General features: G+C 47.9%; 1 protein-coding gene and 2 pseudogenes across 2 annotated transcripts; 2 read left to right on the forward strand and 1 right to left on the reverse strand.

Moving 5' to 3' along the window:
* LOC118667890 overlaps positions 1 to 1,127 on the forward strand; it is a 6,549-nt pseudogene extending 5,422 nt beyond the window's left edge.
* A 7,407-nt stretch (positions 1,128 to 8,534) lies between these two features.
* On the forward strand, positions 8,535 to 106,352 carry LOC118667889 (RING1 and YY1 binding protein). Of its 2 annotated transcripts, XM_036331553.1 has the most exons (5): positions 8,560 to 8,723; positions 9,370 to 9,495; positions 105,024 to 105,200; positions 105,291 to 105,389; positions 105,784 to 106,352. In XM_036331553.1, exons 1-5 carry the CDS (start codon positions 8,692 to 8,694, stop codon positions 106,034 to 106,036), a joined length of 687 nt encoding a protein of 228 aa, XP_036187446.1. In that variant the 5' UTR covers positions 8,560 to 8,691; the 3' UTR covers positions 106,037 to 106,352. The 2 variants fall into 2 exon arrangements, with proteins under 2 accessions (XP_036187447.1, XP_036187446.1); XM_036331554.1 differs by lacking the exon at positions 105,291 to 105,389 and having other exon boundaries at positions 8,535 to 8,723.
* Positions 32,275 to 32,569, reverse strand: LOC118668078 (annotated as a pseudogene).
* Positions 106,353 to 142,791: the final 36,439 nt, after the last annotated feature.

Here is a 142,791-nt window from a genome sequence, read left to right on the forward strand (position 1 = left end):
GTGAACACTCTACAGAAGATGACTATGAAAAGCTGTGACTTCGCAGCCTGGAGCTCACAGGGAACGTGCACACCCTGAGCTGCACGCAGCTCTTTAGCCAACCAGGCAGCGCAGCATGGCCGGGCACTGCTCCCATGATGTGACTCTGCCAGAAAGCGAAAGCCCTGCCGCCTCAACGCAGCAGTAAGGGGTGCCTTATGCCATCTGGAACGGAAAAGCTGCTGAGGCTGTGAACGGTGTGAGGAGGGGCTGCAGATAGATGCCAGAGAAGCTTCTGGAAATGAGAACCAAAGCAGATAAACGAAAGCAAACTGAGCCGAGGGATATAAGAAAAGCAAAGTTGAAAGAGAAGAAGGAGCAGAACCAGACTGAGGCTCCCCCCCACCTCCCCGCCTTCCAAGGCTGGGAGCATCGGCCAGCCCAGCCGCTGAAGCTGCCAGTGATGATGAAGACGCTGCCTCGGGAGGGCTGGTGCACTCCCGGGCTCAGCTGGACAGCCCCTGCGCCAGGCTGCACGCCGGTGACCCAGGCAGACTGAGCTGGCCTGTGCTCTTGCCGGACCCAGTGTGCCCAGTCAACTCCTCTCTGCTTTTCGTGAGGACTCCCGGCTATTGATCATCTAATGGTGATGTTTGGTGAAACACCCTCTTGGGACTTAGAGCAAAAACACTGCCCTGCTGCCTGGCCAGCGTGGCTCAGTGGTTGAGCATTGACCTATGAACCAGGGGTCACGGTTCGATTCCTAGTCAGGGCACATGCCCAGATTGGGGGCTCGATCCCCAGTGTGGGGCATGCAGGAGGCAGCCAATCAGAGATTCTCTCTCATCATTGATGTTTCTATCTCTCTCTCCCTCTCCTTTCCTCTCTGAAATAAAAAAAAAAAAAATACTGCCCTGATAATTTAGAGGTCTACTTTGAGGATGAGGACAGGGCAGAACTGTACCAGGTGCCTCCTCAGAGGACCCAGCTGTAGCACCCCAGGTCCCTTGTAAAAACCCGGACACCAGCATTTTTGGTCTGTGTGGGATCCTCTGCTTTTTGTAGAAATCTCCGGGGGAGAAAGGTGTACCAGGTAAAGTGACTGAGCCAGGCTGATGAGCCAGGCCTGACCTGTATCTCCTCCCAGATCCGCCTCTGCCTGGAATACCGCATACGGGAATCAGCTGGACATACTCCTAGACTCCAACACTTTCTTTCTCTCACCCTGGACACAGTCCCTCCTCACACTGGGGGGGGGGGGGGGGGGGGGGGGGGCGGTGGCGGGGAGAGAAGAGCTGCTGACTTCCCGGAGCTGCAGCCTCTGGTCAAAGTGCCGAGCCTCAGTGAGTCTTCACTCTCTTCTGTTGATGCAGAACTCTGCACCTTGATCATGACATCCTTGGACTCTGAGCTGTGCTAATGACCAGCCTCCCTCTCTGAAGGGACCATCTGTTGCAGTTACCACAGCAACTGACCCAAAGAACTCCTGACTCAGGATCCAGTGACCCAGCTCTGAACCTTTGTGGAGTTAGAGGCTTTGGAGAAGCTACCCCTCAAACTGCACATACCACGCATGCAATTTTAAGGCACTAAAGCTGAGACAGGCCTCCAGTTACTCCACGAGCAAGGAGGTGCTGTGTGTGGATGCTGAAGATGCCTCGGGGGAGGATGGGGCCAGGAAAGCTGGGTCCTGCTGCTGCATCTGTAAACACCTACAATCTGGGACTCTCCAGAGCCCCTGGAAGCTTTGCCAGTTTTCCTGATCTTTGCCACATGAGGACTATGATACACTTGGACAGTGGACTCTGCATTCTCCCCCAGTTTCCACATTTTAGAATGTTGTGCCTTTTAAACTGGAAAACCCTTTGGCACATTGAGTCATTGTGATAAGTTGTACCTAGAGGGTTTCCTATGTCCTTACCTGTAGCCAGGTGACTTCTTGCGGTGTCCACCCCCTCCCCGGGGGAGGAGTGTACTTCCCTGAAGAGCCATGGTGTGGAACATTCTGTTCTTTTCCCTTTGCCATGAGAACATATTTTCCAATTTGAAGCTGTTCCTTCAACCTGGGTACCAGAATGGTGCGGCGGGGGCAGAGCCGCAGCAGCCACCTGCATTCCCCGACTGGAACACGAATGAGGAATAAAGGCTTGTTGTGGTAATGGCCAACAAAGGAGTCGGATTCAGGGTCTATATTGAAGGTCAAGCCCAGAGGGTTTGCCGATGGGCTGATGTAGGGGGTAGGGAAAGAGAGGAGTCAGGAATGACTCCAAGACTTATGGCCTGAGAACACTCAGAAAAGCACAGGCTTACCCACAGGGGCAGGTACACAGCTAAACTACAGCACGCTAGCTCTGTGGTTATTACTTGAAGGGAGCAGGCAATATGGAATGCAGAGGCTTGGAGAACCCTCCATTCTGAATGATCAGAAGCCAGACTTATTAAAGTGTAATTTGTATATGGTAAAATTTATTCTTCTTGGCATATAGGTCCAAGCTTTGACAAATGCATTTTTGTCTTGTAACCACCTCCACAATCAAGATATAAGTTACGTCCATCACCTCTCCAAATTCCCTTTGCTGCTCTTCCTTTATATTCCAACCCTCATTCCACTTCTCACCCCGGCAACCACTGATCTGTTCTCCATTCCTGTAGTTTTGCCTTTTCCAGAACGTCCCATAACTAGGATAACAAAGTATGTGACCTCAGAGACTGGCTTCTTTCACTTAGGATATGAAGTCGAGGTTCCTCTGTGCTGCACGTGTAAACAGTGTCTTCCTTTTCTCTCATGGCGTGGATGGACGCACAGCCTCGCTGAAGGGCCTTCGGACTGCTGCCAGCTTGTGGTGATTGTAAATAAAACTATAAATATCTGAGTCCAGATTTTCCTGTGAACACAGGTCTTTATTTCTCTTGGTAAATCTCCAGAAGTGGGATTTCTGGCTCATGCTATAAGTGTATGTTCAACTTTATAAGAAATTGCCAAACCATTTCCCAGAGGAACTGTACCATATTGCACTCCCGCCAGCACTGTGGGAGGGTTGCTCCACCTCCTCCCAGCACTTGGGATTGTCAGGGTTGTTTGACTGAAGCCGTTTCAAAGTGTAGTGGTATCTCCGTGTGGTCTTCATCTGCATTTCCGCAGTGAATAATGATGTTGGGGATCTTTCAGGTGTTCATGAACTATTCCTACATCTTTTTTGGTGAAATGTTCATTTAAATCTTTTGGTCATGTTTTCATTAAGTTGCTTGTCTTCTTATATTCTAGATTCCTTGATCAAATACGTGCTTTGCAAGTATTTTTTTCTAGTCTTTAAATTAATTGTTGTAAATGGCGTAAGGTATAACCCAGGACAGTTTTGTCTGGTGGTACTTCCCACAGTGTAAGAAGCAGACCAACCTCTCTGATCAGCACACACAGTGGCTTTGAAGCCGATTGCAAAATCCGGCTAAGGTTCAAACACAGATGGTCAGGGACGCTCCACCTCTCTGGCTCCAAGCTGCTTCTTTAGACGTTAATCCGCCCTGAGCATCTCCGCACGGCAGACCCCAGCGAGGTGCACAAGCCTGAGTCTTCAAGTGGAATGAGCTGGGTGCTCCCAGTTCCCGAGGCCCTCCAGGCACTTAGTTGCTTCAGGAACAATGTTCTCTCTTAAATCACTGAAGGAATATCCAGGGCAAAGTAGGACACTAAATCTTAGCAATTAGAATCAACATCTTAGACCTTCCTAGTTCCTGTCTCTCTTGGGTGGCTTTTTCAGCCACCAAACGATACTGTTTTCACCTTCCTTTTCCCTCAACACTAGCTCTGCATGTTTCATTAAAACCATTTAGATCTTGGTTACTTAAAATTTCAAGAATAAAATTGGTGACAAGAGAGGAGGTTAGGAAGCCAACACAGAATCATCAACTTGTGATGTGACCAACTGAGGACATCTGAAGAAAGGCCACTGCCATCTGCTATTGCCATCCCTCCTCTAAACCGGGCGCCCAGTGACCCGGCCTCGAGGGCTCTCTGGAGCATGCGCATCTTTCCCTCCTTCCTCCAGGCGCTTTCTTTTCCTCTTTCTCCTTGGCTCCAAGGGCCCTTCCTTGGCCTCTGTAACTTGTTTCGTGAGTCCATGCAGCCCAGCTGGCTCCCTTCTTCTACGGCTCACTTCTACCTCTGTGACTTTCTAAATAAACTTTCACTTGTATTTGAAAAAAATGAAAAACATTTACCCTACCCTCCAAGAAACTATTTAGAAAGACATAATCTCCAAATAAAAAGTCTCCCCCCCACCCCCCCCCGCCATCCCCCCGAGAGTCAACTGTTGGTAATTTACTTGGGTGTAGACAAGTATTTATACATTTACCCCTTAGTTTTCTCATTTCACTGCAGATTGGTGAAAACTCCGCCCCAAACCACAATTTGGAACTCAGACCATAAGAAGGTGTAACAGGGTGGGGTGGTGTCAGCCCTGAGCTATTTGGAGAAAGGCCTTTTGCTTTCACTTGTTTATGATAACTTTATTGGGTGTTCCTTGTTCCTAAGGTTCAAAGTCCAGGTCTTACTATTTACATTTTCTGCCTGGGAGTAATGTTTGCAAATAAAGACAGGAGGATGCTGCGCTGATAATAATCCAGACCCTGACTTTGCAGGCACCAGCAGTTTTTGCTTCTTTCTTGAATAAAAGAAAGGAAGGAGGCCCAGGCAAGCTGCCCTTCCTGGTCCATTTCTCTGGCCAATCTAAAGTTTCCCTCACTATCTCCTCCCCTAGGGCTCTGCATTCTCCCAGCGGCTCAATCATTAAGGTAGACTGCAGACAGTCCCAGGTAGACAAATATTCTTGGCAAACTTCCCAATGCTGTGGATAAAAAGGGGGTGCTGTACAGAACCACAGATTCCTGACTGGGCAGGCCATGGTGGGTAGCACCCTCAGGCCTGTAACTTCTTCAGTGAAAGGTTTTTAAGCCAGCCCTGCCAGTTGTTCTTGAGCATCGAGATTACTGCACCTTTAAAATGCCGGGTTAACATCCCTTGAGAGAGCACCTAATGTTAACTAGCCTGGAATCTAATCCCCACCTTGCTTTCTTTCACCTCCACGTAATATTCCCATGTTCCTACCTTATTTCCAAATGCACAAAAGAAAATGCAAATTGTTATTCTCCAAAACATTTGAGATCCTGCTTCAGCAATTGTTGTCACTTTTGGCACAAATATACTCATAAAAGTTTTCTACAGGATGTTCCTTACTTAGACAATGGCTTCCATGTACTCAGGATGAAGACCCCATTCCCAGCTAAGCCTGCCCTCCCTGCAGGACCCAGCCAGAGCCTGTCTCTTCAGCTTATCTCTCCTCTCCCTTGGGGACGCTGGGCTCCAGCCCAGAGGCTGGCCTTCAGCTCCTCCAAAGCGCTCTGGCCCTCGGGAACCTCCTCCCCGCCTCCCCTAGGCAACAGAACTTCTTCAGGGCCTTCCTCTCTCCCTCCCTGCCCTCTGGCCTCGCATCTTGTACCTGGCCTTTGCAGCAGCTGTCACAATCATAATTAATTAATTGTAAAAAGTTTGGCTTCTCAACTAGAATGTGAACTCCAAAAGTTAGGAATCAAGTCTATTTTGTTTATCTGATCTTCTGTCCCTGGAATAAGGCATGGCTCAAGATTTTTAGACTGTGTGACCGGGTCCCTTGCTGGGAATCCGACTTTTGGACAAAGACCTGAAGGAAGGGAGGCGGGGAAATGTGGTTATCTGGGCAAAGACATTTCCCGCAGACAGAGCAGCAAGTGCGGAGGCCCTGAGGTGGAGGCTGCCAGTTCAGGCGGCAAAGAAGCTGCAGGACTGCACTGGAGGGCCCGGGAGGCAGAATGTGGTCTTTTACGCTGGGCTATGATCGGTGGAATCCTTTACAGGAGACGCTTCTAACCAGCATCTATTCCAAAACCATGGGCTTCAAATAATTTTTAAAGCAGTAGAACCCTTTCTTTAAGTGAAACATGAAATGGAAGTTCCAGATAGGAAGCAGGGGAGGGGCTCGCTCCTCACCACTTTCACACCACACTGCTTCCAAGCAGCGCTGTAGAGGGAGGTCTGCCCCCACGGCCAGGCTTCCCTGCTCAGAGTCTGCTGTCCCACAGCGCCTGCCTCAGAGGCCGTCTGCCCGGCTCCTGTCACTACAAGGAGACTTTCAGTGGGTGCGAATGAAGCTAGAGCCTCTACAGTTACAACCACATGGCGATGTGTGGGTCTGATATGTTCCTAGAAATTAGTTCTCTGTACTGGAACTTCTCTTTTTCCCCTTAAAGCAGCGGTTCTCAACCTGTGGGTCTCGACCCCTTTGGCGGTCGAATGACCCTTTCACAGGGGTCGCCTAAGACCATCCTGCATATCAGACATTTACATGACGATTCATAACAGTAGCAACATTACAGTTATGAAGTAGCAACGAAAATAATTTTATGGTTGGGTCACAACATGAGGAACTGTATTTAAAGGGCCAGAAGGTTGAGGACCACTGCCTTAAAGCATGTTTAAAACTATGTATTTTTTTAAAAAAGGTAAAACAGCTTAAGATACACACACACAAAACAAAAAACAACAATACTAAAAAAGTCAGTCTCCTATGGGTGACAACTAAATTATGTTGTATTTGTAGTGGAATTCTACACACTTAAGCAAGTAAACAAAAATGAACTACTGATATAGGGAACAATATGGATAAATGTCACAATTATTATGTTGAGAAAAAGGTGCCAGACAAACAAATGAGTACCCACCATAAACCCAGGTATATGACAATCACAAACAGGCAGAGCTAGTCTTTGGTAACAGAAGTTGAAATAGTGGTTACCTGCAGCGAAGGGATGAAAGGATGACAATATTCTATATCTTGATCTGGATGGTGGATACAAAGGTTTAGTATCTATCTATCTATCATCTATCTATCTATCTTTCTATCTATTCATTCACAGGGCTGCAAAATGATTTGTGCATTTTTCTCTACACTAATAATAATGATAGTAACAGTGATAAGGTAAGTCTCCTTCCCACCACCTGTGCTCCCAGCTGCACAGTTCTCCTCCCCAGAGGCCACTTCTGCAGCTGGGACTGTTTTTACCACCCGCTTTCTCTCAGCACCTTCACACCAGGGTTGGAGTCCTGGAAGCATGCCAGGCTGACACCAGAGGTCAAGGCTGTGGGCACAGGGCCATGGCTTGTGTGCATGCCCTCGTGGCTTTCTCTGTCCCCTTGGGCCCTCTGCCCCATGCCTCCCTCCCCCCCGCGGACTCTGAGAGAGTGCCTGGGGGCGCTGACCCTTGTGCACCGTGCTGCCCCTCCTGGGTGTGCCTCGTAGAAAGGACCGCATGTGCTGATCAAGCTTCGAGCTGACACATTCCTTCCCTCTTTCGTTCTCGGGTTTCTGATCCCTGGACTAACCTAGGACTTCCTGCTCCCTGGCCACTCAGCCTCAGTGTGTCCCTCCACACTCTTCTCCCCACCTCCAGCCTCTCTAGCAGCATTCTTTGACTCCGTCCTTCCCTCACCAGACTTCAGCCCAGCCACGCCTTTATCTTATCACCTGGGATCCTTGCCTCCCAGGACTACCTAGTGCCTGAGGGCAGAGGGGCCCGAGTCAGTTCGAGTCAATTTGGCAGAAAGCCTTAGCGCGGGTAGAAAGCGGTGGGTGCCGCACGTCCACGGTGGGGGGTGGTGCACACCCAGACCAGCTAGGATAGCTCTCACCCAGTGTTTTGTACGGTCCTTCCCACGTGTCAGGCACTGACCTGCGTGCTTATGGTGCACAGGTCTCTGAATTTCCCAGACAATCCTAGGAGGAGGGTGACGAGCCTCATGCTGGAGATGAAGCGCTGAGGCCGCAGGTTTGACTGCTGGCACGTGGCTGCCAGGATTCCAGCAGCTGCTTCCCGAGGGAAACGCCCTATTGAGGTCTGGGCGGCTGCAGGGGGAGTCGGTGCGCAGCGGCGCGCCCAGCCCGGGGAGCGGTCCTCGTGCCACACCCTTTCTGCAGTTCCCCCGGCGCCAGCGGCCGGCGGGGCTGAGGGCTGGCGGTGGGCTGGGAGCAGACACAAAGCTCTGCGTGCCGAGGCGCCCGAGGGCGCGGGCGAACCCAGGCAGAGGCCCGTCGGCTCCGGGCTCTGCCAGCCTCCAGGCGTGGCTAGCGGCGCGGCTGCTGCCAGCCTCAGCGCGGAGCTACTTCCCCAAGCCGCGGTCGGGCTGCGGGCCCGAGGACTCGGCGGTCGCGCGGGGGTCCTAGCCCGCCGCGGGCTCCCGGCGCGGCCACAGGCGCCCCGCGGGGCACGCCCGCTCCGCCGCGGGGCCGCGGGGCCGCGGAGCCGCCAGCAGGCACGCGCGCCACCAGCGCGCACGGCAGCGCACGCACCCCGCCGGCCGGCCCACATCCGCCCGCCCCGCGCCCCGCCCCGCGGCGCAGGCCGTGGCCTCCCATTGGCTGCACGAGGCGTGACGCGCGGCGCCCGGCCCCGCCCCTCGTCAGTCACTCGGCGGAGGCGGCGCTGGCGGGGACTAGTCTCGGCCGGAGACTGGCGGCGGCGGCGGCGGCGGCGGCGGCAGCGGCTGGAGCTCGAGCCGCGGCGGCTGAGGGCGGGTGCGCGCGGGGGAGGGAGGGGGGTCGGTCCGCGACGACTCCCCGGACGGCGTTTCTCCTCCGAGGCGCGCCGGTTTCGGCTTTGGGGGGACGGCGGTCCAGCCCATCCATGACCATGGGCGACAAGAAGAGCCCGACCAGGTACCTGCTCGGAGCCGGGGCGGAAGGGGAGGGAGGACGGGGCGGGCGGGGGCCGGCGGCTAGGCCCGGAGCCCCCGGGCGGGGGAGGCGCCGCTAAGATGGAGATCGGGGGCGGGGGCGGCGTCGCTGCGCTCGGGCCGGCGGCCGTGCGCGCCGCAGCCATGGCGGCTCCTCCCGGGCCTCCGCCGCCGCTCCGCCCAGACAAAGGGAGATTTAACCAGGTGGGCGGGAGGCGGCGGGCCGGCGGGAGGGGAGGGGAGGGGGCGGCCCGGCCCCGCCGCCGTCGCGGGCGGCTCTGCACGCCCCGGGTCCGGCCGCCGCTTCTCCCGGCCTCCCGCCTCCGGCCCCGCGCTCGGGTCGCCGAGTCCGCCCGCTTCCTGCGCGGCCCAGCTCCGGAGCCGCCCGCCGTGGGAGGCCACGCGGCCCGGAGGTGGCAGGGCGCTGGTGGGGGCCGGGTCCCTCTTCTGGTTCCGGAAAAGGATGGGTGGGTGGTCGCCAGAGCGAAGTTTCCAGCCCAGGATTCCTGCTAAATTACCACGGCTCACCAGCGCCTGTGATGTGCTGTCTCCCCTTCCTGCCCCGTCCCTTCCCTCCCCTCCTCGCCCCTCTCCCCGCTCCCCTCGCCCCGCTCCCCGCTCCTCTGCAGGCCGAAGAGACAAGCGAAACCTGCCGCAGACGAAGGCTTTTGGGATTGTAGCGTCTGCACCTTCAGAAACAGCGCGGAAGCCTTTAAATGCAGCATCTGTGATGTGAGGAAAGGCACCTCCACCAGGTACTTGAACTGTTACCTTTTGTGAAAGGACTTTTTTGTTTTTAATGTGGAGGAGAGGGCAGTGAGCTGTTCGTTTTGCTCTCTTTCCAACTTGTTGATTACGGCTTCTACCATTGGTGGTGGGTGATGCGTGGTTTTGGTTGTATTTCGTTTTGGCTGCAAAGCCTCATGTTGAATAAATGATCTCTGGTTTTTGTCTTATTTCAAACAGACACTGAATTTACTTTATCCTTGTATCCATTGGCTCATTGGTATTGGCGCCCTAAAGAGAGGAAGCAATACTTTGCTGTGGATTGATTGTAGGGCAGAAGAGCTTTTATTTTTGGCTTGCGGAGAATGTTTTTAATTGGCCGGTCTTGAACTATTTTTCCCTTTGAGACATTTAGTGGTGGTTATACAGTAACGCTGGTTGTGCTTTTCCTGTCTTGAGCAGCAAATGTTTGTTGTTTTCTTGCACTTGAAAATAAAGATTGAGCTTTGATAAAGAAAGTGCATTTTTTGGAAAGCCTAGCTGTCCGTTTGGTGTGTTTTTGCCTGATCTTGGCGCAGAGCGCTGATGGAAGACGATTTTGCAAAATGGTGAAATGAATTGTGTGACTATATTGAAGTTTGCGTTTAAAACTTGATGATAACGGAAAGTGCTGAAAAGATTTCTTTTTATTTTGGTGAAGGTAGTAAACTGCATCTGGTGTCACGTGTAGAGGCACTGGAGTGAGAGGCCAGCGCTGATGTTCGAGTCTTCCAGACTTCTGACTTCCATCTTGAGTTTCTTTCACTGATGGTATAGTTTGAGGTTAAACTATTCTTGATGTCATAGAATGTGCAGACATTGGAATATGTGTGTGAAAGCGAGACAGAATGCGTGCGTTTTGGTAAGTCCTTGAAGGCTTAGCTTGGATTGCCAGAAGCCTCGTTTCATCAGGTACTTGTTTTGAGTTGGTGGTATTCCAGTGTGACTGTAGTAGTACTCCATAGTTTTAACTGGATGTTTTTCTTTCACTAACTCAGTGTGTCTATTAGGATATCATTGCTTTATTTATATGTGGAATTAAATAGGATATTGGGCAGGCTAAAGAATATAACAGATTGCCCTAGCTGGCTTGGCTCAGTGGATAGAGCATCAGCCTGCGGACTGAAGGGTCCCAGGTTCGATTCCGGCCAAGGGCACATGCCTGGGTTGCGGCTCGTTCCCCAGTAGGGGGTGTGCAGGAGGCAGCCAATCAATGATTCTCTCATTGATGTTTCTATCTCTCCTTCTCCCTTCCTCTCTGAAATCAATAAAGAAATATATATATATATATATATATATATATATATATATAAAAGAATATAACAAATGAATTGGTCCTATTACTGATGGAACAGTTCTGTGAATTCCACTATCTCTTTTAGAAATGAGACCTTTGAATAAAAATACTCAAGTGAAGATATTTCATCATAAGTAGTTTTTAAAGTAAATTCATGTCAATTTTTTTGTATTATAGAATAGATTAATTTAAAGTAAAAACACTCATTGTGAGTTTAATAGGTTTTTCTCTTTTTTGCTGTTGTTGTTAATCCTCACCAAGGATACTTTTCCATTGATTTTTAAAGAGAGTGGAAGGGAGGGGGAGAGACAGAAATATTGATGTGAGAAAGACACATTGGTTGTCTTCAGCACGCGCGCACCCACCCAGAATCGAACCTGCCCTTGACAGATCTGAACCCAGAACCCTTCAGTCCATTCTGAGGGCCAATGCTCTATTCACTAAGCCGGACCAGGGAGGGCTAGATTTTGTTTTGCTATCCAAAACAGGGAATTTGATCAAGTGGCGTGGAAGTTTAGAAATGTATGTGCTATTTAAAGCAATTGTGATGGTATTTATGAGTACTCTTTTTTACACGTAGATTCCCTCAGAGGCCAGACCTCTTTATTGTGGTTTTGTTTTGATTTACCGTAGGTGATGTTCAAGTAAGTGACTAGGAAACTCATAAGAACTTGAGAACTTTACTGGTGAAAAGAAACTTATTACCAGATTCAAAAGTTTGCATATGATATATTGCTGGGAACACTTACCTCAATAATGAAAAGCATTTCAGTTTCTATATGTATTAAAAATCTGACTCAACAACTTTTTGGAAGCACATGGAAGATTTTGATTTTAAAAACAATATGGAAAAAAATATGGATGTTTAAAGTTTTTTTCAGAGTCACAGATGACAGTGAAATTCAGTTTTTAAGTAAACATTAATTATTAATTAAAATATTTTAGGGTCTATTTAGGAATAGGATACTCACCTAGTATCTTTAAGGATCTTTGTATAATTTTTTTATTGAGTAGGCTTTGAACAGAGCCTTCAGAGATCTGAGGACTTAATGTCTTATCAGCTCATGATAGATATTCTTACATACCCTAAATTTGATTCATTTTGGTTATTTGCCAGTATTTTGGTGTTTTAGAGCTAGTCTAGAAGTCATCACTAATGGAAGGCAAATAATATTTGTACTTCAAGTGGAAAGGTAAATTTCACAGGTTTTGATCTTATCCTATGTAGCATATTGATTAATTTTTCTGATCCTAGATCAGTGATGGCGAACCCTTTGAGCTCAGCGTGTCAGCATTTTGAAAAACCCTAAAACTCTGGTGCCGTGTCACATATAGAAATTTTTTGATATTTGCAACCATAGTAAAACAAAGACTTATTTTTTTGATATTTATTTTATATATTTAAATGCCATTTAACAAAGAAAAATCAACCAAAAAAATGAGTTTGCGTGTCACCTCTGACACACGTGTCATGGTTCGCCATCACTGTCCTAGATACTTCATGTTTTTTTTCCTGGGACTTTTCCTTGTAATTTTCTCTGTACTTCAAAGGTTTGACATTTTCTGCCTTGCATAATGTTTTAGTCAGACTTGGTAGTGATGGTAGTAGAAAACCTGTTGCTCGGTTTTTGGATGCTGGGTAATATGCAAAAATTTGTAACTTTTAAATAATGTTTCTAACCTGTTAGTTTTTCTAACCTGTTGACTGGCATAGAAATTGGGTTTTGTGTTCTGAGCTAGTGTTTGGTTTCAGAACAGCAGCTGGTTGGCTAGCCCAAGGTGATTTTTGAGCTAGTTCATCCTCCTTGTCATTGTTGCCATCATTTACCAGTCAACCAAGAAGTTAGCTTTGAATTAGTGGTAGTCCAGTAGGACTCAGAACTGTATTTATCCTCTGAGAATAGAATTGATATTCCTCAATTTGGTTAGGAAAATATTGCCCCTTATCTAGAGAACATTTTATATTCTCAGGATGTGAAAGATACTGCTCAAGACATTGGGGAGAGGGGGAGGGCATTAAAAGTTGGTAAGATGGGTACCAGAATGACCACACTCCAAGGTCTGAAGGCTCTAAGAGAGGTATAAAAAGCGATGGGAGGTTGGAGCAGTCTGGCTTGGGAATCAGTTAGGAGGAGTCCCCCTCCCTTTACTTCTTCAGAACAGGAGAATTGATTTCTACAAAATTACCTGCCTACTCTTCACTGTTACTGCCATATATACCAAATATGTTTAATTCTGCAGGTGGAGTCATGAAAGTGATTCAGAAGGTATTTTATTCTTCCTTTTTGGAGCAGCATAGAGCAGAATGAAAGGAAGGTTAGAAACTCCTAAGGAATATGTTAAGGGGAGAAGGAGGGAATATACTTAGATTACTTGGAGGTTCAGGGAGGAGTAGAGATCTTACATTTTTGGATGTATTGTGTGAAGCTTTGCTGACGTTATGTGTTGGGTCTCTAACTCTTGCTGGTTATTTTTTTATCGCTTTATTGGGGTATAATATACATACCATAAAATTCACCAACTGTAATGATTTTTAGTAATTTTGAGGAGTGTGGGACCCTCCCTGCAAACCAGGTTAGAACATCTCCATCCTGTGGTCTCCCCGCCTGTTGTGTGACTCACTTTTAAGTCTTGACCCTGGCACTGAGGAGCTACCTGCAGTGGGGAAGGCGGCCTCTCCACCCGCCCTGCTGACACTCTCAGCCTTTCCAGCTGAAGATGTGTATGTAAGGCGATGGTGGGTGGGGAAGAAACACTTCCTTCCTGGGTAATAGCTAGTATTTCCTAGCCCACTTGGCCAGTTTCATGAAAAGAGAGGATACCAGCTTTGAAAAGGAAAAACAAAAACAAAAACCCACAAATTCGCACATTTATCTAATCATTAAATTGAAGTTCTTGAGTGTTGGGCAGAGTAAGTATATTTTACTTTTAGTCTTGTTGTTTTTGTGAATGCAGTGATGTCTTTATTGTAAAGTAAAAATTACCAAGACGGGTTGTAAGTCTTGCTGATGAATGGTTCTTTACTTGCAGCTACTGCTTAAATCACACTCACTTGAAAAATTGGAAATTTTTTGCATTGCATAATTACCAGAGATTTAGAACTTTATTGGTCTTCAACTCCAGATTTTATCACCATGTTGAGTTAAAAATCATGTTTTATTTAATCTGTGTTTATTTTAATGCTACCCCTCTGAAAATGGTAGTTTCTAGAGATTTTCAGACAAGCAAATGTGAGGAATTGACTTCAGATGTGTGATACGATTGTGGAGCTTAATAAAAAGCTGATAGGGTATTGAATTGGAAGTTGGTATTCAGTTGTTTTGTGAGTAAAATGTTTCCCTTGTTCCCTGATTCTTTGCAGTTGTAACTGGACTTATTCTCCCATTAAACTCCGACACACTGACAACTCAAAATCTCTTCAGTAGTCATGAAGGACTTTAGAAGGTATAGGGGGTCACATACATAATTAGTGATAATGTCAACATTTTCATCTTTGTTGAAGCCTCAAAAGTGCATCATCCTGTAATACTTTTCACAGAGGAGAACGCCAAGAAAGCAGGAGTGGGTGCTTAATCTGGAGCAGGGGCAAGCCTCTTTTCCAGGGGGCTCAGTCGCCCACCACTGGGCTTTTGTTCTTTAGGTCACATTGATTTTATTATAGTGTTTGTCTTTCATAAAATTTCTCCAAAAAATACATAGAAAATTACCCGTCTTCCAAATTTTCAAACCTTGTCTAACCTCTCAGCCGCAGAACTGATACAAAAGCTGGGTCAATTACTCTAACCCAGAAACAGGTGACCTTGAACCTACCGATTTCTTGGTACTGACATGATCTTATATATGTACAGTATTCTACTTGGGGACCTTAAAGTAAACTATCTGGATAGTTGTGGTTATTTAACAAGTTTTTGTTGAGCACACAGCCATCTGGGCTCTGGCTACGGTGGTCTAAAGACAGATAAGGTCCTTGTTCTCACGGAGCTTAAAATGCTATGGAAAGAAAATAAACAAGTAAACAGGATAATTTCAGCGAGTGGCAAGTGCTACAAAGAATTTAGAGGAGGATTGGGAACTTTATAATCAGGAATTTACTACAGTGGGGCCTTGACTTACGAGTTTAATTCTTTCCGTGATGGAGCTCGTAACTCAAATTACTCTTTGTCAAATCAAAAAGTGAGCGAGTGAGACACGTGATGCTGGGCTGATGTTGTGGCTTTCACTGTGATGTTCGCTGCGCCAGCTAGCGGTAGGGTGTCTGAAGCTGGCTCATAACCCGAATTTTAGCTCGCAACTCAAAGCAAAAAATCGGCCAAGAGACGGCTTGTATCTCGAAAAACTCGTTAGTCGGGACACTTGTAAGTCAAGGCCCCGCTGTATTTTAATCAATTTTCAGGCCGCAAAGGAGGGCAGAAATACCTTACTTTACAAAGCCTTTGCTTAACAAGAGTGCTTTTCTCTTTTTTAAAATATGTTTAGAGAGGAAGGGAGAGGGATAGAGAGGTAGGAACATCGCCGAGAGAGAAACATCACTGATAGGCTGCCTCCTGCACCCCCCTTCTGAAACCCGGGCATGTGCCTCGAGGATCGTGAACTTCAGAGTGATGAGACTGGGTGAAGTGGCTGCTTTATAGATTGTGGAGACGCACATTTGCCTTCCTAAGAAACAGTGCTGCTTTCTTTTGGAAAAGGAGACAGTTATTTCTGTAGGTTGCCCAGTGCCATTTAGTTAATTTGTATGGAACAGTAGAGTTGGAGCCTTTGTGTACAACGTTTCTTAGTTGCCTGTTGCAGACTAAACCTAGGCCAGCTAACTTGCCAGTATATCTTTTTCTTTAAACTTTTTTTTAAAAAATTAAATCTTTATTCAGATTATTACATTTGTTCCCCTTTTTCCCCCCCATAACTCCCCTCCACCCGGTTCCCATCCCACCCTCCGCCCTCACTCCCCAACCACTGTCCTCATCCATAGGTGCACGATTTTTGTCCAGTCTCTTTCCTCATCCCCCCACACTTTTCCCCCACCAAGAATAGTCAGTCCACTCCCTTTCTATTCCCCTGATTCTATTATAATCACCAGTTTATTCTGTTCATCAGATTATTTAGTCACTTGATTTTTAGATTCACTTGTTGATAGATGTTTATTTGTTGTTCATAATTTGTATCTTTACCTTTTTCTTCTTCCTCTTCTTAAAGGATACCTTTCAGCATTTCATATAATACTGGTTTGGTGGTGATGAACTCCTTTAGCTTTTCCTTATCTGTGAAGCTCTTTATCTGACCTTCAATTCTGAATGATAGTTTTGCTGGGTAGAGTAATCTTGGTTGTAGGTTCTTGGTATTCATCACTTTGAACATTTCTTGCCACTTCCTTCTGGCCTGCAAAGTTTCTGTTGAGAAGTCAGCTGACAGTTGTATGGGTACTCCCTTGTAGGTAACTGACTGTTTTTCTCTTGCTGCTTTTAAGATTCTCTCTTTGTCTTTTGCTCTTGGCATTTTAATTATGATGTGTCTCGGTGTGGTCCTCTTTGGATTCCTTTTGTTTGGGGTTCTCTGTGCTTCCTGGACTTGTAAGTCTATTTCTTTCACCAGGTAGGGGAAGTTTTCTGTCATTATTTCTTCAAAGAGGTTTTCAATATCTTGCTCTCTCTCTTCTTCTGGCACCCCTATAATTCGGATGTTGGTACGCTTGAAGTTGTCCCAGAGGCTCCTTACACTATTTTCATATTTTTGGATTCTTTTTTCATTTTGCTTTTCTGGTTGGGTGTTTTTTGCTTCTTTGTATTTCAAATCTTTGACTTGATTCTTGCGCTCCTCTAGTCTGCTGTTGGGAGTCTGTATAATACTCTTTATTTCAGTCAGTGTATGCTTAATTTCTAGTTGGTCCTTTATCACAACCTCGAGGGTCTCATTAGATTTCTTGCGGGTCTCATTAAGTTTATCGGCGGTTTCTAAAAAATTCTTGAAAAACCTTAAAAGTGTGGTTTTCAACTCTATATCCAGTAGTTTGCTTTCCTCCATTTCTGTCATTTGTGTCCTGTTTCTTTGTCTCCAAATTTTTTTATGCTTCCCTGTGTTGATAGAGTGGCTTTGTGTGCTAGGTGTCCTATAGGGCCCAGTGGCTCAGCCTCCCCAATTACCTGAGGTAGACACTCTTGGTGCACCCCCTTGTGGGCTTTGTGCATAGTCTTGTTGTAGTTATGCCTTGATTGTTGTAGGTATCACTGGGAGGAATTGACCTCCAGGCCAATTGGCAGTGAGAATCAGCTGTGTCTACAGTGGGAAAACTTCTGTGCTGGAGACACCCTTCTGGGGCAAGACTTGCTTCAGTGGGGCTTTGGTGCTCACTGAATCTGTCCCCTGAGTGTGTCCCTTATGGATGTGAGGAGTTGTATTCTGGATGGTCCCACTCTGACCACTGGGTACACTGGCTCTTGGATCTAAGGAGGTGCTAATTTAGCCTCTGCCTGAAGCTACCCAGCAGGAGCAATGAAGAGATCTGCAGATTCCCCTTCCTTTTTTGGAGTTTGGAGGTGCCCAGATGAGGCCCAGCTGTGAAGCAATGCAAGCTGCTGTGGGGCCTTGGGCCTTCTCTTGGAAGTTCTGGTTCGGTCTGGCCCAGCTGCAATTTGTTAGGTAATTTTCAGATTGCAAAGGGCCAGGGCATTCATATGCAAAAGCCTCTGCCCCAGCCTGGGTGGGGCGGCGTCTCAGGGAATCAACAAGGCGGAGCAAGCAGCTATGGCCGATCCTCAGCCCTGCCCTAAGGAGCCCCGTGTCTCAGCGTCCCGGTAATTGCTGCAAGCACCTCTGAGAGAAAGCCGCCCTCAAGTTCCGAGTTCTGCCTGCTGCTAGACAGTCCAGTTTCTCCCCATATGAGTCCTGGGTCCCCAGAGACTTCCTGGAACTGGAGTTCAGAGCAGTCGGGGGCTTGAGACTCCCTCCCGATTCAAAAAGACAGCCGTGTCCTCAGGTGCCAGCCCCTTTCTGTGCACTTGAGCCTCTGTACCTCTGCACTCTACTTCCGCATCTCCTCTGAGTCTCAGTGTGCTTTTCTCTTTCCTTCTAGTTGTAGAATTTCCACTCTGCCAGCCTTCCTGTGGTTCTGGATGATGTCTGTTTTGTCTTTTCGTTGTATTTTTGAAGTTGTGGGAAGCAGCAATTTCCAGTGTTTACCTATGCTGCCATCTTGGTTTCTCTCTCTTTTTTTTTTTTTTTTTTTAAAGAGAGGAAGGGAGATGGCTAGAGAGATAGAAACATCGATGAGAGAGAAACATCATCCATTGGCTGCCTTCTGCATGCCCCCTTCTGGGGATCAAGTCCACAAACCTGGGCATGTGCCCCGACCAGGAATTGAACCAGCGACCTCTTGGTGGGAGGTTCAGAATGGATTTAGTTGTGTATTTGTTAATGTGGCATACATTTACAGTGTGCTTCCATAGATGTTGAAGGAATTTTAGAATTAATAAAAAGTTCCTTAAGTGGCTATAATTTACTGAAATAGTTACCAGCACTAATTCATTGATTAGTACTTTAGGTGACAGTAGGTCTCTAAACGTCTGCTTTCCCACTTGAACTAAAACATTCTACAGTCTTTTTGGCTCTTTTCTCTTTTGCCCCATCACCAGGGCCTTTTCTGTGTGGCATCTTCCTTCATACTCCTCATCACTGGTGCTTCCTCTTGTTTTTTTGCCTTTTGATTTCAGTAAATGTTTTGCACTGCAGCACACATACAAAGAAGTGTGCAGTCAATAAGACTTGATGAACTTTCACTAAGTGAGCACACCTGTCTAACCAGCACCCAGGTTAAGAAGCAGAACAGTATGAGAACGCCAGAAGCCCCTGGTACGCTGTTGTCACCCCCGCTCCCCCTCCCCTCCCACCGCTCTTCTAACACCCGAGATGAGTTCTGCTTATTTTTGAAGGTTATGTAAGTGGATCGCATGGTGTGTACACATCTGGGTTGTGAGACCCATCCCAGTTGTGTGTGGTTTGCTTATTTTACCAGTGTTGTTTAATCCTAAGAATATCTGAGAGCTCAACTGTGCATGCAGACCTTATGCATTCTAGAGATAGGATCTTTCTCCTAGAGTCTCCTCCCAACAGTAGCATAACTCCCCACATCATTAGGTGAAAGGGACAAAACCTGGTGTGTGGCACTTTCTAGAGTACATAAGTGGAAGTACACTTTGTCTCTCATCGGTAGTATTGTTCATCAGTCATTTATATTTCAAGATATTGGTTAAATAGACAGAAAATTTCGGCTTTCAGGGAACCTAACAAACTTTTTGAAAAGGTACAACCCTGGAAAGATAACCCGTGGTGTGAAGCCGTGAGTGAGTGAACGTCACAGTAGGCATGGCGTGGATGGTACCTGGTAGAGAACACAAGTGCTTTTGGAGGAGGTAGAGGCCCTCAGTCTAGGGCATTGATGGTGAACCTATGACACGCGTGTCAGAGGTGACACGCGAACTCATTTTTTTGGTTGATTTTTCTTTGTTAAATGGCATTTAAATATATAAAATAAATATCAAAAATATAAGTCTTTGTTTTACTATGGTTGCAAATATCAAAAAATTTCTATATGTGACACGGCACCAGAGTTAAGTTAGGATTTTTCAAAATGCTGACACGCCGAGCTCAAAAGGTTCGCCATCACTGGTCTAGGGGGTGTATTGAGGGACGCCTCACTTAGTCTGGGCTTTAAGCTAGGCCTTTATGATTCGTGGATGTAGGATTTGCTCTGTAGACTGATTTATGCAAGTTAATTAGTTCTTTGTTTCCTCCTACCTCCTTATTAACTGTACTTACTGTCTTCAGATGGCATCCACACCTTTCCACTGCTCCCACAGGCTGGAATCCCCAAATACTATTGATGAAACACCTGGCACCACCCCATGCACACATGCACGCGACACAAAAATCCAGCTGGTCTTGGGCCTCTCCTCTTGGACAACTTAAATTATCTCCTGGTTCCCACTGCCACCAGGATACAGTCCAAATCCTAAAGCAGCATCACAAGGGACTTCTTGGTTCTTTGCTGTTTTTTCTTTCTTTCTTTTTGTTTTTGTGATGTGTCTTTTTGTTTGTTTTCATGGCTGTGGTGTATTACAGTAAAAACTAAAAGGAAAGGGAAAGGTGCACGGGACAGAGCCTGGCTGTCCCTTTCTGTAGACTGTCTGGAAGCAGCCTGCCATCACGCCATCTGCCACCATAACAGTTTGTGCGTTTCCTACCACATCGCTTGGTGTTTTCCAAGCAAGGACCATGCTGTCTTGTTTCCATACCTTTACACAGTCTGCTCCTCTGGATTGTCTTCTCACGTGCTTTTTCTTTCCTGTTGTGCCCTGGCTGACTCCTGTCTGTCCTTCTGGATGTCTGGCCATCGCCCTCCATTGGGATAGACCTCATTACAGTTGAACTGTATTGTCATTGATCACTTTTGCTGTTTTCATCTTTGTTTAGGACAGGACCTTTCTTTTCATAGCTTTATTTTCCTATGTCTGTCACAGTGCCTGGCACTTGGCAGGGGTTCAGTAAATATGTATAATAACAAAAGAGTAATATGCTAATTAGACTGGATGTCATTCTGGACGAAGCCGGGGCTAAGGGAAGCAGCCTGGGTCCTGGGCGCTGGAGGCCAGCTGGGGGAAGGAAGGCCTACTCTTGCACAAATTTTCTTGCATCCGGCCTCTAGTGTATAGAATAAATGAAGACCTGGGGTTTCAATTGGAGTCCCTTGTAAAATTGTTCTAGTTAAAGAGTCCCAATAAATATTCTTTCATATTAGGGCATCTGTGTTGTGTATATAAATGTCACTAGATTAGGGGAAAGTTGTCTTTAGAAGTATGTCTGTAAAAGTAATATGCCTGCTTTTCTGGCTTTGTTTTCTAAATGTGTACTAGAAATTAAACAGAATTAGAGCTTCAGAGACCGTAGCCAATGCACTTGCAGTCCTTCCAGGAGTGGCTTCAGTTTTAGAGCTTTATTTTAGCGCACTGGCCTACGTTACAGTACCTGGGATGCTTCTTTATCATTTCTGGCTGCTCATTTAAGCAACCAAAAGTCATATGGAAAAGCCTGGTAATAAAGCAGAGGCCCATTTTGTTGTGCAAAACCACTTTTGAGATCTGGTAAGGAACTGGATGGATGTGCTGGTAAGCTGGCACCTAAAGATAGTTTTAAAATGGCTACTGAACATTTGGGTTATAGAAATGTTATGCTGTCCACTTACTCATAACTTGGTCATTGTACCATGTACACGGTGTACATTACTAATCTGTTTAATAATTTGCATAAATTCTGTTAGGTTGAAACCTTGACTCATTCTCTTTATTTAGTTATAATTTCACTTCCATGTATGTAGGTTATGAGTTTATGCACTGTTCTCTTCATTCTTTTACAAAATTAAAAGTTGTTTAATTTCTTAAGTGCTGCAAGGATATTCAGGGTTGTAAGAAATGGCATTTAACTTAAACTACATTATTTTGGGGGAAAAAATGAATTTATTGGCCCAGATAACACAACAAAGACAAGGATACCATTTGAACTCAGAATTAAAGGAATAACTGCAGGAATCCGGACCCCTGTCACTTGCCCAATTCCTGGACCATTTTTAGTTGTCTGGAGGGTGGGATACTGTGATTGGCCAACCCTAACACATCTGCAGGAGCTGTTACTTGAAGGGAGAATGGACACTTAACCAGGTGGACAGGAAATAGCTGCCATAGTTTAGTACTCCATTTCAGTTTGTTACTGGGTTAATACTCATGACAGGCTCAGTTCTAAATACGAACTATAATTTCTTACGCCAGCACCTTAATTTTTATCACATAGTTAGAATAAAAATGGTCAGTGATGTTCTGTAGGTTAATTTCCTTTATCATTATATGCTAGAGGCCCAGTGCACAAAATTCGTGCCCGGGGAAAGGGGGGTATCCCTCAGCCTGGCCGGCAACCTCTCCAATCTGGGACATTCCTCTTGCAATCTGGAACCACTGGCTCCTAACAACTCACCTGTCTGCCTGCCTGATCACCCCTAACCATTCTGCCTCTCTGCCTGATGCCCCTAACTGCTCCCCTGCCTGCCTGACAGCCCCTAACCACCTCTGTCTGCCGGCCTGATCGCCCTAACTGCTCTCCCCTGCCGGCCTGATCACCCTAACTGCTCTCGCCTGCCAGCCTGTTCTCCCCTAACTGCCTCTGCCTTGGCCCCACCACCGTGGCTTTGTCTGGAAGGACATCCGGAAGGTTGCCCAGAAGATGTCCGGTCTGATTATCATATCACCCTTTTATTAGTATAAGTGGTCACTGGTTCTTTGTCCTTTAATTTAGTTAATGAAGGTAATACTTTCTCATTACAGAAAATTTGGGGGAAAACAACTAAAAACATAAACAAAGGTCACTTATAATTCTGTTATCCAGAATTATTTTTATTTATTGAGCAATTTATTCACAAAAGCACAAATATTTAAGAAACTATAGTTTTTCACATGCTGTGTTTTAATATGCTAGTTTATCGAATTTTCAAAATGATGTAGATGATAGTTCCATGTGGGAGTTGGGAAGTCAGGCAGTATGTGATAAGAAGCAAATCAAGTCTCTTGATTTAAAAATATGTAGTAAATTCATTTTTAATTTTTTTTTTTGAAAATAGTTTGGCAGCTTCTTAGAAAACTAAACATCTACTTATCATATGATTTAGCATTTGCACTCATGGTATTTATCCCAGAGAAGTAAAAACTTATATTCACATAAAACCTGTATGTGGCATCTTTGTGTATAATAGCTGGTTAGTTTATATGTTCATTTTTTGGATTCTTCTAGGGGAAATTTTTGTGAACACTTAATGGTTTTAGGATTCCTACTTGTAGAAAATAAGGCGAAAATGTCATTGAATTAGTATCTGTAGCATAATTTACTTCTCCCAAATCCTTTATCAGAGAACAATTATGTACATAAGACAACCTTGATTTAATGTTTTTATGTTAGTTTTGTGTAGATTGGCAGTTCTCGGACTGTAGTATGCATCCGAATCACCTGGAAGGCTGTGGAACCATATTGCTGGGTCCCACCCCCATAATGTTTGATTAAGTAGGTCTGGGGTGCCTGAGAATTTGCATTTTTTAAAAATCTTTATTGTTCAGATTATTACAGTTGTTCCCCTTTTTTCCCCCTCATAGCTCCCCTCCACCCAGTTCCCACCCCACCCTCTGCCCCTACCCCCCACTGTCCTCATCCATAGGTATACGCTTTTTGTTGCTGGGTCAAAGGTCATACACATGGAAAATGTAGCTATTTCCATCTGTGACGTCTCCCTGTGCTCGGAAAGGTCTCTCACGACTTGTTCACGCTCTACTCAGAAAGGGTACAGAGACACGTAACGGCTTTTTAAAATACTGTGTTCTCTTATGTTTAAAATAAGGATTTCGCTGTCAAAAGTGAGGAGAAAGCAACACTACAGCTGCTCTCGCCCCTCTCGCCCTTTGGGTGATAGTTGTGCATGGGGCTGCATGCTGGTTCATGGGCCATACAACGAAGCCGTCGGGGCGACTCGCGCGGGTCCACCGGCTTCCCAGGGGCCATCGGAGCCTCACAGGGGCCGTCGCAGCCTCGCAGGGGCCGTCTCAGCCTTGCAGGGGCGCCACATCCCACGTTGGGGGTAAAGGTGCAAGACAGAAGCTCCTCTCGCTGTCTCTCCTGCTGCTCCCTTGCGTATCGACGATGCTGTAAGTTTCTGAGAGCAGTGTGCAGGTGCTGGACATCATACTTTAACTGGTCAACACGAAGTTTGGCATTCTGTCTTTTGTTGGGCAGCTCCTTGCTGGACAAAATCTCCAGGTGTTCTTGCTGGCTGAATATCTGGTATGCTTGCTTGGATTTTGTTTTCTACTAAGTGCACAGACTGCTTGTCTGCCCTCTCCCGGCTTCCCATGTGAGACTGGATCTGGTGGACCTGCTTGTGCGTATGCTGGTACAGCGGTTCCATGTCGCTGGCCCAGCCGGGTCCAGCTCCGGCTTCCTCCGAACCTGATTCTGCTTCTTGAGTGTGTCCCTTATGGATGCGAGAAGTTGAAATCTGCAGTTTGTTGGGTTAAGCTGCAAAAGCGCAGGTGGTTCCTTCTGTGCCACTGGCACAGCTTGGGTGGGGATATAAATTGAGTAGGGTGGGGTCTCAGGGAATCACCAAGGTGGAGCAAAGGGCAATGGTGTCTCCGAGACTCCTCGCCTCTCCGCGACTCCGCGTCTCTGCATGCCGGCGAGCAGCTCCGTGAGAAAGCCACCCTCGCTTTCTGACCCGCTGCAAGGCCGTCCCACCTCTCCCTGTAGGGGTCTGGGACCTCAGAATCCTGCCCCAAACAAGGTCAGTGGATTCGAGAGTCTGTAACCCCTTCTGATTGAAGAAAACCGCGCATGCAGTTGCAGCCCGCCTGGTGTGCGACTCCGTACCTCTGTTCTTGGCGCCTCTGCATATCCTACTCAGTCTCAGTGCGCTTTTTTCTTTCCTTCCAGTTGTAGAACTTCCACTGGGCCAGCTTTCCCATGGCTCTGAATGATACCTGTTTTGTCTTATGGTTGGTAGTTTCAGTGTTGTTGTGGGAGGCAGCACACACAGGTCTATACCTTAAGCCTCCATCTTGGTTCTTGAGAATTTGCATTTTTATACGTTCCTGGGTGATGGTGATGCTGCTTTTGTGGGGAGCACACTTTGAGAACTGCTGGTTTCAATGGCCAGCCAGGCTTCCTACTGAAGCTGGTTGATAGTATTTGGTGTTTGTTATGGCAAATGGTGCCTAGACATTCAGAGTGAACTTAGAGAAATAAGGGATCAGCGTTCTAGGAACCATCCTGGAGCTGGCACCAGAGGAGATGCCTTAATTATCAATACCTCATGTGAAGTGTGGGGATGCTTATAAATAGTGAGACTCAGTTAACCTGGTATCTTATTTACATTCTAAAATCAGCTATTGTCTCCCATTACTAGCACTTGCATTGGATTTCAGGTATATGTATTTTAAAAACCTATATTTTTGTAAAATATGCTAGAGAAACAGAACTAGGTCTTTATAATCAGTAAATCCACATTCCAATAAAATGTTGGCAATGAACAGAAACAGGTAATTCATAAGAGACTGACAAATTGTTAGAAAAGATGAGAAATGTGTAATCTTACCATTTCTCGAATACAAAAAAAGTTAACAGTTTTTAGCAAGTCAAGTATTAAATATTAAAAAAAATTTGGTGAAGTTGGAAAATGGACAGTCTCTCACAGACCTTTGGCAGGTGGGTAAGTTGATGTATGTTTTCTGAAGGCTATTATGTATGGTGGTTGGTATCAAATTTCTTTAAAATATTTGTACCTGTGACCCAATTCTAGGAATTTGTGTGATCTACATGTAAACATTTTTGTGTACATACAGGTATATTAATTGTGGTCTTATTATAACAAAATGAAAATCACCAGTATAGGAATCAGCAGGGAGTTGTTTAAACAGTATGGAATAGCCATGAATATTTTGCATCTCTAGAAAATGTTTTTAGATCTTGCCTACATTGGGAACGGGATGTAAAATAGTACAACTACTCTGGAAAACAGTTCTGCAGCTTCTTACAAAACTAAACATACACCTATCATCTGACCTAGCATTTGCACTCGTGGTATTTATCCCAGAGAAGTAAAAACTTACATTCACATAAAACCTGTTTGTGGCATCTTTGTGTATAGTAGTCGAAAACTGGAAACAACCTAACTGTCCTTCAGTAGATGAATGGTACATTCATACTATGGAGTACTACTCAGTGATTAAAAAGGAGAAAACTATTGACACATAAAACTGTCATGGGACTCAGGGGTATTATTCTGAGTGAAAAAAGCCAATCTCTAAAGGGCACATATGAGAGGGTCCATTAACATTCTTGAAATGACAAAGCCCCAAAGAGAACTGGTTGGTGGTTACCAGGGTTTAGGCTTGTGGGGAGCAGGGAGACAAGTGTGACTATCAGGGGTAACAAGAGAGATCTTTGTGGTTGTGAATAGATCTGTATCTTAATTGTGGTCATGGTTACGTGAATCTATGTGTGTGATAAGATGGCAAAGACCTGTGTACACTCACAGAGTACCAATGTCAGCTATCTGGTTGTTTTTTAAAAAAATATTTTTAATTGATTTTTTTAACAGGAAGGGAGAGGGATAGAGAGTTAGAAACATCGATGAGAGAGAAACATTAATCAGCTGCCTCCTGAACACCCCCTACTGGAGATGTGCCTGCAACCAAGGTACATGCCCTTGACCGGAATCCAACCTGGGACCCTTCAGTCCACAGGCCGACGCTCTATCCACTGAGCTAAACCGGCTAGGGCCAGCTACCTGGTTTTGATATCCTATCTAATAAAAGAGAAACATGGTAATTGGCGTAGGACCGCTACCCTTCCCATTGGCTAATCAGCGAGATATGTAAATTAACTGCCAGCCAAGATGGCGGCCGGCAGCCAGGCAGCTTGAAACTAACATGAGGCTTGCTTGCTTGCTTCAGTGACGGAGGAAACCAACGTTCCCCGCCTGCCTTGCCGGCCTCTGAGCCTCCAGTTTAAGAAACATTGTAACAAATATAGAAGCTAAACAAAACTCCAGAAACCTGCTTTCAGTGAGCTGGGACCTCAGAGCTGGAGTTACACATTCTTTTGATTATAGAACCTAAACAAACCAGATACCTTTTTTCAGCAGCAGAGGCCTCAGAGCTGGAGCCAGAGCTAAAGCTGGCCCAGAATAAAAAAAACAAAAGGAAAAAAGGAGCAGTTGGGAGCTTCTGTCCCAGCCTGAAAACAGCCCTCAGCCCCTCACCCAGACTGGCCAGGCACCCCAGTGGGGACCCCCACCCTGAAGGGTGTGTGACCAGCTGCAAACAGCCATCATCCCCTCACCCAGGCTGGCCAGGCACCCCAGTGGGGACCGCCACCCTGATCCAGGACACCCTTCAGGGCAAACCAGCCAGCCCCACCCATGCACCAGGTCTCTATCCTATATAGTAAAAGGGTAATATGCCTCCCAGCACCGGGATCAGCGGAGCTGCGAGGCCTCCCGGCACCAGAATCAGCATGACAGGGGGCAGCGCCCAAACCCCCTGATCGCTCTGCGGCTCTGTGTGTGACAGGGTGTGGTGCCCCAACCCCCCCTCCCATGGGCCCTGCTCTGTGTGTGACAGGGTAGGGCCATAACCTCCCCATTGGCCCTGCCCTGAGTGTGAGAGTGGTGGCGCCCCAAGCCCCTGATCGGCCCTGCTCTGTGGGTGATAGAGGGCGGCGCCCCAACCCCCTGATCCGCCCTGCTCTGTGTGTGACAGGCGGCGGTGCCCCAACTCCCCTATTGGCCCTACTCTGTGAGTGACGGGGGGAGCTCCTCAACCCCCTGATGGGCCCTGCTCTGTGCGTGACAGGGGGGAGCTCTCCAACCCCACCTGATGGGCCCTGCTCTGTGCGTTACAGGGGGCAGAGCCCCAACCCCCTGATTGGCCCTGCTCTGTGCATGACAGGGGGTGGCACTGCAACCTCCCCATCGACCCTGCCTTGAGTGTGACAGGGGGTGGAGCCCCAACCCCCCAATCAGCCCTACCCTGAGTGTGACTGAGGGTGGCATCGCAACCTCCCAATCCGCCCTGCTCTGTGCATGACAGGGGGTGGCGCCCCAACTCCCCAATCGGCCCTGCTTTGAGCCCGACCAGGGGCTGCACCTAAGGATTGGGCCTGCCCTCTGCCACCCGGGAGCAGGCCTAAGCCAGCAGGTCATTATCTCCCGAGGGGTCCCAGACTGCAAGAGGGCACAGGCCAGGCTGAGGGACCCCCCGTTCCCCCCCACCCGTTCCCCCCGAGTGCACAAATTTTTGTGCACCGGGCCTCTAGTTCTATAATCAAGAAGATGAAATCATTTCCAGGAAACTCGATGATGAATATATGGGACCTCGTACTATTTTTGCAACTTCCTATGAATCTATAATTATTTCAAAAAAAAAAAAATTCAGGAAGACTATGTAATAAAAGCTAACGTCATAATAGAAAGAAGCAAGTTACAAAATAAGCAGTGTGATTCCGCTTCAAGTAGTATTCATGCTATTTAATATACTAGTACACACTGAGAAGCAATGACTCACTAGAATATTCTGATTGGTAGCATGATGTATTTGTGTGTGTAATTTCTATAGTGTGGATGACTTGGTATCACTTTTGTAGTTGGAAAGACCAATTTTCATAATAGGACATTTAAAAAAATTCTGAAATATTGAAATTTAAATAAGTGGAACTATATTTTTACACTAAGGGATTTTGAAGTTTTGTTTATATTGGTTACATTAACTTGATATTAGAACAGCTATTGTGATTGGAAAGTATCTGTACTCTAAACATGTTGTTTGTAAATTTAAAATTGTTTTGTGCTCTTTGTATTTGTAAAATATCCTGTATGATATTCTAAATCAGTGCTGTCCAGAATAAGTAAATGCATTGCAAGGCCACATGTAAATTTAAACTTTCTAGTAGCCACAGTAAGAATATAAAAAGAAACAGGTAAAATAACTTTAAGAATACATTTTATAAAAAATATTTCAACATGTAATCATTAAAACTTGCAGTGAGATATCTCACATTCTTTTTTTCATAAGTCTTCAAAATTTGGTGTGCATTTTACAATTATGGCCATATTGGAGAGTAGTTGAGAGCCAGGACTTTGGGTCACATCAGCCCTCTCTGTCACTCACTAACCTTGTGACCTTGGGCTTGCTACTTGAGCTTGTGCTTTCATGTTTCATGTATGGATAACTTCTCCACGGGAGGTGGGCACTGTAAGGATAAAATGAGTGTAGCATACTAGGCATAGGACCTGGCACAGAATACATAGTATAAGCGGTATTCATTCACCTGTTGGTAATGTTATTGTTTTTGCAATAGAGTGTGTATTAGATTGAATGACTAATCATTCTAAAGACATGACTGATTTCTTTTACTATTACTAAACATACTTAGTACATGAGGTAATCTTTATATTATGACTGGTGAATGGACAAATACTTGGGCACCAGCCATTTGAATACTTAGATTTAAATTTTAAGATGATATCCTCCAATACCATATATTTGCACAGTACTTTACATTTTGCATGCCCATTTTATATGCACTTTCCCACTGACACTCAATCCTGAGAGAGACTCGTTATTCATCTCACAGATGAAAAATGCCCAGGCTCAGACAAGCCTAGTGACTTAGTTGATTCCACACTCAGTGGAAGAGAAGAAATAGAAAGGTGGCTTAATCGAACGGACACTGCATTCTTGTGATTCTTTCCCTTGCACCTTGGCTGTTTTGGAGAGAGCGCCTCCTCCTCCAGGGCCATTTGAATGAGAAGAGGGGATGCAATTACCCCAGATTATTGGCCTAATCAGATCAGCTATGGTGTGAAAAGTTGACATATGCCCGTATAGATTAGTTGGTTTATTATGCTTCTGATGTTTCTCTTTCATTCTGTCTCTTGGTTAAATATATCCATAAAAATAGGCTGAGAATATGTAGTGTATGCTGACTGCCTTAAAATCAGATTCTTGAAGTGTTGCTCATTGCTTGACTTATTCAGAAAATTACACAGTTCTTCTTTTTTTGTTTTATCCTCACTAGAGGATATGCCTTTTTATTGAGTCTAGAAGGAAAGGAAGGGAGAGGGAGATAGAAACATTGATTGGTTGCTTCACGCACGCCTCCTGACCTGGGATGGAACCAGCAACCTTTTGGTGCACGGGATGGCACTCTAACCGTGGAGCCACACTGGCCAGGGCTACACAGTTCTTCGAAAGAACATTGCGTGCCACTTTTAATCAGTGGTGGGAAGCAGTGAGTTGGTGAATAATTGACTCTCCCAAGGCAGGAGTACAGTGGAAGGACTTGTCCCCTGGGTAGAGTCAGTATAAGATATGTCATTAGATGTTCAGTGTTCATTTTCTAATATATAGATTCTGATTTCGTTTATTTCACATTTCTTCTCCAATTAGGAAAATTATGGAAGTCACATGACGTCCATTTGTTGTTGGGTACTCTGGGATAAAATGTATGATAGTAATCTATCAGCTCATTTCGACAAGTCCTTTTGGTATGCATCAATGATATGTATTTATAATGGGTAATTTTATATTGGTGCTCAGAATTGGAGTGATGATAAGGGGAAGTAGGTGGTGTGTTCTTTGCCCCTTGGTTTTCTACCTTTTCAGATTTTTTTTCCCTTTGGCTTCACATTATTTGCCTGATAATGCAATGTCTCTCTTCTTGTCTACCTAACCTTTCCTATAGATTTAAGACTATAAATCTTACACAAAAACCCATCAGAATCCTATACTAAGAACTGATCACTCCTGATCTTGGTGAATCTTAGCAACATAAAATTCTTCAATGGTGTTTTCTGTATCGAAGGATTGTTGTAAGGTTTGTGGAATGTAGCTATCCCAATTGAATTTTGGGATGAAATTTTGTGTAATGCAATCATGTTTCAAATATTTCTGTTTTGGCAGGGGGAATCTCAGTGCCTAGGATTTCTGAAAAGTCTAATTGTACACAGTCTCTGCTACTGCAGTTATATTGTGAATAAAAACTTTAAAAATAACCACATTGCAAGACACTATATATGTGCAGATAGATATCTATGCTGAGTTTGGATTTTAAAATGTGCGTTGCAATTAATATTTTAAGTTTTGTGAAATTTCCAGAACTAGATGATTTCTGTTTCCTCTGGTTCTAAAATACTGTGATTTGTGTAGCTTTGGCAATTTATAATAAATAATAAAATGACCCTTAGCTATCACAGTGCCAAATTGTCTAAAAATACATAGAAAATAATTTATTTGTAATGTCTCACCTCCCAAGATATATTCGGAGATATTTATACATTTCAGAGTATCTGAATAGGAAAGCTTTATCTTTTTTTTTTTTTTAAATATATTTTATTGATTTTCCACAGAGAAGAAGGGAGAGGAATAGAGAGTTAGAAACATCGATGAGAGAGAAACACCACTCAGCTGCCTCCAGCAAACCCCTTCCTGGGGAAGTGCCTGCAAACAAGGTACATGCCCTTGACTGGAATCGAACCTGGGACCCTTCAGTCCACAGGCCGACGCTCTGTCCACTGAGCCAAACCAGTTAGGGCGGAAAGCTTTATCTTTTAACATGTTTTGGCATTGTAGAGTTTATGTGTAGCTAGACAGTTTCCTTATTGAAGGTATAGTTAATGTTTTTATTTCGTGGTCCTTCAGGTGTGGGTAACAAATCCTTGTTCCTGATATCCCAGTCTAAGAAATTCATTGCAGACTGACCAAAATACTAGATTCAGTTCATCTCCTGTTGAGGATGTTTCAGATAAGGGCTTTCTCTTAGAACACCTAGTATGGAAGAGGAGGGTCCTTCTTTGTTAGTGTGTGTGTTTTTCCAAACTGTATCCAGCTTTATTAAAGACACTTTTCTTAAACAATCATGGTATTTCAGGCAGGACCAGGGCAGCCAATCGTTAACAGTATACAACAATTTTCAAACTCCCTTCTTCAATGAACTACCAAAATCAGAAAGCCACTATAAAACCCAATGAAGTCTTCCTCTGATGCTCAGAACAGGGAGAGTTTAGAGTGAGGGTTGACATTTCACATTGAGCATGTTGTTTAACACCTTTTCACAAGCCAAACCCCGACTTTCAGGAAATGAAATGAATGGCAGAGCACATCAATCTGTAGATCCACAACCTTAAAAGGAACTGCTGCTCTTCTTTTTTTTTAATTAATATATTTTATTGATTTTTTTTACAGAGAGGAAGGGAGAGGGATAGAGAGTTAGAAACATCAGTGAGAGAGAAACATCCATCGATCAGCTGCCTCCTGCACACCCCCCTACTAGGGATGTGCCCACAACCAAGGTACATGCCCTTGACCAGAATCGAACCTGGGACCCTTCAGTCCGCAGGCCGTTGCTCTATCCACTGACCCAAACTGGTTAGGGCTGCTGCTCTTCTGAGGGAGGCCATCTCAGTGGTGACATTGGAAAGTCCAGGTTGCCCAACATACTGGAAACCAATTTTTTGGGGGGTCAGGTCCCAATTGGTCTCTGGGCTTAAGAGAGCCAAAGTCTATACTTAAAGTGGAGAGGGAGGAAAGGACTTAAAAACGAATTTTAGTTTTCCTACACAACAAGGTGTTTGTGCCACGATGGCTATTGTGTGTCAACATCAAGAAATCCCCCCTCCTAGGAACCAAGAGGAAGTTTCTCAAAACTAAAAGGGAGAGGTGTTTGTGCCCCCATGCCAGTCCAGCTTTGGAGACATTCTATTAGTATTATATGTCCTTCCCCCCCAAAAATAAGAATGAAGTGTTCTGTGTGCTAACAACATAGCTTTAAAAAAAAGTAAAACAAAATTCTGCATTTTTATAAAACTTGATAAAAAATAGTATTTCGGACTATGCAGTCACCAGAACGGCACAGCTATCCAAAATGCACACACTTCACTGGCATCTCCTGCACCTGCAGCTTTCTGTGCCTGTTTGTTTGGCATCTCCATTTCTGCAGGGTCATTCCCATCCTTTCCAGCATCCTTCCCCTTTTGGTACCTTCTCTCCCTTCTTTGCAGGGGCCTTTTTAGGCTTGGGCTCTGGCTCTGGAGGAGCAGGTTGAGCTGATAACCTGGTGGGTCTTCTCTGTGGTTCCTCCTTCACTTTGGCTTTAACTCATTTAGCATCCCCTTCAGCCTTTCTCTTGGGCATGATGGCGATGGTGGCGGGCGGGACGCGGGATTTGCTACAGGTGTACTACAGCCCTCAGGATCTTCCTGCCTAGTCCTTGTTATGTCACTTAAAAGAATTACTTTGGCCCGAGCCTGTTAGGTTCAGCGGATAGAGCACTGGCCTGCAGGCTGAAGGGTCCCAGGTTCGATTCTGGTTAAGGGCACAGACCTTGGTTGCAGGCTCCCAGCCATGGTTGGGGCATGTGGGAGGGAACCAATCAATGTGTCTCTCTCAAATTGTTTCTCTGTCTTTCCCTCTCCCTTCCACTCTCTCTCAAAACCAATGGAAAAAATATCCTCCGGTGAGGACTAAAAAAAAAAAAATGACTTTGGTCCATCTTTTTTTTTTTGGAAACATTTATATTACTGAAATAGTTAGTACTTGGGTCATGCCCCAAGGCAATGCTTAGTTCTAATAGAACAGCTGTACCTTGGACATTTTTCATGCTTAGCATTTTTTAACAACTTTCCTGAGTTAGCTAGGTGCTGTCAGTGTAACACAGGCCCAGAGGAACTTCATTAGACAACACGAATGCCAGTGGGACATGGCTCATCAAAGGCTTTATTGGTGATCTTCATCCAATCCAATGGGAATGCTTGTAAGGGCCAACATTTAATAGGTGTGATCATAGTGCAGTTACTATGTTAAATCCATTTCATGCATGGTCTCTTAACCTTAAGAGTCTATGATGTATACATAGATATATTCCCATTTACAGGTAACAAACAGGCTTAAAGCTATATTCCTAACCCAAGTTTATAGAGCAGAGTTGCCGTAGACTCTGATCTTTTCCAGTGTCACAGTATTGTCTTGTTTCTCTTTAGTTTTTTCTCCAGTAATGGCACTATCATCTGTAAAGCCACCCAATCTATAGACTCAACCTAGACATCCATCCATAGCAATCAGACAAAAAAGGGGACCCTTGCATATTCATATGTTGCCAAGAAATCTTAAGTATTCTCATCACAAGAAAAAAATTGATACCTTTGTATGATGACAGTTGCTAACTACATACAGTATAGTGATGATCATTTCACAATACTGTATATATGAATAGTGAATTGTTATGCTGTACACCTGAAACTAATAATGGTAATAATATAATGTATGTCAGTGATACTGTAATATAAAATGCCTGGCCGATGAATCAGGAGGTCACATGCCCGAGTTGCTGGCTGGATCCCAGGGTGATGCATGTGGGAGGTGGCCAATCAATGATTCTCTCTCATCATTGATGTTTCTCTCTCTCCCTCTCACTTCCTCTCTGAAATCAATTAAAAAAATATCCTGAAGCACCGTTTGTTTTAAAAAGGTGACCTTTCAGGAGAACTAAAGAATGCCTCCCTCTGGAATTCCATTCTGTTCTGTGCGGCTGGCTTAAGGTTTTGGAAACAGGTATCTCAAAAGGTTTGTAAAGCAGTGACTATAGAGAAGCGGTCACCAACCGGTGGTCTGCGGACCACTGGTGGTCTGTGAGGTCTGAAAGGTTGGTGACCGCTGCTATAGAGGACCTTTCAAGACAAAGACTATGGCTTAAGGAGGTAAAGGTGGGTTAAAATTGGCAAGATCACGAAGTCTATATTTTTCTTAGAAATTTTGTAGCTGAATTAGGACTCATAATGGTTGTTAATTCTCTTAGGAGAGGATTTTCAAGAGGTAGGCTACAGACTTTTTTGAACTGATGAATAATTTAGATACTAGAATTTTATCTGATAGAGCAGCCTGGTGCACAACATTTGTGCACTGGGGGGGTGGGGGTCGGGGAGGTCCCTCAGCCCAGCCTGCGCTCACCAGCCAGGAGCCAGGCTCAGGGCTTCTGGCTGAGCAGCACTCCCCCTGCGGGAGTGCATTGACCACAAGGGGCCAGCTCCTGCGTTGAGCATCTGCTCCCTGGTGGTCAGTGCACATCATAGTGACCCATCGTTCCGCTGTTTGGTTGATTTGCATATTAGCCTTTTATTATATAGGATTCTTCAGGAGTGAAGTTCCGGATGGTCTTTCCCTCTTAGCTCATTCCATTTTATAAAGTTTTAGGAAGACTTAGGATTGGAAGTCTTAGGATTGCATGTTAGCATTTTCAGAATTCTGGCCTAATAATGAATTTTATGAGAGAAGATGTTTTTCAGGATGAATTGGGATGTTTTGTTAAAAAGAGGATTTGTTACATTAATCACTTACTGGAACACGAACTTTGACAATAGATAAGTTCTCAATGAAAATAGAGATTAATAGTGAACCTCAGAGTTGGTTTCTAAATAGATGTTATATGAAAACTTTTGTGAAGTCAAGACCTAGTTTTAAAAAATAGCTACAAAAAAAAAAAATAGCTACAACCGAAAATGTCCTATACAAATATAAATACATTTAGTACATAGTAACCAGGTTCCCTAGATGGGGGAACTTTCACAAAATTTACTTAATCCCAATAGTTAAACTAAGTAATGGTAACTTGAGTCATTTTGAAAGGTGTACAGTATTTTCAGAATTACTTTTATTGATAACATGATCACGGAAAATTAGCATAAGGACATTATTTTGTCTCAGTGACAGTATCATCTTTAAAACGCGCTTTTTAGCTTTGCTTTGCTTTGCTTTCACCGGCAGTTTGTTTTGCTTCCGGTTGTGATTTTGTCAGGTATATATGTCCTGATTATCTCTTCCTAATTCCCTCTCCTTTATCCAGGCTCTATAGTTTTATATGAAATATTGCTTTAGAAATTAGACTTTTTATTACTGATGGATTGTGTGTGTGTGTTTTAATCTTTATTGTTCAGATTATTACAGATGTTCTCTCCCCCCCCCCCCCCCCCCATAGCTCCCCTCCACCCAGTTCCCACTCCAGGCCTCCACCCGCCCCACTGACCTTGTCCATAGGTGTAAGCTCTTTGTCCAATCTCTTCCCACACCCTCCACAACCCCTTCACTCCGAGAATTGTCAGTCTGATCCCTTTCCTTGCCCCTGATTCTATTACATTCACCAGTTAGTTCTGCTCATCAGGTTTTTTATTCATTTGATTTTTAGGTTCACTTGTTGATAGATATGTCTTTGTTGTTCATAATTCTTTATCTTTACCTTTTTCTTCTTCTTCCTCATCTTAAAGAATACCCTTCAGCATTTCATATAATACTGGTTTGGTGGTGATGAACTCCTTTAGCTTTTCCTTATCTGTGAAGCTCTTTGTCTGACCTTCAATTCTGAATGATAGCTTTGCTGGATAAAGTAATCTTGGTTGTAGGTTCTTGCTATTCATCCCTTTGCCTATTTCTTGCCACTCCCTTCTGGCCTGCATAGTTTCTGTTGAGAAATCAGCTGACAGTCCTATGGGCATTCCCTTGTAGGTTACTAACTGTTTTTCTCTTGCTGCTTTTTAGATTCTCTCTTTGTCTTTTGCCCTTGGCATTTTAATTATGATGTGGTGTGGTGTGGTCCTCTTCGGATTCCTCTTGTTTGGGACTCTCTGCATTTCCTGGACTGGTAAGTCTATTTCTTTCACCAGGTAGGGGAAGTTTTCTGTCATTATTTCTTCAAATAGGTTTTCAATATCTTGCTTGCTCTCTCTTCTTCTGGCCCCCCCATAATTTGGGTGTTGGTATACTTGAAGTTGTCCCAGAGGCTCCTTACACTATCTTCATATTTTTGGATTCTTTTTTCCTTTTGCTTTTCCAGTTGGGTGTTTTTTGCTTCTTCATATTTCAAATCCCTGCCTTGATTCTTGTGATCCTCTCGTCTGCTGTTGGATCTCTGTATATTATTCTTTATTTCGGTCAGTGTATACTTAATTTCTGATTGGTCCTTTTTCATATCCTTGATGGTCTCACTAAATTTCTTGGAGGTTTCTAGAACATTCTTGAGTAACCTTATAGCCATGGTTTCTAACTCTATATCCAGTATTTTGCTTTCATCCATTTCTTTCATTTGTGACTTGTTTCTTTATCTCTGCATTTTGGCTGCTTCCCTGTGTTTGTTTCTATGTACTGGGTAGCTGCTAAGTCTCCTTGTGTTGATAGAGTGGCCTTGTGTCATAGGTGTCCTATAGGGCCCAGTGGCTCAGCCTCCCCAGTCACCTGAGGTGGACACTCTAGGTGCACCCCTTTGTGGGCTGTGTGCACAGTCTTGTAGTTAAGCCTTGATTGCTGTTGGTATCACTGGGAGGAATTGACCTCCAGGCCAATTGGCTGTGATGACCAGCTTTGTCTACACTAGAAGATCTGTTGTGCAGGAGACACCCTTATGGGGCAGGACTTGCTTCAGTGGGGCTTTGGTGCTGACTGAGTCTTCCCCTTGAGTGTGTCTCTTATGGATGTGAAGAGTTGTCATCCGGTATGGTCTCACTCTGATCAATGGGTACACTGACTCTTGGATCAATAAGGAGGTGCAAGGTCAGCCACTGTCTGGGGCCACCCAGCAGGAGCTACAGAAACATTTGTCGATTCCTCCTCTTCCAAACCCAGACAAGACCCAACTGTGAAGCAAGGCAGGCTGCTGCTGCCGGCCTTGGGCCTCCTTTTGGAAGCTCTGGGGCTCTCTGACCCAGTGGCAGTTTGACAGGTTTTAGGTAGAGAAAGGACAGGCCATTCATATGCAAAAGCCGATGCACACAGCTTGGGTGGGGTTGTAAATTGGGTGGGACAGGATCTCTGGGAATCACCAGGGTGGAGTAAACAGCAGTGGCTGCCAGTCAGCCCTGCAATGGAGGAGTCCCCGGGTCTCTGCGTCCTGCGCACACGCGCAGGAACAGTGATCGCTGCGAGCACCTCTGAGAGAAAGCTGCCTTCGCGTTCCTGTCCCGATGCCAGACAGTCCAGTTTCTCCCCATATGTGTCTGGGTCCCCCAGAGTCTCGCCCGGAACTGGAGTTTAGAGCAAGCGGAGCTTCTGTCTCCCTCCCAATGAAAAGAGCAGCACATCCAGGTGCCAGCACTTTCTGCGCCTCCACACCTCTTACCAGTCGCAATGCACTTTCTTCACCTCTGGTTGTGGAACTTCCACTCAGCCAGCCTTCCCGCGGTTCTGGGTGGTCGTTCTGCCTTTTAGCTGTTATTTTGATGTGGTTGGGAGAGGCAGCAAGTATAGGTGTTTACCTGTGCCGCCATCTTGGTTCTTCCTGTGTGTTTTTTAAAAAAAATCTTCATTGTTGAAAGTATTACATGGATCCATTTTTCCTCCCCATTGATCCCTTCTAGTTCACCCCTGCCCCAGGCCTTCTCCACCCTATTGTCTGTGTCCATGGTTTATGCATGTCTATAGTACAAGTTCTTTGGTTGATCTCTTCCCACCGACCCACTTCTATCTTCTCTGGGATTCCAGTCTGCTCCATGCTTCTATGTCTCTGCGTCTATTTTCTTCTACAGTTTATTTTGTTAGTTAGATTCCACATATGTGCGACCTTGTGATACTTGTCTTTCTCTGGCTGGCTTCTTTCGCTTAGCATAATACTCTCTAGGTCCTTCCATGCTGTACCAAAGGGTAAGAGTTCTTTCTTTTTTACAGCTGCATAGTATTCCATGGTGTAGATGTACCACATATATTTTTTAAAAATATATTTTATTGATTTTTTACAGAGAGGAAGGGAGATGGATAGAGAGTTAGAAACATCGATGAGCGAGAAACATCGATCAGCTGCCTCCTGCACGCCCCCTGGGGATGTGCCCACAGCCAAGGTACATGCCCTTGACCGGAATCGAACCTGGGACCCCTGAGTCCGCAGGCTGACGCTCTATCCGCTGAGCCAAACCGGTTAGGGCTACCACAGCTTTTTTAGCCACTCATCTGCTGATGGGCTGGCTATTGGGCTGTTTCCAAATCAGCTATTGTAAATTGTGCTGCTGTGAACATAGGGGTGCATACATTCTTTCTGATTGGTACTTCAGGTTTCTTAGGTTATATTCCTATAAGTGGGATCACTGGGTCAAATGGGAGTTTCATTTTTAAGTTTTTGAGGAAACTCCATAATGTATATTGTTCTTTAATAAGAATCAGGATATATGTAGCATGCAGATAAATCAAACTTTTTAAAGTTCTGTACTTGAGTATATAATTTGACCTTTAGTTTAGCAAGTATTTGCATTAAGTTGTGTTGTACTTTTTATTGTATATGAATGAACACATTTTAAATTCTTGCTATGGGCTATTTAGAATCAGAAACAACAATCTTGCTGGCCTCTCCTGCTTTACAGCAGAAAGCAACATAAGAATGATGAATGCAGAGCAATTAGTCCAATTGTTTCCAGTTCTTTTATGATTTAGAATTTTCTCATCTAACCCTAAAATTTATTTAATCATTACCTTTGACCTTTTCATCACCACCACTACCTCCCAAAAAACCCAAATCCTAGATTAAAGAAAAGAAGGCTTCCGGCAAATGAAAATTGATTTGCTGTTGTCTTTTTATCTTTACCTTTTGCTTTTTAAGGTTTAGGGATTCAAAAGTAGTGAAAGAAGTCCCACCTCTCCCATTGTCCAGCTGCAGGAAAACTTTTATTTTTTTTTGTTAATCGTCACCCGAGGATATTTTTCCAGTGATTTTTAGAGAGAGTAGAAGTGAGGAGGAGAGACAGAGTGAAACATCGATATAAGAGAGACACATTGATTGGTTGCCTCCTGCATGTGCGCTGACAGTGCCGGGATCTAGCCTGCAGCCGAGGTACATGCCCTTGACTGACATCTTCAGTCCACGGGCCTATACTCTAGCCACTGAGCCAAACCGTCTAGAGCAGGGGTGGGCAACCTTTTTGTGAGTGCATGCCAAAACCAGCAAAATCTCTGACTCAAAATTTGTCTGCGTGCCAACCCTAATTTTTTGAGAACATGTTACGCCTACTTGATACCTCTTAAGGTGTACGTATGTGAAGAACCTTGAAGAAATAAAATTAATTCGAGCGACAAAAACTCAGTATATGATGATGAAAAACACATTTATTTTTTAATGTATACATGTACACTGACAGTCCGACAGAAAACTTTATGACTCCGTTTGATATTATCAGTGGGACTTTTGTTGCTGCATCACCGATGACAGAGATTTTACATCATGTTTATACCGTGACCTTCAGAGATATGCACGAGCTACTACTTTCATCCGTCAGGCTACTCCTATTAGGAGACTTAACAAAATTCACCACTGAGAACAAAGATTCACAAGTGTCTGTGGATGAAACCAAAACACTGGTCGGATCTAGGATGGCAGGGAGAGTTAAGGCCGAGGCATAGAAATTGCTCTTCCCCTCTCTCGTCAATCCATGTCTATGGTCTTTAGGATAACTTGTTATGTAAAATTATTTATTTATATAAGATGCACCTACACTGAATTTATCTGAAAAATAAAAAAGTCGATATTAAGAACAAAATTGTAAATGGAAGATTATAAGAGAGGGTTTCGAGTGCCAGCAGAAGTTACTGGCGTGCCATGTTTGGCACTCGTGCCAGGGGTTGCCCACCCCTGGTCTAGAGCTTGCGACAGCAGAAAGCAGGAAAGAGCTAACTAGGTAATTGACTTTTGAGTAAACTCAGCCTGGTTGTGTTTCTTTTCTTTCACATCTCTTCTTGTGCTGTACATAAAAATGTTTGGACCAGATACTGGTGTGGAGATAAGGAAAAGAGTCGGATTACTCCGCCATAGGGACTATGAGAAATAGCATAGTGACCTCAATTAGGTGAAGTTGTAAACAGGCTAGATTTATGATCTCTTCCGTCATCAGGAAAGCCGTTTATGCCTTGGTGCAACCCTGGCTGAACAGATTGTTTCTGAAGAGATACATGTTATAATTTGTAGGGTGTGTGTGTGATGGTATTAACGGTATTGATAATAAATTTACAGCTAAAATGTTAGGCTCTATGCTAATAACTAGGAATGAAGATAGAACTTTTTGAAAATACTTAAAGGTAGTGAGAAAATACATTTCTCTATAAAAAATGTTCTATTTTGTAGCATTTCTAGAGTACATCCTCAAATAATTATAAACAAGTAGATTTTATCTCGATTTTAAAAGATGATAAACAGGAACCCTTATAAAATACATTTTGTGCATTAGTGTATAATTTCTGTATTTCTGTAGTGATCACATCTTTCACCTCTAAAAATGTTCTCTTTTAGTAATTCCTTCTTTTATGTCCTTAGGCAACACTAACCTGCTTTCTGTCAGTATAGGTTAGTTTGCATTTTAATTTTCTATAAATGTAATCGTGTATATACTCTTCTCGGGGGCGGGTCTATTGTCTTGCAGTCAGCTTGCTTATGAGATGCATCCATGTACATCCCTTTTCATTGCTGAGTAATATTTCATTGTGTTCATATTCTATTAGTTCACCTTTGGCAGACATGTGAGGTTCCATGTTCTGTCTGTTGTAAAGCTGCTTTGTCCATTCCTGAACACCTCTCTGTGGACATAAGCTCTCACTTCTCATGCATGCTTAAGGTCTAGGAGGGAATCAGTGGGTAAGTTTAACTTAACACCAAACTGTTTTAAACTGATTGTATCTTTACTAAGAGTTCTGATGGCTCCACATCCCAGCTAGCCTCGACGTGGTTAGTTATTGGAAGGGGGTTCTCTCTTCCTGCAACCGCGCAGAGAGAGAGAACTCGGGGGTTGATGAAATCTTGATTAGAACGCGACGAGGTTTAAGGAAAAATGAAAAAACACAAGACTCAGACAGAAATAGAGTGAAAGCTGGGCCTGGGTGTGGCGTCTGCCCTCTGATGGAGGGACAGACGCAGAGAGAGAGCCCCAGCACCGCACCGGAAGGAGTTTATTAAATACTCGAATAACAAGAAGTTACATCACATCTTGGTGGGCCTTGAGTTCTTGGCGACATCATGAGATTCACCCCCTTAACACTGGGCCGGAAGGTCAAACTGAGTGGCGTCCCAATCTCTTGATTAGGTCCGCCCTGGGCGTGGCTCTGAGTTTCAGCCACATATTTAAAGATGCCCAGTGTTTCCTAGCGGCCCTCAACAGTTAGTCTTTTTCATTTAGACTATAGCAGGTATCTCATGGTGGCCCTTTATGGTTTTAATTTGTGTTTCCTAATAACTAATTATGTTGACATGTTTTCATGTGCTTATTTACCATCTGATCTTTTTTTTTTTTTTACTTATTCCCTTCACCATTTTTATATTTTCCTTTTAAGTTATTTTCGTTTCATAGCTTTTACAAACCATTTTTAAATTTCGTTGTTTGATTTATTGAATTGTGAGGGCTCATTATTCTAGATTCAGATATATGTTTTCAAAGTCATTTGAATAGCAGACTTGCTAATTTTGATGAAACCCAATTATTTTTTTAAATAAGTTTCACTTTTTGTGTCATATATAAGAAATCTTTGCCAAATCCAGCATTGCTAAGGTTTTCTCAGACCTTTACTTCCAGTTTTATAGTTTTACTTCCTATAGTTCTTTAGTCTATTTTGAGTTAATACCTGTATACCAATTTGTAAGGGTGAGGCAATTTTTTATTACTTACTGCTATTTAATTTTTCCAGCACCATTTATTGAAGAGATGATTCTCCCCTCACTGAGTTGCCTTGACATTTCTGTTGAAAATCGATGAACTGTATGTATGTCACTCTGTCTGTAGACTTGTTTTGTTCTGTTGACCTATTTGTCTTTTTTCACATGGGTACTACTGTCTTAATGCAGCTTTAGAATGTCTTGAAATCAGAGTATAACACTTCTAACTTTGTTCATTCTCAAAGTTATTTTGGCAATTCTAGGTCCTTTGTGTTTCTATATAAATTTCAGAATCATCTTGTCAATTTCTACAGAAAAGCCTGCTGGAATTTTTATTGGGATGTATTGAATCTATAGATAAACTTGGGGTAAACTGATGTTTTAACAATATTGAATTAAGTATTCTAATCCTTGAACATGGTATAGCTCTCCGTTTATGTAAGTCTTCTCTCAGCATTGTTTTGTGGTTTTCAAGCCTTTGCATATCTTGTAAAATTTATCTGAAAGTGCTTAACAATTTTTATGCTAAGTAAATGTTACTGCTTTAAGTTTCACAATTTCTGGTTGTAGCTGATGTATAGAAATAGTTATTTTTGTATATTTTGTATACTGCAACTTTGCTAAACTTAGCTATACTAGTAGCTGTTTTTTTCTTTGTTGTTTTTCTAGATTTTTTGTCATAGATGATCTTGTATGTGAATGAAGGTAGTTTTACCTTTCTAATTTGGACGCTTTTTTTTTTTTTTTTTTTTACTTGCCTATTGCACTGGCTAACCCTTTCATCACAGTGTTGAATGGAAGCTGTAAGAGTGAACATCTTTATGTTGTTTCTGATTTTTAAGGGAGGCTTTTACTATTAAGTTTGGTATAAGCTGTAGGTTTGGTTTTTTTTGGGGGGTGGGGTAGATCGAGGAAGTTCCTTTTATCCTGGTTTGCTGAGACTTTTTATTAAGGAATAGATGTTGGACTTTGTCAAACACATTTTTCCTCCTACATTAAGATACTTTTATGGTTTTTCATATTAAATGCTGAATTACATTGGTTGATTTGTAGAATTATAAACCAACCTGGCATTCCTGGGGTAAATCTCACTTTGTCATGATGTATTCTCATAGCAGTAATCCATGTTGGATATGTTTGGTGGAATTCACCAATGGGGCCATCTGGGCCTAGATAGATTTTAACTATAAATTAAATTTCTTTAAAGTGTATAGGAATACTCAAATTACTCATTTCTTTTTGAGTGAACTTTGGCAGTTTGTGCCTCTCAAGGAATGTAGGACTTTGGCCATTCATTGAAATAAAGTTGTTCATAATATGCTCATACCATCCTTTTTAGTATCTGTAGAAATGTCATCTCTTTTATTCTTCAGTGGTAATGCATTTCTTCTCTTTTTCCTGATGAGTTTGGCTTACCAGGATTTTATTCATCTCAACAAGCTTTTGATTTCACTGAGTTTTCTTCGTTTCACCTTTGTATTGATTTCTTGTCTGATCTTTACTATTTACTTTTTTTGTTTAAATGTTATTTGTTCTTCTCTCCATAGTTACTTAAGATATAAATTGAGATCACGGATTTGAGAACTTTGTTTTTCAGGTTATATATTTGGTAATTTCCCTCTCAAGTACTACTTTTGTTACAACCCATAAAGTTAGGTAATTTTGTGTTTTCATTTTCATTCAATTCAAAATACTTCCTAATTTTCCCTTTAATTTATTTTGACTCATACATTATAGTCACGTGCTGCCTAAGGACCAAGATACAGTCTGAGAAATGTGTCTTTAGTGATTTCTTCGTTATGCAAACATCATAGAGTGCACTTACCCAAACCTAAGTGGTGTAGCTACTACTGTAATTGTATACACTGTTCCACAACTGGCAGTGGAGTAGGTGTGTTTATACCAGCATCACCAAAAAACACGTGAGTAAATGTGTTGTGCTGCACCATTAAGACTTCTGTGACATCACTAGGCTATAGGAATTTTCAGCTCTATTACAGTCTTATGGGGTCACCATCATATATGTGGCCTGACTTTGACCAAGTTGTCATTATGTGGTGCATAACTGTATTTAGAATTACGTTATTTAGTTTGAGAGTATGTGTGGGTTTTCCAGATGACTTTCTGATTTAACATCTAATTTAATTATGCCAGTTTTGTTATTAGGTGCATAAACATTTAGAATTCCTCAGTGGAGTCTTTCCTCATTATGAAATGTCCCTGGTAATTTTATTGCTCTGATATCTACTTTGTCATAAAATAATGTAGCTGCTCCTGCTTTTTTTGCTTGTTTGACTTGGGTTAGCATGGCTTATCTTTTCCCATTTTTTGTGTCTGTGTTTGAAATGGGTTTCTAATATATAGTTTACATAGACTACATATAAGTTGCATTTTGTTTTTCTAATCACATAATCTTTGCATTTAAATTGTGGTAGAAGTATTTACATTTAATGTGATTACTGATATGATTGGTTTTAAATCTACTCTTTTGCTATTTTTTATTTTTCCTACCCATTCTTTGTTCCCTCTTTTCTGCTTTCGTTTGGATTGAGTATTTTTTTTAATCCCATATATGTTTTTTCTTAACTTCTTAGCTATAACTCTTGGTTGTTATATAGTTGTTGCTTTTGTATACATCTTTAACTTATCACAGTTTTCCTTCAAGTGATATTCTACTTCTTTACATATAGCATAAGAGCCTGAAAGTAGTATGCTGCACCTTTCCTACACCAAGCCTTCACAAAATTTTAAAAATATTTTTACTGATTTTTAGAGAGGAAGGGAGAGATAGAGACATCACTGACTGGCTGCCTCCTGCGTGCTCCTACTGGGGATCAAGTCCGCAACCAGAGCGTGTGCCCTGATCGGGAGTCTTGGTTCCTGGGTGGATGCTCAGCCTCTGAGCCACCCCGGCTGGGCTACACCAGGCTTTTGTGGTGTTACTGGCATGTATTTACTCACACGCATGTTGTAGTCCCCTGCAAATTAACTTTTGCTTTGAGTAGTCAGTTATCCTTTAAAGGGATTTCAAAACATAATGAGAGAAGTCTTCTATATTTTCCCACATATTTACTTGCCATTTTTGGTGTTCTTCATTCCTTTGTTGTGGATCCAGATTTCCTTGTGGTAGGTGATTGGTTATTTTGTGTCTGTGTTTTATGTCTAACAAGTTTTTACTTTGCCCTTCAGTTAACAGCTTTATTAAAACACAATTCACATATTATTTAGTTCATCCATTTAGAGCATGTAATTCACTAGTGTTTCGTTATTCAGAGTTGTGACATTGTCGCATTCCATCAACCCTAAAGAAACCCCATACTTTTTAGCTGTTACCCTCCAGGTACCCCAACTCCTTCCCCACACACCATCCCCAGTCCTAAGAAACCACTAATATACTTTTTGTCTCTAAAGATCTGCCTATTCTGGATATTCCATAGAAATGGAATCATGTCATATGTAGTCTTTTGTGATTGGCTTCTTTCACTAGTATAATGTTTCTAAGTCTGATTTGGTTTGCTTGATAAGTAAACTCTCATTTGCTACAAGGGGCCTTGGGGTGAACTTGCTCTCTTGATATATTTATGTTTTTCTTCCCACCTGATTCTCTCAGTGGGAAGTATGTGTGTGGGTGCTTTGGCGGAAGTGGATGCTTCATTTGTTTTTATCCTTTGTGAAGCTTATCTGATTGATTGTACATTTCTATGCATTTGAAACGTTATCTCCTAATGTGGGACATCAAGTGACTTTATGTTGCAGTGTGGAGGTTTGATGAAGCTGGTCATATGAGGTTCTCAGAAGTGCTTGATGAAACGGGAGCTTTTGAATGGAAAATTAAAATGTTAAAATATTTTAGAGAAAACACTTAATTTTTGAGAATTTTAAAAAAATCTGATTTATTGAGGTATTTAAATAGAGTAAAATTAACCCTTTTCGGTATGCTGGTCTGTGAATTTTGGTGAACTTTTGTAATGAAAATCAAAAAGAATATTTTTATTTTCTTAAAAAGTGCCATTTTGCTTTCTCAATAGCAGTGTAGGAATTCCAATTTCTGTGCAATCTCTTCAGTATTTGGTATTGCCAGTTTTGCCTTTAGTAGCCAGTCTAGTAGATGGTATCCCATTGTAATTTTAATTGGCATTTCCCTAGTGAGTAATAATAACCCTCTTTATGTGCTTATATAAGTCTTCCATATATCTTTTGTTGAAGTGACTTCAAATTGGCCCATTTTAAAATTGTGTTGTTTATGTTCTGGATAACAGTTCTTTATCAGATGTATTTTGTAAATGTTTTCTTCGGTGTGTTTCAGGGATGGGAGGAATTGGAGGAAGGTGGTCAAAAGGTATAACCTTTCAGTTATAAAAGAAATAAGTATTAAGGATGTAATGTACAACATGATGATTATAGTTAACCCTGCTGTATGGCGTATAGGAAAGTTATGAAAGTAGATCCAGATGATTTTTTTGTAGCTATATGGGAAGATAGATGTTAACTATTGTCACTTTACAAACTCACTGTCATGCTGTGCGTTTGAGGTTTTATAATTAAATGTATGGTCTGTTTTGAATTATTCTTTATGGAGATAGGTATGGATTGGGGTTTTTTTTTGGATTATGGGTCTTAATTTTTATATGGATATCCCAGTTTATTGTTTGTTTGTTGTTTTTTTGTACCATTTGTTGAAAAAGTCTTTTCTCTATTGAACTGCATTGGAGTCTTCGTTGAAAATCAGTGCCCATATATGTGTGGATATGTTTCTGGACTGTGTCAGTGTAAGAAACATTCAAACCTGTAAAGAATTGTTGTGAGTTTATTTGAGTTTAACTGTTGACAATTGCTTGCTGGGATTGAGATAATGCTCCCGAGAAAGGTAGTTTTGCACCTTATTTTATACATTAGAATAAAAAGAGGAGATGTAACTGGGTTACAGTAAATCCATTGGTGATGGATTAGGGAGGCAGGAGAAAGCAAAGGGGGACAGCACCTTCCTCTCTGGGATTAGATAAAAAGTAAAATGATAGACACATACTTTAAAAAAAAATGTTTTCATTGATTTCAGAGAGAAAGGGAGAGGCAGAGATGGAAACAACAATGATGAGAGAGAATCATCAATAGACTGCCTCCTACATGGCCCCTGGTGGGGATGGAGCCCTGACTGGAATTGAACCTTAACCTCCTGGTTCATAGGGTGGTGCTCAATCACTGAGCCACACAGGCCAGGCTAGACACATACTTCTTTTACACAGGTGGTTTTAGGATAGTTAACAGTCAATTCATTCAATGACAATGAGGGGATTTGTGGTCTCTGCAGGGGAGCCTGTGCTGTGAGGGTCGGGAAAGGGGAAATGACTCTAACCTTCCAAGGAGATGTGATTGTAGATGCAAAAAGACAGCAGACAGGCTCAGCTATGGCAGACTGACCTTTGTCAGGGAAGATGCCTGCCTAGGACATGACGACCCACCATGAACTGCTTTTAGTTGAAAAGTTTTCATTTCAGACATCCTTCGTGGTGACTGTAGGTCTGAGTTTACAAGACACCACGCAGGCCTCCCCTGAGCCTGTCAGGTGAGCCTGTGGCCCCTTTTGGTCCACAGCTGTATTGTCCCATTGAGTCTAGGTGTCTGCCAGTGCACACAGTCTTTGAATACTGTAAGCAGGCAACATAAATCATGAATTCAGGTAGTGCCAGTCCTTCAACTTGGTATTTCTTTTTCAAAATTGTTTTCACTATACTAGGTCCTCTGTTTTTTTTTTCTAGTAAGTTTTAGAATTAGCTTGTCAACTTCTATGAAACTTGCTGGGTTTTTGATGGGATTGCATTTAATCTATAGATCAGAACTGTTCAGTAGCAATATAACTTTCTGTAATGGTGCTTATGTTTTGTATTTATACTGTCCAATATATGGTAGTTATTAACAACATGTGTCTGTTGACTACTTAAAATGTGGATAGTGAGACTGAGGAAGTTAACTTTAAATTTTATTTGATTTTAATTAATTTAAATTCAGATATATCAATTTTGGGAATTGATTTCTTAACAATTTTGAGTCTTCCAATTCTCAAACATAGTACGTCTTTTCATATGCTAATTTAAATCCTTCTGTATTAACTGTGTTTTCAGATTGTTGAAAGGGTTTAATCTTCTGGGCATGCTTCCCTGAGTTATAATTTGAACTTTATCCTTTCTTTTGATTGTTTTATAGTCTCATCTCATGTTTTCTATCTTTTGTCTTTAGTTGTCTGTTTAGTTCAGGGTGCAAAAGGACTATATAGTAGGTGCCCATCTTAATTTTCTTTGTATAATTATAACCATCAGACAGTGTTATGAGTCCTTTAGAGCTGATTCTTTTTCTTTGAAATGGAGACCCCCCCCCCCCCCCCCATTTACCTTGACTCCCAGCCCTCCTCCTCCTGGGGTTCACTCCATTGAAGTCTTGCTGGGTGCCATCAGTCAGTCACCATATTCAAGGGATTGAACTTTGCAGGATTTAAGTGGGGACAGTAGATGAAGATGAACTCTGGCTCCTAAAAGACTGAGTATAAGGAGAATGACAGTTTCTCGTGGTAGTTCTTTCCACTAACCAGATGCTCAGGTATCCTGTTAAATGTACTTTTGTGTGTCAGAGTACTAAGAACTCAGGTTAGTGACTAGGGAGCTAAGAACCCAGGTTAGTATTAGGGTGTGAAGAGCCCAGGTTAATGACTTGCTTGGTAAACCTGGAATTCATGATGAAAAGTGTGCTGATTGTGTGTCTTAGAGGCTTGAAGGTTCTATACCGCACTGGAGAAAACACTTTTCTGATTGATGAGATTTGTATTGTGTTGTGTGAAAGTTTTTAATCTACCTCCAGAGATTGTTTTTATGGCTTGGTATACAAGTCATAAGTGTTGAATATCTTTACTACTTTTTTCCTGTGGTGTTTAGGGAACAATAGTTAATGATTGATTTTGATCACAAATTTTGTTAGGTCTGCTTTACAGGAAAAGATTTATGACCCATAAAAAGAATAATATATTGCAAGACAAATATAATTTAGCCTCAGAATGTTGATATTCCATAGAAGTAGTAGTGCATATATAGTATTTTTTTTTAACTCTTTAAAGAACTTTATCTTTTTAAAAAAATATATTTTTATTGATTTCAGAGAGGAAGGGAGAGGGAGAGATAGAAACATCAATGATGAGAATCATTGATTGGTTGCCTCCTGCACACCCCCGCTGGGGATGGAGCCCGCAACCCAGGCATGTGCCCTTGACCGGAATTGAACTTTATCTTGAAACAGTTGTAGATTCGTATGTAAGAAATACTACAAGAAAATCTCATATATCATAAACCCTTTATCCTGTTTTTCCTAATGGTAGCATCTTACATGATCATAGTGCAGTGTCACATCCAGGGCACTGACAATGATACAATCTGCAAACTTTATCCTGATTCCTCTAGTTTTACTTGGACCTGTGTGTGGAGTTGTGAGGTTGGGAAGTGGAGAATACGAGAATGCATAGCTAGTTTTATGTGATGTTATCGTATGTGTGGTTTGTATAATTCCATGTAGCCAAGATACAGAAGGGTCCCATCACAAAAATCCATTTTGCTACTCTTTTATAGCCACAGTCACCTTCCCCTCACCTCCCCCTCCACTAGCCTCTCTGGCAGTTGCTAATTTTTCTTCAAGGATGTCATGTAAATGGAATCATACATACAACTTTTGGTATTTTTTTTACTTCATAAATCCATTCAAGTTGTGTCTATCAATAGTTCACTCATTTTTATATTACTTTTTTGGTTTGTTTGTTAATCCTCACCTGAGGATACTGTTCCATTGATTTTTTTTTTTTTTTTTTTTTTTTTAGGGCGAGTGGAAGAAAGAGGGAAAGACAGAGAGAAACATTGATGTGAAAGAAACACATTGATTGGTTGCCTCCTGCATGAGCCCCGACCAGGGCCCGGGCCAGGGAGGAGCCTGCAACTGAGGAATGTGCCCTTGGCCAGAATTGAACCCAGGACCCTTTGGTCCGCAGGTCAACACTCTATCCACTGAGCCACACCGGCCAGGCTTTGTTATTACTTAGTGGTTGGTATACCATGGAATGGATGTCACACAGTTTCAACATTCACCCACAGAAAGACATTTAGGTTTTTTCCAGGTTTTGGCTCTGAACAAATGAAGCTGCTGTAAACACTTGTGTACAGGCTTTTGTGTGAAAACAGGGTGGGGCAAAAGTAAGTTTACAGTTGTTCATATGGAAAATAATACAAATAATAAATAATATAAGAATAAACCATGTCTCATGTACTCGCCACTGTAAACCTACTTTTGCCCCGCCCTATGTAAGTTTTGTTTCTCTAGAAGAAATGCCAAATGAACAGTTATTGGACAGCACATTGGTTTTTTTGATCCTGCAGATGAGACTGGAATATGTGTGCTGTGTTGGACATTTCTAAGCAGCAGGCCTTAACATGGGAGCTGCTACCATCTTTAGTTTCCTTTAATCCTAACAGTTTCTGTTTGAAAACATACTCTATTGTCTATTGGTAAATAAAGAATAAGATAATAATATTTTGAAAACTAAATTAGCTCATTATTAACACTTCTAGAGAATTGGGGTTTTTAAGTTTTGGCTTTGCTTGGCTGACGGTGCTCAGTGGTTTGAGTGTCGACCTATGAACCAGGAAGTCACGGTTCGATTCCCAGTCAGGACACATACCCGGTTGCAGGCTCGGTTGTAGGAGATAGCCGATCAATGATTCTCTCTCACCATTGATGTTTCTATTTCTCTCTCCCTCTCCCTTCCTCTCTGAAATCAATTTTTAAAAAGTTTTCACTTTTAACAGCGAATTAAATAATTTATTATACAATTCTCCTGTTAGATAATTCAGTGAGTTTCAGTGAATTTACACAGTTACACAGTCATCACCATAGCCCAGTTGTAGAACCCAACACTTCAAAAAATTCCTTTGTGCCTGTTTGCAGTCAGTCCTCACTCTTCAGGCAGCCAACCATTGATCTCCTGTAGTCTCTAGAAATTGCATGTCAGTGGGATCATTTGGTGGATAGTCTTTTGTGTCTGGCTTCTCTCAGTTAACACAACTGTTTTTGAGTCTGTCCATCTTCTTACATTATTTCTGTGTAGTGTTTCTTTGCATGGGTAAACCACATTTTCTGTATTTACCTGTTAGGGGTTAGGATTGTTTTTGATTTGTGGATGTTATGAATAATGCTGCTGTAAACATTTGTGTGGACATGTGTTTTTAGGTAGATAACCTAGGCGCGGATTGCTGATTTATATGGTTAACCCTTTAGAAAACGTCAAACTGTTTCCAAAGTGGTTTTATTTTTTATATTAAACACCAGCAATATATGAGGGTTCCAGTTTCTTCCGTTCCTCACCAACACCTGGTATTGTCTTCTTGATACAGCCCTATTAGTGGGTGTATTGTGGAGCTTCTTTGTGGTTGTAATTTGCATTTCTCAAGTGGCTAATGATGTCAAGCATCTCTTGTGCTTATTAGCCATCTGTATATCTTCTTTCGTCAATTGTTCATTATTTTGTCCATTTTTAAAATTGGGTTGTTTGCCTTTTAAGAGTTGCAAGAGTTCCTTCTATATTCTGGCTATATGCCCTTTATCAATATACTGAGTGGCCAGATTATGACCACCCATCAGTACTTTGTTGGGCCACCTTTTGCTTTCAATACTGCGGCGATTCTTCTTGGCGTTGACTCCACGAGATGTTGAAAGGTGATGCGAGGAATCTGACACCATGCCTGAGGAATAGCACTGTCCAGTTCTGTGAGATTGGATGGTTGTGGAACCAGCTGCCTGATGGCTCTTTTAACTTCGTCCCACAAATGCTCAATTGGATTGCGATCTGGTGATTGTGGGGGCCACCTAAGCAAGGTAAAGCCTCCCTCATGCTCTTGAAACCACTCCTGCACAATACGAGCACCGTGGCATGGCGCATTGTCTTGTTGGAAGAAGCCATCTCCATTGGGATACGCCATCAGCATGATAGGATGAACTTGATCAGCAATGATACTTAGGTATGTTGTGCTATTCAGACGTTGTTCCACACGAATTAAAGGACCCAAATCATGCCAGGAAAACATGCCCCAAACCATAACACTGCCCCCACCAGCTTGAAGGGTGGTGCTCATGCTTTCATGCTGTTCCCTCCAAATTCTCACTCTGCCATCTGCATGATGCAACTGGAAACGTGATTCATCGGACCACGTGACTTTTTTCCAATGCTCTACTGTCCAATCCTTGTGTTCCTGTGCAAATTGGAGATGTTTTATCTTGGTAACTGCAGACAGCAAAGGTGTTCGAACAGGCCTTCGGCTTCCATATCCCATACGATGCAGTGTACGGCTAATGTGCCTACAAACGTCAGGTGGTCATAATAATCTGGCCACTCAGTGTATATGTGTCTTTTAATTTTCTTATTGATGTTTTTTGAAGACCAAAAGTTTTAAATTTTGATAAACTTCAATTTATCCTTTTGTTCTTCTTACCGAAGACTTTCTTTTTTTAAGAAGGCTGCTGTACCAGTGAGAGAATGATGTATATGTCTTATGAGGTGAGCCTTTATTAGTCTGTTTCTAAAGTGTTATTGGGTTGCTGCCTTAATTCTTGTTTTTTAGTGTTCTTACCTCCAAAATGAAAAAAAACAGGTAATATTATCTATTTTTTTTGTCCCCAAACTTCTGAATGTATTATAAATCTTGTGTGAAATGTTTTGGTTTTCATCATACTACTTTATGTTGAAAAAGCAAGAAATACTTTCATCCCAGACCTGTTCAGGACATTTTCTTGAAGGGCAAGTAATAAAGCTTGATTGAGATGCAGTATGTTTTTTGTGTGTGAGAAAGCTAGCACGGAGTGCCGTCAGGTCATCATGAGAAATGCAGGCTAGTGGGGAACAAATGCAGGCTAGTGTCTTTATTGGAGCTCTGTTGTCATTCAGTTTAGAACTCAGAGCAGAAGAATAAAAAGACTAATTTTTCCTTTCATAACTTTTTAATGTAGACTTGATTGTTGTAGCAAACTCTTTAAAAATTGCCACTTAGAGGTCAATTACAGCACTAATTCTGGCTTGAGAGATGTCAAAAATATTTTTAATATATTTTATATTGATTTCAGAGAGGAAGGGAGAGGGAGAAATAGAAACATTAATGATGAGAGAGAATCATTAGTTGGCTGCCTCCTGCACGCCCCCTACTGGGGATCCAGCCCGCAACCTAGGCATGTGCCCTGACTGGGAATTGAACCATAACCTCCCGGTCCATATGTTGATGTTAACCATGGAGCCACACTGGCTGGGTAAGAGATGTCAAAGTTTTGTGATAATTTTTCCTCCCTTCATATCTGTATATCTCAATTCTGTCTTTATTTGTCATTGGCTCACTATTACTAGATTATCAAAGTACAAGCTAGATCTTGAGTAAAACTTTTTAAAAAATGGGGAAACTCTGATACAGGAAGAAATGGTAACTGGACACTTAATTATGGCATCAGGGTTAGATTTCTTGTCCAGTTGTCTTTGTATGCAAAAGGCAGCACAGTGACAACAGGTAATTGAGAGTGAGCACCTAAGGTGGGTACAAATTACATGATGGAGCACTTTCCCCCCATCAGCTTAGCCCCGCTCTGTAGCCGTCTTTTATGAGCCTCCCCTGCGCAGTCCAGCCCTGGCTCTGTGGCAGTGTGAGCCATATATAGACTGCAGGCCAATCAGTGACTGATGAGGAGGGTCAGAAAGTAGAGCGGCCTGAGGTCAGTTCTCAGGTAAGGCGCAATGGCGTGAACTAAGTAGTGTAAACTTCCTAATTCATGTGCATGGTGTGTCCTGTGGAAGCTACAACTGTTTCTTACTAAGAAGTCAAAGGACAGCTAAATTTGGTGACAAGATTGGGGATGCGGGGGGCTGGTAAGAGGAATTGTGTTGCTTCACTGAAAAGCTTCTTACGTGAGAGGATTCTGTGAGGGAGACAGTGTGTGTGGCATGGGGCATTCCCATCAGAGAATAGCTGTGCCTGTTTGCAAGGCGTCTCCTTGGTTCTTCATCGAACACAATCATGTGGAGGCTTCTAGCGTGGGAACGCCTGCTTGTGCAGACATTTAACTTCGCACAGTTTGTTTGTTTTTACATCATAGCTGGTGCCTGGAAATGAAAATATGGGAAACTGTTGTAATATGCATGCTATAATCTTTTAAACACTACTCTCGGAGTTTTGTCAGAACCGGATTTCAATAAGGGCTTTCAGGCCTTCTCTGGTGGGGTCCTGCGGAGTTAACCATGAGCTTCTGCTGCGCTGCAGGTGCAGGCAGTCTGGTCCTGTCCTCCTCCCAACCGCACTAGGCAGCGGAGTGGCTAGCCCTTGAGCTGACTTGAATGCTCTCCCTCATCACACACCAGAAAGCATGCTTTGCAGACGATTGAAGAAATGGGGCATTCAACCAGCAGGTGACTGGATGGAACTGATGATTTTGGTCTCGCTGGCTACGTTTTTACTGTCTGATTGAATTAGGTCCCTATCTTTGGGACCTAATTGAGGCTGTTTGGGGAAGGACTTTTTATTTTATTTTTTAAAATTAAATCTTTATTGTTCAGATTATTACATTTGTTCCCCTTTTCCCCCCCATAACTCCCCTCCACCCTCCACCTCACTCCCCACCCACTGTCCTCATCCTTTGGTGCACGATTTTGGTCCAGTCTCTTCCTGCATCCCCCTCACCCCTTTCCCCCCCCAAGAATAGTCAGTCCATTCCCTTTTTATGTCCCTGATTCTATTATAATCACCAGTTCATTCTGTTCATCAGATTATTTATTCACTCCATTTTTAGATTCACTTGTTGATAGATATTTATTTGTTGTTCATAATTTGTATCTTTACCTTTTTCTTTTTCTTCCTCTTCTTAAAGGGTACCTTTCAGCATGTCATATAATACTGGTTTGGTGGTGATGAACTCCTTTAGCTTTTCCTTATCTGTGAAGCTCTTTTTCTGTCCTTCAATTCTGAATGATAGTTTTGCTGGATAAAGTAATCTTGGTTGTAGGTTCTTGGTATTCATCACTTTGAATATTTCTTGCCACTCCCTTCTGGCCTGCAAAGTTTCTGTTGAGAAGTCAGCTGACAGTTGTATGGGTATTCCCTTGTAGGTAACTGAGTTTCTTTCTCTTGCTGCTTTTAAGATTCTCTCTTTGTCTTTTGCTCTTGGCATTTTAATGATGATGTGTCTTGGTGTGGTGCTCTTTGGATTCCTTTTGTTTGGGGTTCTCTGTGCTTCCTGGACTTGTAAGTCTATTTCTTTCACCAGGTAGGGGAAGTTTTCTGTCATTAGTTCTTCAAATAGGTTTTCAGTATCTTCTCTCTCTTCTGGCACCCCTATAATTCGGATGTTGGTACGCTTGAAGTTGTCCCAGAGGCTCCTTACACTATCTTCATATTTTTGGATTCTTTTTTCATTTTGCTTTTCTGGTTGGGTGTTTTTTGCTTCTTCGCATTTCAAATCTTTGACTTGATTCTTGCGCTCCTCTAGTCTGCTGTTGGGAGTCTGTATAATATTCTTTATTTCAGTCAGTGTATGCTTAATTTCTAGTTGGTCCTTTATCACAACATTGAGGGTCTCACTAGATTTCTTGAGGATCTCACTACATTTATCGGCGGTTTCTAGAAAGTTCTTGAAAAACCTTAAAAGTGTAGTTTTGAACTCTATATCCAATAGTTTGCTCTCTTCCATTTCTGTCATTGTGTCCTGTTTCTTTGTCTCGGCATTTTTTATGCTTCGCTGTGTCGATAGAGTGGCTTTCTGTGCTAAGTGTCCTATAGGGCTCAGTGGCTCAGCCTCCCCAATTACCTGAGGTAGACACTCTTGGTGCACCCCCTTGTGGGCTTTGTGCCCAGTCTTGTTGTAGTTAAGCCTTGATTGTTGTAGGTAACACTGGGAGGATTGGCTGTGAGAATCAGCTGTGTCTACAGTGGGAGAACCTCTGTGCTGAAGACACCCTTATGGGGCAAGACTTGCTTCAGTGGGGCTTTGGTGCTCACTGAGTCTGCCCCCTGAGTATGTCCCTTATGGATCTGCTGAGTTATAATTGGATGGTCCCACTCTGACCACTGGGTACACTGGCTCTTGGTTCTAAGGAGGTGCTAATCTAGCCTCTGCCTGAGGCTACCCTGCAGAAGCCAGCTGTAAAGCAATGCAAGTTGCCCTGGGGCCTTGGGCAGCTGCAGTTTGTTAAGTAATTTTCAGATTACAAAGGGCTGGGCCTTTCATATGCAAAAGCCTCCGTGCACAGCTTGGGCGGGGCGGAGCCCCAGGGGGTCAACTGGGGCGGAGTGAGCAGTATGGCTGCTCTCTGTACTGTCCTCAGAGGCCCCTGTAATTGCTGGGTGTGCCTCCGAGAGAAAGCTGCCCTCGAGTTCCGACCGATGCCAGACAGTCCTGTTTCTCCTGTATGAGTCTGGGTCCCCAGAGACTCGCCTGGAACTGGAGCTCAGAGCCTGAGACTCCCTTCCGATTGAAAAAGACAATCGTGATCTCAGTCACCAGCCCTCTCCGCATGCACCTCCCCACCTTTGTATTTACTTCCGCACCGCACCTCCTCTGAGTCTCGGTATGCTTTTCTCTTTCCTTCTAGTTGTAGAATTTCCTCTCAGCTAGCCTTCCTGTGGTTCTGGATGATGTCTGTTCCGTCTTTTAGTTGTATTTTTTTTAAAATATATTTTATTGATTTTTTACAGAGAAGAAGGGAGAGTGATAGAGAACTTAGAAACATCGATGAGAGAGAAACATCGACCAGCTGCCTCCTGCACACCCCCCACTGGGGATGTGCCTGCAACCAAGGTATATGCCCTTGACCAGAATTGAACCTGGGTCCCTTGAGTCCGCAGGCCAACGCGCTACCCACTGAGCAAAACCGGTTAGGGCTTAGTTGTATTTTTAAAGTGGTTGTGCGAGGCAGCAATCTCCAGTGTTTACCTGTGCCGCCATCTTGGTTTCTCCAAAGACTTTTTAATTTACCAGGAAACTTGACCAGATCTCTAGGCTGCCCTACTCCATTTAAGCATAAATATGTATACAAAGGTAAATGTGCCAACAAGTAACCTCATTTGGTGCAATATATGAAAATGTGTTAGATTATGTCATCTCTTATTCACATTAGCAGCCTCAACCTCCCCCCAACTCCCGCAGATTTTGGCCTTTAAAGCACAAAACAAAACAAAACAAAACAAAAAACATTTATAGTCCTGGTCACCTAAGAAATGGTTCCATGAGACATGGGAGATCATCTTTTTACATTAGCTTCACTAGTTTACTAGAGACAAATATGGAGATGGCTTCTCATCACAGGCCTACAAATTGGCTGCACCATCCTTAATTTTTGTCTTTGTTGGTCTAGAATTTGTCATCTGGACTAAATGATTTCTCATTTTCCTTAAATACAGAATGTACTTGGTTTATATATTCTGAGGTGTCTATATATTTTGAAGTTTTAGAATTGGTCAGAGCAATAACCACTGCTACAACCTGCAGCCCAGTGAAAGTAAGTCACTTTGGCTTGAGCCACGTCAATTCAAACTTCATTTATTCCTTCTGGTGAAGCAAAGGTGCTATTAAGGTTGAATTTGTAAAATATCTTGTTACAGAAACCTCAAAGATGGAATTTGTATTTTAAGCTTTAATTTAAAAAATACTACTATAAAATTGCCTATATGTAAGTTAATGTTCTTAGCACATTAGATGACATTTCTCCTGACTAGTAATCAGTTTCTCACTGCCTAGGACATCCACATCAATAACAGAGTAAGCAAATTTAAAGGTATTTCAGACCTTAAAAAGTCAACATGGAAACACAACCAGATAAGCCTAGTTATTACAGTGCATGGTCACATGAGTATAAATGCGCAGTCTGTGAAGCATACAATGTAGAGCTCCCCGCCCCGTCTTTGCTATTGCTGTTGATTACTCCAGCATAAAGTCCTTTTGTTTTGAAGTGAGCTATGTCATTGAAAAGAGGACAAGCAGGGGACCGCAGTGGAGAGTCAGGAGCCTCTTGAGCTCGGTGCTGCCTGTGCCTGAGCACCACCTGTGACAAGGCTCGCCACCTAACCCTCCCCTGGCTTCTGCTTTCTAATCAATACAATGAAAGGCTCATCCTTACCAGACCTCAGCAGTGCCTCCCAGCTTAAATCCTCTGATTTGTGGGCTGTACTTTTTTTTTTTAATAAAGTTTTGTTTTAAATAAATACACCATCTGAGATAATTAGCGCATATCTCACTGCCTTTTCTCCTTCCACCTCTTCGAGAAAAATATAACAGCCATGGAAATTCCTTATTTACTAGCTGTCATACAAGGGCACAGAGCTCACATTGAGTTCCATATATTGTCAACAGATGGTCATTAGGGCCAATTCAGTGCCAATAGGAATTCCTAATTTGGGGTGTGTAAAGGAGGGAACTTTATGCAGTACAAACAGCTCAATTAATAAGACTGCAGGACTAGGGAACAGCATGGCTCTGAGGCGGCCCTGGGGCTAGATAGCTCTGCTTCCTTCCTTTCTGCTCTGTTGCCAGAGAAATGCAGGCCTCAGTCTTATGTGGAAAGGGAAAGTGTCCTCCCCAGGCTAGAGGGGAGCTGACTTATATAAAGAGAAGTCCCTGCCCCTGGTTCCTGATTGGTCCAAATCTTCATAGTTTGTTTTGATCCAAAAATCACTGTCCTGACTGGTTAATGAATGAGTTAATTCGGAGGGGGGTGGCGGGTAATAGTTGCAAATCGCCTAGTACAAGGAAAGTCTATAGCCTATTGGTTGAAATAGGATTCCAGGAACTCTTACAGGTTGGCTCAGATGGCGAGAACACAGTGCAGGAGGCTTCTCCTGCAGTGCAGTTGGTGCGAGAGGACTCTGTTTAGCATTGGCTGCTGGGCTGTTTATATGTTTGAGCCCAGTTAGCCAGCAGGAGCCCTTCTCAAGAGTGCATTTATTCTTGGGATCAATAATATGTTTTGTGTTCAGTACTAAGATAACGGCAAAGACAGTGTTCTTCAACCCAAAATCCTTTCTTAACCGGTTTTGAGAGAATTAAGCTCTATTGCTCTAAGGTTTCCAACGGAGATAGTGAATTACATTCCCCTCTGTGGACCTAGAAGAGCACAGTGATACAGTCCATTCTCTTGTGAATTTAGAAATGCAAAACAAACTGGTAACATAGATGTTCTTTGTACTTGACACCCCCCCCCCCACACACACACACAATCCAATATGATGCCCCCCCCCCCCAAAAAAAAAATACTTAGTGAACACCTACAGTCCTTTCTGTCACTAGTGATACTGTGCCTTACAGGTATTTTTCCCTCTAGGGATGTTCCCTTTGTTCACCTGATTGATTGATTGATTGACGACTCCCTCAGTCCTTTTGTTTACTCATCTCTCAGGGCAGAGTTGGTATTCACTCTTTTGTGCCACAACACCTGGCCTCATAGCCATCATCTTCCACATTAAAATTGTCTCCCGCTCCTGATCTTACTTGTCCTCAGAGGACAGGGACTATTGGGCTTGTCACTGTCGACTGTGTATTGGTTGAATATTGAATGATTCATTTATACCCTCTTGCTGTGTAATGGTAGACACTTATAGTAAGGGTTTCTATAGTAACAGCAGCAGTGTATCTGGGCACCAAACAGCAGCACACCTTGGTCTCATGGAGATAGAAATACAGTCTTGGCTTCATTAACAGAACACTCAAATGAGTTGAACCCATAACTACTACTACTGGGATAAAGACATTTAAACATGTCCTGAGTGCATACATTCTTTCTGATTGGTGTTTCAGGATTCTTAGGATATAGTCCCAGAAATGGGATTGCTGGTCCAATGGGAGTTCCATTTTTAATTTTTTGAGGAACCTCCATACTGTTTTCCATAATGGCTGCTCCCATCTGCATTTCCACCAGCAGTGTACTAGGGCCCCTTTTCTCCACCTCCTTGCCAAAATTGTCATTTGTTGATGGTAGCCATTCTGACAGTGTGAGATGATATATCATTGTAGTTTTAATTTACATCTCTGATGATCAGTGACGTTAAGCATTTTTTCATAAGCCTGTTGGCCTTCTATATGTCCACTTTAGAGAATTGTCTATTCAGGTCCTTTGCCCATTTATTGATTGGATTGTTTGTCTTCCTTTTGTTGAATTTAATGAGTTCTTTATATACTTTGGGAATTAATCCCTTATCAAATGTATCATTGTTGAATCTGTTCTCCCATACAGTGGATTCGCTTTTCATTTTGTTGATGGTTTCTTTTGCTGTGTAAAAGGTTTTTTAGATTTATGCACCCGTGTGTTCATAGCAGCATTATTTACAATAGCCAAGATCTGGAAACGGCCCAAGTGCCCATCAGTAGTAGATGAGTGAATTAAAACAATGATACACAGTGGAATACTATGCAGTTGTAAAAAGGAACTCTTACATTTTGCAACAGCATGGATGTACCTGGAGCTTATTATGCTAAGTCAGGGGTCCTCAAACTTTTTAAACAGGGGGCCAATTCACTGTCCCTCAGACTGTTGGAGGGCCGGACTATAGTTTAAAAAAAAAAAAAACTATGAACAAATTCCTATGCACACTGCACATATCTTATTTTGAAGTAAACAAACAAAACGGGAACAAATACAATATTTGTATTTGCATGTGGCCCGTGGACTGTAGTTTGAGGACTCCTGTGCTAAGTCAGTCAGAGAAAGACAAATACCATATGATCTCACTTATAGGTGGAATCTAAATGAACAACCTAAACTGATGGACAAAATAGGACCAGAGGTATGGATACATGGAACCGACAGATTTCAGAGGGGAAGAAGGGAGGTGACAGGAAGAGATTAGCTAAAGAACATATATGCGTGTATGCCTAGCCCGTGGACACAGACAGTAGTGTGGTGAAGGCCTGGTAGGGGGTGGAGGTGGGCAAAAGGAGGGGAAATGGGAGACATCTGTAATGGTGTCAACAATAATTAAATAAGTAAGTAAATAAGTAAATGAAATAAGACATGTCCTGAGTGATGTAAGGCAATAACCAAATACTGACATGTATTTAGTGGCAGAGAACAGGTCAGTGGAGTCTTTTAACAAATGGATGGAAGGATTGATTGACTTAGATTAGATTAGATGGATAGATAGGGCTTCAAAGGAAGTATGTACCCAGAAGACTAAAATGAGATTGCCTTCATTGTCAGTAGTTAAAAGGTTTTAAAAGGTCAATACCATCTCTGGGCCTCTCATAGTTTTCTTATTTGGGAAATCGTTGTTTTTGAGAGAATTGATTGAGCGTGTATGAGCAACTGTGTTGAAAGGAGAAAGCAACAAAATAGAACTTTGAAGTGTAGGGAAACCAAACAAATTCTAGGTTTCTAGCTATCTCTCTTCTGATTCAGTCAGGTTAATAAATATGGTGGAAGTTTACGATGTTTACGAAAGATTTCTTTTTTTTTAATCTTTATTGTTCAGATTATTACAGTCCCTTTTGTCCCCCCACAGCTCCACTCCACCAGGTCCACACCCCACCCTCTGCCCCCCCCCCACTGTCCTCATACATAGGTGTATGATTTTTGTTCAGTCTCTTCCCACACCCCCACACCCCTTTCCCCCTGAGAATTGTCAGTCCACTCCCTTTCTATGCCCCTGATTCTATTATATTCACCAGTTTATTCTGTTCATCAGATTATTTAGTCACTTGATTTTTAGGTTCACTTGTTGATAGATATGTCTTTGTTGTTCATAATTCTTTATCTTTACCTTTTTCTTCTTCCTCTTCTTAAAGAATATCTTTCAGCATTTCATATAATACTGGTTTGGTGGTGATGAACTCCTTTAGCTTTTCCTTATCTGTGAAGCTCTTTTTCTGACCTTCAATTCTGAATGATAGCTTTGCTGGATAAAGTAATCTTGGTTGTAGGTTCTTGGTATTCATCACTTTGAATATTTCTTGCCACTCCCTTCTGGCCTGCAAAGTTTCTGTTGAGAAGTCAGCTGACAGTTGTATGGGTATTCCCTTGTAGGTAACTGACTTTTTTTCTCTTGCTGCTTTTAAGATTCTCTCTTTGTCTTTTGCTCTTGGCATTTTAATTATGATGTGTCTCGGTGTGGTGCTCTTTGGATTCCTTTTGTTTGGGGTTCTCTGTGCTTCCTGGACTTGTAAGTCTATTTCTTTCACCAGGTAGGGGAAGTTTTCTGTCATTAGTTCTTCAAATAGGTTTTCAGTATCTTCTCTCTCTTCTGGCACCCCTATAATTCGGATGTTGGTACGCTTGAAGTTGTCCCAGAGGCTCCTTACACTATCTTCGTATTTTTGGATTCTTTTTTCTTTTCCGGTTGGGTGTTTTTTACTTCTTCGTACTTCAAATCTTTGACTTGATTCTTGCGATCCTTTAGTCTGCTTTTGGATCTCTGTATATTATTCTTTATTTCAGTCAGTGTATGCTTAATTTCTAGTTGGCTCTTTTTCATATCCTCGAGGGTCTCACTAGACTTATTGAGGGTCTTACTAAATTTATCGGCAGTTTCTAGAAAATTCGTGAAAAACCTATTAAGTGTGGTTTTGAACTCTATATCCTGTAGTTTGTTTTCCTCCATCTCTGTCATTTGTGACCTGTTTCTTTGTCTCCGCATTTTTTATGCTTCCCTGTGTTGATAGAGTGACTTTCTGTGCTAGGTGTCCTATAGAGCCCAGTGGCTCAGCCTCCCCAATTACCTGAGGTGGACACTCTTGGTGCACCCCTTTGTGTGCTGTGTGCACAGTCTTGTTATAGTTAAGCTTTAATTGTTGTAGGTATCACTGGGAGGAATTGACCTCCAGGCCAATTGGCTGTGAGAATCAGCTGTGTCTACGGTGGGAGAACTTCTGTGCTGGCGACGTCCGTCTGGGGCAAGACCTGCTTCAGTGGGGCTTTGGTGCTCACTGAGTCTGCCCCCTGAGTGGGTCTGAGGAGTTGTAATCTGGATGGTCCCACTCTGACCACTGGGTACACTGGCTGTTGGATCTCTAAGGAGGTGCTAATTTAGCCTCTACCTGAGGCTACCCAGCAGGAGGTATGGAGAAATTTGCAGATTCCTCTTCCTTGTTTGGGGTTTGGAGGTGCCCGATGAGGCCCAGCTGTGGAGCAATGCAAGCTGCTGTGGGGCCTTGGGCCTTCTTTTGGAAGTTCTGGGTCTCTGACCCAGCTGCAGTTTTTTAGGTAATTTTAGATTGCAAAGGGCCAAGGCATTCATATGCAAAAGCCTCTACCCCAGCTTGGGTGGGGTGGGGTGGGGTCTCAGGGGATCAACAGGGCGGAGCATACAGCTACGGCTGATCCTCAGTCCTACCCTAAGAGGTCCCAGGTCTCAGTGTCCCGGTAATCGCTGCAAGCACCTCTGAGAGAAGCCGCCCTCGAGTTCCACCTGATGCCAGACAGTCCAGTTTCTCCCCGTATGAGTCTGGGTCCCCAGAGACTCACCTGGAACTGGAGTTCAGAGCAGTCGGGAGCTCGTGTCTCCCTCCTGATTAAAAAAGACAACCGCATCCTCAAGTTGCCAGCCCTTTCCACGTGCACCTCCGTACCTCTGCACTTTACATCCGAACCTCCTCTGAGTCTCAATGTGCTTTTCTCTTTCCTTCTAGTTGTAGAATTTCCACTCAGCCAGCCTTCCTGTGGTTCTGGGTGATGTCCGTTTTGTCTTTTAGTTGTATTTTTGAAGTGGTTGCACGAGGCAGCAATTTCAGGTGTTTACCTATGCCGCCATCTTGGTTTCTCTAGCACTAAATTTATTAAATAAATGTAATGTAAGTTTTAAGGAAATGTAAGTTTTCTTAGAACATTGAGTGTTCTTAAAGTACTTAATATTTTCATTTTTAAAGAATTTTACTTAGTATGTACAGTCACATCTTCATGCTAAGTGTGTCTAAAATATTGAAGACTTTAAATCAGCGGTCGCCAGCCGCTGGTCCATGAGGTCCGAAAGGTTGGCGCCTGCTGCTGTAGACAGCACCTCCATTGAAACTAGATCCTTCCCTGTCACCAGCCAGCAAGCAGGAGACCATGCCAGGTGAGTGCAGGACTTTATACTTTCACAGGGAGTATCCAGCTGTTTATTTGTGGCAGGTGTAGCTGGATCTTAATTTTTCCTATGGGAGTTTTCAGGGTCATTGATTGGCCCAACGGACTGATTTTAAGTGCTTTACTTTCACTTGAAAAGAGAACATTTAACAAGGTTTTATTCGGGGTGGGAGGGATGAATTTTGGGAAGATTAGTGGGTCTATAATTTAGAGACAGAGACAAAACACTGTCTTTTAAGGCAAATTAATTAAGGAAATTGGCATCCCCTTCAGAAAACATTTCATTGGCTTCTTAGAAAGAGAATTTTCCTGCTAGAGAACCTAAGCAAATGAAATATTCTCCAGACCTTAATTTATGTTCATTGCCTCTTTTTTCAGTATAAGAGCGCTGCTTACCGACCACCTAATGTCAATTAAGTAGGCAGAATTAAATTATTTTAGGCTTGTTCATATTTGTTTTAAGTGTAAAAAATGGATTCTGGCCATTCAGAGAAGTCAGATAAACATTTTAGCTCCACCAGGTGAAGTCTGTACGCCAAGAGAAAACGACTGAGCAGAGGCTGAGCAGCTAGTGCCAGTGTGGAAGAACTAGGCACTGGGGTCTCAGTTGAATTTATAGAGTTGTGTGTACCTTAAAAAAATAGTATGTAACTTGTGGGATTTTAAAGCCAGAGAATGTGATAATGGCAGTAATCGACAGTGAACTGCATGACTCCTTGCTGTGGTGGCCGACCAGAATGTCTCGCTACTGACACCCCTTACGTATGATAAACTTATTTGCTGGAACATTATGAGCATCACCATTTCGCCCTGAATATTCTGACTGAAACAGATTTGCATTTTTGCAGTTTGATACAATAGGTCTTTGTTCTTAGGTTTCTGGTGTTGAGATAATATTAACTTTGGAATGGCAGCTCTTGCTTTCATGAAAAAGCAGCTATTCTAGTTACAAGTTTTGTTACTGTTTTATTAAGTTTTGCAGCCAATGGGGGAGTTCTTTGAAATATAGACACTGAAAGTTTTGGATTTGCTTTAGTATGAGAAACCATATCTTTTTTGTGGCCTAGACCCGTGGTCGGCAAACTGCGGCTCTTTGGCCCCTTGAGTGTGACTCTTCCTAAGCCTTAGGAGTACCCTAATTAAGTTAATAACAGTGTACCTACCTATATAGTTTAAGTTAAAAAATTTGGCTCTCAAAAGAAATTACAATCGTTGTACTGTTGATATTTGGCTCTGTTGACTAATGAGTTTGCCGACCACTGGCCTAGACTCTAGTTGTCAAACTATGGCTCAACACTTGTATTTTTAAGTGGTCGTTAATGTGTCTACATAATCATTGTATTTTGCCTCCTGGCCTTTAAAGCTGAAATAGTTTGCTGACTCCTATTCTAAAGGAATACAATAAATATTGACAGTATTTGGATTAATGTCTGAAGAGTTGGCTGTGAGGTCAGAGCTAGGTTACTTACATTAATTGTTTCACTTCTGGCTTCCTCAAGTTAACCATTATTCCCGTAATAGTAGATCTGATCAGAATGTTTTGTAGAAAATAGTAGATGTATCATCAACCTGGAGCATTTTCTAGGCATTTTTCTATATTTAAAAATTAATGTGGGATACTTGTGTCTGTTATGAGTTATCTATTGCTGTGTAACAAATCCCCAAAATAGCCATTAAAACACCTTTTTTTCTTTCAGTTTTATTGAGACACAATTGACAATCAGCATGATATACGTTTAAGGTGTACAGCATAATGACTGACTTACATATATTGTGAAATGGTTACCACAGTAGGTGTAGTTAAATACATCATTTCATTTAGTTACAGAAAAAACAAGTTTTATTTTTCCTTGTGATGAGAATGTTTAGGACTTACTCTCTTAGTAGCCTTCCAAGGTACCACTCAACAGTGTTAACTATTGCCATCATGCTTTACATAACATCTCCAGTAATTACTCAGTCTTACATCTAGAAGTTTGTACCTTTTGACCACCTTGATCCAATTTTCACCCCTTTATTAAGAGTTAGGATTTTACAAGTGGTGTGGGCCCAGGCTCCCCAGTGCAGTTTCAGCAGGAGGTTGGAACGGGCTGCAGTCCTCTGAAGGCTTGACTGGGGTCAGAGGATCCGCTTTTCAAGACGGCTTGCAGGACTTTGCTGAGACCTCCAGCTGCTTGCTGGCTGTTGGCAGGCAAGGCAGGCGTCCTTAGTTGCTCACCACCTGAACCTTTTCTGAAGGCTTTCCAAGTGTCCTCAGGACAGGACTGCTGGCTTTCCGCAAGGGTCCAAGAAGCGCCAGGAGGGAGCCTCATTCCTTTATACTTAAGCTCAGAAATCACTTAAATCATACTCTGTTCGTTAGGTGTATGTTATGAAGGGCGGCTCAAAGCCAAGAAGAAAATTAGGCTCCCTAGTTTTGGGGTGTTTTGTGTTTGTGAAGTGAGAAGTATCAAATAATTTGGACAGATTTTAAAACCAGCACGATCTGTTTTAGTGGTGATAGTGGTAGAAATCGGGGGTAGTATGTGCTTTGGGAGGTGTGAATGGGATCCTTTCTTGTGTGAATGAATGTATTACATATAGTACATTAAGTGTTGGCAGCCTTTCTAGGTAAGTGACAATGAAGGTGTAGAGCAGGGGTCCTCAAACTTTTTAAACAGGGGGCCAGTTCACTGTCCCTCAGACCGTTGGAGGGCCGGACTATAGTTTAAAAAAAAAACTATGAACAAATCCCTATGCACACTGCACATATCTTATTTTGAAGTAAACAAACAAAACGGGAACAAATACAATATTTGTATTTGCATGTGGCCCATGGGCTGTAGTTTGAGGACCCCTGGTGTAGAGCATGTATCTTTTGGGTGGAATTAAGAGTACTGGTTTATTTGGGTGGTATATCTGCGTGTGTATTTTGTTGGTGTCCAGAAGAGGATGTGCATTTGAGGAATCTGTCTGCCTGTGTGGGATGGATTTGGTGGTGGCTTGAGGGGTGTGGGAAGTTTCCCCAGTATCTGAAAGTAGAGCGTTCCTATGAAACCTCCCCTCCCCTTTCTTCCTTTCTCCCTTTTCTTTTTTGTTTTTTGTTTTGTTGTTAATCCTCACCAGCGGATATTTTTCCCATTGATTTTTAGTGACAGTGGAAGGATGGGGGAGGTGGAGGGAGGAAGAGAGGGAGAGAAACATCAATGTGAGAGGGACACATTGATTGGTTGCCTCCTGGATGTGCTCCAACTAGGGCCAGGGATCGGATCCAGCCTGCAACTGAGGCACATGCCCTTGGCCAGAATTGAATCCATGCCAACGCTCTAACCACTGCGCAACCAGCCAGGACAAAACCTTTCTCAATGGCATAAATGGTGTAAAACAAAGAAGCAGCTAACCATTAGCCTATATGGAAAAATTTTTGAGTGCTAACTTTTTGGAACACCATACTTTGCATGCCCATCAACCTAGTCAAACACTACTTTCTATTTTATCCATTACTGGATGCCCACTAAAGAGACCACTTGGCTACCAACATAACCAACAGTAATTTCCGCAGCCTTCAAGATTTTTCTCTTTGAATATAAATAGCGCGAATAGTGGATACACACAACTTTTAGCACACATAATGTCTTTATTTCGTACTCCAAGATCAAAATACTTAATCACGTCCAGTTTCACACCAAGCAGCTCTTAGGCTTTGTGATGCCTGAGGACAGTGTTGCTGAATAAGTGGAGGAAACGCCCAGGTCTCACAGATAGGCCCAAGCTCTGGTTCCCGGGGAAGGAGCAGGCCCCTGGTGCACACTGCCTCTATAGTGGCTGCTGCAAAACAAACATTATTTTGTCTTTCTTCATAGAAGGGATTGTTCATTGTGAAATACAGCTACTAATATAGGTCTTGTGTAAAAGCGAGTGGCATATGCAAATTTTCAAAAACTGAAGGGTGCCAGCACTTGGTGTTGCTGGATAGCATTTATAATCACGCACCTGCAATGAGATTGCCCTTGGAATTGTAATGAAAAAAAAATGTATAGACTCATTACCCTCTTGGTTACTAACTCAGCCTTTGTATCACAAACACTTAGCACATTTTGGAGTTACTAGAAAAAAGGAAAACAGTGAATCACAACTGAGTACCACTTCCATCCCACCCTCATAGGTTAGCGTGATAGCGACAACGATTGACACAGAAACAAACCCTGCGGGAGCTGGAAAGTCAGTGAGCAGAACCGGAAAACAGCCAAACCAAAGCAGATTCTGCGACCAAATAAATGTGGGATCACTGGGTAGAAACAAAGCTGCACACATTTACTATAGAACTTGAAGGTCTTTAAGGTTTACCCTCCGTTGTGAACCTTAAAGAGGGCTCTGTGAGGTGTGTTTCTCAAATGGATTTTTTCAGGAAGCGTCTGTTTGCACTTTGCCAAACACTACTTGACAAATGCTCTGGGTTTCTGTAAAGTCACAGTATGACTACAGGGCCAACCTAAATCTTAAAGGGTTTGAAATCTTGTTTATTCCTTAAAATCCACTTGAAGGCTTCCCTTTTAAGGTTTTTTTTGTCACACCAAGTACACTTATTTTCCTCTTTGCATGAAATTCTGATACACTTTGTGGCTTTTTAGTATTTATCCTGCTGTAGCTATGGTCCTTGTCTTGTCATTTTCTGACAGCATCTAGTAGGGGTCACTTTGGCATTTGGTACATTAAGAGGAGGCCCTTAGAGTTGTATAGATGTGAAACCCCATCCTCCCTGATAAACAGCACAAGACATAGACAAGCATCTCTCTGGCTTTTCTGAAGCATGTTTATTTCCTCTCTCGGCAGTGCAGCTGTGCAGGGACAGAATCTGGGCTTCTGGCAAGATCCTATTGACCCACAGATGGGCTTTTCAGGAGCTTGGTGCCATATGGAAGCTTGACTGTCAGCCCCCTTGTCCAGATTAGTCACTGCCACCTGTGGATCTTGGACTGTGGATAACCACTCACCTCAGCAGATTGGAGGGGGAATTGCTTCGTGCTGCCCTGCTCCCCGCAGTTAAACCCTTGTTCTCCTTATTACTTCCCTGTTTTAAACACATTTATAGTTTTCTTAACGCTTTGGGATAGTTTGTTCAGTTTTGCCAAAGCTTAGTCATCAGACATTCATCATGTTCTTCAGCAGCTGAAAAGGTTGAATGAAACTAATTCTGTTATTATTCACTACAAATCAGTTTAAATGATAATATTATTTAGAGCTTTGTACCTTCGTAAAAATTAGGGATTGATTTTCTAATTATTTCAGAAGATGTGTCATTTGCTAGGTAGGAAACACCTCTTTTATGATTAAGATTTTAATGATTAGCCTGATGAGTCTCCACCCATATCTCTGTCAGTCAAAAATACTGTGTATTTCCTAGCTGGTGTTTGAAGTGAAGGACGTTGGTGTTAAATTACTGTATTTGTCATTCCCATGAGATAATATTTCATACTTACAGAATGAATATGATTATTGATGTGTTTGTGTCTTCTTGAAGTTTTCCTTACTGGATTTTCAGTTTGGGACGTGCATACACATTGAGAAAGCATGGTTGTAGCTCATTTATTAAGAACAGTTAAGTATGGAGGAAGTTTAAGATACATTTTTATGATTGCTTTAATGTAGGAATAACTCATTTGCAAGAACAATTTTCTTTAAAAGACACTTGGAGAAGATGCTGAATTAGTGGTCAGAAGCATTGTAATCTGCTTCTGAAACAATTACATTCTCAATTCTAGTATATAATTTTAAGTGAATGTTGGTTTCCCAAAATGAGAGTGGGTGTGGATGGCTCCTACATTACCAGCAGGAACAATGGACAGCTCCTAGGGCAGGGGTTGGAACATCTGGCCATGAGAAACGATTTGGTCTGGGTTAGTTAATTGAATGTTGGAACAGAGACAACAGGCTAATTTCTAAGTTGATAATTTTGTATGGACCATGAATTGCTGGGGTCCAACCCCAGCAGGTCCAGGGGTCCCCAAAGGTGTGGACGGAGTCAGCGAAGAAGGAATGACACGGAGACAGCGTTCAGTTGATCAGCAGCCTAGCCAGGATCTCTAGCCAAGTTCTGGTTCGGTTCTCTCACTAGGTTCTCCAGCCAGGTTCGGTCGCCAGATTCTGTAGCCAGGTTCTTCAGCCAGGTTCTGTCCAGGATCTTTTGCCATGTTCTCTCGCTAGGTTCTGTCTGTAGGTTCTGTGTCCTGTTGTCTTGTTACATCTGTATTTATACCAGTTGATTTTAATCCTATCAATCTCTATTCCAAAGGTTAGGGCATTTCTTATCTCCATTCCAGGGAGTAAAGATTATGTAGCTTAAGCTTGATTGTTCATAGTTAAAGTGATTAACTACCCGCCTGGCATTTAGTTAAGGGGTTTTATTCCCTCCCTAACTTCAGGGGAAAATCCCTACCTGGGGAAACAACCTTTCTCGGAGAGGTGACCTTGATTAAAACACATAGTGTGAGGACCCCGCAGGGGGACCCTCGCTCTGTCCCACCGACCGACGGCGACCCCAATCAACCGCAGGAGACGTCACTTGATGCAAACGGCATGAGGCTTTATTCCAGCGCGTGCTGGGGCTCAACCCGTACTCACTCACGCAGGAGTAGAGGAGTTGGGCCCCCAGCAAGCGGTTTCTCAGCTATTTATATGCAAAAAATCACACATCAGGGAGGGGGGTGGCATGCAGGAGGGGGAGAGGAGAACAAAGAGATTTCAAAGGGGTCTGGTTCGTGTCTTGATAGGGCATTCCTCCTCGTGTTTTCACAACCTGTTTATCTCAAGGTTGATTGAAGCCCGGTTTACTCAGCCTGCCCTTTGTTGGGGCTATCTCCTGAAACAGCCTTAGGGAGGGCATCATTCTCTCTGTTCCTATCTCTAGTGGGGGAAGCCTAGGGAGTTGAGATAAAACGGGCAGCTAGGCCTGGCAGCTGGGCCTGTGCAGTTTGTAACATTCTTTTATTCTTTCATTCCCCCATTTGCTTTTTGGTAAGTTCTAATCATGGAACTTCTGTCTCTAGACATTCCTTTTCGAAACTATCTCTCTGGCGGAGAGACTGGTATTGCTGCCTGAGCACTAGTACCTGCACAGCACTTATTCCTTCTCTGATAAAGGTGACCAGTCGGTTTAAGATACAGGGCCCAAGAGTAAGAATTAAAAGCAATATAATAAGAGGACCCATAAGGGTGGATATGAGGGTCCACTGAGTCCTGGACTTCTGTATTTTGCCTGGGCTGTCTTAAGCCGGGTGTGATGAAGCCACGTCGGGATCCCGTCGACCTGACTGCCGTGGGGGTGGTCCTTTCAGTCCTTGGGTGGCAAATTTCTTTACCCAAACAGTGTCACCAGGTTGGAAGGGATGAACCGGATACAGGCAGATCATCTTGGACGTGCTTCTGGTCTGCTTTCTGGGTAGACTGTAAAGCCTGAAAGAACTTGAGTAAACGGGTGAGATGAGTAGTACAGGGTCTGGAAGAGTCACTAGAATCTGTAAAGGCCCCACTGGTTTTAGGGCAGCCTCCTGGGCTGCTTTGTCTGCAGCCTAGTTCCCTCCTGCTTCTGGGGAGTCAGTGCCAGTTGGCCCATCGTCCTTGCTCTGTTCATGTCTGTCTAACTGCTTACTATATTACCTCAAGGATCCTGGCTCTGAATTCTTTCAGGGAAAATGGGCGTTGAATTCTCTTCTGTAGCTGCTTCGTGCTGAGGAGGGACAGAAGTTTCTCTCAGAGCCAAGAGATCCTTGCTATCTGTCAGAGGGACGATGAGGCCTGGGCACAGAAGGAGGTGGGCTTGTGACCTGGCAGAGACAAACTGTAACAATGGTCTGGTGGGAGGGAAAGAAAACATTTCAGTTTTAATAACCTCTGTTGAAATAGGATTTTTCTTCTTAAAACTCCTCTATGGCTATCAAAAAGCCAAATCAAGACCAATTTATTTACTGTATTCAATTTGGCCTGATGTTTGCATAAACACAACAAGAATGGTAACTGACTACCTGTGCTGGAATTTCATGATTGAATTTTAATGTGCCCCGTAGGGCCAGGAAGCCAAGCCATCCAGCTGCCATCAGGCCTGCCTGCTGTATCTGCTGCGTTAGGTGAATCCCTCACCTGTAGCAACTCCACCTGAGCCCACGCTCTAGGCTTTAAGGCCCATCTCAGTAGCCCTCCTACTCGTTGCGGCCCAGAGTGTATGGGGTTCCGCAGGGATGCAGAGGCATCCTTATTGCTCCCCTTCTACTCTTACCAACCGCCAGTGATGGTAGGGCATGGGCCTGACGCTTCAGCGCCAGCCATCTTCAGGGCTCCCAAGCAGGATACCAGGCTTTTCCTGTGGCACTTTTATTGGCTTCAAGTCTTCAGAGCTCAGACAGAACTCTTTAAAACATGATACTCCAGTCAAAGTTTTCATTAAATAAAACCACTACTGGAAACTGGTCTTATTGAATTTATGCAAAGAAATGTATTGCCATGACTTATTAAGCATTGCCAAATTTCAGAGGAATTATATAAGGAGAAAAACATACTGATCTGCTCTAAGATCTTCTGATTTTTCTTGTTACTGCTCTTTTATCATTTTCCCTAAGTACTTTGGCATAACTATTTACCCTCTGTTTAGGGAGGCAGAATGTAAATTATTTACTCTTTCTGACTTACTGGCCTGTATCATTTGATTAATTTTCTTTTAACATTTCTCTTCTCCTTCTTATCACATATACAACCTTTTTAAATTTCATGCTTTCAAATTAGCCTTTAAACCTTCTTTCTATGTCCTTAAAAAATGCATAACCATGCCTTAGACCTTCTATTCCAAACAGGCTTTTCCCAGTTTTCTACAGTTGAGGTTTTGTGTCACCTCTGACATGGGCATGGTCACACAGGCCCACAAGATAGTATACAGGCTGCCAACTGTCAACTGTCTCTCGATAGAGACTAAAACCTGATGGGTATTCTCCTTTGCCCAGTTGGGCACCTGCCCTCTTGGCAGCTAGACACCCTTTACTTTTGGAGTTCACCCCAGATAGTCCCCTTCCAGGACAGCTAGCACATAGCTATAGCAATGTTCCTCAGTGTGGGAGACTGGATATTTGCCAGTTACAGCTGCATTTAAACCTGTAAGAGAATTGAAGGTTAATACAACACATTAATACAATGAAACATAATAACATAATATTGGCATCATGGCCTCTCCAGGCAGTCAAATCCTCTGCTACTAAACATGAGATATGGCAGGGCTATACAAACGTTTTAGGGAGGTGACTAAAGTCCATACTTTGACCTTTCTATATAAAGTAAAATTGTCCTTGTCTTTCTGAAGCCATGTTTATGAAGACGCAGGCATCATCTGAGTCTATTATACAATTTTCTGCAGGTATAGTCCTTTTCAAGTTGGGGTGAGTCCTGGGGTTGTGAACTTCTTTACCCATACCGAGTCCCCAGGCTGGAAAGGATGTACAGAGTCCGAGGTGGCACTGGCAGGGCATCTCGAACAAGCTTATGGATGGCTTGCAATTTCTGTAAGAGATCACATCCAAGTAAGGGGTACAGGCATTCTGGCATGACTAGAAACGAATGAGTTACCGGGTTCTTTCTGAGGTCCACAGTCCTCTTTGATGTCCAAGGAAAAAGGCAGTTTGTCCGGTGGCTCTTAGAACTGGTGTCTTCTTAGATGTTACTCGTCCCATTGGCTCTGTCAAGACTGAATAGGCTGCTCCAGAATCACCAGAAAATTATCCAGAGGTTTTATTTATCTACAAATAATTACACCTAAGTAGACATATAAACATCAAATAAACATCCATATTTACACCTTTTCAGTGAACAAGTACTTTTACAGTCTTGGGAATTTTGGCAGATAACAGGAACACTGCCCAAGTCCCCTGATGGGGGCCTGACAAGAACAGATGTGGGGGCCTTTGGCTGGGGGGTATAAAGTCTTCATTCTTTCTCTCTCGGCACTGCTAAGGACAGGATCATTGGAGAGGTCTCTTCACCTAGGCAAGGCTGTGCTGAGTCATCTGGGGCAAAAGTGGTTTCTGCTCAGTTTCCCTATTTTACTTGTCCCAGCTTACTGGTCTATTATGCATTCTATTTTCTTAAAATGTATTCTGGCACAGGAGAAGGTTGTTTGCTGCACAGAGGCAGCTAACCTCTACACAACTGGGCTCGGACATCTGCCCAGCAACCTGCAGCCTATAAGTTCAATATGCAGCCTCCGGTTTTTCTAACCCAACGAGGTTTCGGCCAGTCTGAGTCAGACTCCTCCTCCTCTCTTGGAGAATTTCAAAGTCCTGATAGCTCCCAGGTCCAGGGAGAGTGCCTTTTTTTGTTAACCCTTAGGGCCCTGCTTTTTGCCTTTTTACCAGTTCCCTTTGTGGCAGAGCAGCAACCAGGCCTCTTTCAAGGGAGCGCACTGGAAGGAGCTATTAACCCCTCCTCTTCCAGCCTAGGGTCTCCCAGGGGCCCAGCCAGAGCGTCCCCCAGCAAATCCCGGAAAGCCGCTGCCCTTTTGCAGTGGTATGGACTCAAGCAGGGGTTCACTGGAAGTAGCCGGCAGCGAAGCGCTCACTGGCTTCTGCCTGCAGCTGCTCGCGCCCACAAGCTCTGCCCCGCAGGTGCCCGCCAGCAGCTGCTGCAGCAGCTCCTGTAGGCTCTCCTTGACTGCGCACACGCCTCTTCTCCACCAGGGGCTTCCGGGCCTTGCGGGCAGCTCAGGCATTCAGCCCCCCCTTTCTTTGACCTGGCTCTCAGGGGCTGAGTCTACCTGGCAAACAGTTCTAAATCACCAGGGGGGCTGTGGATTCTAGCTTTGTTCCTCCTCCGCTTTTCTAGCGGGAGTTCAGTTGTTGTTTTATTTTATTCTTAGAAACCTTAATCCTTTAATGATTACCAAAGGTGAACATTCGGCAATTTTAGATTAATATTTATGAACATATTTTAAATGTACTTTTACTCTTAAGATATATCTAGACCTTTTGTGATAAAACTAAGAACAGGTATCGGTCTGATTCAGCATTGGAGGGGTTAAAAGAATAAACCAGGGCAGAGAAAGACTGTGCTTACAGTTACTTTTTGTAACCTTGAAGTTCATTGATAAGACCTGTTAGGTTTGCAGCCAGCAGCATAACTGCCAACCCCCCCACTTCTCTCAGCCCAGGCTGCTTTTCCTCACAGATTTTTTTTTCTTTTACTCTTTTATAAGCAATCTCAGAACTAAGCAATCTTGGAATTACAGCGATTTACAACCCAGGTAAGAGCAAAGAGCAACTGATAGACAGAAATTTATATTAACTAAGTGGGCTGATTCCTTCTGTAGTGGCGAGCAAAAGACTCTGAGAACTGCTAGAGATTCTTGCAGCCCACCGCGGGTCCAGTCCAAACGTTCAGCCAGATGAATTAACAGAAATGCAAAATAAATCAAAGTAACTTTCACTTTACACAGACTAGTAATGAGCAGCCAAAATAGATAAACACTCGTATTCACGCTCTCAGTAGACTAGCCCAGACTGAAGCTGAGCAGATAAACAAAACAATGCCCAACTCCCCAGACGGGCATGGGGGCACTCCTGGCACCCATGTCCCAGAACAGAATTCTTGACCAACGTTTTGGTGAGAACCTACCGGAGGAGTTAAGACTGCATCCAGTCCCCCCTTTTGGTAGCAAATTGGCTAGTTCCACACAAACAAACAGCTGTTCACTCATGCTTCCTCAGTGCTTTAGCATTCATTTTAATTTTACAATCTCTATTGTATTCCTTTAAAAAATTTTTCAACATGTAATTAAGAACAGCAGGTTTACTTTGTCCCGACCTCATGATGATCGGTGACAAGAGACAGACAAGGGAGGGGTGACCTGTTTTCACAGATTTTCACTCAGGTACCCGCCTGACCAAAGTTGTGGAGCCACACAAAGGAGAGGAGAGGGCAGGCCCCCTCCCTCCACACTCGCACACTTTCACCAGACATTCATTCAGCAAAGGCATTTAGCCACCACAACACACAGTTTTTCTCAATCAGTAACATTTTTAAGAATAACCTTCAAAAATGCAAGACATAAGTTTTTTATCATTTGAATTCAGTAAGCTTCAAGGTCCCAAGTTCTCAGCAGTTCTGGAAAACCACACCTGAGGCTGGCAAGCAGGTTTGACCCAGCCCTTGACTTTAAAACAACCATAATGCTTAAAGGAGTAGTTTGAGTCTGTCCCATAGCGTCCGTCCAGTGAGTCCACAAAATCAAACAAAAGAACACAGACACCAAACAAACAAACAAAGACACCTAAGAACAGCCTTCCGACCCCGCGGAAGAAAAACTGAGTCTGTCCCATAGTCAGTTCGTATGTCACCAAAAACACAAATAACACAGAAGTTGCAGACACGAGGACCCACTTCCCCCTCCTCGTCTGCCACAAACACATAGCGGAATCAGACGGGCGTGATCCTGACAATCTCTGATCCAACAGCTGAAGCCGATCAGCGCCCTTACTAAAGGAGACTACCAGGCGTCCCTGGCTCTCCACCACCCTTGGGGCGTCCCCCAGGGCTGCAACCTGTGGTCCTCCAGGCACGTCTACCGACCACTGTTCGGCCACTCTCACGAGTTGCCGAACGGCTGCCAAACCGAAAACGAAAGCGCGCACTCAAATCCAGACCGCTTGACAAACACAAGACAAAGACAAACAACTCGGGGCCCTCCTTACCTCCAAGGTCGGCTCCGCGGATGAGGGGTGGCCGTCTGATCCAGGACGAGCCCCCAAATGTGAGGACCCCGCAGGGGGACCCTCGCTCTGTCCCACCGACCGACGGCGACCCCAATCAACCGCAGGAGACGTCACTTGATGCAAACGGCATGAGGCTTTATTCCAGCGCGTGCTGGGGCTCAACCCGTACTCACTCACGCAGGAGTAGAGGAGTTGGGCCCCCAGCAAGCGGTTTCTCAGCTATTTATATGCAAAAAATCACACATCAGGGAGGGGGGTGGCATGCAGGAGGGGGAGAGGAGAACAAAGAGATTTCAAAGGGGTCTGGTTCGTGTCTTGATAGGGCATTCCTCCTCGTGTTTTCACAACCTGTTTATCTCAAGGTTGATTGAAGCCCGGTTTACTCAGCCTGCCCTTTGTTGGGGCTATCTCCTGAAACAGCCTTAGGGAGGGCATCATTCTCTCTGTTCCTATCTCTAGTGGGGGAAGCCTAGGGAGTTGAGATAAAACGGGCAGCTAGGCCTGGCAGCTGGGCCTGTGCAGTTTGTAACATTCTTTTATTCTTTCAATAGCGCCAAGAAGGGGAACAAACATATTAAGAACAGTATGCTATATACGCCAGGTCCCTTGAAACATATGCTGTGTAGATGTTTCTTCCCTGCAGCGACTGTGTCAAGCAGCAAGGATGGACCGGCTCCCGGCAATGAATGATATTATATAAATAACCAACTGTCCCTTGGCAGTAAAAAGGTTCCCCACCCCTATTCTAGGGTAAGGACGGCACACTAGATGACAGTGTCATTGGTGCCTACCATGGCAGTGGTGGCCCAGCTTGATGGGCTGCAGGAGTTCTGCATGCTTCTCCAGAGAATCTCGCTGTGTTTTCCATGTTGTGTTCAATAATATGAGGAATATGCAGAACCGGTTTTTAAGCCAGTTTAAATAAACTATTTGGCATGGAGCAGACTTCCTTTTCCAGGAAATTCACTCATGAATCACAGGATGGCATAAGGTTTGTCCTTTTTTTCTTGTTGGAGTACTTATGTAGTGTCAACCCTCTGAGACGCATATTGGTGTAAAACTTGGAAAAATATTCTTCTGTTTTTACTAAAACCGAAGTTTTTAAAACTTTAGTTTGCTTATGAATATGTATATGTGTGAATGTATAAACCAAAATAACTTTTCTATACTTTGCCCCCCAAGTATTTGGCTGGTCCCAACATTGTATCCTCAACATATTGAGAGATACTTAGAACAGATACTCTCTCTTTTAACAGTTGGGAAAACTGAGGCTGAAGACTGGTTCTTTGTTGTAAGTCATTCTGCAAATTGATAAAAAGAACTAGGGCTATACGTTTGCTTTCTTAACATCTGCCACTCTTCACTGGGCCAGTTACATTCAGATTAAGAAATACAGCAAGCAGGTTATCTCCGTAAATGCTGCTGCCGTGTCAAACCAGTAGCTGATCTCAAAGTCGTTATTGCAATTCACTGAACCCCTTCAGATCTCCCTTCGGTCTAAAGTGCTAGGTAGCCCCAAGCCACCCTTTCCAGCGCCTGTCCACTGATTTCTAAAAACCTTGCTCACTGGGTCTCCTTCCTGGGCCCTTGTACCTCAGTTCAGACATTAAGACAGCCCCTGGGTATGCATATTTATTTTTAGGTTTTTTTGTGTGTTTTTTTAATGGACACAATTTATCAGAATAGAGACAACAGTCTCTGCCAGTCATCCAGCTTTGTCAGTTATCATATTGACAAGCTTGTTGGTCCCTCTACACACGTATTTTAAAAGCCATCAATTATGCTTGTATAAAAGTGCGTCCTTGCCCTAGCCAGTTTTGCTCAGTGGCTAGAACGTAGGCCCCAGGACTGAAAGGTCCCGGGTTCGATTCCGGTCAAGAGCATGTGCCTTAGTTGCAGGCTCGATCCCCGGTCCTGATTAGCAAGTGTGGAAGGCAACCAGCTGATGTGGCATCATGTTTTTCACTCTCCCCAGCCCCACTCCATTCTCGAAAAAGCAGTGAAAAAAAAAATACCCCAGGGTGAGGAGTAACTAAAAAATGTGTGTGTTTTTTGTATCTAAATTCTACTTCATTAAAATTTATCCTAGACGATGGCCAGGTCAGCACACCTCAGCACTTGTTTGTTACTCTTCCTAGTCCTCGTGTGTGTGTGTGTGTGTGTGTGTGTGTGTGTGTGTGTGTGTGTGGCAGGAGACCACACGACCATAAGCAAGCAGAGAGTAATTGTAGGGATCCCGCTAGTCTGACATCTGTCTCATTCCTCCTGGCACTTTCTCCTCTGGCTGCAGAACATGATGTCTTTAGGACCTAGCAGTTTCCTGTGAGTAGAAAGCATTGGATGAGTGCGTGCACTCTGAGAAAATGCTCTCATTAGACCAGAGTTCCCGCTGTGGTCCACACCACTCAGCTTCTGTCAGTGGGATAGCATGCTATTAGGATGGGATGTAAGGGTTTATCATTTTGCACGACTGACAAGGTATTATATTCTTTCTCTAGCTGGTCTGCAATGTGTTTGCTGTGGTGGTGGTGGTGGTGGTGGTGGTTTTTTGTGTTTGTTGCTTCTAGTACAGTGCTTAGGACTTCAAAATAGTCTAAGGAACATTTATTTATTCCTAAAAGCTTCTCGATTCTAAGGGCTCAAGGATGGGAGTCATCAAAAGATCTTGACCTGAAGGAAGAGCTCCTGGTGGCAGCTCTAAAAGCTGGGTACCTTGAGCAGCCAGCATGTACCGCTGGCTTCTCACCCAGGGAATAAAATGAATATTTGTGAATTTGTATAGACATCAGTCATTTCCTGAGTAAGTAAGTGGGAAAGAAGAGACATTTACACAGGAATTTCAGTCAATAGATGCCGAGGGAAAGGGTTCCCCATTAGGCCAAAACAAACAAACAAAAATAGTAATTTTTACAGAATCTACATCTTGATCCTAATCTCCAAATGTCTCTTCTAAGATATTTATTGAAAAGATAGTAACTTTAAAGTGGAGAAACCTGGTAGACACCACTGTAGCCCAAGATCGTGGTTCATATCGCCCGTAATGAGACATAGAAATATCATGAACCCTTAACTCAGCACCAGGAGGACACACATCTTTGCTGTGGTGTCAAAATGCATCACCTCATTCTTGACCCTAAGAAAACGTCAGACAGCCCTGACCAGGAGGCTCCGTTGGTTCGAGCGTCCTGTACACCAAAAGGTTACGGGGTTGGATCCTTGCTCAGGGTGCCTACTGGAGGCAACCGATCCATGCTCTCTGTCACATCAATGTCTCTCTATGCCCTGTCCCTTCCTCTCTCTAAAATCAAGAAAACACATCTTCAGGTGAGGTTTTAAAGAAAGAAAACATCAGACAAACCCAAATTGAGGGACATTTCTACAAAATACCTGTGTAATGTTTTCCAAAGTGTCAAGGCCATTAAAACCAGAGATGGAGGAGCTGCTTAGACGGGAGACACGAGAACGACAGAAGGTGGCGTGGGAGCCTGGGTACAAGCTGAGATAGCAGGGAGTTCATGGGGAAGCTGGTGTGAGAGTCAGAGTGTGCATTCAGTTAACAGTGTTGTAAGCTAACCCAGGGCTACTTTTCTGGTTTTGATAATTATACTGTGCTTATGAGAGGTGAACATTAGAAGCTGGGTGAGGTGGTACAGGAATTCTGTACTATATGACTAAAATTTCAGACGTATAACAGGCATTAGAGACATCTGCTTTATCTTGTGACTTAGTGAATCATACTTTGGGTGAGTCTCTGAAGACAGCTTGCAGCGACTTAGCTTACGAGGAAAAGAAGTCTTTTTCAAGCACACATTTCAGAGTTGTTTATGGGACACAAGAGGCTCCTGACCTTATTGCAAACTTAGGATAAGGCATGCACATCGGCTTACTTTGATACCGAAGGTAATTGTGGAATACCAACTGGAAAATCTCTTGTATGAGGACGATGGCAACTCTTTGTATGTATGGACTGTACCGCCTTCCCAGTGTGTCGCAATCCATGGAACTGGGAGCTTGGTGGTAATGTGGCACCCCCCTTGATGCCACAGTGTGTACTCTTGTGACGATGTGGGTCTAGGTGAATGAGCAGATTATTGTGTCACACTTTGAGAAGTCAGTTGTTCCTACCCATAGATCTTTTTTACTTTGATAGAGAAACAAAAAATTAGTCCTGCTTCCTTGGCCCTGTTAAAAATACAGGCACTGGGAACAGAAGGTCAAAGCCTGCTTTCTTCCACCTGCATGGCAGTGTGTGTCGATGGGATGTGTAAAAGTAGGTTGGATGTTGAGGCAGGAGCAGAGGTGGGGGCACGAAGGGCTTATGTGTAATCTAGTGAAGGAACCGATGAGAAACATCTTTTTTTTGGTTGGCAAATTCAGAGACCTGTCTTCAGTCCACATTTGCTGCAGCTTTTAGTATTGTTGGCTGTTCTCTCCTGGAAACGTGCGTCCTCTCTCTCTTTAATAGTGTACCACTTTGCTTGTTCTCCTCACTGTCATTGGCTTCAGTTCGTTTCCCTTCTCAAGGTTCATTGGGCGGGCAGTGTGGATTAGTGTAAAAAGCATAAACTTGACTTAAACTCTACTTGCTTAGCTTTCTTTTTACTGTGGAATCTTTAGGCTTTGGTTCCTTCAGCAACTTCAAAAAGTTGTGAGAATGTAGAATACTCATCACAGTGCCTCCTTACACGAAGAGGCACTCTATTCATTCCCTGTGAGGTTTCTTACTTCCCCCCCTTTAAACTGGGAGTTCCTCTATCGCTGGGGTAGATATTTATATTCATTGAGAGCCTCCCATGTCTTAGGCCAGTGAGCTCGGCGTGTCAGCATTTTGAAAAATCCTAACTTAACTCTGGTGCCGTGTCACATATAGAAATATTTTTGATATTTGCAACCACAGTAAAACAGATTTATATTTTTGATATTTATTTTATATATTTAAATGCCATTTAACAAAGAAAAATCAACCAAAAAAATGAGTTCACGTGTTACCTCTGACACGCGAGTCATAGGTTCGCCATCACTGTCTTAGGTTTTTTGCTTGGGGGTGGCAGTGTGAAAGATGAGTTATTCAGATTCCCTCAGTTCTGAGGCCCAGAGAGACTGAAGTCTAACAATATCACGCAGCGTGATGCTCCCTGCGGGGGCGCACCGGCTGTCTGCCTCACTCTACCGAGGACATACGTTTTTGTAACCAGCATTAACCGAGCTATTGTCAGGAAACAATTATTTTGAAGCAGGTTTTGGGGGAGTGTAGCATAGAATGTAAAGGTCAGAGATGTGCATAATCTCTAGTAGGAAGAGCCGGGAGCCGAGCGATGTTATAAGATAGACATTAAGTAGTAGAGGCCTGTCAGGGTAGTGTGGGAACCCCACCGATCTGGCCACAAGATGTTATTTGGCAGGAGAAATGGAGAAAGTGCTGGCATCTGAACTGGATTTTAAAGTAGGTGTGGGTTCTGCAGGTGCCATATGCAGAAGGACGTTTCAGAAACTTAGGGAATCAGCAGATGAAAGTGGCCGAGTTATCTTCTGAAAAGCTAAAGCCCTGTGTGGCTTGAGCGAGAACTCAGAAGCAACGTGGGGTGGCAAGTGGAGGAAAGGTGAGCTGGTAAGGAATTTGGACCTGAATTGTAGAGCCCCGTGATACCAAGCTAGAGAGCTAAGACTTACTTCTGTAAGCCATGGGTGTTGGCAGACGTTTCAAGCATAGAAATAAGTTGCACTTTCTTTTTTGGACCTGTGGTCTCATCGTATCATGTAAGACAGGGGTCCTCAAACTCCGGCGCGCGGGCCACATGCAAATACAAATATTGTATTTGTTCCCGTTTTGTTTGTTTACTTCAAAATAAGATATGTGCAGCGTGCATAGGAATTTGTTCATAGTTTTTTTTTTAAACTATAGTCTGGCCCTCCAACGGCCTGAGGGACAGTGAACTGGCCCCCTGTTTAAAAAGTTTGAGGACCCCTGATGTAAGATAACTAGAGGGAAGGCAAAAAATGAGCAGGCAGGACCTTGTGGAGAAAGGTGTGTCGGTCCTGGACTAAAGGGAAAAGGGTGACGTAGAGGTGAGGTGGTGGGCAGTATTTGGATGTCCTCGCAGCTCCTGAAGAACGAGGAAGAGGAGAGAGAGTATACCAGAGTATTCCCAGGAAGTGCGCAGAACATAGAGGTGGTACATGTTTGCCACTCACCACACTTCCTTGCTAGGAAAGTTCTTTTGAGAAGTTTGCTTAGGTAAGAAAAGTACTCATGGGTAGGAGCTGTGCCGGGGTCCAACCCCAGCAGGTCCAGGGGTTCCCAAAGGTGTAGACGGAGTCGGCGAAGAAGGAAGGACATGGAGACAGTGTTCAGTTGATCAGCAGCCTAGCCAGGATCTCCAGCCAGGATCTCCAGCGAAGTTCTGGTTAGGATCTCCAGCCAGGTTCTGTGTCCATGTTCTCTTGCTAGGTTCTCCAGGTTCTCCAGCCAGGTTCTGTAGCCATGTTCCCTCGCTAGGCTCTCCAGCCAGGTTCTCTTGCCAATTTCTGTAGTCAGGTTCAGTCCAGGATCTTTTGCCATGTTCTCTCACTAGGTTCTGTCTCTAGGTTCTGAGGCCAGTTTCTGTCCAGGATCTTTTGCCATGTTCTGTCTCTAGGTTCTTCTCTAGGTTCTGTGTCCAGGTTCTGTGCCTCTTGGTTCTGTCTTCTAAGTTCTGTCTCTCTCTGTCTTGTTACATCTGTATTTATACCAGTTGATTCAATCCTATCAATCTCTATTACAAAGGTTAGGGCGTTTCTTATCTCCATTCCAGGGAGTAAAGATTATGTAGCTTAAGCATGATTGTTCGTAGTTAAAGTGATTAATTACCCGCCTGGCACTTAGTTAAGGGGTTTTATTCCCTCCCTAACTTCAGGGGAAAATCCCTACCTGGGGAAACAACCTTTCTCTGAGAGGAAACCTTGGTTAAAACACATAGTGCCAAGAAGGTGAGCAAACATTTTAAGAACAGTATGCCATATATGCCAGGTCCTTTGAAACAGCAAGGATGGACCGGCTCCCGGCAGAGCTGCACATGCTTGTTCATGTAATGTCCTGAACGCCACTTCTTTAGGTCCTTCAGAATTAAAAGGGTACAGACCAAGTTGGTTATCAAGATTTCCCCACAAATGATTTCTTTAGCTAAAGTGGCTTTTAACAGCCGTGGGCAAACTATGGCCCACGGGCCGGATCCGGCCTGTTTGAAATGAATAAAACTAAAAAAAAAAAAAGACCATACCCTTTTATGTAATGATGTTTACTTTGAATTTATATTAGTTCACACAAACACTCCATCCATGTTTTTGTTCCGACCCTCCGGTCCAGTTTAAGAACCCATTGTGGCCCTCGAGTCAAAAAGTTTGCCCACCCCTGTGTTAGCAGGACTGATTTTCTAGGCACTGAGATATGGTGATTTGTTAGGATGTTAGATATGACTATTAACAGTAATCTCAAAATCTCTCCTGTTTACTCAAGTTTCTGTTCATACCCAAATAATTCTCATGTTTTCTTATTTCTTAGAAATGTTTAATCCACTTAACAAATATGATCAACATTAATTTAAGATTTACTGCCGAAACCGGTTTGGCTCAGTGGATAGAGCGTCGGCCTGTGGACTGAGAGGTCCCAGGTTCGATTCCGGTCAAGGGCATGTACCTGGGTTGCGGGCACATCTCCAGTAGGAGATGTGCAGGAGGCAGCTGATCGATGATTCTCTCTCATCGATGTTTCTAACTCTCTATCTCTCTCCCTTCCTCTCTGTAAAAAATCAATAAAATATATTAAAAAAATAAAAAGATTTACTGTACTGTTTAAATTTATATATGAATTCCCTTCTTTAACCTGTGTCGCATGCTCATCCACTGCCCCAGCAAAACAAAGTCCTATCTATTGAGTTAAAGGAATTCTCAAACTCAGTGCAAGTGTCTCTAGCTGAGCTGCTGGGGGTCTCAGAGTCTTCACCTTCATCCTATCTAATTTTTAAATATTTGAAGTAGTAAGACACCCTAAAATTCCCCTTCCCTTCCTGGAAATAAAGAACATGATTAACCTGAAATGCCTGAGGTATAGATGATATTGACTGTCAGAGTTTGTAATGGTGTAGATATCACCAAAGTAGTCTTCCCTCAAGCCTCTCTCTGGTGATTGGCCCAACTGGTTTTCATGGTCTTATACATAGAGGTTCTCTCTCTACGCATTGTCTTGGGTTCCCCTAGAGTAGGTGCTACACATAGAAATAATATTCTTTAGATCTAAGCAACTGACAGGTTCCTGACAAAATGCGATGCTTAGAAGAACCAGAGGCATCATTTTTCATCAGTGTAAATGGTCTATCTTACAATGAATGAGTCTTTGCAGCACAGGACTTAATATTTAATAAAACTGCAAAAAATTTTTAATCTTTATTATTGAGATTATTACAGATGTCCCTCTTTTTTCCCTTCATTGCTCCCCTTCACCCAGTTCCCACCCTAGGCCTTTGCCATCCTATTGTGTGTGTCCATAGGTAATGCATATCCTGTATAATAAAAGCCCAATATGCAAATTGTTCAACCGGGACTTCGACTGCTCACTATGACGTGCGCTGACCACCAGGGGGCGGCGCAGAACACGGTGGGCATCAGTGACGCTGGCAGCAGGCGGCAGTGGAGGCACCGCCAACCCCGATGGGCCCCAATGACAGTGGGATGGTGGAACAGGTGAGCTGGCAGCACCAGGCCAAGGTGGGTGCGAGCGGGGGCCCAATTGCCCCTCTGACCGCCCCACAGACAGCAACTGGTGATGGGGGGCGGGGCTGCCACTGGCTCCCAGGCGTTGAGGGAGCTGGGCAGGGGTGGGGCCTGGCCCTAACGGATTGTCCTGCAGTCGGTGGCTGGCAGGCCCTGATCTCCTAACTGGAGCCGGGCCCTGGGCTGGGATGGGGAGCTGGGGGTGGGTGGCAGCAACCAACCTCCCGTGTTGCCTGGGCTGGGGGCTGTGACCTCTTGCTGGCTACCTGAGGGTGGGGGTGATGGACGGAGGTGTGGTGAGAATGTGGGGTGTCTCCCGAGCTCGCTCTCACTCCCCCTGCTACCCTCTCCTGGGATACTAGGGCTCGCTAAGAAGCCCCTGTGATCAGGTGCTGGGCGCCCGTGAGGAGCCTGCCCCGCACCTGCATGGCTTCTTCTGGGTGAGCCGGGACCACAGGGACTGTAGGGGCCGGTCGGGCTCCCCATGGGTTAGCACAGGAGCCGGTCTGTGAGGCCAGCTGGGAGAAAGCGTTTCTGACTGCCCAGCTTCCGTTTGGCACCGCTTGGCGGCCCAGAGGCCCACGCTGCGCCCCAGCCCACGGCATTGCTGCGCTCACTGCATCTCCATGTGGGGACTCGAGCGCCAGGACTCAGGTGGAGGGGGGTGGTGTGGGTGCCCAGGTGCTGCCCAGGGCCCAGAGGTCAGCTGGGACCTGCCCTTCCATCCCAGATGCTTGCACTTAGATCACTGGCCAGGCCTAGGGGCCGCACCCATTCACAAATTGCATGCACCGGGCCTCTAGTATGAATATAAGATCTTTGTTTAATCTCTTCCCGCCCCCCATTCCCTCTGAGAATCATCAGTCTGTTCCATTTCTATGCCCCTGAGTCTATTTCATTCACCAGTTTATTCTGTTCATTAGATTTCTTATTTGTTTATTTTGATTTTTAGATTCAGTTGTTGATAGGTATGTATTTGTTGCCATTTTGCGGTTCATATTTTTGATCATTTTCTTTTTCTCTTCCTCTTCTTAAAGAATACCCTTCAGTATTTCATATAATACTGGTTTTGTGGTGATTGAACTCCTTAGCTTTCTCTTGTCTGTGAAGTTCTTTAACTGACCTTCAATTCTAAATAATAGTTGTGCTGGGTAGTATTTCTTGCCACTCCCTCCTGGTCTTCATAATTTCTGGTGAAAAATCAGCTAACAGTTTTATGGGCACTCCATTGGAGGTAACTAACTGCTTTTCTCTTGCTGCTTTTAAGATTCTCTCTTTGTCTTTAACCTTTGGCATTTTAATTATGATGTCTCGGTGTGGTCCTCTTTGGGTTCCCCTTGTTTGGGACTCCCTGTGCTTCCTGGATTTGTAAGTCTATTTCTTTCACCAGGTAGGGGAAGTTTTCTGTCATTATTTTGTCAAATAGGTTTTCAATATCTTGCTCTCTCTCTTCTTCTGGCACCCCCATAATGCGAATGTTGGTATGCTTAAAGTTGTCCCAGGGGCTCCTTACACTATCTTTATATTTTTGGATTCTTCCTTTTTTTTTTTTCTTCTCTTCTGGTTGGGTGTTTTTAGCTTCCTCATATTTCAAATCGTTGATTTGATTCTCAGAATTCTCTACTGTTGAATCCCTGTGTATTATTCCTTATTTCAGTAAGTGTATGCTTAATTTCTGACTGTTCCTTTTCCTTTTTATTTTATTTTTTTGGCAGTTTCTAGAATATTCTTGAGTAACCTTATAACCATGGTTTTGAACTCTATATCCAGTAGTTTGCTTTCTTCCATTTCTTACATTTGTGACATGTTTCTTTGTCTCCGCATTTTGGCTGCTTCCCTGTGTGTGTTTCTATGTATTAGGTAGAGCTGCTAAGTCTCCTTAGTTCAGTGGTTTTCAACCTTCTTAATGCTGCGATTCTTTAATACAGTTTCTCATGTTGGGGTGACCCCCAATTTCATCGTTACAAATTGAACATAATTAAAGCATAGTGATTAATCACAAAAACAACATGCAATTATATATGCGTTTTCCGATGGTCTTAGGCGACCCCTGTGAAAGGGTTGTTTGACCCCCAAAGGGGTCTTGACCCACAGGTTGAGAACCACTGCCTTAGTTGATAGGTGTCCTGTAGGGCCCAGTAGATCAGCCTCCCCAGTCACCTGAACTGGGAGCTCTAGGTGCACCCCTTTAGGGGCTGTGAGCACAGTCTTGTTGCAGTTGAGCCTTGATTGCTGTTGGTGTCACGGGAAGGAATTGACCTCCAGGCCAATTGGCTGTGGGGACCAGCTGTGATTACAGTGGGAGAGTCTGGCTTCAGTGGGGCTTTGGTGCTCAGAGTCCGCCCCTTGAGTGTGTTGTTTATGAATGTGTAGAGTTGTAATCTGGTATGATTGGACACTGACCATTGGGTACACTGGCTCTTGGGTCTCCAGGGAGGTGCAAAGTCAGCCACTACCTGGAGCCACCCAGTAGGAGCTACAACAGTGGTTCCCAACCTTGTCTGCACATTAGAATCACCTGGGAATCTTTTAAAAATCCTGATTTCTAGGCCCCATCCTCCGGAAGTTCTGTTTCTTCGTTACTAATGTTGTGGCCTCACCCCATAACAAAGAAACAATTTCCGGAGGATAAGGGCCAGAAATCAGGATTTTAAAAAGATCCCCAGGCGATTCTAATGTGCAGCCAAGGTTGAGAACCACTGAGCTACAGAGAGATCTGCAGATTCCCCTTCTTTGTACCGGGTTTGGAAGTGCCCAGACGAGGCCCAGCTGTGAAGCAAGGCAGGCTGATGCTGATGCCGGCCCTGGACCTTTTATTGATAGGTTTGGGGCTTCCTGACCCAGCTGGAGCTTGTTTGAGCGATTTTACCCTGAGCCAGGACAGACCATTCATATGCAAAAGCCGCTGCGCACAGCTTGGGTGGGACTGTAAATTGGATGAGGCGGGGTCTTAGGGAATCACCGGGCGGAGCAAAACAGAAATGGCTGCCAGTCATCCCTGAGACCTCTTCGTATGTGTCTGTGTCCCCCAGAACCTCACCCTGGTGCTGGAGCTCATAGGAAGTGGGGCCTTGTAAGTTCAGTTTGTGGTGCTGGTCATTTTAGGAGGAGCAGCTGGGTCTCCAGCAGCCTGTGTGTCACTCGGCCGCAACCCACACTGGTTTTTACAGTCCGTCGTTCTTATTGCCTGTAGAGACTTCTTGTCCCAGCTCTGGGACCCTGGGCTGGTGATCTGGTGTGGGACTGGGACCCCTTGCTCCTCCAGGCACCTCCACAGAGAGGGTCTCCCTCCCGATTAAAAAGCAGCACACATGGGTGCCGGACCAGGCGTTCCACGCCTCCGCACCTCCCATCAACCTCAGTGCCCTTCTTTCTTTACCTCTCTAGTTGTAGGACTTCCACTCAGCCAGCTTTCCAGTGGTTTTGGATGGTGGAGGTTCTGTGTTTTAGTTGTAATTTTTATGTGGTTGGGAGGCGGCAAGTACAGGCATTTACTTACCTACACTGCCATCTTCCAAACTACTGCAAAATTTTTGAGAAGTGTGATCATACAACTTAATATGTGTTTAAAAAACACACTCACAATCTCAGTATATTCAGAGTTCTTAGGATTCTTCTCCTAAATCCTACCCTCTTCTAACCTTACCAGTTAAGAGTGATGAACACCTTACAGGTGTTTCTGATAGATACCTTTGATAAATTTTTGAAGTGCTATTTTTTTCTGGGATGCCTTCACACTTTCGTGAATATTTTGAATCAATTGTATAGATTAATGGTTCTCTCTCGGGAGTAATTTTCCCACCCAGGGAACATGTGGTAATGTTTGGAGAGATTCTTGTCAAAACTAGGGGTTGGTTGGGCTACTGTCTTCTAGTGGGTAGAAGCCAGGGCTGCCACTAAACACCCTACCGTGCGTAAGCACAGCCCCCATAGCAAAGACTATGAGGTCTGACACAGCAGCAGCACTGTGGGTGAGAAACCCTAAATTAGACATCTTCTGAAGTGGTGACAGGCTTTCCGAAAGCTTTGATCACCAGTGATTGAGGAGGCCCATTAGAACATGACTTGACCATGAAGGAGGCTGTTGGTTAGAACTGTCATTTTCTAGTCTGCATGTTTCTATTGGAAGGAGTAGAATTGAAGGGATTCTTTCAAGAGTCGAACTCCTTAAATTTTACTGGTGAGGAAACCAAGACCTGAAGAGAGCAATTGATTTATTAGTCCTTGGATTTCTTTGAATTACCTCATAGCTTTTTATTCTTTGAAGAATTACTAATTCTTTTGTGTGTTTTGCAAGTGCCCAGTTTTTGTGACATGAGCTGTAATTTCAAAATGGTTAAATGTATTTTAAATGGAATTTTGACAACTATGAAGTAATTTGTAGAGCATATTGGATTGCTTTAGTGTAGTGTTACTTGGAGAAAGAACTGATTCATCATCAAGTTTATTTGAAGATATGGTTTGCTTAGAGATTTGTAGTTTCTGTGATTCCTCTTAAATCATTGACATGACTTAAAAGGTAATTTTGTATATCTTTTGAGGGGGAGGACGAGGTCATATCAAAGTCACTAAACTGACAGTTCTAGTTTGTAGAATGTGTGTCATGATGCTTATTTCTGACTTGCAAAAAAAGGACTAAATGAGTTACTAACAGCATAAACTGCAAGTTTGCCTGGTGTGCCTTAAGAACAAATGCTATCTTCAGTTGTCTTTATTAAATATTGAATACAAGTGTCTGAGCTACAGGAACGGTAGGAACGGTTTACTCTAGTTTCTCTCCCAGTGAGAAAACACCAGTTTTGGAGAGCATGTAACTCATCTGAGGTCACCAAGTTCGATCCAGAAGAAATACAGGAAGTAGAGGAGAGAGCGTAGAGGGGAGAGCTCAGGCACCACCTGTGAAGTCCTATGGCCCGGCTTGTGTGCAGGCTGCACCCCATAAACACAAGGGGCCTTCACCAGAGGTCCAGGCCGCTGACGTCTGTGGTGTCACGTCTTATCAGCTCCATGGGAATGAGCACATAGCCACACCATGCGAGCATAAGCAGCACCTGTCTCAGCACGCACTAGGTCCCCGGAAAAGTCTCTTTAAAGAATGTGAACCAGAAGCCAGAATGCCAAAGGGGAGACGGCAGAAGGCATGTGGCATCTCTGCTTCTTCACCCCAGCAGGGTTTGAGGAGCACGGGAGGTGGCCCAGAGAGAGTAGACATTGGAGGCCTCCAAGGGCTTTCCTGCTCAGAGACATGGCCGGTGAAGAAAGGTGTGTCTCCACTAGCCCTGCTTGCAGTGCCGTCGCTGCTGTGACACTCACACTGGCTCAGGTTGCCAGTGACCTTGCACTGCTGCTCAGACCCAGTCCTCAGCAGAGGTCTGGCCTTGCTCTGAGGATTTGGCCCGCGTTGTACATTCTTTTTCAGTGGGCTTGCTTCTGGGGAAATGCTGCGTGAGATCCAAAGGGCACCTTTATTATGGGATATTTACTTAAACTATTTGAATGACCACAATAAAATTAGGCACCACAGGGGAGAGGGAGCCAGATCTATAGTCTGGTTAAAATACCTTAAGCCCACTTCTTGAAAGTTGTTTGGGTGTTTAGTGAGCTTAAAATTTTTATTTTCAGCCCTAATAATGTCTTAGAATTATTATAGAAAACAAAACTATTATGGAAATAGTTGTGGCCTTGTAGCCTCCCCCGCTCCTGCTCCCACCCCCAAGGGTTTTGAGGACCCCTAGGAGGCTAGCACTTACCTGTTGTTGCCAGGTGGGCTTATGAAATAGATGTTTTGTTTTTAAGAATCGAAGCTACCTGTAGCTCCTTTTACTGAATGTATGTTCCTGATTGCAGAAAAGTCCTCCTGCCCACACTGAGTAGTGCTCAGTTATATGTCAACTAAGTGTGCTTTCAGGACATAAGAGATCTGAATATTCAAAATGATCATTGTGAATCTAGAGTAGAACATTTCTGATTCTGCTGTCTGTTACGTTAAGAATGATATGTTCTGTTGGAACCAGTTGTCCCTAACCAAGTTGTATGTGGGGAGTGTGCGTGTGGTACCATGTATATTGTACAGTTGAAGTCTGGTGGACTCCTAAAGGCATCCTGTTTTAAAAGGAATATCTGCAAAACCCAAATTCTACCGGAAACATGCAGGAAAAGCAGGGGTAAGTCAGTGAGCATGCTTAGTGCTGTTGTTGCTGCTGCACAGCCTGGCTAACTGTGAGGGCTCCACATCTAGAGCCAGGGGCCTGGAGGGAGAGCTGCCAAAGCTTCTGCTTGTGCAGCTTCCCACTGAGCCCAGCACTGAGGCCAGTGGGAGGTGCCTCCACCACTGGAGTAGTACTGCTTTGAAATGTATATATTACTTTTAAGGGAATTATTTTGTTGAATATCTACATGCTGTATATGCGTACATTATGGCAACAACTAAGTGAACCTGACCTTATTTAATCGACTTAAGCACTGTTAAATTAGGTGTGTCCCCATTTTGAGTAATTTATCTGTGTTAGCTAGGTCTGGATAAAAGTCCAAAGGCTGTCATACTCAAAGTCCATACCTGCCTAGCATGTGAAGGTGACAGAAGGAAGGATAGGTGGAGAAAGGGGACAGCTTGTCTTCTCCCCCCACTAATTTTATTTTTCCCCCGTCACCATTTATCTCCCCCTGTACCCTCTCTCCATCCCCCTCTTCACCCCACAACCACCACACTGTTTTCATGTCCATAAGTTTTTTTTAATTGAGTAATTTGTAGTCAGTTTGAGGGGAAATAACTAGTTTTCTGATACAGAGCAGCAGTTCTCCTGAGTGAAGGCTATGTACTGATGGGAAGAATAACCTAGAAGACAAACTGAAGACCCTTTCATATCACCCACTGGCTCATTCTAGAAGATGAGCCAGAGGAGTTGAGAAATTTCATGAAGACAAGTGCTTACATGAGAGGGTAAAGAACTATTTAGGAGAGAAAAAAACAAAAAGACAAGATGATTTGGGGAGCAGAGGGAAATTAATAATGCCATGCCATGTGTGATCCAGCACAGCGACAGTGAGCCTCTGAGTCATCCTTGTTTGATGATGTTGGCTTCATGGCCTGACACTATGGCAAGAGCAGCTCTGGCCATGAGCACTCATCTTCCCAGAGCAAGGCCCGCCAGGGCTGAGCCATGTAGACATGGGCCTCCACCAGCCAGCCGAATGGCACCACTGTCACTGGGTCTAACCCAGGGGTGGGCAAACTTTTTGACTCGAGGGCCACAATGGGTTCTTAAACTGGACCGGAGGGCCAGAACAAAAGCATGGATGGAGTGTTTGTGTGAACTAATATAAATTCAAAGTAAACATCATTACATAAAAGGGTACGGTCGTTTTTTTTTTTTAGTTTTATTCATTTCAAACGGGCCGAATCCGGCCCGCGGGCCGTCGTTTGCCCACGACTGGTCTAACCCCTAGTACGAGGTCTTCTTTCCTGCGTCAGGGAAGACTTAGGCTGGTGTTGTGGATTCATCTCCCCATAGCTGAACAGATGAATATGTGTCCAATGTTCTCAAGATCATCAGTCCTTTAAAATGACTGCAGATGCCCAGCCGGTGGGGCTCAGTGGTTGAGCATTGACCTATGAAACAGGAGATCATAGTTCGATTCCTGGTCAGGGCACATGCCCAGGTTGCGGACTGGATCCCCAGTAGGAGACTGCAGGAGGCAGGCGATCAATGATTCTTTCTCATCATTGATATTTCTGTCTCTCTCTCACTCCCCCTTCCTCTCTGAAACCAATAAGAAAATAATTAAAAAATAAAATGACCGAAAAGAAAGCACTTATCTGGAAACTTCCTGGGAATTTGCTTATAAACCAAATTATCTACCATATTTTCTCATGTGTTATTTATTCTTCATCGGGATCACATTGGTGATTCTTTGTAATACTGAACTATAACACCACAACAAATATGAAAAAGGTACAGAAAACTATAAGGTATTAAAATCTTTTATTTAAAAGAACCATTCAGCCTAGCATGGTGTAGGTGAAAGGATATCAGACTAATAGTCTAGAAATTCTGAATCTCTCTGGTCGGGTTGTTAGCCCTCTCTTTTTTAGTGGCTAACTTATCTTTTAGAATTGCTGAGGCTAAAGCGGGGCATTAGTCATTTAACAAAAAAATACAGTTGGAGGGGAAAGAGCCCTAAAAGTAGCCTACTTACTTTAAATCTGTCCTCTGCATTTCTAGATTTTTAAAATGTCTTCTATCACCCATTAAGGTCTCAGTGTGTGTGTTGGATTTACTTTTACATTTAAAGCACTTTTTACTTTTCAGGTGCAGATGACATACAATACTATATTAGTTTCCGGTGTACACCCTAGTGATTGACCTTACATAATTTACCAAGTGGTCATCCGATAAATCCCGAATCCATTCGACATAAGGTCTCATGGTTGCTAATGTTGGAGTTAGAACTCTTCTGGGTTCCACTCACAGCATTTCTCCTCTTCTCTTCTCCGTTATCTTTGATATTTCCCAAAATTGAATGAATTGGGAGCTGGGTAAAATAAACAGAAAACAAGTAGTTCCTGTTGGCCTCTTCAGTATTAGTCATCAAGGCCAGGAGCATTCTGTTCAGTGGAAGGTATTGTTGGGAAAGACAAACCCTCCATGTTTAACACTTACATTGCCTTAGAGATAATGCAGGCTTTACCCATTTAAATGCAGGCTTTACCCAATTTAAAAGTGGATTGTAGTCTACAAACGTATTTGCAGTTTGGTTGTTTACAATTTGGAATGCATTATTATATGCAGATTAGTTCAAAGATCAGATTTATTAACCTCATTGTGGTTTAACAAGGTGCTTTTGCAAAGAAAAATGTTGTTTCATTTATAAAGCATTTTTACACATTTGGCCTACCCAGTTTCCTGAGGTTGAATTTACTGTTATTCCTATCTTATTTTTAGACTGTTTTAGTGAGTGTTACTGAATCACGGCCATGCACAGAATACTTTGCTTTTTTTCCCAGCTGGTACTTATGTTTTGGGATATCAGTAATGTAAAAATTCATCCCTGTCCCAGCCGGCCCAACGCACATGTTTAGAAAGATCTGTTGAGTGTAGGGATAGGAAAATGGGTCACGTGGAGAGGCTTGTGCTTACAGTACCATGGGGTGATGTCATAAAGAATCAGGGCTCCTGATTGAGTGAGCTTAGTAGAAAGGCATCCACAGAGTCGTTAAACTCTTGAAGTTGTTCATTCCTCAGCAAACAGATGGCCAGGGCAAAGGAGGGGTTTGGGGCCTTGTAGAGGCCATGTCCAAAGAACTCCAGGGCAGTCGAAGCTAACCTGAAGATGTCACCCGAGGATATTTTCCCACTGATTCTTAGAGAGAGTGGGAGGGAGGGAGAGAGACAGAGGGAGATACAGTGATGTGAGACACATTGATTGATTGCCTCCCGCACGTAACCCGAGGACCAGGGCATGGAATCGAACCTGTGACCCTTCAGTCCATGGGCTGATGCTCTATCCACTGAGCCAAATCAGCTAGGGCCATTTGAATACCTTTTATAACCCCCTCCTTCTTGATGGATGAATTGTCTGATTTTAGAGCCTTTGGTGATTTTAAATGAAAAGTGCAGCACCAGATGGAATTCTGTAAGTTGGCAAAAGGCACAGGTGATAAATTAGGAGGAGCTGACCATAGGCAGAGCCAGGATTTGTTAGAGATGCCTCTTGCTCTTGATTGCCTGAACCACAGGACATGTCTGCCTTGTTGCTTGTGGTCACTGAGGTATGGAGAAGCACATTGAGAAACGAGTGGCAAGATCTCAGGTCCCCCGGTGCTCAAGAGTAAAGAAGGAAAAGGTATACGGTAGACTTGTCTCTTTAAAAAAGTAGGGTTTGCCTATGTTCCCCAACGGCACAGTACACACACCAAAACAACCCTGAAAGGGATATTGTTTTGTGATCTCGTTCATGTATGCTCGAACTCTGAAATTTTGCCTTTTCAAATTGATGTCTCCAGGTACAGATTTACTTCATTTTTTATCGAATAGACTTTTCTGAAATATTAGCTGTTTAAATGCAAATAAATAGACATTTTTCTGATGATGTCTGTTTATTGCAGTTTCACAACAGATTTTCATTTGTAAATTCTATTGAAGTAAAAATAGATCTTATAAAATAATTTTAAGAAGCCACATTTTTCCGTAAAAAATGGTCTTATTTTTCAATTACAGTTGACATACAATATTATATTAATTTCAGGTGTATAGCATAGCAATGAAGACATTTATATAACTTATATAGTGATCCACCCCAGTAAGTCTAGTATCCACCTGACACCGTACATAATTATTACAATACTAGAGGCCTGGTGCACGAAATTTGTGCACTCGGGGGGGGGGGTGTTTTGTCCCTCAGCCCAGCATGCACCCTCTCTCAGTCTGGGAGCCCTCGGGGGATGTCCAACTGCTGGCTTAGGCCCATGGGTAGTGGGCCTAAGCCGTCGGTAGGACATCCTTTGCGCTGCCATGGAGGCAGGAGAGGCTCCTGCCACCGCTGCTGCGCTCACTGGCCTTGAGCGCGGCTTCTGGCCGAACAGCGCTCCCCTTGTGGGAGCCCACTGACCACCAAGGGGCAGCTCCTGTGTTGTCTGCCGCCTGGTGGTCAGTGTATGTCATAGCAACCAGTCATTCTGCCATTGGGACGAAACCAGCTCTCTTACATCCCCTGAGGTGTCCCTGATTGCAAGAGGGTGCAGGCCAGGTCGAGGGACCCTACTGGGGCAGGATCGGGGCCAGGGAGGAACGTGGGAGGTTGACCAGCCAGGGTGGGCCTGTGGGAGGACTCTAGGGCCTGTCTGGCCCATCTTGCTCAGTTCAATCGTCCAGACCACAGCAGCAAGCTAACCTACCAGTGGAAGCATTTGCCCCCCCCCTCCCCCCCGTGGTCAGTGCATGTCATAGCAAGCAGTTGACTGACCTTAGCATATCATTAGTATATTACGCTTTGATCGGTTGAATGGCCAACTGAATGACCGGACACTTAGCATATCAGGCTTTTATTATATAGGACTAGAGGCCCGGTGCACAAAAATTTGTGCACTCGGGGGAAAGGGAGCCCTTCAGCCCAGCCTGTGCCCTCTCGCAGTCTGGGACCCCTCAGGGGATGACCACCTGCTGGCTTAGGCCCGCTCCCTGGGGGGATTGGGCCTAAGCTAGCAATCAGACATCCCTCTGGCAGCCCAGCAGCCCTCGGGGGATGTCCACTTGCCAGCAAGGAACAGGCCTAAACTGCAGTCGGACATCCTTAGCGCTGCTAAGGAGGCAGGAGAGGCTCCCACCATCACCGCTATACTGGCAGCCATCAGTCTGGCTTGTGGCTGAGCAGAGCTCCTCCCATGTGAGAGCGCCCTGATCACCAGAGGGCAGCTCCTGCATCGAGCGTCTGCCCCCTGGTGGTCAGTGTGTGTTATAGTGACCAGTCATTCCCAGTCTTTTTGCTCTTAGGGTCAGTTTGCATATTACCCTTTTACTGTATAGGTTAGAGGCCTGGTGCACGGGTGGGGGCCGGCTGGTTTGCCCTGAAGGGTGTCCCGGATCAGGGTGGGGGTCCCGCTTGGGTGCCTGGCCAGCCTGGATGAGGGGATGATGGCTGTTTGCAGCTGGTCACACCCCTTCAGGTTGGGGGTCCCCACTGGGGTGCCTGGCCAGTCTGGGTGAGGGCCATTTTCAGGCTGGCGGGTGACTGAAGCTCCCAACCTCTCCTTTTTTTCTTTTTCTTCTTTTTATTCTGGGATTTATTTACCTTCTATGGCTGTCACTGGGACTGAGAGCCGGCTTTAGCTCTGAGGCTCGGCTGCTGAAAGCAGGTATCTGGGTTTGTTTGGCTTCTATAATTGAAACACTGTTGCAGCTCCAGCTCTGAGGCCCGGCTGGCTGAAAGCAGGTTTCTGGGGTTTGTTTAGCTTCTATAATTGCAACATTGTTTCTTAAAGTGCAGTTCAGAGGCCGGCAGCGGCAGGCGGGGAACCTTGGCTTCCTCCATCACTGGAGCAAGCAAGCGTCATGTTCGCTTCAGCTGCCTGGCTGCCGGTGCCATCTTGGTTGGCAGTTAATTTGCATATCACCCTGATTAGCCAATGGGAAGCGTGTCAGAGGTACAGTTAATTACCATGTTTATCTATTATTAGATAGGATTATTGACTATATTCCCTCTGCTGTACTTTACATCCCTGTGATTGTTCTGTAACTTCTTACTTCCTTCACCTTTTTCACACATCCTCCCAACCCCCCTTCAATCTGGGAACTGTCAAAATGTTTTCTGTGTGTGTGAGACTGTTTCTGTTCTGCTTGTCTGCTTATTTTGTTTAAAGATATATAGTTTTGAAGAAGAAGATACAAAAAACTCGTTTAGTGCCAAATTTACTCATACAGGAAACCAGGCCCCCTGTTGATAGCATTTCTGGTCAAATAGGGCTTTTTATTTGTTTGGTGGTAGTGGTGGAGGCTTAAGCACCAACAGCTGTAAGCCATGTGCTGTCATCTAGTGTTTCCCACTATATGGTGGCGGCTGTTAATTGCTCATTGAAGGTTTGTGAGTCGGGAAACGGGTCATTATGGAGACCCGCATCAAGCATTGACTTTCCTACAACAGGTTGAAAGTTCCACCCATCAAATGAGCTGTTGGCAGTTTGTTGTGTGACTCGGGGAAGACTTCATTGAGCAGCTAAACTGTGGGAAGGACTCTTTGTCAGGGTCAGCAGTGTTCACTGTCTGATCGGGGTTCATTCCTTACAGACAGGGGGAGACATTCTTGCCAGCTTCTCCTGCCCTTTTCCCTTCTCTGAAGGACACCCCAGTGGTCTCTTCTTGCCAGAGTAAAGCTGGTGAGACGAGTGAGGACAGTGGGACTCTCGGGAGGTGTCTAAACCATAGCCTGGGGTTGACCTGGGCTTTTCATCCCTAGTAGCTTCTGCTGGATCTGCGCGCCCCCCCCCCCCCCCACACACACACCTAAAAACAAGTCTGGGCTCTTCCAAAGTAGAGAGACTCATTTGCAGTTCCTTCATAAGAGGAACCCATGGGAAGTCCAGATGGATTTGGGTTAAAAAATCCCAACTCAGCCACATAACTAACTCTTAGCTATGTTTCTGTCTTCATTTTAAAAGTGGAAATAGCTCTAACTGGGTTGGCTCAGTGGATAGAGCGTTGGCCTACGGACTGAAGGGTCCCAGGTTTGATTCCGGTTAAAGGCATGTACCTGGGTTGCGGGCACATCCCCAGGAGGGGCTGTGCAAGAGGCAGCTGATCGATGTTTCTCTCTCATCGATGTTTCAAACTCTCTATCCCTCTCCCTTCCTCTCTGTAAAAAATCAATAAAATAAATATTTTTTTAAAAAGTGGAAATAGAATTCCTCTTCTAGAGGATGTTGTGCTAAATCCAGCTGTATGGTGTGCCTGTCTGGGCTGCCTGTGGACCACTCTGCCTCTTGGACTTGAGGCGCAGCTTGTAATGTCTGCCCTGGAAACTAGCTGGCTTTGGGCCTCGCAGGAGTGAAGTGTGTGTAGCTCTGTTCCTGGAGATTGGCCCTTTCCATTCTGTCACACATAGTCAGAGCACATTAGCCTAGAAACCCAGAGGGGACAGATGGCAAGCGCTGCCAGAGCAGTTGGGATACGTAGCGCCTTCACTGCAAGAGCAAAAGGTCTTGTGGGAGGTCTCTCACTAGTTTCCCTTACCTTCCCCTTGAAAGGGGCTGTGCTGCTTTTTGAGCCAATAAGTGTTAGTGTGCTTTGTTCAGAAGCACTGTGGGCCTTTTCCAAACAAGTCAGGTGTATTTTCCTACCTCACCCATATCCCTAGGCCCTGGGAGAATTAACTTGAAATAGCAGCTGTAATATCTTTTTTTTTTTTTAAATTAAATCTTTATTGTTCAGATTATTACATTTGTTCCTCTTTTTTTTCCCCCATAACTCCCCTCCTCCCAGTTCCCGCCCCACCCTCCGCCCTCACTCCCCACCCACTGTCCTCATCCATAGGTGCACGATTTTTGTCCAGTCTCTTCCCGCATCTCCCACACCCCTTTCCCCCCCAAGAATAGTCAGTCCATTCTATTTCTATGTCCCTGATTCTATTATAATCACCAGTTCATTCTGTTCATCAGATTATTTATTCACTTGATTCTTAGATTCACTTGTTGATAGATGCATATTTGTTGTTCATAATTTGTATCTTTACCTTTTTCTTCCTCTTCCTCTTCTTAAAGAATACCTTTCAGCATTTCATATAATCCTGGTTTGGTGGTGATGAACTCCTTTAGCTTTTCCTTATCTGTGAAGCTCTTTATCTGACCTTCAATTCTGAATGATAGCTTTGCTGGATAAAGTAATCTTGGTTGTAGGTTCTTGGTATTCATCACTTTTAATATTTCTTGCCACTCCCTTCTGGCCTGCAAAGTTTCTGTTGAGAAATCAGCTGACAGTCGTATGGGTATTCCCTTGTAGGTAACTGAGTTTCTTTCTCTTGCTGTTTTTAAGATTCTCTCTTTATCTTTTGCTCTTGGCATTTTAATTATGATGTGTCTTGGTGTGGTCCTCTTTGGATTCCTTTTGTTTGGGGTTCTCCGCGCTTCTTGCACCTGTAAGTCCATTTCTTTCACCAGGTGGGGGAAGTTTTCTGTCATTATTTCTTCAAATAGGTTTTCAATATCTTGCTCTCTCTCATCTTCTGGCACCCCTATAATTCTGATGTTGGTACGCTTGAAGCTGTCCCAGAGGCTCCTTACACTATCCTCGCATTTTTGGATTCTTTTTTCATTTTGCTTTTCCGGTTGGGTGTTTTTTGCTTCCTCGCATTTCAAATCATTGACTTGATTCTTGCGCTCCTCTGGTCTGCTGTCGGGAGTCTGTATAATATCCGTTATTTCAGTCCGTGTATGCTTAATTTCTAGTTGGTTCCCCAATATAAGATCGAGGGTCTCATTAGTTTTCTTGTAGATCTCATTAAGTTTATCGGCGGCTTCTAAACAGTTCTTGAGAGACCTTAAAAGTGTGGTTCTGAACTCTATATCTTCCATTGACAATTTTGTCCTGTTTCTTTGTCTCCGCATTTTGTTATGCTTCCTTGGTGCACCCCCTAGTGGTCTTTGTTCGTAGTCTTATAGTTAAATCTTGATTGTTGTAGCTAATTCCAGGGAGGGTTTGACCTCCAGGCCAAGTGGCTATGAGAATCAGCTGTGTCAGCAATGAGAGAACTTCTGTCCTCTAGGGAGGTGCTAATCTAGCCTTTGCCTGAGGCTATCCGGCAAATGCTTGTGTGCAGGGCTTGGGCGGGGCGGGTCGCACAGGATCAACAGGGTGGGCCGGAGAGAGCAGTTATGGCGGCTCTCAGTCCTGTCCCCAGGGGCTCTGCCTCTCTGAGTCCCAGCACCCGCTGCAAAGCTCGGAGAGAAAGCTGCACTCGCTCTGACCGAAGCCAGACAGTCCCACTTCTCCCGTTTGAGTCTGGGTCCCTAAAGACTCGCCCGGATCTGGAGCTCAGAGTCTGCGACTCCCTCCCGATTGAAAACGCCAACCGCGCCCTCCGCCGCCAGCCCGCTCGCGCACTCCGCACCTCAGAATTTGACTTCAGCACTGCGCCTCATCTGAGTGTCCGTATGCGTTTCTCTTTCCTCCTAGTTGTAGGACTTCCACTCAGCCGGCGTTCCTGTGGTTCTGGGTTTCCTGTGGTCCTGTGGTTTTTGGTTTCACTTTTGAAGTAGTTGTTCAAAGCAGCAAACTCCGGCGTTAACCTATGCCGCCATCTTGGTTCTCTCTCCTGTAATATCTATATATATATAAAAGCCTAAGGGACCGGATGACCAGTCAGTAGCTATGAGCACACACTGACCACCAGGGGGCAGCCGCTCAACGCAGGAGCTGACAGGCGACAGCATCTCTGCAGACTGCCCTCTCGAACTCCGGAACCCTTCCAGAGTTGGACTGCCAGTTTCGGTCCAATCCCCACAGGTCAGGCTGAGGGACCCCACCTGCTGGAGGGACCCTGCTCACTCCACAGACACCCTTCGAGCCCCAGCACTGCCCCAGGTGAGGCCGGCTGGGGAGGGACTGTGGAAGGCTGGCTCCAGGGCACGTTTGGCCCATCTCTCCCAGTTCCGCTCCACCCGACCACCTTCTAATTTCCTTTCAATATGCATGAATCTGTGCACCGGGCCTTTAGTATATATAAAAGGCTAAGGGACCGTCCGGTAGGTATGACACACACTGACCACCAGGGGGCAGACACTCAGCGCAGGAGCTGCCGAGCTGCAGTGACTTGGCAGTGGTGGTTCTTGGATGACGCACCCAGAACCAGAGAGGAGGGAAGCCCGATTCCTCACAGGGCTGTGCGAATTCGCCTTTGACCGTGGGTTATGTTGTTGCTGGAGCACTGTCGGCCCGAATCTGGTTTACTGCTGAGCTGTGGTGACTGCAGTTGCCCCTTGAGCTGCGGCTCTGCCCCAGGTGTGGCTGACCCGGGAGATTGGCTCCAGGATGTGTCCAGCCCGTCTCGCCCAGTCCTGCCCTGCCAGCCACTTTCTAATTAATTTCCTTTCAATGTGTACGAATCTGTGCACTGGGCCACTAGTTTCTTGATAACAGGCAGATCCCAGATAGCCTTGGCTCCTCCTCATTTGTGAAATTTTGTTTGTCTGACCATTAGCGGAGAGAGGCACTTGACCATTTGACCCCTCATTTTCTTAGGCGCACAGGAGAGCGTGCGCACGCTGGGCACACGTGCTGCCTGCTGAGAAGTGGAGCTCATCTCACCGCCTGCACATGTACATTTGCACTGCCGATCCTGGATTGTGGTACTGGGCTGAAGAATTCTGAGGGTGTGTTTGCCGACATGTAGAGGATTGCCCTTGGCAGAGACATGGCAATGGGCAGCTCCCCTAGTGTCCAGGATGCCCCTAGCCAAGTGGACTGCTGGGTAGGGGATGGCCCTTCTGGATAAGCTGGTCGGGCAGCTGAGCGTCCATAAAGCACACTGCACTCAGGCCATTCAGGCCGCGTGTGAGATGCAGAGTCCCTTTCTCTATGCTCATCACCAGCTGCTCTGCCTGCTGCCCACCAACCAGCGCCATTTCCAGTGCCCATGGTTTCTGAATCTCCTCTCTGCTTTTTCATTTCCATATTCCGCGACAGCCCCTCTAATATCCCCTTCCTGTCTCAGGAAAAGTGTCCCCACATCTTCCCCAGTTCTTCTTGAGTGGTGCTTTCTCTCCTGCCCCTGGATTAACTCCCAACTTGGTGCACAACACAGCGTGTCTCCCTTTCCTATAGAAATCTCCAGCCTGCTCACCCTTCTAGTAGGTTGTCCAAGAAGGCTCCCATTGGCTCTGAATTACCCCCGGTGGTCCCCGGTGCCCTGGTCTCTGCTCGCATGGGGCCTGCTCTAAAAGTCGGCAGTGACTTCCTATATCACCAGAGTTTGGCCCCTCTCCTTAGTCCTCATTCTACTTTGTTTTTCTCTGCAGTGTTGTTTATTCTTTATTTACCCAGTAGATAATGTTAGTAACAAAGATGATTAGGATGCAGTTTTGCCATTGAGGAGTATACAGTTGATTGGCAGTTACAGTGCCCAGTGGTAGTGACATCATAGATGGGGCAGGCGTCCTGGAGTGGACTGGTGCCCAGGTGTCCTCTTGTTCTCATGTGAGATTTCCCTGGAGTAAAGCACACATACTGGCGAATGGGAATTCTCCCTCAAGGTGTAGTTTTTCTTAGTTTTAATGGATTGGTCACAGTGTTAGCACTGGCTGAGTCTGGTTAGTGTGGATGGCTCACGGACGGACATGCTTGGGGATCCCTGTAGACGGCGAGCTGTTGTGTCCCCAGCTAGCATCTGTGAGATGCATGACCTTCTTTATGAGGGTGCCCGTAGTCACCTTCTCCTCGAAGGAAGAGAGGCTCAGAATGGCTACTGCTGCTTGGTTAGAGCCTGAGAAAGAGGCAGCTACTGCTGGGGAGGGGGGTGTGGCTGGGTGTGTTTGGGGGCCAGGCTTAGAGTGAGTCCCTCCCTTCCTTTCTAGGGACACTCCCACGTGTTTGAAGCCCTTGCCACGTGCGTGCAGCCGTTTGTGATCAGGGGTGAGGTGTACCTGACGGGCTTCCATGGGGCGGCAGCCGACCGTGGCCTGTGCTGCCAGAGCCCAGGGAACTGGCTCCGAGCGTGCCCCTTTGTTGGCATGTTTCTGGCAAAGGCACACGCCACTGAGCGCTCAAAGCAGACTCTGCCTAGCGCAGGGTGGCCATGGATCCAGCAACTCTCGTTGTTTTCTTTTTTTTATGTTTGCTTTTCTTTTGTCCAGGCCTCCATCCTGTAGGGTCTGAGGGCGTGGTTAATTGTGGCAGCTAGATGTTTCCCCTCATGAACGGATCCATTTTATGTTTGCTTCCCTACCTTGTTCTCAGAGAGTTTATTACGCGGTACATGTCCGTCTAGGTCAGCGGTTCTCAACCTGTGGGTCGAACAACCCTTTCACAGGGGTCACCTAAGACCATCGGAAAACGCATCTATAATTACATACTGTTTTGTGATTAATCACTATGCTTTAATTATGTTCAATTTGTAACAATGAAATTGGGGGTCACCACAACATGAGGAACTGTATTAAAGGGTCGCGGCATTAGGAAGGTTGAGAACCACTGGTCTGGGTGGACTGTCTTTGACGATGAGTACTGTACAGGCTTTCCGCTCTGCCTTCCCACGTGGGCCTGCATGGTCGTGCAGAGTGAGAAGTGTTTGGCACCACTTACAATTGGCAAACAATGGTGTGTGCTGAGAGCCAGCATCAGCTGGAGGTTGGTGAGGACATGATGGTTGCTATCACAATGAATGTATCATCATCTCAGGATTTTTTATACTGACTTTCAGTCTTCACCCCCTTCATTGCTCTGTGTTGTCTGTTGTTCGTGCCAATCACAGAGCTGCAGGGAGCAGACCACATCGGAATCATTGCATTGAGGAGAAATGTCATACTTGTAATTTTATCCTCTTTTTGAGGGATTACCAGTGTCCACCTAATGAAATGAGATGACCCTCTGCAGTGGGAGTGTTTGTGAGCTGACAGGCATATAATCTTGGCAGCTCAAAAGCAGTGGTGGTCTGAGCACTCTCGGAACAAAGCAGTGCCCTTTATGGCCGAGAGACACTGCACTGCTGTGTGAGCACCTGCACCTGTCCTTACGGTAGACGTACAAGAAGTGAATGTGAGAAGGAAAAAGGTCTTACGGACTCCTCCATGCCACATGGAGATAGGAATGTAGAAATAGCACCATGTAATGGAGCTTTGAGATGCCAGATACTAGTAATAAAATACCTGAGGAATTAGGAGACCAAAATAAAACCTGATATTTATAAAACAAATAATGGTGTGTCTTTCCTTGAATCTTTTAGAAAACCTCGAATCAATTCTCAGCTGGTGGCACAGCAGGTGGCACAGCAGTATGCCACCCCACCACCCCCGAAGAAGGAGAAGAAGGAGAAAGTTGAAAAGCAAGACAAAGAGAAACCCGAGAAAGATAAGGAAATTAGTCCCAGTGTCACCAAGAAAAACACCAACAAGAAAACAAAGTAAGTTCCGGGTAACTCAGCTTGTATGTTGCTTTGCAGGTGAAGCAAAGCTATCTTTTTAATACCTCTTTTGGCACCCCGCCCCTTTAGACCAAAGTCCGATATTCTGAAAGACCCTCCTAGTGAAGCAAACAGCATACAGTCCGCCAATGCGACAACCAAGACCAGCGAGTCGAATCACACCTCAAGGTACTGACACAGACTGCAAAGGTCAAGTGCTGCTCTGGTGGACTGAGTCCTCAAGAACCAGATGGTTTTGTGCCTGTGGGTTTATAGGCTGAGGGTAGGGTGGAGAACTAGGTCTGAGACTGAGCTGCGTGAGTGCGTGCGTGCGTGCGTGCGTGGGTGTGCAATACTTTACACCACTGTGGCCAAATGGGACAGATGCGTTGATGATCACTTTGGAGTGGCCCGAAGCTTTGCTGACAGGCAGTGGTTTCTGTTACTGCTGAGGTTAAGCTGCAGGTTTTGTGGTAGCTGTGGTATGTGGGGATGTCCTGGATCTCTGTGTGGATGATGTCTGCCAGACCGCGCCTAACCCAGAGCTTATGTAACTGGCTGTTTCCTGTGGTGTTGCTTTCAGGCCCCGACTGAAAAATGTGGACAGGAGCACTGCACAGCAGCTGGCAGTGACTGTGGGCAACGTCACCGTCATTATCACAGACTTTAAGGAAAAGACGCGCTCCTCCTCCACCTCCTCCTCCACAGTGACCTCCAGTGCAGGGTCAGAACAGCAGCACCAGAGCAGCTCGGGGTCGGAGAGCACAGACAAGGGCTCTTCCCGCTCCTCCACTCCGAAGGGCGACCTGTCCGCAGTGAACGACGAGTCTTTCTGAAATTGCACATGGAATTGTGAAAACTATGGATCAGGGTCTGAAATTCAGATCTCCACCTGCCCATGCTGCTGCACCTGGAGAGCCTTCTGTGGACATCGACCTGTGGGTGATGCTGCCAGGATCATTTCTGCTTGCCATGGGCATTTGGCCACCGAGGAATTTCGCACCCTGACGATTACTCTTGACACTTTTATGTATTCCATTGTTTTATATGATTTTCCTAACAATCATTTATAATTGGATGTGCTCCTGAATCTACTTTTTATAAAAAAAAAAAAAAAAATCTGCTGTGCACAATTTTCCATGTACATTACAACTGGTTTTTGTTTTTGTTTTGTTGGGGGTGGGGTGGGAGGGGGAGGGAACTTTTATTTATTGTGTTCACAAGCTCCATCCTCTCAGCATATCCTTCTAAGTTTATTTCTTTCTTCCAGTTATACTATGTACTATCAGTTTTGATATAACTATATATAAATATAAAATTATATATAAAGGGTTATTTGAAACCAATCCATGGCAACGCTGGTGCTTGATACACTGTGAAGTGAGTACAACCTTGAACAGTTACAGACCCGGGACAGTCCCTTCTACGGAAGTGCGGACATTGCATTAGAATCGGTCTTACACGAGGTGTTTTCCCGCCCACGGGCAGCTTGGCTCTCTCATCTGTCTAAAGAGCACTGGGTGATAGGAAAACAGAGGTTTTTAAACAATGTGATCTCCCATTTCAGGACTGCTCCAGAGCCGGCACTTGCAGCGGAAGCGCTGACCCCAGGTGCTGGCTGGGAGGCTCTGTCGATCAGCAGCACCCAGCGCGCTCCCCGGCCAAGGGCTGTGCGCATCGCGGTAGTGTGCACAGTGCTGTTCTCACATGGCGCTCGCTCGTGAAAACACGGTGTTCCATACGCGATTCCACCACTTCCCAGGCCTCTGCTCGGGGCTGAGGTCAGTCTATAAATTGTCGCTTAGCTTTAGGATTAAAACGGACTCAACTGCATTTTTGGTTGATACAAGAAGCAAATCCATGACACCACGCGCACAGGGCATTGCCCTGGTGGTTTTGTCATTGAAATTGGTTTGCCTCCTGCCCTCCTGTCCCTTATGCCACCAATTCAGTTGTGGGAATTGTTTTTCTTTCTTAAAACTCCACTCCTTTCTTGTCCTGATGAACAAAGGTGGTCAGCTGCAGGCCTCGCCTCCCTGCTGGGAAGGGCACTTCTGGGAGCCTGCCGTCTCCTTCCTGGGCCTGACGATAACGCGAGTAAACTCTGTTGTAAAGTTTCTTTTCACCCATTTTTGCTATCTCAGTGGAAGCGGGGAGACAAAAACAAAGACCACGAAGGCTTCTACCCACTGGCATTTTAAAACGCTTTGCTTTGCCTCATTTGGATTATTGTCTCTTCTGTGTAACTCCCACCACTCATGTCCAGGTTCCCAGACTTCAGAGTCACTGCGGGGACTTGATGTCACCTTCCTTTATTTGGTCATAACTTAAGGGAGCCTGGGAGGCAGCTGGTTGTGAGGAAGCCCCACAGGTGGGCGTGAGAAACCTGGTATGCTTAAGAATAGAAGTCACTTCTGTCTGGAGGCCACAAGTAAAAAGAAAAAATGAACAGCTTGATTTGAGTAGCCGACAGGAAAGGTTCCTTTCCCATCTACATCAGACTCCGCCTCCCTCTGCGCCATGACCTCCATCTGCTCTCCAAGCACAGGGTCTGCAGCAGTGCCGTTGTTGTGTGGTCCTACTCGCAAACGCTCGGACAATGTCCCCTTTCGCAAGGATGCTTGCATCTGGGATGCAAGCTGTGCTTATCTTTTTAGATACCTTTTTCAAGTATTTATTAATGAACCAAAGGAAATCAAATGCTTTCTGTAAGTATCAGAATATATAATACATAGTGATTTGACTATGAATTTTAAGTCCACAATTTAATATTAGTGGGATATTGCAAAGACATTCCTTCTAAAGTTTTAATATTCCTTTTATTAAGGGTCTCAGGGAGGGTAAATTAGTCAGCCATATTTATTTTCCAGAGATATAAGGAATTGCTAAGTTTGAAAATTAACTTTTTAATAAGAAAAATTAGATGTCACCAAACTCGTGGGTTGCACTGCTTTCCGAACCATAAAGTGTTGGTGTGCATTTCAGAAACACTGTGTAACTTCTCAAAATTAGTCTCCTGTAAAGTGATGGGACTCCTAGACTAGTGGGGGAAGCTGATGAGCCAGCTACTCGGCTGCTGATTCGTGATTGCAATGCCTTGGTGCTTTGGCTTTGCCTCCGACATGAATAGAGGACGGGAGGTAACGGATGGAGGGTGCTTTAGGACAGGTGGGATGACATGGCCATTGTGATGGGGCTGCAAGTGGCAGTGGAGCCTCGGGCCCGTGTCCTGGGCCGGCCCCTGCTGCCTGCGAGCTGCTGAGGCCAGAGGTGGTGGGCACTGGAGGCTTAACTCCTGACATTGAGGTCCCTCAGACGTGCTCTGGAGACAGAATTCGTGGAACTTCCTGTATTTGCAGTTTGCCCTACAACAGGTGGGCAATGTGTAAAAACACTAGTGTAGATTAGAAAGATACATATTAAAGGGTCAGAAATACCTGGTGTTCGGTGGCACAGTAAGCAGGTTATAAAGCCAAAACAAAAAGCACAGTGTTACCCTTGCAAGGTTCCATTTGTTTTAACACCACCCGGTCTTCAGGCAAGCACAGAGCTTACCCGACATGCTCTGTTTGAGTCGAGCAGTTCAAAGGTGAAGTATCTTGACACCCACAGAACATTTTAGTCAGAGCCCTTCTGTTTCCATCTGGATATTTGAAAACAATGGCAGAAGCTTCTGGGAGTTGCGTGCCACAAAGACGTCTCACCTGCCTTATCAAGACCGTTCTCAGCCTACTTTTCTAAGCTACCATATCGTAAATTATTGAAAATTTATTAATTGCTGAATATATAATAACCTTTGCTTGTATGTAACCGAAAATGGTTTAAGAGCCAACATTTAGAGTATGACAATGGAGCTGAACAGTTTTTAATGCGCAAGCAGTTCTGTTCTTGTGTATGACTCGTAACCTTAATTTACTGTGTAAAGATGGTTACATTATTTCCTTAGCTTTGTTTGTTGGAGACAAATAGAGAATGCTTGTTAAGTATGTCCAACATAATCTTGTGAATTTTTGTTACTGTATTATACAAGCTATATTTTTCATTTGCCCAGGAAGACGGCTTGTCTCGCTTCGGAGGTTTCTGCTCTGTCGTCTTTATAGCCGAGTCTTAGGTCTGATTTTTCTTCATGCGAAAGTGTCAGTTGGTGGTTTTGTGAACTGGTCAGAAATTCGCAGGTCTGAAATGTTGGGGGGATTTATATTGGACACTGCTCTCCGTCTAGCAAATAAAGATGTTAATATATTCCTGTCGCTGGCATGTGCACGACTGTGTGATTAGAAGCCACTTTATCATTTTCCTGCTTTAAATAGAAATGTCTATTTATGAATTCTGCTTGTAGTTTTTTCACAAATAAAATAGTAAAATTTACATTGAAATCTTAGTTTTGTGTGGGAAATGGTTCCTTTTCGAACTTAGTTTGTGAACTGGTGGAGTATGCCCACTGGGAACAGGAGGCACAGGGCGTGTGGGGAGCAGGCGTGGCTCGGGGCGTGGCGCGTGGCTGCAGGAAGTGCTTGGGCAAAGGATGGCCAAGTTCTGGAAGGAAACGAGCGATGCCACGCGCATCCTTTGGGATGGGTGCAGTGAGCTGAAGGAGGCAGTGATGCTGAAAGCCTCCGCGATGTCTCCAGAGCGCCAGGGCCATCCCCGGGACTGCTGGTCCCGTCAGCACTTGCACCAGCACTGAAGGGAAGGGACTAGAAATGGCTCAGGACCCTCATTTGAAAATAGGTTGGTCCTGGTAACAGCAAGCTTGGCACGTTCCCTTGTCCTTGTCTTAATTTCCCAGAGTCAAACCCAAGTCCAGCCCCTCCAGAATCTGGCAGGTTGAAGGGTGGGGCTCATGGTGTCTGGTGTCTCCCAGGGGCATTGTGGGTACAGGTAAAGTGACAGGCTTTCTGTGCTACCTGAGGGTCAGTCCTTGCTGGGCACTGGCTTCACCATTTGGGAGGATGAGAGCTGTCCCCACACTAGACAGTGTGCAGCAGGGGTGGGTCCCAACAGTGAAAGTGCAAGGGGACCCTTTAGGGGAGGGAGGATGGGGCGGGAGGCGAGGCTCACCCCAGCGTGGGGCTATGTTCAGATGCTTGCTGGAATGCCCTGGCGGGATTGGGGCTCCATTGTGCTAAGAAGCTCTTGCTGAGTTAATCTTGGTCAAGGGTAGGAAGATGTTTTAAGCTGGAGAGTGCCCAAGCTTATGCTCTGCTCTCAGCATCTTCCTGGGCAGCCAAGAGGAGATGAGAGCAGTCGGGGGCCCTTGGTCCCCGACTCCAGCAGTTCTGCGGGGCTACTCGGAAACCTTGAGGCCACAGCAAGGAATGGGTTAGAGGCCGTCCTGTGTTGGGATTAAAAACGAGCGTCTGCTCAAACTCCTGTTTGCTGAGCATCTAAAGGAGCCAGTCCAGTCCGGCCGCCTGACATGGCTTTTGTCAGGAAGGGCCGTTAAGCTCAATGAAGTGGGCCCTGAAGGCTCTGATTTTTATTAGAAAGTTCGTAGGGCACATCTGGAAAGATGGGGTGAGGCTCAGAGCCTGGACTGAAAGGAGACATTCGGATGTGTGGGGTCAAGCTGCCTGTGCGGGTAGGAGCCCCGGCCGGGCGGGCTCGCTGTGAGGCAGGCAGGGTGCAGGGGGACACTGGGCGGGCCTCTCCCAGGGCAGGTGCAGGTGCTCTTGTTGCCACCCCGGCTGCCCCCTCAGCTGTGCCAGGCATCGCTAATCAGCACTCCTGGTCAGCGATTCACTGCGCATCTCCACCTGCTCGGTGCCACGGCCCCGTGTTCCTGTGAGTTACAATTCGCGTCATTCCCGCCTGGACACACCCACCCAAAGCCCCTGGGACGTGCACAGCGTGCTGACTCAGCTCTCCGATTGGGGGGCGCTCCCTGGAGGGAGCGGGCGAGCGGTTTGGAGGGTCAGGAAGAAGGGAACTCGGTATCCAACACCCAACTCTTGCAAAGGCCCGGCCCCTCTTCAAAAGTGGACCAGACCAAGCGGCCGGCGCAGCTCTAAATACCAGACCCACGGCCTGCCAGCCATGCAGGCCCGATGGGACCTGCCCCAGCTGCCGCTGGGAAAGGCGGCCGCGGGCTCGGCACAGGTCACCGTGCCGAGGGCTCCGGGAAACAGCACGTTCTCCGGTGGCGTCAGCCACCTCACCTGCCTGGGTGCCAGACCAGCCTCCGGCTCACTGTCTCGCCTGGAACGCCGCCTCGTGCCCTTCCCCTGCTCCAGGGCCCTGGGCCAGTGCCTGTGCTTGCTTGTAATATGCTGTGTTTTTAATGGGAAGCAATGATTTTTTTCTTAACAGTTTTTCTAATGCTTCACTGATGTCAGCACCTGGCATGAATGAAAGGGCTTCTTTTTGTTTTGTGATTGTTTTATCTTGTTTTCAAATGTCAAACGTATTTGTTTTCTTGGCCCAGAGGGAGGGGCAGTTGGTCACATGGAAATAAAGCCCCTGGTACTGTTGACAGCTGCCCCGTGTGTCTGTGTCTGTGAATAGTGTTTACAATGAGCATGGCTTTTCTTCATTAAAAGTGCGTGTTTTACGCTGCTTACTACCCTGGTGTTAGTAAGAGAGAGCCAGTGTGGAGCCGTGGGAGAGGAGCGGTCTGCAGAGTGCTGGCACCCCGCACCGTGGGCGTGAGGTGAGCGTCCGTGCTGGGTTACATGTATGCACTTGACACACACACAGGAGCGGCGTATTAAGAATGGGAGTTTCAAACTTTATTTCTCAGTTACAGTTGACATACGATGTTCTGTTAGTCTCAGGTGTACAGCAGCAATGCACAGGTACACCTTGCACCACCCCGAGGAGTCTTGTCCCACACAGTGGGGTTTGTTAATTCAGGCACGAATGGCGCAAGCTCCTAGCACAGAGGCGTCTGGGCTGCAGGCGCACTGGACCAGCCACCGTGCCCTCAGGGTGGCCCTGGGTGAGCGCTGTGGTCGGCTGCAGCCGCCACCAGCAGCCTCCCAAGGAGGGGCTCCGTGCGGGGCCAGGCGGATGTGCATGCGCTCTGCCTCCGTCGAGGGGCCTGGTCCCCACGTGGGAAGTGGCCGTGGCGGGGATGGCAGTGCCTGCCAGGTGGAGGGAGAGTTGGTGCTGGCCAGGCACCCCAAGCGGCTGGGCCCTCTGACGAGTGGCACTTGCAGAGTCACGCTGACAGGAGGACAGGCAGCAAGCAACCAGGTAACCATCACCTGTCCACTCTGGGGCAGACCAGGGGCCGGCTACCCCGGGAGGTGGCCAAAGGCGAGGACCACTTTGGTAGGCACCCGGCCAGGATCCCTGATTTTCTGTAGAAGCTGGCAAATCCAAGTGGGAACTTTTGCCCAAACATGGGCCTGGAGACACGTGATGGGGGTGGGCGCTGCGGCAGCTCCGCCCATCCTGACGCCACCACTCTGCCCGTTCTGCCATTCTGCGTGGCGGAGAGGAAAGGTGTCCCAGCTCAGGGACACCCTTCCTCCACCTTCCTGTGCTATTGGGCCCTCCAGGGGTGGATGGGGCCTCCCACACTGCTGAGGGCAGATCTTCCCGACTTGGTCACTGATTCCACTGCTAATTTCTTCCAGACACACCCAGAAATAATTTTAACCAGCTGTCTGAGTGTCCCTTGGCCCAGGCAAGTTGACATGTAGAATTGACCACCACACACTATTATTGGGGGTTTTTCTGTTATATGCAGATGATAAAAAATCCTAGTAAAACTGGTGCTTCAGCAAAATGTGCTACATTTTTTTTTTAATGTATTTTATTGATTTTTTTTTACAGAGAGGAAGGGAGAGGGATAGAGAGTCAGAAACATTGATCAGCGGCCTCCTGCGCACTCCCTACTGGGGATGTGCCCGCAACCAAGGTACATGCCCTTGACCGGAATCGAACCTGGGACCCTTGAGTCTGCAGGCTGATGCTCTATCCACTGAGCCAAACTGGTTAGGGCAAAATGTGCTACATTTCTCTCATACAGGGTCCTGTGCCCGGGTTTGAGTGGCGGGGCCCATGGGCAATGCCATGTCTGAAGCCGGTAGATTTAGGGTAAGATCCAATTCTCACTTGCCAGCTGGATGGCCTTGAGTTTTCCTATACAATGGATGCCTCCCAACACGCTGCTGTGTTCAGTTCAACACACTGGTCATGATGGTCTGCTTTGTGCTGACACCGGTGACCTGCAGTAGGGGAGGCATCCTCGAGGGGAGGGCTCTGACGTGCCGCGTCCGCTCTCTGCTCTCTGCTCTCCACTCTCCGACTTAGCTCTGCTGCTGGGGATTTTTGAAGAAAGACTCAAGTTAGACCTTAAATCAGAGGTGATTCAGAGGTGCGGTGAAGTCCTTGAAATTATTTACTAAAAATGTGTGTCTTCTATTGCAATTATGCATTTCTACAGAGGGCAATGTTTTGAGGTTTTATTGGATTCTAGAATGGTTCCATGATCCCAAATTGAAGTGCCACTGCAGGCTAAGAAGGATTCAGATGATTTTGGTATGGCTCTTTTCTCTTCTTCTGAATGATGTCCTCCATGAAAAGAAAGAATCCAAATTATCCAGAGAATGTGATGGCCGTATGAGTTAATGGGGCCCTGTTGAGGCAGCTTCAAACTGAGGAAATCCTCACTGTAGTCAGCTCAAGCTATATTTTGCTGCTATAACAAATGCCCTTAAAGCTCCAAAGCTGACAACAAAGGTGGGTTGTCACCCACACTGAAATCTCTCACAGCTCCATTTCGTGTCGCCTTTGCTCTGGACACCGGCCAATGGAGCAGCCTCTCTCTGGAATGTCATAGTCAGTGTTCAGGCAGAAGGGACAGCGGCCCATGCTCGGGCCCGTCGAGCCCCTGAGAGGTCACTCGTGCGTCTGCTCATGTGATGAGCTAGTCGAATGGCCGTGCAGGACTGGGCGGGAGCTGTCCCACAGGGAGGGCAGCAGATACTTGGGGCATTAATCAGTCTGCCACATCATTTTATTGGAACATAGGAATGCAAACAGAAATTGACGAGAACTAGAATGAACTAAATCTGACCTAGTTCCCTCCCTTCCACTCCCCTAAGCATATTCCGAGGAAACTGATCAGAAACACCTGTTTTTCCATTCTTTTTTTTTTTAATCCTCACCCAAGGATATTTTTTCCATTGAGTTTTAAAAATATATATATATATTTTATTGATTTTTTTACAGAGAGGAAGGGAGAGAGATAGAGAGTTAGAAACATCGATGAGAGAGAAACATTGATCAGCTGCCTCCTGCACATCTTCTACTGGGGATGTGCCCGCAACCCAGGTACATGCCCTTGACCGGAATCAAACCTGGGACCTTTCAGTCCACAGGCCGACGCTCTATCCACTGAGCCAAACCGGTTTCGGCTCCATTGAGTTTTAGAGAGAGTGGAAGAGAGAGGGACAGAGAGGGACAGAGAGAAACATCGATGTGAGAGAAACACCTTGATTGATAGCCTCCTGCACGACCCCTGACCAGGGCCCAGATCAGGGAGGAGTCTGCAATCGAGGTATGTGCCCTTGACCATTATTGAACCCGGGACCCTTTGGTCCACAGGCCAACGCTCTATGCACTGCCCCACACTAGCCAAGGCCCTGTTTCTCCATTCTGGCTGCGTTGTTAGAGTCAGAAGAAGAGGGAAGCCAGCAGTTGCAGGTGGCACTGGGAAGAGCCACGCTGGGGATCAGCTCCACGGTCGCAGCCACCTCTCTGCTTCCAGTCAGGCTTCTCTAACGTGAAGACTGAGCGTTGCTAGAGTGGGGAGGCTTGTGGCTGAGCTTCGGGCCGGGAAGAGATGTACTTTTACTCAGGTTCACATCCTTGCTTCTGCTCTGGCAGGCCTTTGTGTGACTCTGGTCCCTCTTTGTAGTTCTTGGCGGTGACTCTGTGCTGACCTGAAGGACTCATGGTGTCTGTCTAACAACGTCCACGGTGAGCCCGGCTCTCCATGCCCACCTGGCGGTAAAGCAGGAGGCCTGACATGGCCATGCTCCAGACATTCCTTATGCAAGTGCCCAAGTCTAAAGACTCTCCTCGGTCAACAAGGAAGGTTAAATGTTAGGACTGAATTATTTCCCAGAATTCATAGGTGGAAGCCCTAACTCTATTCCATTTATTGTGTGATTTCATTGCTATGTAATGTCCAGAACTGGCAAGTCTATAGAGACCGAAAGCAGATTAGTGGTGGCCTAGGACTGGGGAGAGGATTGGAGAAAAATGGGGAACAACTGCTACAGTGTGTGTTGTGGGGTGAAGAAATGTTCTGAAGCTTATTTCAGCGATGCTTACACAGCTCTATAAATATACTAAAAGATCATTGAATTGTACACTTCAAATGGTTGAATTGTATGGTATGAACTATATATAATACTAGAGGCCTGGTGCACGAAAATTCATGCACTGGAGGGGGGGTCCCTCGGCCCGGCCTGCCTCCTCTCACAGTCCGGGAGCCCTCAGGGGCGGGAGGCGACCTGGCGATCAGGGGAAGGCGACGCCCCATCACACCTCTGCTGCTGCCACTGCCGGCAGCACAAGCCTCGGCCGGCCCTGGTTACCTGCACCTCGGGTGGCCCTGGATACCTGAGCCCCGGGCGGCCCTGGGTACCTGCGCCTCGGGCGGCCCTGGGTACCTGTGCCTCGGGCAGCCCAGGGTACCTGAGCCTTGGGCAGCCCTGGGCATCTGGGGGGCTGAGGGGACTGGGGGACTCGAGGCAAGCACCCCGGTGGGGCTGAGGGGACTGGGCGCCGCCATCTTTGCGACGGTGTGAGGGTCAATTAGCATATTCCCTCTTTATTAGATAGGATATAAGTAAATCTGTGTGAAGAAAACATGGGCATCTGGCATCTGCAGGTCTAAGCAGCCTTTGGCAGCTGAGGAGGTGGCTGGCTGTGTTCCAAATCAGCATCACACACTGCAGATATGGAGGTCGTCGGTCCCGGACGGTGGGTCAGGCAGACCTGAGGGGCTCTTGGATGAATCGCAGCGTCACAGTTTCAGAGTTTGTGGAACAAGATCAATAGAAAGGACTTGACTCCATGAGACGCCGCGAGCTTCCACCAGGAAGAATGCCTGCGGAACGGCGAAGCAGGTGCATTTGGCTGCAGGAGATGGGAAGGGAGTGAACTGGCTGTGTCACTGGGAAATCAGCTCTGGCAGCTGGGCCAGGGGCTTACCAACGACACCTCCTCCTTCCCTGTTCACTCGATGGAGGGGTTGAGAGGAAGGACTCTGGTGCCTGGATTTCACACAAGCTCATCATGGGATCTTTTGCAAGTTACATAATCTTTCTGTGCCTTGGCTTCTGACCCGAGTGACATGGTGATGGCGGTAAGAGGAGAATCATGCAGATTCGCTGAGGTAATATATGCAATGTGCTTAGAATAGTGCTGGGAACAGTAACACTATAATATTTAACCGTTTCCTCCTCTCCCTCCTCATCCTCTTCCTGTACTCCTCCTCCACCTCCTCATCCTCCTCCTCCTCCTCCCGTCCTCCTCCTCCTCCTCCTACTGTCTTCCTCCTCCACCTGTCCTCCTCCTCCTCCTCCTGTACTCCTCCTCCTCCACATCCTGTCCTCTTCCTCCTGTCCTCCTCCTCTTCCTGTCCTCCTCCTCCCGTCCTCCTCCTCCTACTACTGTCTTCCTCCTCATCCTGTCCTCCTCCTCCTCCTCCTGTACTCCTCCTCCTCCACCTCCTGTCCTCTTCCTCCTGTCGTCCTCCTCTTCCTGTCCTCCTCCTCCTCCTCCACCTCCTGTCCTCCTCCTCCTCATCCTCCTACTCATCTTACTGTCCTCCACTTCCTCCTCTCCTCCTCCTCCTCCCCTCCTCCTCCTCCTCCTCCTCCTCCTCTCCTCCTCCTCCTCCTGTCCTCCTCCTGTCCTCCTCCTCCTCCTCCTCCTCCTGTCCTCCTCCTCCTCCTGTCCTCCTGTCCTCCTCCTCCTCCTGTCCTCCTCCTCCTGTCCTCCTCCTACCCCACCTGTCCTCCTCCTTTCCTCCTCCTCCTCTCCTCCTCCTCCTCCTGTCCTCCTCCTCCTCCTCCTCCTCCTCCTGTCCTCCTCCTCCTCCTCCTCCCCTCCTCCTCCTGTCCTCCTCCTCATTCTCCTCCTCCTCCTGTCCTGCTCCTCCTCCTCCTCCTCCTCCTCCTCCTGTCCTCCTCCTCCTCCTCCCCCTTCTCCTCCTCCTCCTGTCCTCCTCCTCCTGTCCTCCTCCTCCTCATCCCCTCCTCCTCCTCCTGTCCTCCTCCTCATCATCCTGTCCTCCTCCTCCTCCTCCTCTCCTCCTCCTCCTCCCCTCCTCCTCCTCCTACTGTCCTCCTCCTCCTCCTCCTCCTCCTCTCCTCTTCCTCCTCCTCCTCCTCTCCTCTTCCTCCTCCAGTCCTCCTGTCCTTCTTCTCCTCCTCCTCTCCTCTTCCTCCTCCTCCTCCTCCTCCTCTCCTCTTCCTCCTCCTCCTGACGTCATCCTCCTCCTCCTCCTGTCCTCCTCCTCCTCCTCATCCTGTCCTCCTCCTCCTCCTCCTGCCCTCCTCCTCCTCCTCCTCCTGTCCTCCTCCTCCTCCTCTCCTCCTCCTCCTGTCCTCCTCCTCCTCCTCCTCCTCTCCTCCTCCTCCTCTCTCCTCCTCCTCCTCTCCTCCTCCTCCTCTCCTCCTCCTCCTGTCCTCCTCCTCCTCCTCCTCCTCCTGTCATCCTCCACCTCCTCCTCCTCCTGTCCTCCTCCTCCTCCTCCTCCACCTCTCCTCCTCCACCTGTCCTCCTCCTCCTCCTCCTCCTGTCCTCCTCCTCCTGTCCTCCTCCTCCTCCACCTGTCCTCCTCCTCCTCCTCCTCCTCTCCTCCTCCTCCTGTCTTCCTCCTCCTCCTTCTCTGCCTCTTCTCCTCCTCCTCCTCCTGTCTTCCTCCTCCTCCTTCTCCTCCTCCTTCACCTCCTCCTCCTGTCCTCCTCCTCCTCTTCTCCTCTTCCTCCTCCTGTCCTCCTCCTCCTGTCCTCCTCCTCCTCTCCTCCTCCTCCTCCTGTCCTCCTCCTCCTCCTACTCCTCTCCTCCTCCTCCTGTCCTCCTCCTCCTCCACCTGTCCTCCTCCTCCTCCTTCTCCTCCTCCTCCTCCTCCTGTCCTCCTCCTCCTCCACCTGTCCTCCTCCTCCTCCTCCTCCTTCTCCTCCTCCTGTCCTCCTCCTCCTCCTCCTCCTCCTCCTCCTCCTGTCCTCCTCCTCCTCCTCCTCCTTCCCTCCTCCTCCTGTCCTCCTCCTCCTCCTCCTCATTCTCCTCCTCCTCCTGTCCTGCTCCTACTCCTCCTCCTTCTCCTCCTCCTCCTGTCCTCCTCCTCCTCCTCCCCCTTCTCCTCCTCCTCCTGTCCTCCTCCTCTCCTCCTCCTCCTCATCCCCTCCTCCTCCTCCTGTCCTCTTCCTCCTCATTCCCTCCTCCTCCTCCTGTCCTCCTCCTCCTCCAACTGTCCTCCTCCTCCTCCTCCTTCTGTCCTCCTCCTCCTCCTCCTCCTCTCCTCCTCCTCCTCCCCTCCTCCTCCTCCTACTGTTCTCCTCCTCCTCCTCCTCCTGTCCTCCTCCTCCTCCTCCTCTCCTCTTCCTCCTCCTCCTCTTCTCCTCTTCCTACTCCTCCTGTCCTCCTCCTACTCCTCCTCTTGTCCTCCTCTCCTCCTCCTCCTCCTACTCCTGTCCTCCTCCTCCTCTTCTCCTCTTCCTCCTCCTGTCCTCCTGTCCTCCTCCTCCTCCTCCTCCCCTCTTCCTCCTCCTCCTCCTCCTCCTCTTCCCTCCTCCAGTACGCTGTCCTCCTTCGTCCTCCTCCTCTCCTCTTCCTCCTCCCTCCGCCTCTCCGCTTCATCCTCCTCCTCCTCTCCCTCTTCCTCCTCCGTACTAATCTTACTCCTGTTCCCGCCTTCGCCCTCCTCCGCGCCTCTTCCTCCTCCTCCTCCTCCGCCTCTTCCTCCTCCTCCTGTCGTCCTCCTCCTCCCCCTCCTCCCTCTCCTCCTCCTCCAGCTTCTTTCTCCTCCTCCTCCCTCCTCCTCATCCCTCTCCCTCCTCCCCTTCCTCCTCCTCCTCCTCCCTCCTCTTCTCCTCCTCCTCCTTCTCCTCCCCGCCGTCCTCCTCCTCCTCTCCTCCTCCCCCCTTCTCCTCCTCCTCCTGTCCTTCCTCCTCCCTCATCTCACCCTCCTCCTCCTCCTGGTCCCTCCTCCTCCTCCACTGTCCTCCTCCTCGTCCTTTCCTCCTCCTCCTCCTTCTGTCCTCCTCCTCATCCTGTCCTCCTCCTCCTGTCCTCCTTCCTCCTCCTCCTGTCCCTCCTCCGCCTCCCCTCCGCCTCATCCTACTGGTCCCGCCTCCCCTCCTCCTCCTGTCCTCCTCCTCCTCCTCCTCTCCTCTTCCTCCACTCCCTCCTCTCCTCTCCTACTTCCTCCTGTCCTTCTCCTACTCCTCCTCTCCTCTTGTCCTCCTCCTCCTCCTCCTCCTACTCCTGTCCTCCCGCTTCCGCCCCTCCTCCTTCCTCCTCCTCCTCCTTCTCCTCCTCCTCTCCTCTTCCTCCTCCAGTCCTCCTGTCCTCTTCCTCCTCCTCCTGTCGTCCTCCTCCTCCTCCTACTGCCTCCGCCTCCTCCGCTCCGCCTCCTCCTCGTCCATCTTCCTCCTCCTCCGCCGCTTCCTCGTCCTACGCCTCCTCCTCTCCCTTCCGACTTCCGCCTGTCCTCCTCCTCGCCGCCGCCTCTCCTCGTGTCCTCCTCCTCCGCCTCCTCCTCCGACTCCTGTCCTCCTCTCCTCTTCTCATCTGTTCCTCCTCCTCCCTCCATCCTCCTCTCCTCCCCTCCCCTCCTCCGTCTCCTCCTCCTCCGGTCCTCCGCCTCGTCCCTCTTCCTCCTCCAGTCCTCCTGTCCTTCTCTCCTCCTCCTCTCCCTCCTCTTCCTCCTCCTGGTTCCTCCTTCCTCATCCTCTTCCTCACTCCTCCTCTCCCTTCCTCCCCAGTCCTCCTGTCCTTCTTCTCCCTCCTCCTCTCCTCTTTCCTCCTCTCCTCCTCCTCCTCTTCCGCCGCCTCCTGGTCCGTCGTCCTACTCCTCATCTGTCCTCCTCCTCCGCCTCCTCCTGTCCTCCTCCTCATTCCTTGCCCGCCGCCTCCTCCTCCGCCTCCTCCCTGTCCTCCTCCTCTCCTCCTCCGCCTCCTCCTGCTCCTCCTCCTCCTCCTCCTCCTCCTCCGCCTGTCCTCCTCCTCCTCCTCCGCCTCCTCTCACCCTCCTCCTCGCCTCCTCTACTCCTACCTCCCTCCTCCTACTCCTCCTCCTCCTCCTCCTCTCCATCCCTCCCCTCCTCCTCCCCTCCTGTCCTCCTCCGCCTCCTCGCTCCGCCTCCTCCTGTCCTCCTCCTTCTCCTCCTCCTTCCCTCTCCGCCTCATCCTCCTTCCTCCTCCTCCTTCTCTGCCTCTCGCTCCTCCTCCTCTGTCTTCCTCTCCTCTCCTCCCCTTCTCCTCCTCCCTCCTCCTCCTCCTCCCCTCCGACTCCTCCGCCTCCTGTCCCTCCTCCTCCTCCTCCTCCGTGACCTCCTCCATCCCCTCCCTCCTCCTCCTCTCCTCCTCCTCCTCATCCCCTCCTCCTCCTCCAGCCTCCTCCTCCTCCACTGTCCTCCTCCTCCTCCTGTCCTCCTCCTCCTCCACCTGTCCTCCTCCTCCTCCTCCTCCTCGCCTTCCTCCTCCTCCTGTCCTCCTCCTCCTCCTCCTCCTCTGGTCCTCCTCCTCCTCCTCCCCTCCTCCTCCTGCTCCTCCTCCTCCCTCCTCCTCCTGTCCTCCTCCTCCGCCTCCTGCCTCCTCTCCTCCTCCTCCTCTCCTGCGCCCCTCCTCCATCCTCTCCACCCTCCTCCGCCGCCTCCTTCTCCTCCTCCTCCTGTCATGCCTCCCCTCCTCCGCCTCCTCAGCCCCTCCGCCTCTCCTGTCCGCCCTCCTCCTCATCCCTCCTCCTCCTCCGTCCTCCGCCTCCTCCAACTGTCCCTCCGCCTCCTCCTTGCCTTCCTCCTCCGCCGTCTGTCCCTCCTCCTCCGCCTCCTCCTCATCCTGTCCCTCCTCTCTCCTCCCTACCTCCTCTCCGCCCCTCCGCCTACTCTCCTACTGACCTCCTCCCTCCTCCTGTACCCTCATCTCCTCCTCCGCTCCTACCTCCTACTCCCCTCCTCCTCCACTCCTCACCATCAACTCCGCCTGTCCGTCCTCCTCCTCCGCCTCCTCGCCCTCCTCCTCCTCCTCCTCGCCTCCTCCACCGCTCATCCTCCTCTTCCTCCTCCTGTCCTCCTTCTCCTCCTCCTCTCCTCTTCCTCCTCCTCCTCCTCCTCCTCCTCCTCTTCCTCCTGCCTTCCTCCTCCTGTCCCCCTCCACCTCCTCCTCTCCTCCTCCTCCTCCGGTCCTCCTCCTCCTCTCTCCTCTCCTCCTCCTCCTGCCCCTCTCCTCCTCCTCCTCCTCCTGTACTCCTCACCTACTCTCCTCCTCCTCCGCCTCTCCTCCGCAGCTCCTCCTCCTCCTGTCCTCCTCCTCCTCCTATCCTCTCCGCCGTCCTCCTCCGCCGCTCCTCCTCCTTCTCTCCTCCTTCTCCTTCCCCTCTCCTCCTCCTCCTCCTCTCCGTCCTCCTCCCCTCCGCCCGTCCTCCTCCTCCCTCAAGTCCTCCTCATCTCCTATCTCCTATCCGCCTCCTCACTCTCCTCCTCCTCCTACTATCCTCCTCCGCTCTCTCCTCGCCAGTCCTCCTCCCTCCTGTCCTCCCCGCTCCTCCTTCCCCTCTCCTCCTCCTCCTCTCCTGTCCGCCTCCTCCTTCGTCCTCCTTCTCCTCCTCCTCTCCGCTCCTCCGCCTCCTCCTCCTCCTCCTCTCCGCTTCCTCCTTCTCCTTCTCCTCCATACTCCTCCGCCTCCTCTCCTCCTCCTCCTCCTCCAGTCCTCCTGGTCCCTTCTTCGCCTCCTTCCTCTCCTCTTCCTCCTCCTCCTCCTCCTCTTCCTCCTCCTCCTGTCGTCGTCCTCCTCCTCCTCCATCTCCTCCTCCTACTCCCGTCCTCCTCCTCCTTCCTCCTCCTGTCCTCCTCCTCCTCCTCTCCCCACCTCCTCCTGTCCTCCTCTTCTCCTCCTCCCTCCACCTCGCCTCCTCCTCCACCTCCTCCCTCCTCTCCTCCTCCTCCTGTCCGTCCTCCTTCCCCTCCGCCTCCGCCTCCTCCTCCTGTCCTCCTCCTCACCTCCCGGGTCCCCTCCTCCTCCTCCTGGCCCGCCTCCTCCTCCGCCGCCTCCTCTCCTCCTCCTCCCTGTCTTCCTCCTCCGCCTCGCTCCTCCTCCCTCCTGTCCTCCTCCTCCTCCTCCTCCTGTCCTCCTCCACCTCATCCTCCTCCTCCTCCACTCCTCCTCTCCTCCCTCCTCCCGTCCTCTCCACCTCCAACTCTCCTCCTCCACCTGTCTCCTCCTCTCCTCCTCCTCCTGTCCTTCTCCTCCTCCTGTACTCCTCCTCCTCTACCTGTCCTCCTCCTCCTTCCCCTCCCTCCTCCTCCCCTCTCTCCTCCTCACTCCACCGTCCTCCTCTCTCCGCCCTCCCTCCTCCTCTCTCCGCATGCCTTCCTCCTCCGCCACCCTCCTCCTCCTCCGCCTCCTCTCCTCCTCCTCCACCTGTCTCCTCCGCCTCCTCGTCCTCCTCCTCCGACTGTCCCTCCTCCGCCTCCTGCCTCCTCCGTCCTCCTCCTCCGCCTGTCCTCCTCCTCCTCTCCTCCTCCTCCTCCGCCCTCCTCCTCCTACTCCTCTCCTCCTCCTCCTGTCCCTCCGCCCCCTCCTCCTCATCCTCCTCTCCTCCTCCTCTCCTCGTCTCCTCCTCCCTCCTCCTCCTGTCCCTCCGCCTCCTCCACCCCGTCAGCCTCCTCCTTCCTCGCCTCTCACTCCTCCTCCTCCTCCTCCACCGTCCTCCTCCTCCTCTCCTCCTCTCCTAATCCTCCTATCCTCCTCCTCCTCCTCCTCCTCCTCCCCTCCTCCTCCTGACTCCTGCTCCCCTCCTACGCCCCCTCCTCCTCCTTCCTCCTCCTACCTCCTCTCCCTCCTCCGCCTCCGTCCTCCTCCTCCTCCTCCTCCCTCCTCCTCCTCCTCCTCCGCATCCTCCTCCTCTCACTCCTCCTCCTCCTAATCCTCCTAATCCTCCTCTCCTCCTCCTCCTCTCCTCCTCCTCCTCCTCCCTCCTCCTCCTCCCCCTCCTCCTGTCCTCCTCCTCTCCTCCTCCTCCTGTCCTCCTCCTCTCCTAATCCTCCTATCCTCCTCCTCCTCCTCCTCCTCCTCCTGTCCTCCTCCTCCTCCACTCCTCCGCCTCCCTCCTCTACTCCTCCTCCTCCTCCTCCTCCTCCTCATCCCCTCCTCCTGTCCTCCTCCTCCCTCCTGTCCCCCTCCTCCTCCACACCTCCTCTCCTTGCCCCTCTCCTCCTCCTCATCCTCTCCTTCAGCTCCCTCCTTATCTCATCCTTCTCCTTCATCCTCTCTCGCCCCTCCTCTCCCCTCCTCCTCCTCCTCCGCTCCTCCTCCACCATCCTCTCCCTCTCCCTCCTCCTCCTCCTCCTCCTCCTCCTCCTCCCCTCCTCCTCCTTGTCCTCCTCCTCCTCCTCTCCTCCTCCGCCCTCCGACTCCTCCTCCTCCTCCTCTCCTCCTCCGCCTCCGCCTTCCCCTCCTCCTCTACTCCTCCTGTCCTCTCTCCTCCTCCTCTACCTCCTACACCCTCCTACCTCCTGTCCTTCCTCCCATCCGCCTTCGTCTTTCTCCTCCTTCATCAACCTCCTACTCCTGTCCTCCTCCTCCGCTTCTCCTCCTCCCTCCGGCCTCTCTTCCTCCCTTCCTCCTCCTCCTCCTCGTCCTCCGCCTCCTCCTCCTCCTCCTCTCCTCCTCCTCCTCCCTCCTCCTCCCGTCCGCCCCTCCTCCTCCTCCTCCTCCTGCCTTCCTCCTCCTCCTGTCCTCTCCGCCTCCTCCTCCTCCTCCCGTCCTCCTTCTCCTCCTCCGCCTCCTCCTGTCACTCCTCCTCCTCCACCTGTCGCCTCCTCCTCCTCCTCTCCTCCTCCTCCTCCTCCCCCCTCCTCCTCCTCCTCCTCCTGTCCTCCTCCTCCTCCTCCTGACCGTCCTCCACCGCCTCCTCCTGTCCGCCTCCTCGCTCCTCACTGCCTCCGTCGCCTCCGCCTCCTCTCCGCCTCCTCCTCCTCCCCCTCCTTCTCCTCCTCCCCTGTCCCCTCCTCCTCTCCTACCTCCTCCTCATCCCCTCCTCCTCCTCCCTGTCCTCCTCCTCCTCCTCATCCCCTCCTCCTCCTCCTGTCCTCCTCCTCCTCCAACGTCCCTCCGCCTACCCTCCTTTCCTCCCCTCCTCCTCTCGGTCCTCCTCCTCCTCCCCTCATCCTGTCCTCCTCCTCCTGTCCTCCCCTCCTCCTCTCCTCTCCTCCTCCTCACCCTCCTCCTCCTCCTACTTTTCTCCTCAGACTCCTCCTCCCGCTGCCGTCCTGTCCTCCTCCTCCTCCTCCTCTCCTCTTCCTCCTCCTCCTCCTCCTCCTCCTCCTCTCCTCTTCCTACTCCTCCTGTCCTCCTCCTACTCCTCCTCTCCTCATGTCCTCCTCCTCCTCCTCTCCTCCTCCTCCTACTCCTGTCCTCCTCCCTCCTCCTCCCCTCCTCCTCCCTCCTCCTCTCCTGTCCTCCCTTCCTCCTCCTCCTCCTTTCCTCCTCCTCCTCCTCCTCCTCCTCTCCTCCTCCTCTCCTCTTCCTCCTCCTCCTCCTCCTCCTCTTCCTCCTCCTCCTGTCGTCCTCCTCCTCCCCCTCCTGTCCTCCTCCTCCCCTCCTGCTCGTTCTACTCCTCCTCCATCCTCTCCTCCTCCGTCCTCCTCCTCCTGTTCTCCTCCTCCTCCTCCTCTCCTCCTCCTGTCGGCTCCTCCTCCTGCGCCTTTCCTCCTCCCCTCCTCCGTCCTGCCCCTCCTCCTCCTCCGCCCCCTTCTCCTCCCCTTCCTGTCCTCCCGCTCCTCATCCCCTCCCTCCTCCTCCTGCCTCCACCGCCTCCACCTCCTCCCTCTCCTCCTCCTCCTTTCCCTCCTCCTACCATCCTCCTGTCCTCCTCCTCCTCCTCACTCCTCCTCCCTCCTCCGCCTCCTCCTCCTCCTCCCTCCTCCTCCCTCCTCCCTCCTCCCATCCTCCTCCTTCCTCCTCCTCCTCCCCTCCTCCTCCTTCCTCCTCCTCCTCCTCCTCTCCTCCTCCTCTCCTCCGCCCTGTCCTCCTCCTCCTCCCCTCCTCCTCCTGTCCTCCTCCTCCTCCTCCTCTCCTCTTCCTTCTCCTCCTCCTCTCCTCTTCCTCCTCCTCCGTCCTCCTCCTACTCCTCCTCTCCTATCTCCTCCTCCTCCTCCTCCGCTCCTCCTCCTCTCCTCCTCCTGTCTCCTACTCCTCCTCCTCCTTCGTCCTCCTCCTCCTCCTCCTTCTCCGTCCTCCTCCCCTCCTCCTCCTCCTCCTCCTTTCCTCCTCCTCCTCCTCCTCCTCTCTTCCCCTCCTCCTCGCCTCCTCCTCCTCCTCCTGTCCCTCCGCATCCTCCTCCTCTCCTCCTGTCCTCCTCCACCTCCTCCTCCTCCTCCTCCTACTCCTCCTACTACTCCTCCTGTGCTCCTTCTCCTCCTGTCCTCCTCCTCTGTCTCCTCCTGCCTCCTGTCCTCCTCTCCTCCTCCTGTCCTCCTCTCCTCTTCCTCCTCCTCCTCTCCTCCTCCTCCTCCTGTCCTCCTCCTGTCCTCCTCCTGTCCTCCTCTTCCTCCTCCTCCATCCTTCCTCCTCCTCCTCCTCCTCCTTTCCTCCTCCTCCTCCTGTCCTCCTCCTCCTGTCCTCCTTCTCCTCCTGTCCTCCTCCTCCTCCTGCCGTTCCTCTCCTCCTCCTCTCCTCCTCCTCCTCCTCCTCCTCCCCTCCTCCTTCCCTCTCATCCCTCCTGTGCTCCTCCTCCTCCTGTCCTCCTCCTCCGCCTGTCCGCCTCCTCCTGTCCTCCTCCTCGCGCCTCGCCTGTCCGCCTCCCCCTCGCCTTCCTGTCCCTCCTCTCCCTCCTCCTGTCCTCCTTCTCCTCCTGTCCTCCTCCTACTCCTCCTCCTGTCATCCTCCCTCCTCCTCCTCCCCTCCTTCCTCCTCCTCTCCTCCTCCTCCTCCTCCCTCTCCTCCTCCCTCCGTCTCCTCCTCTCCCCTCCTCCTGTCCCATCATCTCCTCCTCCTGTCCTCCTCTGCTCCTCCTCTCTTCTCCTCCTTCTTCCTCCCTCATCTGTTCCCCTCCTCCTCCTCCTCCTCTTCCTCCTCCTTCTCCTTCTCTCCTCCTTCCTCCTCCTCCTCCTCCTCCTCCTCCTCCTCGTCCTCCTCCTCCTCTTGTTTGGTTAGCCGGCAGTAGCCAGAAACATTCTGTCAGGCACGAAAGTTGGTTCCTGGAGGCTTGGGTGTAATCCTGACAGCAGAGTATTAAATCTGTTTTCTAAGAGGAGGACTGTCTACGCACACCAGCTCTCAGTCCTAGGGAGCCTGGTATGTGCCATTCCTGACTCACACCGAGGGCTGGAATCTGACGCTTGGCCCCCTGAAAGCCCAGGGCAGGGATCATGATGGCAGCCTGTGACCATGTGTGGACACATGGGGTGAGGAGGGGCCGGAGAACGCACAGAAACCGGCATTGCCCCATCTTCAAGGACACCACCCAGCAGAGAAGTGGATTCTGGGAAGGCTATGATGGGGAAGGGCTTGGCTGTGGTATGGGGCCTGCTCTGTTCTTGCCATCCAGTGAGTGACCCCTGGAAAAGCGAGGCCTCTCGCGCTTCCCGGGGGCGGAGGGAGACCTGAGAGCTGCCGGGATTGCCTCACTGTGGCCAGAACTGGAGGCCCCTTCCTTTTGCAACCAGACCAACAGGTTGAAAGGGTGGTGGTCTTCAGTCTAAATGGAAAATGAACAAAACCTACGTTTTAGATAGTTTGGGAGGCTCGGCGTGGCCTCTGGCTCACCCAGCTCCCTCGGGCCACTCGAGAGGCAGCTCCAGGCCGTGGGGGCCTGTGGGGTGTGGGGTGTGGGGGCCTGTGGGGTGTGGGGGCCGGGCTCTGCTGGGCTAGTGATTCCGCACCCCCTGGCGTGGAGGTCGGTGGGGGGGGGGGGCTCCTCTTGGAGAAAGTGAAACAGACGCTTCCAACAAAGGGGTCCGGGAGGTTGGTTGTATGACATGAAATTTTCTGTGTGACATGAAATGTCTCCACTGAATGGGGCGGAGAGCTCAGTTCCCTTTCATCATAACAGGCCTTGGAAGCAGCAGCCCAACGGGCTTTCCGAGGGTGAGTGCTGCCTGCTGGGGGCTCGAGGGCTGTCCCGTCTGAACAGCCTGTCTCTCTCCGCTCTGGGGGGCTCTCGGGTCCCTGGCCCGGGCTGTGAGGGGCAGCGGCCAGCTTCCGGGCGGCACCATCCTGCCCTCGTGTCGTCAGTGCCACTGAACCCCTGTGGTCCATCCGCCCTCAGCTGCCCGGGGAGCCCGCCCGGGAGCGCAGCCTCGCCTGGCTGGGGCGTTGGAAGTGCCGGATGGGAGTGCCTCTGGGTGCTGCCTGCTCTGCCAAGGCTGCCGGCCCTAAGGAAGCACCGGACAGGGCGGCTTAGGAGAAGTCATGGCGTCACAGCTCCGGGACCAGAAGTCCAAGGTTAAGGTGGGGGTGGTTTCTTCTGCGGCCGAGGGAGCAGCTCACAGCCTGGCTCTCCTGGCTCGTAGAAGGCCGTTTTCCCTTTGTCTCTTTAAAAAAATCCTCACCAAGGATATGCTGTTTCGCGGATTTTAGAGAGCAAGGGAGGGAGAGAGAGAAATATCAACAGAGAGAAGCAGCAATCAATTGTCTTCCCTACTCACCTCGACCAACTGGGGATGGAGCCTGAAGCCTCGGTTGTGCCCTGACCGGGACTCCAACCCGCAACCTTCGTGGTGCCCAGCCAGGCTCTGCCAGACGGAGCCACCGCCAGGCCCCGTGTCTCTGCCCGTCAGCTTCCCGGGCCCAAGTCTCGCCTTCCCGGAAGAACAAGGCGTCTTGGGTCGGGGCCACCCTAGTGCCTGTCTTCATCCGCCTTCTGCAAAGATGCTCCTAGGAAGGTTACATTCTGGGTGCTGAGCGTTAAGGCTCCAACATACACATTTTGAGGGAACACTTCAGCCTGCAGCCTGCTGTCCTTCCACTCCTGGGGCCAACCCTGGCGCCTCCCACTCACACATCCCCAGCCTCCCTGCTCTTGGACTGTGGCTCTGCCCTCATTTAAGTGTATTTCTCACTCACGTGTTCAATCGATCAAACATAAGAGTGCCTACGTCGCAAGATTGCTGAGAAAATGAGACAAGGAATGTTCACGTTAGCTTAACGTCTGCCACATAGTAAGTGTTCAACCACATTTATTCATCTCCCCACTTCCGATGTTTGAGTGTCAGGAGCCAGGCTGGCTGAGCCGGCAGAGCCGGGCCCGCGTGTTGGCCACGGCGGAGGTGAACCACCTGTGGGCAGGGCTGGGCCGGAGCTGCTGAGCGGGGCTGAGAGAAAGAGGCAGAAGCACCAGACAGGCCTGTGGCCCAGGGAAGGCGCTGGGCTCCCTCTGGTGCAGCGGAGGGCACAGGAGCAGATGGCACCGAGGGGTCAGGTTGGAGTGGGGGCGGGGGGGGGGGAGCCCTGGGAAGCTGCAGATGTTGAATTTGAGGCAGAGGAGTCCAGACTCGCTCAGCACGAAGACGGTCAACCATCTGTCCGTTCATTGCACGGGTGTGCCTGAGCCCTTGTGCACGCACGCACCTGCAGGCACCCAGAAGCGCAGCGGCCGAGGCAGAGCGCCTGTGCGAGGGGCACTCTGTGGGGAGATGGACCACATGGGCCCGCAGGTGAGTGTCCGACGACAAGGAGGAGAGGAGGCCAGATGAGCAAAGGGAGTGGGTGCGGTGCCTCGGGAGCGGACAGGAGGCTCCCTGAAGGTGGCATTGGAGCGGAAGCCGCATGGTGAGCATGAGCTAGAGCAGAGCGCGCGAAGGCCCCGAGGAAGGAGAGCGAGGCTCAGAAGGCTGGCCTCGCAGACGAAGGGTGTCCCTGGAGGGGCCGGGAGAAGCCGCTCGCGAAGGCCTGACGCAGGAGGCGACTGAAACCAGCGGGAACGCTGGGGCCTCTGCCCACACAGTCCCCTTTGGCTTAACTTGGTTTCAATGAAGTTTTGCCACCCAGTGTCTGGAGGAACACGTTCGGGAAAAAACTTGTCTTGGATCTTGTTAACAGTGTAACAGTGCCTGGCTGCACACACACGTGTCACAGGGCCTGGCTGCACACACACGTGTCACAGGGCCTGGCTGCACACACACGTGTCACAGGGCCTGGCTGCACACACACGTGTCACAGGGCCTGGCTGCACACACACGTGTCACAGGGCCTGGCTGCACACACGAGGCACAGGGAGTTGGGGCTGTGTGGGCCCAGGGCTGAGTGCAGCCAGCAGCCCACCTGCTCCCTGGGGAGAAGGGCGCCAGGGCCCGGCTGCTCTGCACAGCCGCAGGGGCGGTGTGCGTGCACCGTCACTGAAAGGTCACTGGTTTGGAAACCCCGGAGACAGTGCATACCACTCTTTTACAGACGGGGAAACTGAGTCTGGGGAGGTTCATAGAGCCGCACAGTGGGGAAGAGGCTGCACCCAGGGCGGGCGGTGGGTGTGCTGCCCTCACTCCAAGGCCGTGCAGGGATGTCTGCCCCCCTGGAGGCCTGGGCTGCCTCCCTTCCCAGGACTCATGGGCTGGGGCTGAGGGCACAGGACAGGGCCCAAGGACCTGTTGAGCTTCTTTCTGGGGCTCCACACAAGTCTAAGGTGACTTCCCCGACCCAGCATCCCCTGGGGCTGGCAGTACCCAGGACCAGGAGGCAGAACCTAAAATAGGGACTTGGGGGACAAGCTTGGTCGTCAGATCTGAGTTCAGGTCCTGAATCTGCCTCTCGTGCCCTGAGGTGGGATGTGGGCACTTCCCTGGGAATCTCCGAGCCTCATTTCCTCCTCTCAGGAAGGACGAGTGCAGCCCACAGGGTCCTGGAGAACCAAGTGCGACTCTGCACACTTGCGTGCACCACAGGGCCTGGCTGCACACACACGTGTCACAGGGCCTGGCTGCACACACACGTGTCACAGGGCCTGACTGCACACATGCGTGCACCACAGGGCCTGGCACCGGGGCCCGATTTAGTTGTTGCTCTGCTGCTCCCGTAGACGAGGGTTATCGCTGCATCCAAGGCCTTCTCCGGCGTCTGTAAGAGCAGAGCCTGAAGCCTGGACTGGGGCCTGGTCTGTCACTGGCATGAAATCTCAACCCGCAGTGGATTTCCGAGGGAAATGAAGCGGGGTGCTCGGTGCTTCCCACGGACGGAATCGTGCCCTTTCTTCCAGCGCTGGCTCTGTGGTTAAAGCTGTAGCGATGCTGGCACTGTTCGCCCGTCTCTGTTTATTTTACTTGTGTGATGAACAGTCAAAACACATGAACTGGCTGTGTGGTTTCTAGGAGCTAAACAGAAAACAGAAGGGAAGCTGCCTCCCGTTCGGTTCCCCTTCTCCCGGACAGCCCGGGCGTCTCCCCGAGGGACATGCTTGCTGCCGCCTCCCGTTCCCAAGGCCCAGGAGCAGAGGGCGTTCGCACAGCTGCTCCTCCAGGGGCGTTAAGGGCACGTGAACGTACCGCTGGCAGGTACTGAGCCAGCTCAGCGCCCCGCACGGTCACTGCTTGTGTGTATTCTCAGAACTCGTCCCCAGCTAAGGACGGTTATGACTCCCTTTTGCAGACGCGGACGCTGTGGGTGAGGAGACCAGTCACAGTGGGAGGACCGAGAGGCCGGTGGAGCAGGGACTGCAGGCTCCAGAGACGGTGCTGACGCTCCGGCTGCGAAGACTGGGAGCTGAAGGTCGGTGGCCAGGCCTTCCTGCTCACCACAGCGTTTCCCAGGCACGGATGGCGCAGCCCAAGCGCTGGCTCCCGGCAGCACTGGTGACTTCACAACAGTGCCCTCCTGGCGTGGCCCTCCTGGCGTGGCCCTCCGGCAGGCGTGTGGGGCAGGCCTGCTGGGATACGGCCACACTCCCCACATCTCGGCACTCACAACAGCCGTGGCCCGTGTGTCTCGCTCTGGTCTGTGGGTCATCGGGGAAGGTCTGCGTTAGGCTTGGGGTCTGTGACCAGGCCTGTCCATTGTATTTCTTCACTGGGGACCAGTGGTCACCCCGCGAATGATGGTAAAGGGACGGGGCACAGAGACCAGGACAGATGAAGCAAACACGCTGCTTTGTCACTCATTTCCCTGCGGGCAGGCTGAGCGTGCGGAGGCACTGAACAGAGACGGAGGACGAGACAGCAGGCCGTCGGGAGCCGCCGCCCAGCGCCCATTCCGGAGGGAGTGGTCTGAGGGGCCGCCTCGCCCACCCCAGTCTCTGTGCTTTGGGGTGAGTGCTGTCCTCACCTGCCGACTTCAGCGGTGACACCGGATCCATTTCTGGCCCGTGGGAATACTGCATCCCCTGGACCAAATGATTGGTTAGGCCGGTCATGTGACCCACACTGGGCCGATGAGAATGACACTTGGGACTTTGGCAGAACTGCTGGACGGAGGGCCAGTTTCCAGTGAATCTGTGACACCAGCAGAAGCCCGGGCACCTCTCGGACCCACAGTAACGCGACCGCAGAGCAGGGCCAGCGGCGAAAGGAGCTGTGAGGAGGCTGTTGGCATCGGGCCCAGCTGTGCCTGAAAGCCCTTAGTTTTACAATAAATCCTTTTGGGGATGGAGGTGGGCCTCAACCAGTTTGAATGGGATATTGCTCCTTGCACCCATCAACACTTTACAGATGCAGGTGGTAAAGCGAGATGCTGAGATCAGCCCTGGGCTCAGACCTGGTCCTCTGCAGAGAGCTGCGCCGCCTCCTGGTGAGACCTGGAGCACTTCCCTCGCGCTGCTGTGCTGGCTCCTCCCCGAGTGACCGAGGGCAGGGCAGCCAGGCTCGGGCTCCTGCTCCCTGCCAGCCGGCTCACAGCCTGTCTGCCCACAGATCCCAGTCGCAGGACATCCCCACCGCCAGCTCCCCGCAGCCCCAGGCTCGCAGGGGGCGCGGGAGCCTGGCTGGGGCAGGCTGAGGCGCTCAGAGCTCGTCAGTGGCGCCCGCAGAATTCACACCTGGTCTCTGCCTCACCTGCTGCCCTGTTGGTCAGAGACAATGTTAGAGGAAATGCGAATGGGTGCTTTCAATGGCAACAGCTTTGTATTGATCTGGTCCACTGTCCTCCAGCCCCTCCCACATGAGAATGCTAGGCCCAGGGACAGGGGCTCGCTGCTGCCTCCTGGTCCCCAGAGCCTGGCGGCCAACACTGGCACTGCCCCCGAGCGTCCTGCTGTCCTGTCGTCCTGCCTGTGAGTCCAGGGTGGGGCTCTGTTCCGGAGAAAGCTCTCTCCGGAAACTCGTGTGCCAGGAAGAGCGGTCAGCTGGAAGGCAACGCGGTGGGAGGGCAGGGCGGTGTGTGCAGGGGGGGAGCAGTGCCTGGACTCAGGAAAGGCCGACGGCCCCGTGACCCTCCCGCAGGTCTGTGGTCCCCACAGCGCGTCCCGTGGCCGCAGCGGAGCCGCCGTCCGTCCAGGTGAGCCTCTTCTGGGCGGCTGCAAGGATTGCCCACGCGGAGGGCTGCGGCCACGGGAGTGCGTTTCCAGTTGGGGGCGAGATGTCTGAAAGGCGGCAGCCTCCCAGGTCCGAGGGAGAAGCCTCTCCGGCTCCTCCCGCTCCTCCTGCTGCCCAGGCTCCTCTCTGCTGTCTCCTCGCCGCCTGGTCCCCGTCTGTGTCTTTAAAGCACACGGTCCGTTGGACCAGAGCCCACCTACCAGGTCACCCAGCACCGAGGTCCTAACAGCCACAGCCACTGCGCCCTCAGTTTCAATACAGTCCCAGCCACAGGCTCCAGGTGGGGCTGGGCGCACCTTCTCCTGCAGCTCCCGCCCCTCCACTCGGGATCTGCGGACTCCGGGGAAGGGTTGGGGGGAGAGGGGGGCGTTTGGTGGGGCCTGAGCGAGCAGGGCTCCTTCCTGGGGAGGCTCCTCCAGGCACCGTCAGCTCCCCTCTGGTTGCCATTCCTGAGGGAGGAGAGGCTGAGGGGGCTGGGCCCGTGCGCTGCTCTACAAGGGTCCTGTGGCCACAGACTCTGAGGCTGCTCTCTGGACGCCGTGAGGGGAGCAGGCGGGAGCAAGGGCTTGGGAGACCGCAAGCCTAGTGCCAACATGCCTGTGCTGTAGCCCCTCAACGAAGATCCGTAGCCCCCGCCAGTGCCAGGCGATGGCCAGCGCCCTGGCAGCACAGGGTAGTGCCAGCCTTGTGGGCTGGCAGCTGGGGGAGAGAGATTGAAAGGGAACCTGCAGACAAGTGAGGAAAAACTTCCCATGGCGAGACAGGAAGGAGACTGGGCAGGGAATGGAGAGTCAAAAGCTGGGACAAGCATTCCAGACATGGGAGCAGTAAGTGCAACGGTCCTCAAGTTAGAGAGCCCGCCCCGAGACAGGAGCGGGCCCAGCGTGCGGGACCATGGCCAGTGGGCAGACGTGGGAGGTCAGCAAGGACGCGTCCTGCTGCCCCTGGGCTGTGGGAAGAAATATGGATTTTATTCAAAGGATTTAAATGTGGTGTGTCATGACTTAAGTTAGCTTTTTAAAGGATCCCTTTGGGGAGCAGGCACAGACAATTACAGGACAGAGACTGGCAACCTTTCTCTGTAAAGATTCAGACAGTTGCCCTGGCTGGTGGCGCAATGGTTAGAGTGTCCGCCCACAAACCAGTATCTCAGGTTTGATTCCTGGTCAAGGGCATGTCCCTGGGTTGCAGGTTTCATCCGCAACCCAGTTCATCTCTCCGTCTCTCTCTCTCTCTCTCTCCCTCCCTCCCTCCTTCCCTTTCTCCTCCTCTCCCTTCCATCCACTCTCTCTCTCAAAAAAAAAAAAAAAAAAATCAATGGAAAAAAAATATTTGGGTGAGGATTAACAGAAAAAAAAAAGATTCGGACAGGAAATGTTTTGGCTTTGGGGAGCCTACAGTGCCATTATCTGGCATGGAAGCAGCCAGAAGCAAGTCCTAGGCAACCAGGTGTGGCTGTTCCCGGGAAACGTGGTAACCATCGGCAGCAGCTGGACTGGCCTCCAGCACTGGCTTGCTGAGCCCATGGCAGGGTAACAAAATGGAAATGAAAAGAGCACTGTGGCCCCAAGCAAGTGACTTAACCTCTCTGGACCTCAGTTTTCTCATCTGTAGAATGGGCACACCTTAACTCACAGAACACAAAAATTTCTAAGTATTAATAAAGCGCAATCAGAGCCCTGGCCATGCACTAGTGGCTGCTCTGGTATTACATGGAGCCAGGATGATTGTATTTGTTAAAAAAAAAAAGGGTTTAAAAAAGGAGTGGGGTAAGTCCAGCCTTATAAGGCCCAGGAAATCGTTTGGTCTGGCCCTGCCAAGGCATTAGTGGTGAGTTAATTAAATGTTTGACCAAATACAGCAGGCTAATTCCTAAGTGGATAATGTTGTATGGCCCGAGAACGATGTTACAAATACCCAAATGGCTCTTGGCAGAGAGAAGCCCCTTCTTAAAACATGGCGTCGTAGAGCTAACCAAGTGCCGGTGCTCTGGCACTTAGAGGTCGACGGAAACATTTCTCATGGACGCGAAGGCCGCAGTGACACAGGTCAGGGCTCCCCCTCAGCCAGGCCAGTGTTCCTGCTGCAAGCCTTGCTCCCTCTTCCTCAATGAGGCCTCGGCACTGCCTGTGTGGCCAGCCCTACGGCCTTGCCATCCTGCTCCTCCTGGGGGAGGTGTCTGGGCCGCAGCAGCCTGTGCTGCCCTCGGGGCTGCGTATGGATTTAATTGGTCCTTGTTTCTAGCTTCCTGTTGCCTTTTCCCTCTTCCATGTGGAGAGAGAGGCTCCCTTTCCGGTGCATGCGCGGTGGGAAGGGAGCCACAGAAACCCTGGCTGGGCAGGGCCAGGGGAGTGCAGGGGAGGCCCTGAGGGGGCACATTTGCCTTCACCTAAGGCCAGTCCCGAGGGGACCGTTCAGGCCGAGAGGCCAGGAGGCAGATGCAGGCCCTTCCCACCGCGTTGCTGTCGTTGTCATGGACACTGACCTCGGAGAGCAGGTCGCTTGGCGGGAGGCAGAGGGCCTCTCCTGGGTGAGACCCATCAGGAAGCCCAGAGAGGCGGGAGTGAGGGATGCACAGAAGAGCGGGGAGTGTGGCCGGTCCCCAAACCCAGAGAGAGATGCAGAGAGAGCAGAGATGAATGAATGGGCGGACAGATGGACACACAGATGCACAGACAGATATACAGCAAGTCTTCTCCGGGCGATCAAGGGAGAGCCATTCATTCGTCAACAACTTCAGGAGCTTTAACGATGGACCGGTGTGTGGCACTGATTTTTCCTGTCAAGTGAAACAGCCACGCTCCCCGCCCGTACAACGCCCTCGGTCTGCGGCGAAATCTACTGCCCTGGGCCCGCAGACACGGCTTCTATCCATCTGCTTCCAGGGGCAGCCCACAAGCACTGCAGCCTCAGCCAGGGGAAGGCCGAGGGCAAGGCCTGGAGGCTGCCACCCGCAGAAGTGAATTTTAAGAGACTGACAGGTATCAGTGAGCCAAACCATTAAAGTATGGGAATCAGATCTGCCTGGGTTCAAATCCCTCGCTTTACCACTTACTAGCTGTGTGACATTGGGCAAGTCACTCTACCTCTCTGAACTTTAGTTGCCGCATTTGTTCATTGGTCGTTGTAGGTGTCGAGAACACAATAGTGAACAAAACAGACAAAATCCTAGTCTTTGTACAGGTGACATTCTAGTTGGAGGAGACAGACAATAAAATACATGACCCTGTAATGTGGATGGTGCTGAGTAAGACGAGAAAAGTCAAGCAGAAGGAGAGGAGCGAGGAGCCCCGGCATCCGGTGGGGTTGTCTGAGCAGACCCTTGAGGAAGGTGGAGGAACGAGCTGCCTGGGCATGGGAGGCCGGGGGGGGGGGGGGGGGGGAGCGTGCTCAGCCCTGGAAAAGCGGCGGGTGTGATCGTGCAGGGCTCCCAGGCAGAGCCTCTCCTGGCCTGGCGAGCCCCATGTGATCACAGGTGCTTCTAAGAGGGAGGCGGAGATGCAGGGGACAGAGGGCAACGTGAGAAAGGAAGCAAGGAGGGGCCCAGAGCCAGGAGCCAGCTGCTGTGCGGAGACCTGAGGGCGCAGCCCTGGTGGCCGGCGCTGCTCAGAGACACCGTGACCGGGACGGGCCAGCTGCAAGGACCACGCCAGCCCCTGGCGCAGGAGCGCGCCTTCGTGCTGCTTCCGTCCCTACCACAGGCCCAGGGCACCTCTTCTGCTTGTGCTGCTGGGTGTCCGCTCCAGCCCCCGCAGGCCCCGCACCCAGTGCTCCCCTTGCTCTAGCCTCCAGGCCTGTGCGAGGCCGTCCCTCGGCTGGGAGCTCCCCAGCTGGCCAGGCCTGTCCCGGAGCTGAGCCCTTTCTGTCTCTGACCCTCCCTTCCTCCCCATTTCTCTGCTGTTCCTCCCCAGCGGACCCCCTTCCGCACTCTCCCCACACCTACTGAGCGCTTAGCACATCCTGGGGATCCAAGTGCTGGCCTCCTTCTTTGTGTTCACGTAAAAAAACCATTGAAACCTGTAAAGAATTTTTGTGAGTTTATTTGAGCCCAACTGCCGACATATGCCGGGAAGCAGAACCTCAACGAATTGAGATAGTGCTCCGGAGAATGGCGGGTTACATCTGTATTTATACATTGCAATCAAAGGAGGAACATAGGTGGGTTCCATGAAATCCATTGGTGATAGATTAAGGAGGAGGGATATGCAAAGCAGGGAAACCCCTGGGATTGGATAAAAAGTAAAATGATAGACACATACTTAGGTGGGTGCAGGAACAATTAACATGATAATGAAGGAATCTGTGGCATCTGTCCTGGCGCCCAGCACATTAGATTGTGCCCTGGGGGCTCCAGAAAAAGGGAAGTCGCAAGTTACCCAGACATTTCAAGGGTATGTTATCATAGATGCAAAAAGACAGAGGCTCGGTTAAGGTAAAGGTTGACCTTGTCAGTGAAGATACCGGCCTAGGACGTAACTGCCCACCATCACTGCTTTAGTTAAAGTTTAATTTCAGACCATCCTTTGTTGGTGACCTTAGGTCTCTGAGTTTGCATGACCGCCATGCAGGCCTCCCCTGAGCTGGTCAGGTCAGCATGTGGCTCCTTTTGTCCACATTTGCATCCCCCAAGAGAAGGCAAACAGCTCCTCCTTGTCCAGCCCTTATTGTGTGCCAGCCAGGGCCACTGTGAAGAGGGGCTGAGGCAGCCACTCCAACAGGATGAGCTGTGCCCGGAGCTGTGCCAGGCGGGCAGCCAGCCGCTCAGAGCCCACCTCCGGACTCCAGGCCACAGAGGAGGGTGTGGCTGTGGGGCAGACAGGACACCCCAGTGCCCTGGGCCTTACATTCTTAAGCATTTACTGGGCATTTTGTCAAATCCTTACCTTACGGTGCTACAGTGGGAAAACGGAGGGGGGGGTCCCTGCCCAAGGTCACAGCTCCAGCAACCAGCTGAGCTCCCGGGGCTGAGTCCAGGCCTCAGGAAGGAATTGGCGAGAAGGAGCCCCAGGAGGCACCTCCCACTTCCTGGCTGTGGCCCTGGTCTGAGGTGGTTTACACTCGGGTAGGCGTGAAGCTCAGGGCCTCAGCCGCCCCGGGAACATGCGGCAGCATTAGTGCAGGAGCGGGTGTCCTGGGCTCACACTGGGTTCTCAGCCTCCTGGGGAGGTTCCCCCTACAACGACTCAGAGGACAGCAAGGCCCTTCTACTGGCCCTGGAGCGCCCGGGGCCCAGGCCTCGGGGAAGAGGCCCCTGCCCAGCAGGTCTGCTGCTGACAGCCGGGCCCTCAGCTCTTCCCAGGGAACCCAGAGAAGTCCCTCCTCCTGCTGCCTCCCTGTGCCTGGGGCCAGAGCCCATCGCTGCGGAGCCTGGAGCAGCGGAGTCTGGAGCAGCGGGTGTCCCCGAGAGCCCATCCCCAGAAGTGGCATTTCCGGGGGGCGGGGGCATGAAGGAGCCACTGCTGAGCTGTCAGCGGCCGCCCCACTTTCGGGGTGGGCTGGGGTGCGTGGCTTCCCAGGTGCATTTGCATAGAACACCTTCAATAGCCTGACACATCCCCGCAAGACAGCGCTGCTCATCGTGGGAGCTTACATTTCTGGTTGGTCACTCAGTGCCGGCGCCAAGTGGAAGCCTTTATCTGGATTCGGGGCTTTTTCTCTCGACAAGCCGACAGAGTGCGAGCCTGTGTGGCCTTACTCCCGCCTGTGGGCGAGGAACCGCGGCTTGCCTGTGGCAGAGGCATCTGCGAACCGTCTGCGCTCTGCCCGCAGCCTCCTGTTAGACAGACGTCTGGTGAATGAGGAAACTGAGGCTCCTCCCCAAAGGCTGCCCACGCCTTCCTGGGGCGTGAAGGAGGCGGAGCTCACGTCTCCTGTGGCTGCCTGAGGGCCCTGGGAGGGCGGGCAGGTGCTAACGGCCCTGTCCCTGAGGCCCTGGGCTGCTCCTCAGCCCTGACTAGGTAACAGGTGAGCTGACAGGTACACTGTCCTTCCCCAGCCCAGCATTGCAGGCCTGGCTTTCCTAGGGCAGTGGTTTGGTCTGAATCCAAGCCCCATAACCAGCAGCCAGTGGCCTTGCCCTCCCCGTTACAGGCTTTCCTCCTCCTCCCTGCCATGAAGCTGCTGGAATTGGAGTGCTGTTGGGAGTTATTGGCTCAATATCTTTATAGGTTTTCCCTGCTTCCCTCCCCTCCATCCTTACCCCCCATAGCTCAGAGGACATGCCCGGCCCCCACGGGGTGAGGTGGAGAGCCTGCCATTCAGGCCAGCCCTGGGCAGGGCCCATGCCCACTCTCCCCTGGCAGCCCCATGTCCTGCCCGCCCCCCCTATCCCTCCACACACATCGGGCTGCCTGCCCCCAGTCTGCACGACTCCCAGTAGGCTCCATGCTTCTGGGAAGGGCAGGGACTGTGTACAGCCTGCCCAGAGGCAGCGAGACAGCAGGCAGCCTGTCATCAGGTCACAGTCAGAGCCTAATGCACGGTTAGTGCCACACTGGGAGGCAGGGTCACTCCCAGCAGAAGCCGGCCAGGCGGCCAGGGACTGACCCTCAGTGCGACCTGCTCATACCAGTCATGGTAGGTCTCACTGCCTGACCAGTCACTGCCGCAGTCACACTCAGCGACACGCTGGGGCTGCAGGTTCACTCACAGCCACTCAGTGTGTCTGCAGCTAGTCAGGCCGGCAGGTCGGTCAGCCCATCTGCACCAGCTGCTGGCCACATGGCCATCTTCTGTCAAACAGCCAATCAGAACCAGCCAGCCAGGTGCACCATGCCCTCAGCAGCTTCAGGCCGCCGTGTTCAATGGTCACACAGGGCATCTGACCACCGTCAGCCCGGGAGGCTGAGTTTCTGTCTGAAACGGTCCGTCACAGGCAGCCACCGTCTTGGCCTGGTCAGTCACAGCCACAAAGAAACACCAGCCAGCCAGCCAGCCAGCGTTCTCAAGGTCAGACGTGCTGCACAGGCCCTGGGGTCACTGGACACCATCATCTGCTCAGTCAGCACGAATCACTGCTCAGCCAGCGGATTCAGGCGAGACCCTCCCCCACCAGCAGCAGGAGCCCAGCCCCAGCGTCTCGGTGAGCAGCAGCCGGACGAGCCAGCAGCCAGCAGCCAGCAGCCACCGCACCAGCAGCCAGCAGCCAGCAGCCAGCAGCCACCGCACCAGCACAGGGAACTCTCGTTCTCCATCAGTTTGATTAGGTGACCAGGCAAACACCAGGCCCATTGCCATCAAGCAGCCAGCCAGCCAGGCAGCCCTGGCCGTGAGCCAGCCTCCCAGCCGGCCAGGCGCTTCGCCGGTCAGACTCCACCCGTCAGCCCGGGCCTGGCCAGGCGGCCCTGGGTAGTCACAGGCTCCGCGGGGGAGGCCTGTCAGTCCCCAGCCAGCAGGCAGCCTCTGCGGCCACCACCACTCAGTGAGCCTCGGCCGCACGGAGGCACAGGCTGGCTTCTTACCGAGCAAACCAGCCACTGGGACTCATGGACAGAAACCCTAAATCCAACGGAAAACGCACCTTAGCCCCTTCAGCAACGTCCAGGGCCAGTGGCCCCAAACCAGCTTCCTGCTCTGGGCTCCTAGGAGGGACGGGCTGAGGGGATGGGCTGACCCGCGATTCCCACTTGTCAGCCAGAGGTGTGGCAGAGGGTGCCGCGGACACCAGCTCTCTGTCCCCACCTGAGGGTCTTCCCAGAACGAGGCCCTGAGCCTTCCCAGCAGGGATGCTGAGAGCAGGCCTGGCCCTGAATCGTGGGCTCCTCCCCCTTCCTCTGTCATCAGTGCCCCCTGCTCTGTCCAGATAGGCGCCACCACTTTCCATAGCTCAGACCTGCAGCTGATGCCCCCCAGTGCCACTCCTGAGCACGTGTGCGTGCTCACACACACACTCACATACACCCACATGAACACACACACACTCACACATACACACTCACATGCACCCACATGCACACACACACTCACACATACACACTCACATGCACCCACATGCACACACACACACTCACACATACACACTCACATGCACCCACATGCACACACACACTCACACATACACACTCACATGCACCCACATGCACACACACACACTCACACATACACACTCACATGCACACACATGCACACTCACACATACACAAACTCGCACACACACGTACACACATGCACACATGCACACACACGTGCATACACACACATACACACCCTCACACACATATACACACACTCACACATACACACAAATACACATGCACAGCCACATACGCACACACTCACATGCACACACACACATACAGGTACACACACTCACATGCATGCACACACACATACACACACACACACATGTGCTCGGCCACCTGGCTTCTTGGCCGGCCTCATTTCAGAACAGCCTGTTCCAAGAACACCCCCCTCCCACCCCCGCAGCTTCCGTCCATGGGGGCTGAGCCCGGGGGACTGTCCGTCTCTGAGACGAGGCTGTGCCCCGTCAGCACCTGCTCCACCGCACATTGGCCTGTGGCGACACTGGCACAGCAGCTGGGTTTAGAGCGGGCTCCCTCATTAAGATGAAGACAAGAACGGATCCCGCCTCCCAGGGTCTGGGTGAGGAGGAGCCGAGGAGCCGGGCCTGGAGGGGGTCAGTGTCTGCGACTGCTGACATGGGACTGGTTTTTCCAAGCAGCCCAACGGGTGCCCAGGCCAGGGGCTCCGAGACACTTCTCCCGCGTCCCTTCTCTCCCCCAGTCGCGCAGCCACCCCCCCCCCGCCCCCACCATCACAGCCTCATCCTGCGGGGTGTGCTCAGCGGGCCACCCTTCCTCACCTCCAGTCACCCAGGAAGTCCCTGCTTTTGCTGCGCCCATTTTAGAGGAGGAAGCAGAGGTCCCAGGAGCTGGAGCGACTGCCAAAGCCACAGGCAGTCAGTGCAGGGCCAGAACCAGCTGATCCTAAGGCCCGCGGTCGTCTACGGATCTTGCCCTGTGACCCGGCGCCGTTAGCTGGTTATTAATAACGGGAAGGAGCAGAGCGAAGGCCAGACACTACAGGCATGTCACCCGGGAGCTTCACCAGGAGCTGCCGTTTCACACTCCCCAGCGGCCAACAGAGGGGAGGCAGCCACATGCCCAGTGAAGCTGGGGGGACTACGGAAGGTGCTTGCTGTCAGTCACAGCTGGAAAGAGGACATTGGCTAGAATGGGCGTGGCCACTGCAAGCGAGGAGAGATGGGGAGCTCATACTCCCCTAAACACAGGGATTCACCCTCTTGGTTGCTCTTGGTGCTCCTGGGACTCTTGTTTCTCAGGTGGTCCTGGCTTCCTGGTCTCTGCCCCGATGGCCATGGCCATGCCATCCCTGGACGGACGGCGCAGCTGCCTGACGCGGAAGTGGACTGTGAGCCATGGCGGAAGCTTGGGCTCTGCTCGGACGCAGCTCGCCGACCCCCAGTGGCACTGCTCCTGTGTCTGGACGGGGAAATGGGACTGTGGAAACCAGGGGTGCACGTCCATGGACGTCGAGCTTTCTGCCATGTTTCATTGTCCCGGGAGCCTGGACATGCTAATTCCAGCAGAACCTCACAAAGCCCATCCCCACAAGCAACCAAGGGAGACGAGGCACCCTCCCCTCTGATGACACCCCCACCTGCCCAGCATCCCCTCTTGCACCTCTAGCCTCCCTCCCTCCTCCCATCCATGCTGGCTTCCTGTTTGCACTCGGCTTTTCTCTTGCCTGAAGTTGTTCAATGGTTGTCCTGAATTCCTGAGAAATTGCCCTCCCAGGTGACCCCTGGAGTGAGATGCCCTTCCCAGCAGGCCCGGCTGCTGGTGGCCACGTGCCTGAGTGGGGGTATTCGGCGGCTCTGGCCTTGCGGCGCCCTCTCTGAGTCAGACAGGCCCTTCCTCAGCACGTGCTGCATGTGGCTGGGCGCGGTGGGTGGCGCAGTGCCA

Source organism: Myotis myotis, unplaced genomic scaffold, assembly GCF_014108235.1.
Source record: "Myotis myotis isolate mMyoMyo1 unplaced genomic scaffold, mMyoMyo1.p scaffold_m19_p_13, whole genome shotgun sequence".
NCBI lineage: Eukaryota > Metazoa > Chordata > Mammalia > Chiroptera > Vespertilionidae > Myotis > Myotis myotis.

Excerpts from the sequence above, each read along its gene's own strand:
- LOC118667889 (XM_036331553.1), top strand. The coding sequence starts at position 8,692 with ATGACCATGGGCGACAAGAAGAGCCCGACCAG. Across the intron at positions 8,724-9,369 it reads GACAAGAAGAGCCCGACCAG|GCCGAAGAGACAAGCGAAAC; the intron begins GTACCTGCTCGG and ends GCTCCTCTGCAG. Across the intron at positions 105,390-105,783 it reads GAGTCGAATCACACCTCAAG|GCCCCGACTGAAAAATGTGG; the intron begins GTACTGACACAG and ends TGTTGCTTTCAG.